This window comes from Mobula birostris, chromosome 28 (genome assembly GCF_030028105.1).
Source record: "Mobula birostris isolate sMobBir1 chromosome 28, sMobBir1.hap1, whole genome shotgun sequence".
Classification (NCBI taxonomy): domain Eukaryota; kingdom Metazoa; phylum Chordata; class Chondrichthyes; order Myliobatiformes; family Myliobatidae; genus Mobula; species Mobula birostris.
The window spans coordinates 17023348-17166608 of NC_092397.1; the positions used below are offsets into that span (position 1 = coordinate 17023348).

Sequence of the window (143261 nt, forward strand, 5' to 3'; positions counted from 1 at the left end):
GGGCTATGGTCCAGGTGCAGGTCAATGGGACTAGGCAGGATGATAGTTTGGCATGGACTAGATGGGCCAAAGGGCCTGCTTCTGTGCTGTAGGGCTCTAAGACCAACTCTAATGGTTGGATTAGACGAGGAAGGAGATATCTGTAGTACCCCCGTTCAGACCCCCTCTGCATTTGCTCCAACTACACTTGTAGTTCGTGATCTACATTCAGTGGCCACACTGTTAGGTACCTCCTAATGAAGCAGCACTGAGTGCGTGTTCGTGGGTTTCTGCTGCTGTGGCCCGTCCACTTCAAGATTCGACGTGCGCTCAGAGATGCTCTTCCGCACACCATTGTTGTCACATGTGGTTATTTGAGTTACCGTGGCCTTCCTGTCAGCTTGACCCAGTCCAGCCATTCTCCTCCGACCTCTCTCATTAACAAGGTGTTTTCACCCACAGAACTGCCGTTCATTGTTTTTTGTTTGTTTGTTTTTCGCACCAGTCTCTGTGAACTCTAGAGACTGAAAATCCCAGGAGGTCAGCAGCCTCTGAGATACTCAAACCACCCCATCTGGCACCAACAACCGTTCCACAGTCAAAGTCACTCAGATCACATTTCCTCCCCATTCGGATGTCTGGCCTGAACAACAACTGAACCTCTTGACCATGTCTGGATGCTTTTATGCATTCAGCTGCTGCCACATGATTGGCCGACTAGATATTTGCATTAACGAACAGGTGTGCCTAGTACATTGGCTGCCGAGATTATGCCAGACCCCGCCGTGCAGAGTGAGGTTGCACTAGTGACTAACGGGCAAAGGCCAGCTTGTCTAAAAGAGATGGGAGGGAATTCCGTAGATGTGGAGGTCGGGCGTCAGGTTGCCAACAGAGGGGAGATGGGAACTGAGGCTTTCTCGTGAGCTCCCCCATCTCATACCTGCTCTGTTTCCCCCCAGAGCCCTTCCTGTGGGAGCGAGAAGCACGTTAGCCCACTCTCGATATCAGTAGGTGCTGCCAGTGTGGTCTGGCCCAGCGACGTTTAGACCTGATCCATGCACTGTACTCACCCTGGGGTTAGGGAGACCCGAACTAGACACTACGAGCACAGTATGGTCTGACTCAGAGATGTGAGGACCATGCCACACCATATACAGTGATCCTGACCAAGGGATACACGAGGAAATCTGCAGATGCTGGAATTTCAAGCAACACACATCCAAGTTGCTGGCAAACGCAGCAGGCCAGGCAGCATCTCTAGGAAGAGGTACAGTCGACGTTTCGGGCCGAGACCCTTCATCTGGACTAACTGAAGGAAGAGCTAGTAAGAGATTTGGGTGGGGGGGATCCGAAATGATAGGAGAAGACAGGAGGGGGAGTGATGGAGCCAAGAGCTGGACAGGTGATTGGCAAAAGGGATATGAGAGGATCATGGGACAGGAGGCCCAGGGAGAAAGACAAGGGGAGGGGGGAAAATACCCAGAGGATGGGCAAGGGGTATAGTCAGAGGGATAGAGGGAGAAAAAGGAGAGAGAGAAAAAGAATGTGTGTATATAAATAAATAACGGATGGGGTACGAGGGGGAGGTGGGGCATTAGCGCAAGTTAGAGAAGTCAATGTTCATGCCATCAGGTTGGAGGTTACCCAGATGGAATATAGGGTGTTGTTCCTCCAACCTGAGTGTGGCTTCACCTTTACAGTAGAGGAGGCCGTGGATAGACATATCAGCATGGGAATGGGACCAAGGGATACCCAGATCAGAATCATGCGTGGCGGTGATCCAGGTGTGGTCTAACCCAGGGATATGGAGAGCATAACCGTGTCCAGCGCTCCCACTGTGGTCTGACCAAGGTCAGGATGACCAGAACCACAGGCCGTGTGCTCCTGGTGTGATCTGACCCAAGGATGCACGGACCAAAAGCACGCACAATGCCCCCAGTACGGTCTGAGCAGTCCTCACAGAGGCCAGACCATTGTTAAGTCATCCCAGGGAGGTCTAACCAAGCTGCGCAGGTGTCAGAGCTGAGCACGTGATTCGGTACCCTCTCATCTGGGGATATGGAGGCCAGGAACGAGGGCAGATGCTGGAAATCCAAGCAACACACGCACACACAAAACGCTGGAGGAGCTTAGCAGGCCAGGCAGCATCTGTGGGGAAGAGTCAACAGTCTGCGTTTCGGGCTGAGACCCTTTAGGACTGTTCACTCTTTTCCATGGATGCTGCCTGGCCTGCTGAGTTCCTCCAACATTTTGTGTGTGTGTGTTGGTGTGGAGACAAGAGCTGTGCATGGGGCTGTTCCTCGCCTTCCGGTGGCATTTTGGACCCACGCTATTTGTACGCGGTCATCCAATGAGAAGGGGGGGGGTGAGGCAAGGAGGAATGTGAGGTTGCCCTACTGAACATGCTCCTGGGACTGGCAAAGGTAGCCAGTCATGTGTCCTGGAAGCAGGTAGCGGATGGTTCCGTCCTGGGTGGACCCTCTGTGCCCGGGTGACCTTCGAGAGGGAACATACTGTGTCCACAGGTACCATGGAGGTGTTCCGGTACCGTTGCAAATAAACGCCACCCTTGACAGAGATGGGAGCATTTTAATTTAATTTAGTTCATGTTAGTCATAGAGTTTCTCCAAGAGCACCACAACTTCATCGCAGGGTCTGGGAGCTTGCCTGCTTCAACAACCCGGAGAGCTATCTTGTCTGGAGTCGGGACTTTGTGCTCTGGCTCTTGGTTGGGTCACCCATGCCAAACAGGTCAAAGGGTAAAGGTCAGACTAAGGGGGGGGGGTTCCAGCTCAGGGCCTAACAATCCTGACCGGTCAAAAAAACACAAACACGAGGAGATCTGCGGATGCTGGAATTTCAAGCAACACACATAAAAGTTGCTGGCGAACGCAGCAGGCCAGGCAGCATCTCTAGGAAGAGGTACAGTCGACGTTTCGGGCCGAGACCCTTCGTCAGGACTAACTGAAGGAAGAGCTAGTAAGGGATTTGAAAGTGGGAGGGAGAGGGGGAGATCCAAAATGATAGGAGAAGACAGGAGGGGGAGGGATGGAGCCAAGAGCTGGACAGGTGATTGGCAAAAGGGATATGAGAGGATCATGGGACAGGAGGCCCAGGGAGAAAGAAAGGGGGAGGGGGGAAAATACCCAGAGGATGGGCAAGGGGTATAGTCAGAGGGATAGAGGGAGAAAAAGGAGAGAGAGAGAAAGAATGTGTGTATATAAATAAATAACGGATGGGGTACGAGGGGGACGTGGGGCATTAGCGCAAGTTAGAGAAGTCAATGTTCATGCCATCAGGTTGGAGGTTACCCAGATGGAATATAGGGTGTTGTTCCTCCAACCTGAGTGTGGCTTCACCTTTACAGTAGAGGAGGCCGTGGATAGACATATCAGAATGGGAATGGGACGTGGAATTAAAATGTGTGGCCACTGGGAGATCCTGCTTTCTCTGGCGGACGGAGTGTAGGTGTTCAGTGAAACAGTCTCCCAGTCTGTGTCGGGTCTCAGCAATATACAGAAGGCCACATCGGGAGCACCGGACGCAGTATATCACCCCAGCCGACTCACAGGTGAAGTGTCGCCTAACCTAGAAGGACTGGATGGGGCCCTGAATGGTGGTGAGGGAGGAAGTGTAAGGGCATGTGTAGCACTTGTTCCGCTTACAAGGATAAGTGACCGGTCAGAAAAACAAATCATTATGGAAACGCCAACGAAGAAACTGCATTTCCACCCGAAACGCCGGCGCTGTAAGTAAGTGATTGTGTTAGTCACGGTTATTGTCTTTGTGTTTCTTGCAGTATTTTGTTGTATTATAGAACAGTACAGCACAGGCCCTTCGGCCCACAATGTTGTGCTGAACCAATTAAATTAGTCATCAAAACTAATCACTTCTGCTTATACAATGTCCACATCCTAACATTTTTCTCACACCTATATCTAACCATCTCTTAAAACTCCCTGACGTATCTGCCCCAAACCGCTACCCCGGGCAGCCCTTACCACTCTCTGAGTAAAGGACTTGCCCCTTACCTTCCCTTTGGAATTACCCCCTCTCACCCGAAATGCATCCCCTCTGGTATTACGCATTTCAACCCTTGGGGGCGGACAGATACCGGCTGACTAGTTTACCTGCGCCGGTCGGTAGCGTAGTGGTATCAGCACTGGACTTCGGGGCCAGCGGTCCAGCGGTCCGCGGGTTCGAATCCGGCCGGCTCCTCGCACGCTTTCCATCCGTGCCCGGGTTGAGCCTCGAGCTGGCTACTTGGCCCCGTCATTTAAGAAAAAAAGAAACGGACAGGAATTCTGAAGAAATGCACGATTTTCGGACAGGAAGAATAACATGGAGTTCAATTCTGATTTTGCACACATTCCTCGGGTGCTCCACAGTCCGAACACACACCAGTCAGGAAGCTAATTGGTCATTGTAAATTGTCCTGCAATTAGGCCAGTTTTAAATAGCTGGGTTGCTGGGCGTTGCAAGCTGGGGCCGGAAGTGCCTGTTCCTACAAATAAATGATCTTAACAACCTTTATCAGATCTCCCCTCAGCCTCTGGAACAACCCGGATTTGTTTGGCCTCCTGTTATAGTCCTCTGATGGTAGAATGTAATTTGTTTTAACAAGAAGTGCAGAGTGACCAAGAGCCTAGACAACCAAAACTGTGCTCAGAGTGCAGTATGCTTTTAATTATCCAATCCAAAGTGCGGGATGGTATCCAAAGTCATTCCAGGCACAGATATCTGCGGTCTGGCTAATGAGAGATCGACTGAGGAGGTTTACCCTCAGGGTGTGAGTAACTCTCCCACTGCAGGGACAACAGGAAAAAAACAACTGAGTTCTAAGAGAGGCTCAGGCAGAGGAACGGAAATCCAGAGGCAGCTGGGGCTTCGTGCAGTTACAGACACTGTCTCGCTGGACCGTGTGCATTGTAGACAGCGTCACTGGAGGCCTGGGGCAAAGCTCCTCTGGCGAAAGACTGACCCCGACTTGGGGGACGCCGGGGTCTCTCACACGAGGTAGAGAAGGGGGGGGCGCCTTAGGAACAGAACTTGGGTCACTCACCCCATGGGGACACATGGATGGGATTCTGGAGCAGGGAACCCGTTCGAAGGTTCATTTTATCATCAAGGTACGTACACAGAGTATGACTCTGGGATTTGCCTTCTCCGGAGAGTCGTAAGATGCAGAAAACCATGGAGGCAGGTGAAAGACATCGATCCCCCACCCGCACAAGAAGAAAAAGAGACAGGATGCAGAACTGGGCTGAGGAGTGGCAGATGGAGTTCAACCCAGGTAAGTGTGAGGTGGTTCATTTTGGTAGGTCAGATATGATGGCAGAATATAGTATTAATGGTAAGATGCCTGGCAGTGTGGAGGATCAGAGGGATCTTGGGGTCTGAGTCCATAGGACACTCAAAGCTGCTACACAGGTTGACTCTGTGGTTAAGAAGGCATATGGTGTATTGGCCTTCATCAATCGTGGGATTGGGCAAGATCCGAGAGGTAATGTTGCAGCTATATAGGACCCTGGTCAGAATCCATTTGGAGTACTGTGCTCAGTTCTGGTCACCTCACTACCAGAAGGATGTGGAAACCATAGAAAGGGTGCAGAGGAGATTTACAAGGGTGTTGCCTGGATTGGGGAGCATGCCTTATAAGAATAGGTTGAGTGAACTCGGCCTTTTTCCCTGGAGCGAGGGAGGATGAGGGGTGATCTGATAGAAGTGTATAAGATGATGAGAGGCATTGATTATGTGGATAGGCAGAGGCTTTTTCCCAGGGCTGAAATGGCTAGCACGAGAGGACACAGTTTTAAGGTGCTTGGAAGTAGGTACAGAGGGAATGTCAGGGGTAAGTTTTTTACGCAGAGAGTCTTTTAAGAGACTTCTGGACAGGTACATGGAGCTCAGAAAAATAGAGGGCTATGGGTAAACCTAGGTAATTTCTAAAGTAAGGACATGTTCGGCACAGCTTTGTGACCAAGGGCCTATATTGTGCTGTCGGGTTTTCTATGTTTCTAAAACCCACCCCCAAACCCCTCTCTCGCACAAAAACAGATCACCCAGCCCACCAATCGGCGACAAGAAAGAAAGGGTGGGAACACACAAAAAAAACCCCGATAGGACTGAAAGACGCAACTATGAACTGCAGTCCAATCCACAAATCTCAGGATTTCGATAACATCTCCGAGAGCACTGGGGCTCAGTAGCCTCTCCGAGGGAAGTGACTCGAACCAGTGGCCCCTCCGAGGGAAGTGACTCAAACCAGTGGCCCCTCCGAGGGAAGCAACACAAACCGGCAGACCCACTGCGGGATGCGACGGGAACCACGTGGCCGATGACAAGGTGGGGGAGGTGGCAATACGTGATGGCCGTGGCTGGAATTGGAGGCTCAGGACGGCACTGCTGAGGGCCAGCAACGGTTTACTGGCGGTCCTTGAAGTGAAAAAATAACCGAGGAAGTCAGAGGCCGGGTCAAAGCAAGTTCATGGAGAAGTAGCCGGAGCGAGGCCGAGGCATATTCGAGGCAGAGTCGGGGCGAGGGGAGAGGAGGAGATTCAGGGGCCTCACCCACCCAAACAGAGGGCGAAAGTTGATTGATCCTGTCAAAACATGATGGCAGGGTCCACCCCAGAGTTTATTGACGTGACAGGGCCCCGGGTCCTACAGCGAGGAACGATCCGACGTTTGGACAATTTAAACACCGGGCCAGATGGATCGAAAAGGCAGGGTGCCTGGACCGGAGACGAGGGTCGGGCTGGTTCTGCTCGCTGCCCCATAGCGTTTTATTCTGCTGAACTGAAGCTGAGGCTGTGGCCTGCTCTGGGCTACGTGTTTTTCGTTCTGAATGCTGTCTGCTTGCTTTTACTGTTTACACAATTGGTGTTTTTCTTCCCCCCCCGCCACATATTGGTTCTTTTTTTTTAATGAGTTCTTGTTTTGTGGCTGCTCGTTAGCAAACGATTCTCAAGGTCGTATAATGTATACATACTTTTGATAATAATTGTACTTTGGCTATGAGGGTGCAGAGTTAGAACAGGTTAATGGGAGGGGGATTTTGGGGAAAGGCAAGGTTCTTGAGAGATTTGGGGGGGGTTTGGACCTGGCTGGTGGCGTAGTAGCATCAGTGTCGGACTTCGGGACGAAAGGTCCCGAGTTCGAATCCAGCAGGCTCCCCTGCGCGCTTTCCATCTGTGCTGGGTTACGAGCTGGTGATCTCTTTGGAAACTCACCCGGCAGAAGGCAATGGCAAACTACTGCTGTAACTTGCCTCGCGTGCAAATCCCCACTACGTCAGAGAGGCGTGGAGGGAAATCGTCCACTAACCGGAGAAACTCCAGATGCGATGTGCCTTTCCTTTCCCTACCATGGGGGAAAGATGGAAGGTTTTCGAGGGAATTGGAGGGATTAAAACAGAAGTGGGAGGGAAATTTATCAAAGGATTTGAAAGAGTTTCAATGAGGGAGGGAAGTGATCGAGGGATTGGGAGGGGTTACAATGGGGGAGGGAAAGTAACTGAGGTTCCTGGTGGGTTTGCAATGTGGGGAAGATGATTGAGGAATCTGGAGGGGGAGAGGGAAAGTGATCAATGGATTTGGAAGGGTTACAATGGAGGGAAGAGGGAAGATGAACAAGGGATTTGGAGGGGTTACAATGGAGGGAGAGAGGGAATATTATCAAGAGATTTGGAAGGGTAACAAAGGAGGGGGAGAGGAATTATTGAGGAATTTCGAGGGGTTACAATGGAAGGGGTGAGGGAAGATGATCGAGGGATTTTGAGGGGTTACAATGGAGGGGAGAGGGAAAATGAATGAGGGATTTTGAGGGGTTACAATGGAGGGGAAGAGAGAAAATGAATGAGGGGATATCGAGGGGTTACAATGGAGGGGGAGAGGGAAAATGAACAAGGGATTTGGAGGGGTTACAATGGAGGGGAGAGGGAAGGTGATCTAGTATTTGGAGAAGTTACAAGGGGGGGTATTGGAAGGTGATCGAGGAGTTTTGAGGGATTATAATGGGAGGGGACAAAAGCATCAGGGGATTAGGAGCAACATTCAAACACATTTGTAACTGAATCCGGCACGGTTCTGTGCGCCCGAGAGCGACAAGTCCCCAGATCTAGTGACAGGTACACACGGTAAGGCCAACGCTGCCGCTCAAAACGCACGGTCGCTCTCGCGAGGAGCACCAACAAAACAGGACCCTGTCGCAGGAACGTCACAAGAAGAAAACATTGAGTATTTTATTCTGCTCCTCGGTAAAACTATTGGCTGCACAATCACACACAATAATAATCACGTCCTTCCCGCGGCCTGTGGGCGTCCCGCAACGGTTCGCAGCTGGTCGCCGCCGACGGTAAACTCCCGAGAGTGGCCGTATCGGAGGTTGGACCCAAGACCCCAAGTGAATCTGCCCGGAGCGGAGCGGAAGACTCCCCCTGGGAGGTGGAGGGGCCCCTCGGACTCCGAACGTACTCTGAAGCGCTGTGGCGCACCCGCGATACTGCGCAAGGCGGTCGGCTGGCCTCACTAGTCCTACTAACCGCTTGGGCCAGGAACTGGTGAACGTTGGCAAGCTTTGGACCCAGGTATTAGTCATGAAATATCGCAGGAGGTGGCATCAGGCATTCCGCGAGACAAGCGAGGGCAACGTAGCCAGAATCTGGAAGCTGGTGGATCTCAGTGGTTTGGGCAGTTGACGTTTTGGGTCAAGACCCTTCGTCTGGGTGTTGACCATCCATTTCCCTCCACAGATGCTGCCCGACCTGCCGGGTTCCTCCATCTCTCTGCTGTGCTGCTCACGGTCTGGACTTCCCCAGAGCACTGTAGGTCAGTCCATTGAGTCTGTGCCACCTTGCAGAGAGCTGGCCCATCCCGCTACTAACCTCCTCCCCCGACCCCCTCCCGTTATGTGTGCACCGCACGTTGCCACAAACCCTTCCCGGATTCTACCCCGAGTCCTCACCCTAAGCCGCCGGCCCCGACGGGTAGTTGGGATGTGGGAGGAAACCGCAGCAACCCCGGGGGAAACCCACGCGGTCCCAGGGAGAATCTGCAAACTGCACTCCGCGGATGGTGCCAGAGGTCGGGACCGAGTCCGGGTCCCTGGAGCAGTGGGTCAGCTTCAGGGAAACAAAAGGGTTACTGAGACCAGAAGGTATAGGAGCAGAATTAGGCCACTCGGCCCATCGAGTCTGCTCCGCCATTTTATCATGGCTGATCCAATTTTCCCTCTCGGGCCCAGTCTCCTGCCTTGTCCCCCTATCCCTTCACGCCCTGACTGATCAACCTCTGCCCTAAATAAATATATAAATATACTGTATTAAGTAACGTATGAGGACTGTTTGATGGCTCTGGGCCTGTCCTCTCTGGAGTTTACAAGAATGGGAGTGGGTGGTGGAATCTCATCGAAACCTCCTTCTTCGGCTGTCCGTCGATTTTCGATGTTGACTGAGGCCTGGGCAAGGTTGTATGGAAGACCGGCAGTTGCCCATGCTGCAAGTCTCCCCTCTCCACGCCACCGATGTTGTCCAAGGAAAGGGCATTAGGACCCATACAGCTTGGCACCGGTGTTGTCGCAGAGCAATGTGTGGTTAAGTGCCTTGCTCAAGGACACAACACGTCGCCTCGGCTGAGGCTCGAACTAGCGACCTTCAGATCACTAGACCGACGCCTTAACCACTTGGCCACGCGCCAACACTATCAACTATTGAAAGGCCTAGATAGAGTGGATGTGGGGAGGATGTCTCCTATAGTGGAGGAGGGTCCAAGACCAGAGAATAGAAGGAAGTCCTTTAGAACAGAGATGAGGAGGAATTTCTTTATCCAGAGGGTGGAGAATCTGTGGAGGTGTATTGGGTGTATTTAAAGTGGAGGTCAATAGGTTCTTGGTTAGTCAGGGCGTCAAAGGTTACGGGGGAGAAGGTGGGAGGATGGGGTTGAGAGGGGTAATGAGTCAGCAGACTCAGTGGAACGGAGGAGGGTCGATGGGCCGAATATCTTATGGTCTCTCTCCGCCGCGCTGCTAGATAAGGACGGATGCCTTCCTGAAGCGTTCTACCTCCTCGGGGCACCCGGGACTGGGTCACCACTCCCTCGGTGGAGCAGTGGTGGCCCCGGGCTTGCGTGTTCAATCTACTCCCATAGATCAGAAGTGCTGTCAGTCCGCCGTCTGGATTGCTCACCATTCTGGAGTGTGGGGGTGATGGCCCCCCAAGTGTGGGGGTGTTGGCCCCCCCGAGTGCGGGGGTGATGGCCCTTGAGTGCGGGGGTGTTGGCCCCCGAGTGTGGGGGTGTTGGCCCCCCCGAGTGTGGGGCTGATGGTCCCGAGTGTGGGGGTGATGGCCCTTGAGTGCGGGGGTGTTGGCCCCCGAGTGTGGGGGTGTTGGCCCCCCCGAGTGTGGGGGTGTTGGCCCCCCCGAGTGCAGGGATGTTGGCTCCCCCCCCCAAGTGCGAGGGTGTTGGCCCCCCGCCGAGTGTGGGGGTTTTGGCCCCCGAGTGTGGCTGAGGTCTAGAACCCTGGTACCAGGCTGACCCAAACATGAGCGGGTTAGTTGTGGGCTCTGGAGATCACGTATATCCCTCGCTGCCTTCGAAATCAACAGTTCCCAGGGGAAAATTATTTATTTATTGAGATAGAGTGTGGAATAGACCCTTCCGGCCAGCGATCCCCCGGTCTAACCAATTTACGATGACTGATTAACCTCCCAACGGGGACGTCTTTGGACTGTGGGAGGAAACCGGAGCACCCGGAGGAAACCCACGCGGTCACCGGGGAGAACGTTCACAATCGCACTGGTTTAAGAGGAATTTGGACAGGAGAGGGAGGGAGGGCTGTAGTCCGGGTGTGGGTCAATGAGACTAGGCATGGACTAGATGGGCCAAAGGGCCTGCTTCCGTTCTGTAGCGCGGTACGACTCTAATGAGTGGATGAGGCGAGGAAGGAGATATCTGTAGCATCACTGCTGTACCCTCCAGACCCCCTCTAGGACAGGGGTTCACAACCATGTTTACGCCATGGAGCCCTACCATGAACCGAGGGGTCCGTGGACCACAGGTTGGGAACCCCTGTTCTAGAATGATTAAACAGGCGTAGTTTAAAAAAAATATATGCCAAACCCCTCTGTGCAGAGTGAGATCACACGAGCAACTAACAAATGAGACTAGGCAGAATAGGTTTGGCATAGACTAGATGGGCTGAAGGGCTGTAGTGTTCTAGGTCTCTAGAAAAGTGCATTGGGATATCCATTAATCCGGAAACCCTGCCCGCCCCGAGGGTGCCAGATTATTGGAATTTTACTCTCCTGAGGTCTTCTGACTTTTATAGTATTACTCTTGCTATGGGATCCCTGCTGGTCACCAGGGCAATCCAGACAACTAAATTCTTGGAGAATTGGCCATCAGTGCAGTGGACAGTCTGTAACCTGAAGGGAGAATGTGAAGGCAGAGGTCAAGTTTAATTGCAGGATTCTTGGTAGTGTGCAGGAACAGAGGGATCTCAGGGTCATGAAACGCTATTGCGAGAGAGCAGTGTCCATCATCAGAGACCCCCACCACCCAGGCCGTGCTCTCTTCTCGCTGCTGCCATCAGGTAGAAGGTACAGGAGCCTCAGGACTCGCACCGCCAGGTTCGGGAACAGGCTCTTGAACCAAGTGGTTCACTTGCCCCGTCATTAAAATGTTCCCACAACCAATGGACTCACTTCTCAAGGACCCTTCATCTCATGCACTCTGGTAGAACGCCCTAGTCGGGCGATCTTTCATTGATTCTGTCACGGTTATTATTCGATAGATTTATTAAGTATGCCCACAAGAAAATGAATCTCAGGGTTGGAAGGGTGACATTTAGGTACTTTGATAATAAACTTTGAGCAAGGTGATAAAAGGCATTGATCCAGTGGATAGCCAGAGACTTTTTCCCAGTGCTGAAACGGGTGTTACAAAGGGGACATCATTTTAAAGGTGATTGGAGGAAAGTGTAGGGGGATGTCAGAGGTAAGTTCTTTCATATACAGGGTGGTGGGTGCGTGGAATGCGGTGGCAGAGGCAGATACACATGGGGCATTTCAGAGGCTCTGCAGACGGGCAGGTGGATGAAAGGAACATGGAGCGCTGTGTGGGAGGGGGAGGGGGAGGGTTGGACTGATCTTGGAGTGGGCTCGGCACGATGGGCTGAAGGACCTGTACTGTTCCGCACTGCCGTACGGTCTCTGACCCGTGCACCACAGGACAGACTTCGGGCAGCCTCGCAGGGCACCAGCACGTTGGGTCAAGGGGCTACCGACGCCGGAACCCGCAGCGACGCGCGAAGGAGGCGGAGGAACGGAACGGGGTCGGGCGGCATCCGCGGAGGGAAATATGGGCAGACGGCAATTTGGGTGGAGACCATTCGGCCGCACTGAGGGAAAGAGGGGAGATGGCTGGTATAGAACATAGGGCAGTTCCTTTGTCCCACAATGTCGTGCTGAACCAGCTAATTAAATCAACCCCCCTCCCCAAGAACTAATCTCTCCTACCTACACCATGTCCATATCCCTCCATCTTCCTCATATTCATGTGCCTATCTAAATGTCTCTTTAAAACCTCTAATGTATTTGCCTCTAACACCATACCAGGCATCCATCACTTTGAGTAAAAAAACTTACCCCTCACTAGCCCCCTGTCTAATTCATTGCATGCCCTCTGGTATTAGACATTTCAACCCTGGGAAACAGATACTCTCTGTCCACTTTGCCTCTCATAATCTTGTAAACCTCTATCAGATCTCCCCTCAGCCTCCGGCCGCTCTAGAGAAAACCACCCCAGTTTATCCAGCCTCTCGTGATAGCACACACCCCCTCTAAACCAGGCAGCATCCTGGTGAACACGAGGAATTCTGCAGATGCTGGAAATTCAAGCAACACGCATCAAAGTTGCTGGTGAACGCAGCAGGCTGGGCAGCATCTCTAGGAAGAGGTACAGTCGACGTTTCGGGCTGAGATCCTTCGTCAGGACACGTCTGGTGCCTGGCCTGCTTGCGTTTACCAGCAACTTTGACGTATGTTGCTTGAGAGCATCCTGGTGAACCTCCACTGCACCCTCTCCAAAGCCTCAACATTCTTCCTGTAGTGGGGTGACCAGAACTTGTACACAATACTCCTGATGTGGCCCGACCAAGTTGTCCGGCGTAAGGCAAGAGCTGGCAGGTAACAGGTGGATTCAGGCAAGGGTGTTTTGGACAGATGGCGGGGGGGGGGGGGGGGGGGCGGAGAGAGGGAATGATCAGAAGCTGGGAGGTTAGATTGTGAGAACACTCAGTCCTCTTTCATTATCATTGAGAAATGCATACATGCATTAAGAAATGATACAATGTTTCTCCGGAGTGATATCACAGAAAACAGGACAGACCGAAGACTAACACTGACAGAACCACATTATTATAACATATAGTTACAGCATAGGTGATGGCAGAGGTGACAGAGGGCCAAAGTGGAATCAGATAGGAGGGGAACGTGGGGCGTGGGACAGCAGGAGTGAGGGAGGCCGGGGAACCTGTGCGCGGGTGATGGGCAGGCGGAGGGGGAAGGGGAGGTGAAAGAGGTGAGATCATTGAGTGGATCAGGAGGAGAGAGGGAGAAAAGAGACGGCGGCGGGGGGGGGGGGGGCGTTATCGGAGGTTTGGGAATTCAATGTCCGCACCACCAGGGAGGAGACCGTCAATTGTTAGTCCCCCAGTTTTTAAATGTACCCAAAGACTTCGCCTCCACAGCTGCCCGTGGCAATGAATTCCACAGAGTCACAGACCTCTGGCGAACGAAATTCCTCCTCGTCTCAGGACACATTCTGAGGCTGTACTTTCTGATCCCGGACTCTCCGCTATCCCCACTCTCCACATCCACTCTGTCTCGGCCCTTTCGACGGTCAGCAGGTTTCAATGAGATGCCCCATCCCGCGGGTACAGGCTCAGAGCGTCAAAGGCTCCTCATACATTAACCCTTCCATTTCCAGGATAATTTTGTCAACTCCTTCCCGACCTTCTCCAGCCCTCCCTTCGATAATGGCATCCCCGTGTCCTCCACCCAGAAGACCGTTCGGCCCATTGAGTCTGCTCGGGCTGTGGGCACTCTACTCTGGCCCCTGTGACGGGCAGAGGTCCCGGTGGTGGGAACATTACTTTCGTTGAGAAGAGCGCAGCGTTTCCCCGCCGGCTGCCGGCCGATCTCCGCTCAAGGCGAGGGAGCCTTCGGGGCGGGATTGACGACCTGGTGGGGGGGGGGGCCTGCCACGGGGAACAGGCGGTGAGGCTCCGTGTGGGTGCTGGAAGGAGTGCCCCACCTTGTCATCTTCTCTCCCGTCTCTCCTTCCCCCCCCCGCCCCACCCTGTCTGTGGGAGGGCCCCCCCCGCCCCACCCTGTCTGTGGGAGGGCCCCCCCCCGTGTCTCAGCAAAGCCCGCAGAACTGGAGTGGAAGCCAGTCTGCCCTTGATCCAGAGGGGAGCAGGGGAAGGTGGTATGCCTGGGCCACAGGGTGTCAGGCACGTCCTGGTCTTCACTAATGTCCCATCAAACATTTCAAGTACCTCTCGCACATCCCAGGACGCCATCGCCCAATATTCCAGGATATGGTCTCAACTATATACCGGGACACCGTCTCACCACGGAACACCATCGTCACAGGCCATAGTCTCGCCTATAGTCTCCCTATATACCAGGGCATAGTCTCACCTATATCCTGGGATACCATCTCCCATTTTCCCAGGGTTCCATCTCCCAAAATCCCAGGCCAGAGTCTCTCATATCCTGGCTCACCATCTCCCAATGTTCCAGCCACAGCTTTGCGCGCCCTGGGGCAACACCTCCCAGACATCCAGGCCACATCATCTCAAAATGTCCAGGGACTCCGTCTCAATTTGGCTCGGTTGCACCTTGTCCAATTTCCCGGGATGTAGACTTCCAATATCCTGGGACATGGTCTCGCCTGCTGCATATCCGGGACACCATCTCCCAGTGTCCTGGGCCACGGTCTCCGACATTCTGGAACAGTCTCCGATGTCCCGGGATGTGCACAGTCCCACTCACATATCCTGGGTTACCATCTCCCAAACTCCCGGGCCACAGTCTCACTTCTATCCCGGATGCCATCTCCCTAAATTCTGAACCGCGTGTCTCCCACATCCATAGTCTCACATTGTCTCGTCGCGGTCTCCGGTATCCGGGGGACACGGTCTCCCAATTCAGAACCAGGGACGCGTTATTCCCACGCATGGCTCGGCGGTCGGTCAGCTGGAGCCGGCGCCTCGCCCCGCTTCAGTCCCCGGCGCAGGAGGAGGCGGGCTGCGTCTGGTCCGGGCTGCCGACGCTGCCCGTGCTGGAGCTGCCGTCGCCCAGGTCCCGGGCCCCGCACGGCGCGCCGAGGTCGGAGGATCCCGCCGGGCTGCCGCCGTCGCTGGTGGTCCTGGCCTCGGCGTCCAGCGCCAGGCAGAGCTCCTTCAGCTGGAGGTTCTCGGTGACCAGGGCGCCCTGCAGCCGCTCCAGCTCGGCCAGCCTGCCCAGGTAGTTGCTCACGTCCTCCCTCAGCACCCGGACGGCGTGCCTGCCCAGCTGCTGCCACTCCCGGGCCAGCCTCTTCGCCTTCAGCCGGTCGTTGTCCAGGAAGCAGCAGAGCTCGCTCAGTTGCCGGTTCTCCTCCTGCAGCCGGCGGTTGACCGCCTTCAGCTCCCGGACCTCCAGCAGGTGCTCCCGCAGCTGCCCGTTCACCTGGCGGATCAGGCGGCCGCGCTGGACGAGTGCCGCGATCTTCTCCTCCTCCGCCCTCCGCAGCCTCAGCACCAGCCGCTCCTTGTCCCAGCTCAGGAGCTCCTCCTCGGGGACCTGGGCCACCTCTGCCCCTTCCCCCTCGCTCATCCTCTCTTCCTCCAGCGCGCCTGCTGTCCCCCCACCCTTCGATGAGGGGTGGTGGTGTGGGGAGGGAGGGAGGGGGGGGGGAAGATCCCCGCGGGTTTAGCGTCTCCTTCCCTCCTCCGCCGAGCCGCTGCGGTCCTGCAGGGCTGCGGATGAGAGTGGCCGGCGTGGACGTCCCGCGCGCCGACCGGCGCTCACACCCTGCGGCAGTGCAGACCGGACATCCTTCCTGGCGGGGTCCCAGCGACAAAGCCCCATTCTCCGGAGCACCGCTTCCCGACGAGCGAGGAAGTCAACAGGAACCCAACCCGGGAGGAGGGCAGGGGACGGGAGGGGTGGGTTGAGGTGAGGGGGGGGGTGCTGCGGCAGCCAATCCGGCACCGCGCTCGAAATAGAATCGCTTCTTCTGGGGCGGAAAATTGAAACAATCGTCGGGCAGGGAGGGCTCGATGGGGAGGACCCGGGAGAGTCTGATCTCCCCTCCACGGCATGGATGGCTCGAGTCTGGGTGGGGTTGTTTTACTGTGTGTGTGTGTGTGTGTGTGTGTGTGTTCGTGTGTGAGAGAGAATGCTTCCAGTGCAAGAGTGCATTGTATGTGTGTGTGAGAGTGACAGAGAGGAGTGGTGTGCGAGACCAACTGCGGCGTGTGTGTGTTGTCCACCACAGTTCACTGATGTGTCAGAGAGAGAGAGAGAGAAATGTGTGTGAGAGAGGGATAGATGTGTGTGTGTGTGTGTGTGAAAGAGTACAGTGTCTGCTCTGTGCATGTGAGTGAGTGGGTGCCGTGTCCGTGTTTGTGTGTAAGGGCGAGTGTGTCTGGCGTCTGCATCCGTGTGTGTGTGTGTAAAAGTGTACAGCGTCTGCTCTGTGCATGTGAGTGAGTGGGTGCCGTGTCCGTGTTTGTGTGTAAGGGCGAGTGTGTCTGGCGTCTGCATCCGTGTGTGTGTGTGTAAAAGTGTACAGCGTCTGCTCTGTGCATGTGTGTGAGTGGGTACAGTATCCGTGTTTGTATGCGTGTGTGAGAGAGAGAATCTGGTGTGTTTGTGCGCAAGGGTGAGTGTGTCTGGCGTGTTTGTGTGTGTGTGTGTGTGTGTGTGTGTGTGTGTGTGTGTGTGTGTGAGTGGACTGGTGTAGAGGTGTGTCTGTCTGTGTGTAATTGGGGGTGGACTGTCAACTGTGTGTTTAACGCTAGAACTCAGTGAGTGTGTGTGTGTGTGTGTGTGTGTGTGTGTGAGAGAGAGAGAGAGACAGACAAACAGGGAGATAGGGAGACAGATGCAGAAATGGAGAGGGAGAGACTGAGTGGGATGGGAGAGAGAGTAACAGAAACCGAGAGGGAGAGTCAGAGAGGGGTGCAGAGAGAGACAGAGAGAAATAGAGAGGGAGAGGCAGAGGAATGGGGGAGAGAGAGAGAGACAGAGAGAAATGGAGAGGGAGAGACAGAGGGATGGAGACAGAGACAGAAATGGAGAGGGAGAGACAGAGGGATGGGGGAGAGAGAGAGAGAAATGGAGAGGGAGAGACAGAGGAATGGGGGAGAGAGAGAGAGACAGAGAAATGGAGGGAGAGACAGAGGGATGGGGAAGAGGGAAAGAGATGGAGAGGGAGAGACAGAGGATGGGGAGAGAGACAGAAATGGAGAGGGAGAGACAGAGGGATGGGGAGAGAGACAGAGGGAGAGACAGAGGAATGGGGGAGAGAGAGAGAGACAGAGGGAGAGACAGAGGGATGGGGAAGAGGGAAAGGGGGGGGCAGAGAATGAATGAATGCTGGGGGATCTCTTTTGTCCAAGCTCAGAATTCCAGATCAGCACGTGACAGGAAAGGCGGCTGCTGCTGGAGCAGACAAACTGGGGCAGTTAATCTGCACGGTGACCCAGCACACTGCATCAGATGTGGGTCGGGCTGGGTCCGGTGGCGGGGGGGGGGGGGCGGGGGAAAGGGTTGATAAATGCTGACCGCGGGACATGGATTTACATCCTTACCCGTTACATCACCAGAGACGAAGCTCAGAGTAAAGTTATGTTCATTAACTACCACAGTACTCCCTCAGCACTGTCCCTCCGACAGCGCAGCACTCTACCCACCCCCCTGACGGTTCAACACTCACGCAGTACTGACCCCCAGACAGTGTAAGCACTCCCTCCACCCCCTGACCATAAGACCATGAGTCATAGGAACAGAATTTGGCCATTTGGCCCATCGAGTCTGCTCCACCATTCAATCATGGCTGATCCTTTTTTTTAATCTCCTCCTCAACCCCAGTTCCCAGCCTTCTTTCCGTAACCTTTGATGCCGTGTCCAATCAAGAACCTATCAACCTCTGCCTTAAATACACCTAATGACCTGGCCTCCACAGCTGCCTGTGGTAACAAATTCCACAAATTCACCACCCTCTGGCTAAAGAAATTTCTCCACACCTCTGTTTTGAAAGGGCGCCCCTCTATCCTGAGGCTGTGCCTTCTTGTCCTAGACTCTCCCACCATGGGAAACATCCTTTCCACATCTACTCTGTCTAGGACTTGCAACATTCGAAGGTTTCAATGAGACCCCCCCCCCCGCATCCTTCTGAATTCCAGCAAGTCCAGACCCAGAGCTATCAACCATTCCTCATATGATAACCCTTTCATTCCTGGAATCATCCTTGTGAACCTCCTCTAGATCCTTTCCAATGCCAGCACATCTTTTCTAAGATGAGGGGCCCAAAACTGTTCATAATACTCAAGGTGAGGCCTCACCAGTGCCTTGTAAAGCATTACATCTCTGCTCTTGTATTCTAGACCTCTTGAAATGAATGCTAACATTGCATTTGCCTTCTTCACCACCGACTCACCCTGCAGGTTAACCTTCAGGGTGTTCTACACAAGGACACCCAAGTCCCTCTGCATCTCAGATTCCTGGATTTTCTCCCCATTTAGAAAATAGTCTGCATATTTATTTCTACTACCAAAGTGCATGACCATGCATTTTCCAACGCTGTATTTCATTTGCCACTTTCTTGCCCATTCTCCTAATCTGTCCAAGTTCTTCTGCATCCTATCTGTCTCCTCAACAGTACCTGCCCTTCCACCAATCTTCGTATCGTCAGCAACCTTGGCAATAAAGCCATCTACTCCTTCATCTAAATCATTGATATACAGCAGAAAAAGAATTGGTCCCAACACCGACCCCTGCGGAACACCACTAGTCACTGGCAGCTAACCAGACAAGGATCCTTTTATTCCCACTCGCTGCCTCCTACCAATCAGCCAATGCTCTAACCATGTTAGTAACTTTCTTGTAATACCATGGGCTCTTAACTTGGTAAGCAGCCTCATGTGTGGCACCTTGTCATAGGCCTTCTGAAAGTCCAAGTATACAACATCCATTGCATCCCCTTTATCTATCCTACTTGTAATCTCCTCAAAGAATTCTAGCAGGTTCATCAGGCAAGATTTTCCCTGAAGGAAACCATGCTGATTTTGTACTATCTTGTCCTGTGTCACCAAATACTCCATCAGCTCGTCCTTAACCATTGACTCTAACATCCTTCCAACCACTGAGGTCAGGCTAACTGGTCTATAATTTCCTTTCTGCTGCCTTCCTCCTTTCTTAAAGAGTGGAGTGACATTTGCAATTTTCCAGTCCTCTGAACCATGCCAGAATCCAATGATTTTTGAAAGATTATTTCTAATGCCTCCACAATCTCTAACGCTACCTCTTTCAGTACCCTAGAGTGCAGTTCGTCTGGTCTGGGTGACTTATGTACCTTTAAGTCTTTCAGCTTTTTGAGCATCTTCTCTCTTGTAACAGTAACTGCACCCACTTCTCTTCCTTCACACACTACCACAGCAGGCATACTGCTAGTGCCCTCTGGAATTACATGGATTGGCCTTATCTCAAATAATAACGAGGCAGCCTACAGAGGGGAAGTCATCACCCTGACACAGTGGTGTCAAGAAGACAACCTGTCCCTCAATGTTGCAAAAACAAAGGAGCTGGTTGTGGATTACAGGAGGAATGGAGACAGGCTAACCCCTGTCGACATCAATCGATCTGGGGTTGAGAGGGTGAACAGCTTTAAGTTCCTCAGCATTCGCATCACCAAGGGTCTCACGTGGTCTGTACATACCGGCTATGTGGTGAAAAAAGTTAAACAGCGCCGCTGTCACCTCAGACCATTGAAGATGTTTGGCATGAGCCCCCAAATCCTAAGGACTTTCTATAGGGGTACAATTGAGAGCATCCTGACTGGCTGCATCACTGCCTGGTATGGGAACTGTACCTCCCTCAATCACAGGTCCCTGCAGAGAGTGGTGCGGACAGCCCAGCACATCTATAGATGGGAACTTCCTGCTATTCAGGACATTCACAGAGACAGGTGTGTAAAAAGGGCCCGAAGGATCATTGGGGACCCGAGCCACCCCAACCACAAACTGTTCCAGCTGCTACCATCCGGGAAACTGTACCGCAGCATAAAAGCCAGGACCAACAGGCTCCAGGACAGCTTCTTCCACCAGGACATCAGACTGATTAATTCATGCTGATACAATGGTATTTCTATGCTATATTGATTGTCTGGTTGTACTCTACTAATTATTACAAATTACTGTAAACTACACATTGTAATTCAGATGGAGACGTAACGTGAAGAATTTTACCCCTCGTGTATGTGAAGAACGTAAGAAATAAAGTAAATTTAATAATTACAAACAAGAGAAAAGCTGAAGATGCTGGAAAACCAAGCAACATGAAGGGCTCTTCATGAGTCTTGATGAAGGGTCTTGGCCCAAAATGTTGACTGTACTTTTTCCCATAGATGCTGCCTGGCCTGCTGATTTCCTCCAGAATTTTGTGCGTGTGTTCCTCTGGATTTAACGATTTCTGCCCTGGTTAAAAAAAAAGGTCCACTCTGTCTACACCTCTATCAAATCACCTCTCATTCTCCTCTGTTCCAGAGAGAAAAGCCCCATTCCACGCAACACGCACAAAACGCTGGAAGAACTCATCAGGCCTCCTATGTATTGGTGAGACCCGACGTAGATCAGGAGACCACTTCTCTGAGCACCTATGCTCTGTCCACTAGGAGAAGGAAGATCTCCCAGTGGCTGCCCATTTTAATTCCACTTCCCATTCCGATATGTCAGTCCACGGCCTCCTCTAGTGTCGTGATGAGGCCACACTCAGGTTGGAGGAACAGCACCTTGTATTTCCATCTGGGTAGCCTCCAACCTGATGGCATGAACATTGACTTCTCCAACTTCTGGTGCGCCCCCCACCCCTCCTTCACCATTCCTCATCTCCCTTTCCCTCTCTCACATTATGTCCTTCCCTGCCCATCGCCTCCCTCTGGTGCTCCTCCCCCCTTTTCTTTCTTCCATGGCCTTCTGTCCTCTCCTGTCAGACTCCCGCTTCTCCAGCCCAGTATCTCTTTCCCCAATCGATTTCCCAGCTCTTTACTTCACCTTCTCCTGGTTTCACCTATCACCTACCACCTTGTACTTCCTTCCCTCCTCACCCTTCCTTCTCAGTCCTGAAGAAGGACCTCAGCTCGAAACGTCGACTGTTGACTCTTTTCCACAGATGCTGCCTGACCTGCTGAGCTCCTCCAGCATTTTGTGTGTGTTCTACGGTCTCCTACCCTCTCATATCAGATTCCCCCTTCTCCAGCCCTTTATCCCTTTCACCTGTCACCACCACCTTGTACTCCTTCCTCCTCTCACTCCGACTTCTCCCCTTCCTACCCCGGCCTTTACAGCTCCCAGCTCCTTACTTCATTCCTCCCCCTCCTGGTTTCACCTATCACCCTGTGTTCCTCTCTCCCCTGCCCTCATCTTTTAAATCTGCTCATCTTTTTTTTCCCTCTAGTCCTGCCAAAGAGTCTCAGCCTGAAATATCAACTGTACTCTTTCCCATAGACACTGCCTGGTTGGCTGACATCCTCCAGCATTTTGTGTGTGTTGCTCGGATTTCCAGCGTCTGCAGATTTTCTCTTGTTTGTGACTGAAGCCCCATTCCAAGTGAGACACGCTCTCTAATCCAGGCAGCATCCTGGTAAGTGTCCTGTGCACCTTCCTGAAAGCTTCCAGACTCTCCTAATAATGAAGTGACCAGAACGGAACACGATACTCCAAGGATTTTGTAGAATCACAATCAGGTTTAATAACACCTGACTGCGTCTGTCATGAAATTTGTTAACTTTGTGCCAACAGTACAATGCAATACATAATAATTGAGAAAAAACTGTGAATTACAGTAATTATATATTATATGGTTAAATAAATAGTGCAAAAACAGAAATAAAAAAAAAGTAGTGAGGTGGTGCTCATGGGTTCAATGTCCATTCAGAAATCGGATGGCAGAGGGGGAAGAAGCTGTTCCTGAATCTTTGTGTGTGTGCCTTCAGGCTCCCGTACCTCCTCCCTGATGGTAGAAATGAAAAGAAACAGAATCAGGTTTAACATCACTGGCATATGTCATGAAATGTGTTAACTTTATGGCAGCGGTACAATGAAATACATGATAAAAAAATTTTGAGAAAAAAACCTGAATTACAGTAAGTAATGTTACGTCTATTAAATAGTTAAGTTAAAATAAGTATCGCAAAAAAAAAACAAATAAAAAAGTAATGAGGTTGTGTTGATGGGTACAATATTCATTTTGAAGTTGGATGGCGGAGGGGAAGAAGCTGTTTCTGAATTGGTAGGCGTCCTGAATGACAGATGCTGCCTTCCTAAGGCACCGATTCTTAAGGATGTCTTGGAGGCTGGTACCCATAATGGAGCTGACTAGTTTCTGCAACTTACTTTGATTTTGCGAAGTAGATCCCACCCCATTCCAGACGGTGATGCAGTCAATCAGAATGCTCTCCATGTTGCATCCAGGTTAGGTCCTCAGAGATATAGAAACCCAGGAACTTGAAATTGCTCACTTTCTCCTCTTCTGATCCCTCTATGAGGAATGTTTGTGTTCCCAAATTGTGTGTCCTGGATGATGGGGGGGTCCTTAATGATGGACACTGCCTTTTTGAGGCACCGCTCCTTGAAGATGACTTTGAACAGTTGCAACACTTGGCTCTTGAACTCAATCTCCCAACGAATGAAGGTCAACACACCATATAGCCTCTTAACCACCCTGTGAATTTCCATGTCAACTTTGAGGGATCTATGGACCTGGACCCAAAGATCCCTCTGTGTTTCTTTCTCTCTCTCTCTCATAGCTAGCAACCTACCCTGTCATTTCCCTTTGGGAGCTGATATTTTTCAATAATATCACGCCTCATTCTCCTAAACTCCAAAGATGGGTATTGGGATCAAAAACTGAAGTACACAGATTTAACAAAGAGTTCAAATGCGAGCTGCAGATTGGGGTTGGTTGCAGACTGGGAAACACCCCCATGACCTGAGATGTTTGCATATGCATGAATGGAATAAACATCCCATTCACCTGAGATGTCTGCATATGCATGAATGCAATGTACTCCCCATTCCTGAGATGTCTGTATATGCATGAATGCATCTCAGAGACAGCAGTGATTAACGTTCATTTTAGGTGTATTGGTGTTTACACTTTACTCATGTTCCATAATCTTTCAATTTCCTCTTTTAATTCAGCATATTTCTGGTGTTTTTCACTTATTGATTTCTGTAAGTTATGTGTGTTTGGAATGGCTGTATCTATTAAGTAAGTTGTTCTTGCTTGTTTATCCTGTATTATTTTATTCGAACGGTTATTATGGATTGTCCTATCCGTAATAGCCGATCGGTCATAATATAATTTGTGGTATTCTGACTCTAAAACTGGATCAGGCTTGTATTTATAGTAAGGCGTGATTTCATTTATGAGTTTGTATTTTGGTGAATGATTTTTGCCACTTGATTATACCTGTGCAAGTAATCAGATTGAGTTAAACTGCTACAGGATCCTGTAATGTGTTGGATTGTTTCCATTCTTTTCTTGGCATTTTCCACATTTATCATCTTGTTTGTCTTTTATTATATATTTTTGATGTTTTTTGTGTTGACCACCTGGTCCTGTATTGCCACAAGGAGTCCTTCAATTTCTGGGAAGAGGTTTCCAGCTCTGAGCCAGGCGTTCCATGCTTCCTTGTCAACAACTAGTTTGCTCAAATTGTGGGGATGTCTTCCATGTTGAGTCATACTCTTCCATTGGTTAAATTTTTCTTCAGTAGTGATAATTTCTTCATTTTTTCTGGGTTGTGCTTTCATTTAAGTTTAGGGGTGTATACATCTTTTTGGAATTGCATACACTTGCATGGAGTGCTGAATCCTGGTTTTGTTGATGAAAATATATCCTTTGAAGTTTTATCTGACTGTTGCGTAGACAGTTATTATTTTCTTTTTCTCAGCTCAATTAAAATGGCTTCTTTGTTATGTTAACTGCTGAGAAAATTCTCTCGCTAGCAGCTTGTTTGGGTTATATTATTTATAAGAGAGCGAACGAACCAATTGGGATAGATGTTATTCTTTCTAGTGTGTCTGTAAGTTATTGTGATGCGCGGGTTTTTGGGCAGAAGGCGCAATGGAGAGAGAGAGAGAGAGAATGAACAAGGTGCTGTGAGCCAGCTAACGGGGTCGGACCCTGAGCAGGAGTCTGAGGTCCAGGGTCTTTCGGCGAGGAGAGGAGATGGAGACAGACTCGTGTGGAGCGTCTGGTTGACCACTGTGGTTGGCCCCAGGTGGCAGGTCGAAGTGGTCAGAGGGGATCGAATGGTGAAGAGAGGATCGTTACTAGAGCTCCAACTGTTGTTCACGAAGAGATTGAACTTTAATAAGTGTGGCGCCTTTTATTTTTCTTTTATATTTTACATTGTGACGAGAGGGTGTACAGGAGCGAGATATATCAGCTAGTTGAGTGGTGTCGCAGCACCAAACTTGCACTCAGCGTCAGAGAGACCAAAGAGCCAACTGTGGGCTTCGGGAAGGGTAAGATGAGGGAACACAAACCAATCCTCATGGAGGGATCAGAGTGGGAAGGGTGAGTAATGTCAAGTCCCTGGGTGTCAATATCTCGGAGGATCTATCCAGGGCCCAACGTATCGAGGAGTTTAAGGAGATTTGGTTTGTCACCAAAGACAATGGAAAATTTCTACAGATGTACTATATAGAACATTCTAACTGGCTGTATCATTGTCTGGTATGGGGGGGGGAGCTACTGCATAGGATTGAAGTAAACTGCAGAAATTGTAAATTCAGCTCCATGACGGGCACTAGCTTCCATAGTATCCAGGATATCTTCAAGGAACGATGCCTCAGAAAGGTGACATCTATCATTAAGGACCCCCCATCACCCAGGTCATGCCCTCTTCTCATTGCTACCATCAGGAAGGAGGTACAGAAGCCTGAAGGCACACACTCAGTGATTCAGGAACAGCTCCTTCCCCTCTGCCATCCGACTTCTGAATGGACATTGAACCCACGAACACTACCTCACTACTTTTTTATTTCTGTTGGTTTGCGATACTTATTTAACTCTACTTACTGTAATTCAGTTTTTCTCTCTATTATTCTGTATTGCACTGTACAGCTGCAGCAAAGTCAACACATTTCACAACATATGCCAGTGATATTAAACCTGATTGATTCTGATCACTGAGCTAAAATGGGCTTTTTTTTGTTCTAATTGTGTTCTTTCTTGTAAAATTTGTGTTTAAGTTTTTCTTGTGAATGTTTTTCTTGCAGTGCTTCAAGACCCACCTGTGTGTGTGTCCTTGTGCACCTGACAACAGATTTGACTTTGCACGTTGAATGGATACCTGGACAACTTGTGGGCCAACAGACATACAAGAATGCAGATCACTTTCCCCTTCATACCTACTGTGCCATCCCAGGATAGTCCACTTCTTACCTCAGTATCACTTTCCCGCAATAATGTCAAGATATTCCTAAGTTATTGATCTTTGACCTCCTGAGCTGGGATGAGATTTGCGTTGACCATTCCCAGCAGGCACCAACGTGACGGGCCGAGTGGCCTCGTTCTCTCTCTCTCTCACCTTTATTCTCTGATAGTGATGAATGGGCTCTTGCTAGGGACCATGGAGATCAGGTTGTGCCAAACTGCGCAGGTGAGACCTCACCTGAAGTCTCCTGGCCACTGATTGGCCTGAGCCGCAGTTGTTGCTAGGAGACGGCACCACTGGCCCCGCCCTCTCCCCTTCCCCCTTCCCCCAACACGCTGTTCTCTCTCTCTCTCTCTCTCTCTCCGCCCTCTCCGAGCGGTTCTCCCGTGACGCGCCGCAGAAGCCGCTCGCTATTGGTCGCCTTCCACGTCCACTTGGCGCCCGCCGAACAGGGTCGGCGTCTGATTGGCGGGGAGCGCTGACCCGGCAGTGTTTGGGCGACGCCTCGCCCGGGTTTGTAGGGGCATTTGGATCGGGTCGGGGAAAGTTACCATAGCAACGGGAGCGGGGGTAAAGGGGTGGTATCTCTGTACCGGGTGTCATTAGTTGGGGTAACTATCATCTTACAGGGCGGGAGGGGTTTAATTGCCTTGTGTGACACATCTATAGAGCTAATTACTCTAGCACAGGTGAGAAGGGATAATTAACGCTGGCCAGAGCACAGGGATAATTATTGAAATAGTATAGCAACGGGGTAATTACTATGGCAGCAGGGCAAAAGTAATTTATCAAACTGTAGGACTATGGGATTCAAAGTGGCAGGGATAATTATCAGAGCAAAGGGGTAATTTTCCCAGTACCAGGAGTTATTAGAGGAGAGAGGGTTAGTTATTACTACTAACAAGGGTAGTAACCACAGGAAGTTGGGGTAATTGTTCATATAACAAGGATTATTTGCCATATTGGGAGTAATTCCCCTACAAGAGGGTTAACTAGCGCAGTGTGGGGGTTAATAAGGCATATTAGGACCAAGGTTGGTAACTGAAGTGATTACCTTAGTCGTAGTGGTTAATTACAGTAAAAACAGCAGCAATTACCCTGATAGCAGTGGTAATTGATATATTAGGGAGATCTGGGGGTAGTTACTCTAAGAACAAGGGTGATAGAGGGCATTTGAACAGGGTTGTGGGGTAGTTACCCGGAGGGAAGGGGTATGCACCTGTGTTGATGATAGAGGAGGTGAGGGGGTGACCCTCCTAAGTGCTTCACTCACGGGTGACTCTTGAGGGGCAGAGAGGAGCCTCGGGGTGCGCCAGGCTGTCAGTCTCAGTGAGAGGCGCAGGCTCGGCACCATGGCAGGGGAACTGGATGTGTTTGTCGGCAACACCACTCTGATCGACAAGGACGTCTATCAGCTCTGGCTCGATGGATACTCAGGTAACGTTCTGAGAGGGGGGTGAAGGGTGCCTTCATGAGCCTTCCTGATGGGCTGTAGCCCTGAGTTTCGGAATAGGAGGAAAATTAGTCACTCCTCGAGCTGTCGAACGCATTTAATCCATCGTTGGTTTGATATGTGCCTTGTCGTGTGACTTGGGCGATCGTGGTCTTTCCCTGACTTGCAGGTTGAGTCAGTGGTGAGGAAGGGAAATGCCATGTTAGCATTAATTTCAAGAGGTGTAGAATACAAGAGCAAGGATGTGATGCCGAGGCTGTGTAAGACACTGGTGAGGCCTCACCTTGAGTATTGTGAACAGTTTTGGGCCCCTCATCTTAGAAAAGATGTGCTGGCATTGGAGAGGGTTCAGAGGAGTTTCACAGGAATGAAAGGGTTATCATATGGGGAACGTTTGATAGCTCTGGGTCTGTACTCACTGGAATTTAGAAGGATTGGGGGCAGGGGATCTCATTGAAACCTTTCGAATGTTGAAAGGCCTAGACAGAGTAGATGTGGAAAAGATGTTTCCCATGGTGGGGGAGTCTAGGACAAGACGGCACAGCCTCAGGATAGAGGGGCGCCCTTTCAAAACAGAGATGCGGAAAAATTTCTTTAGCCGGAGGGTGGTGAATTTGTGGAATTTGTTACCACCTGCAGTGGTGGAGGCCAGGTTGTTGGATGTATTTAAGGCAGAGATTGGTAGGTTCTTGATTGGACATGGCATCAAAGGTTACGGGGAGAAGGCCAGGAACTGGGGTTGAGGAGGAGTTAGGAAAAACTGATCAGCCATGATTGAGTGGTGGAGCAGACTCGATGGGCCAGATGGCCTAATAATGCTCCTCTGTCTTATGGTCTTATGGTGATTGTTCTTGGCAAATTTTTCCACTGGAAGTAGTTTGCTATTGTGTTCTTCTGGGACACTGCCTTTACAAGACTGATGACCCCACCTAATCATGATCAATACCCCTCAGAGACTGTCTGCCTGGGGTCAGTGGTCACATAACTAGGACTTGTGACCTGCACCGGCTCCATCGCCTGCTCCCATGGTTTCACATGACCCTAATCTGGGGGCTAAACAGGTGCTACACCTTGCCCAAGGGTGACCTGAAGGCTAGCAAAGGGAAGGAGCGCCTCACACCTCCTCTGGTAGAGACGTATCTCCCACCTGCCGTCCAGTTTCATCTATTGCTCCGTTTCTTCAGGTCATCTTTTGGAGAAAGGTGAGGCAGGTTTGTATCTGCAGGAATCGGAAGAGTGTGAGGGTGGGGGTGATTGAAATTGGGCAGATAGTGAAGAATCTCTCTCCGTGGCTGAGCTGCCTAAATGGAGAGGGTGAAGTCATAGAGTTATCAGGCATGGACGCAAACCCTTTGGCCCAACTTGTTCAAGCAGACCAAAGTATCCATACGATTTGGGAGCAAAATTAGACCATTTGGTCCTTTGAGTCTGCTCCACCATTTTATCATGGCTGATCCGTTTTCCCTGTCAGCCCCAATCTCTCGCCTTCTCCCCGTGTTCTTTCACGCCCTAACCAATCAAGAATCTATCAACCTCTTACCTATACCCGATGACTTTGCCTCCACAGCTGCCCGCGGCAACAAATTCCACAGATTCACCACTCTCTGGCCAAAGAAATTCCTCCTCATCTCCGTTCTAAATGGACGTCCATCTATTCTGAGGTTGTGCCCTCTGGTCCTGGACTCCCCCACTATAGGAACCATCCTCTCCACATTCACTTTAATCTAGGCCTTTCAATACTTGATAGGTTTCAATGAGATACCCCCTCATTCTTCTGAATTCCAGCGTGTACAGGCCCAGAGCCATCAAATGCACCTGAGCACGTTTCATTATTGAACTGAATTGACTTTATTACTGGTATCCTTCATATACTTGAGTTAAAAATCTTTACATTACATCTCAGTCTAAATGTGCAACTTACAGTAATTTATAATAAATATTATGCACAACAAGATAGTCAGTATAATATAGAAATACAGTTGTGTCAGCATGAATTCATCAGTCTGGTGGCCTGGTGGAAGAAGCTGTCCTGGAGCCTATTTATGCTGCGGTACCGTTTCCTGGATGGTAACAGCTGGAACAGTTTGTAGTTGGGGTGACTCAGGTCCTAATGATCCTTCGGGCCCTTTTTACACACCTGTCTTTGTAAATGTCCTGAATAGTGGGAAGTTCACATCGACAGATGCGCTGGGCTGTCTGCACCACTCTCTGCAGAGTCCTGCGATTGAGGGAAGTACAGTTCCCATACCAGGCAGTGATGCAGCCAGTCAGGATGCTCTCAATTGTGCTCCTGTAGAAAGTTCTTGGGATCTGGGGGCCCACACCAAACTTCTTCAGCCGTCTGAGGTGAAAGAGGTGCTGTTATGCCTTTTTCACCACTCAACCGGTATGTATAGACCACGTGAGGTCCTCAGTGATGTTATGCTGAGGAATTTAAAGCTGTTCACCCTCTCAACCCCAGATCCATTGATGTCTACAGGGATTAGCCAGTCTCCATTCCTCCTGTAATCCACAACCAGCTCCTTTGTTTTTGCAATATTGAGGGAGAGGTTGTTTTCTTGAGACCATTGTGTCAGGCTAATGAGTTCTTCTCTGCAGGTGACCTCATTATTATTTGAGATTAGGCCAACTGGTGTGTCATCAGCAAATTTAATTAGCAAATTGAAACTAATTTGGCCCATTCCCCTCTAAGCCTTTTCTATCCATGTACATCTCCAAATGTGTTTCGCGTATTGTAATCGTACCCATTTGTACCATGTCCTCTGGCAGCTTGTTTCACATATCCACCACCAACTGCGTAAAAGTTTGCCTCTCAAGTTCGTTTTAACTCTTTCTCCTCTCACCTTAAAGTGCGAAGTTCAAAGTAAATTTTATTATCAAAGTACCTACATGTCACCATATACAAACCTCAGATTCATTTTCCTTCCGATTCATTTTCCTGTGGGCATAGTCAGTAAATCTTTTGGCTAGCAGGTATAACAGGATCAATGAACGATCAACTAGAGTGCTGAAGACAACAAACTCTGCAATTGCAAATATAAATAAATGGCAATAAATAATGAGATGAGATAATGAGTCTTTAAAGTGAGATCATCGGTTGTGGGAACATCTCAATGGATGGGCAAGTGAGTGTAGTTATGTTCCTGAACCTGGTGGTGCGAGTCCTGAGGCTCTTGTACCTTCTACCTGATGGCAGCAGCGAGAAGAGAGCATGGCCTGGGTGGTGGGGATCTCTGATGATGGATGCTGCTTTCCTGCGACAGCGTTTCACGTCGATGTGCTCAATGGTTGGGAGGGCTTTACTGGGGCTGAATCCACTACCTTTTGTGGGAATTTCTGTTCGAGGGCTTTGGTGTTTCCAAGCAAGGCTGTGATACACTCTGCTACACATCTATAGGAGTTTGTCAAAGTTTTAGATGTCATGCCAGATCTCATAGAAACATAGAAAATAGGTGCAGGAGTAGGCCATTCGACCCTTCGAGCCTGCACCGCCATTTATTATGATCATGGCTGATCATCCAACTCAGAACCCCGCCCCAGCCTTCCTTCCATACCCCCTGATCCCCGTAGCCACAAGGGCCATATCTAACTCCCTCTTAAATATAGCCAATGTACTGGCCTCAACTGCTTCCTGTGGCAGAGAATTCCACAGATTCACCACTCTCTGAGTGAAGAAGTTTTTCCTAATCTCGGTCCTAAAAGGCTTCCTCTTTATCCTCAAACTGTGACCCCTTGTTCTGGACTTCCCCAACATCGGGAACAATCTTCCTGCATCTAGCCTGTCCAATCCCTTTAGGATTTTATACGTTTCAATCAGATCCTCCCTCAATCTTCTAAATTCCAACGAGTACAAGCCCAGTTCATCCAGTCTTTCTTCATATGAAAGTCCTGCCATCCCAGGAATCAATCTGGTGAACCTTCTTTGTACTCCCTCTATGGCAAGGATGTCTTTCCTCAGATTAGGGGACCAAAACTGCACACAATACTCCAGGTGTGGTCTCACCAAGGCCTGTACAACTGCAGTAGTACCTCCCTGCTCCTGTACTCGAATCCTCTCGCTATAAATGCCAGCATACCATTCGCCTTTTTCACCGCCTGCTGTACCTGTATGCCCACTTTCAATGACTGGTGTACAATGACACCCAGGTCTTGTTGCACCTCCCCTTTTCCTAATCGGCCACCATTCAGATAATAATCTGTTTTCCTATTTTTGCCACCAAAGTGGATAACTTCACATTTATCCACATTAAATTGCATCTGCCATGAATTTGCCCACTCACCTAACCTATCCACAAACTCCTGAGGAAGTAGAGGTGTTGCCGGCCCTTTGATTTTTGACTTCCCTGCACTACAACTCCTATGTTGGAAACAACTTTATGAATCTCTTCTACACCTTCTCCAGCTTAATAACACATGGGTGACAGGAACATCGCACAATGCTCCAACTGCGGCCTCACCCACAACTTGTACAGTTGCACATTGATGTCCCAACTCCAGTACACGGTGCCCTGACCGATAAAGTTGAACGTTCCACGCACGGTCTCCCGCATGCGAGACGGCATTTCCGTAGGGTGTGGCCACCGCTGTGCAAGACTGCGCTCGGATTACCGCGTGCAGTTCTGGTCGCGCAGCGAGAGGGGAACTGGAACAGCTGCAGGACAGATTCACAGGGATAGGAGTGTTTGAGTTACCGGGATAAGGAGACGCTGGATAGGCTGGCCAGACTGTTTTCCCTGGAGTGTAGGAGGCCGAGGGGGTGATCTTGTAGAGGTTTATAAAAACATCAAAGGGGTAGATAAGGTGGATGGTCATACTCTTTTCCCCAGGATGGGTAAATCTAAGACCGGAGAACATAAATTAAAGGGAAACATTTAAAGGGGCAAGTCTTTTCACCCAGAGGGTAGTGAGCTGCAGGAGGAAGTGGTGGGGCAGGTACAAATACAACATTTTAAAAGACGTGGTTATCTGCAATGAGAATCCGGTTTAATACCATAAGATATAGGAGCAGAATTAGGCCATTTGGCCCAATGAGTCTGCTCCGCCGTTTAATCATGCCTGATCCATTTTCCCTCTCAGTTCCAATCTCCTGCCTTCTCCCCGAATCCCTTCATGCCCTGGCCAATCAAAAATCGATCAACCTCTGTCTTAAATATTCGTAAAGACTTGGTCCCCACATTTGCCTGTGGCAATGAATTCCACAGATTCACCCCTCTCTGGCATTGTACATCTCTTGCATATGTCGTGAAATTTGTCGCCCTTGCAGCAGCAGTACATAATAATAGAAAAACGTGAATTACAGTAAGTATAAATATTAAATAGTTAAATTAGTGCAAAAATAGATATAAAAATGTAGTGAGGTAGTGTTCACGGGTTCAATGTCCATTCAGAAATCAGATTGCAAAGGAGAAGAAGCTGCTCCTGAATCGTTGAGTGTGTGTGTTCAGGCTCCTGTACCTCCTCCCTGATGGTAGCAATGAGAACAAGGCGTGACCTGGGTGATTGAAAAGTTTGAGGGATATGGGCCAAGCACAGGCAAATGGGATTAGCTCGGGTTGGCACCTTGGTCGGCACGGATGAGATGGGCTGGAGGGCCTGTTTCCGTGCTGTATCGGCCTATGACCTTCGCTATATGCGTTGCTAACTTTCGGATTTACGGTGAGGATTAGGAGCTCAAAGGGGATCTGAGGAATGATTGCTTTTATTTGCCGCACGTACATCGAAGCGTGCGGTGAAACGCACCGTTTGCGTCAGTGACCAGCACAGTCCAATGATGTGTTGCCACGCTTCCGGCTTCAACGTGGTGGTTGTTGCCCCTCGTGTCCGATGACAGGAAACCCGTGCGGGAGGGTTTTGTAAAGTGGAAAAACTGTTGCACTGGGGCAGTTCCACTCCCTTGACCGCAGAAGTCCGGGTCCAGTGGTACGAGCCAGCGTCACAAACCGGGGTCTTCCTCGGTCGCAGTAGATGACCGCGACGTCTTGTGTGCCTTTGCTCTCCACGGAGCCTTGCACTACAGCCTTCCTGGCCGTTGACTCTCACTGCAGACCTCATTCGCCCAGTCCATCGGGGCTAGCACAGGCATGTTCCCTCCTCACCGGCTGCCCTCACCTGGTTCAGCCACCTGTTGTAGGGGTGCACCGGAGAGTGGCCGCTGTCGCGGGCAGACAGCTACTTGGAGCCACAGGTGAGAGCTGAGTGTCCGGCGGGGACCAGAGGGGAATGAGCTGCCCGGATTAGAGCAGACTGCTCTTCACCACAGGTGCTTCTACTCCCTGGGCACCCCCATACACCCCGACGTAGCATTCCCGCAACTTACCAACCCTCACGAAGCCTTCCCAGTGTCAGGGTGCAATCTGAAACCTACTGCCTGGGAAAGTGGTGGAGGCACTGGAATCAACATAGAAAGCCGTCAAAAGGTCTACGTAAAGTTATCACCAAAGGACGTATACTCCCCTGAGATTCATTTTCTTGTGGGCGTTCACAGTAAATGCAAAGAAACACAATAGAATGAGTGAAAGCTGCCCACAAAGACTGACAACCAACCAATGTGCAAATGATCTGTGCAAAAAAATAGACAGACACAGACAGACAGACAGATAATTAAATAACAAATAAATGTTGAGAACATGACTTATAGAGTCTGTAAAAGTGAGTCCGTAGGTTATGGAATCAGTTCAGAGTTGCGGGGAATGAAGTTACCCATTTCAGGAGCCTGATGGTTGAGGGTAATAACTGTCCCTGAACCTGGTGGTGCGGGACCTGATGGTTGAGGGGTGATAACTGTCCCTGAACCTGGTGGTGTTGGACCTGATGGTTGAGGGGTGATAACTGTCCCTGAACCTGGTGGTGTTGGACTTGATGGTTGAGGGGTGATAACTGTTCCTGAACCTGGTGGTATGGGACCTGATGGCTGAGGGGTGATAACTGTTCCTGAACCTGGTGGTGTGGGACCTGATGGCTGAGGGGTGATAACTGTTCCTGAACTTGGTGGTGTTGGACCTGATGACTGAGGGGTGATAACTGTTCCTGAACCTGGTGGTGTGGGACCTGCTGGTTGAGGGGTGATAACTGTCCCTGAACCTGGTGGTGGGGGACCTGATGGTTGAGGGGTGATAACTGTCCCTGAACCTGGTGGTGTGGGACCTGATGGTTGAGGGGTAATAACTGTTCCTGAACCTGGTGGTGTGGGACCTGATGGCTGAGGGGTGATAACTGTCACTGAACTTGGTGGTGTGAGACCTGATGGTTGAGGGGTGATAACTGTCCCTGAACATGGTGGTGTGGGACCTGATGGTTGAGGGGTAATAACTGTTCCTGAACCTGGTGGTGTGGGACCTGATGGCTGAGGGGTGATAACTGTTCCTGAACCTGGTGGTGTGGGACCTGATGGCTGAGGGGTGATAATTGTTCCTGAACTTGATGGTGTTGGACCTGATGATTGAGGGGTGATAACTGTTCCTGAACCTGGTGGTGTGGGACCTGATAGCTGAGGGGTGATAACTGTTCCTGAACTTGGTGGTGTTGGACCTGATGATTGAGGGGTGATAACTGTTCCTGAACTTGGTGGTGTTGGACCTGATGATTGAGGGATGATAACTGTCCCTGAACCTGGTGGTGTGGGACCTGATGGCTGAGGGGTGATAACTGTTCCTGAACCTGGTGGTGCAGGTCTGGAGGCTGAGGGGTGATAACTGTTCCTGAACCTGGTGGTGTGGGACCTGATGGTTGAGGGGTGATAACTGTTCCTGAACCTGGTGGTGTTGGACCTGATGGCTGAGGGGCGATAACTGTTCCTGAACCTGGTGGTGTTGGACCTGATGGCTGAGGGGTGATAACTGTCCCTGAACCTGGTGGTGTGGGACCTGATGGTTGAGGGGTGATAACTGTTCCTGAACCTGGTGGTGTGGGACCTGATGGCTGAGGGGTGATAACTGTTCCTGAACCTAGTGGTGTGGGACCTGATGGCTGAGGGGTGATAACTGTTCCTGAACTTGGTGGTGTTGGACCTGATGATTGAGGGGTGATAACTGTTCCTGAACTTGGTGGTGTTGGACCTGATGATTGAGGGGTGATAACTGTTCCTGAACTTGGTGGTGTTGGACCTGATGATCGAGGGATGATAACTGTCCCTGAACCTGGTGGTGTGGGACCTGATGGCTGAGGGGTGATAACTGTTCCTGAACCTGGTGGTGCAGGTCTGGAGGCTGAGGGGTGATAACTGTTCCTGAACCTGGTGGTGTGGGACCTGATAGCTGAGGGGTGATAACTGTTCCTGAACTTGGTGGTGTTGGACCTGATGATCGAGGGGTGATAACTGTTCCTGAACTTGGTGGTGTTGGACCTGATGATTGAGGGGTGATAACTGTCCCTGAACCTGGTGGTGTGGGACCTGATGGCTGAGGGGTGATAACTGTTCCTGAACCTGGTGGTGCAGGTCTGGAGGCTGAGGGGTGATAACTGTTCCTGAACCCGGTGGTGTGGGACCTGATGGTTGAGGGGTGATAACTGTCCCTGAACCTGGTGGTGTGGGACCTGATGGTTGAGGGATAATAACTGTTCCTGAACCTGGTGGTATGGGACCTGATGGTTGAGGGGTGATAACTGTCCCTGAACCTGGTGGTGTGGGACCTGATGGTTGAGGTGTGATAACTGTCGCTGAACCTGGTGGTGTGGGACCTGATGGTTGAGGGGTGATAACTGTCCCTGAACCTGGTGGTGTGGGACCTGATGGTTGAGGGATAATAACGGTTCCTGAACCTGGTGGTGTGGGACCTGATGGTTGAGGGGTGATAACTGTTCCTGAACCCGGTGGTGTGGGACCTGATGGTTGAGGGGTGATAACTGTCCCTGAACCTGGTGGTGTGGGACCTGATGGTTGAGGGGTGATAACTGTCCCTGAACCTGGTAGTGTGGGACCTGATGTTTGAGGGGTGATAACTGTCCCTGAACCTGGTGGTGTGGGACCTGATGGTTGAGGGATAATAACGGTTCCTGAACCTGGTGGTGTGGGACCTGATGGTTGAGGGGTGATAACTGTCCCTGAACCTGGTGGTGTGGGACCTGATGGTTGAGGGGTGATAACTGTCCCTGAACCTGGTGGTGTGGGACCTGATGGTTGAGGGGTGATAACTGTCCCTGAACCTGGTGGTGTGGGACCTGATGATTGAGGGGTGATAACTGTTCCTGAACCTGGTGATGGGGGACCTGATGGCTGAGGGGTGATAACTGTTCCTGAACCTGGTGGTGCAGTTCTGGAGGCTGAGGGGTGATAACTGTTCCTGAACCTGGTGGTATGGGACCTGATGGCTGAGGGGTGATAACTGTTCCTGAACCTGGTGGTGTGGGACCTGATGATTGAGGGGTGATAACTGTCCCTGAACCTGGTGGTGTGGGACCTGATGGCTGAGGGGTGATAACTGTTCCTGAACCTGGTGGTGTGGGACCTGATGATTGAGGGGTGATAACTGTTCCTGAACCTGGTGGTGTGGGACCTGATGATTGAGGGGTGATAACTGTCCCTGAACCTGGTGGTGTGGGACCTGATGGCTGAGGGGTGATAACTGTTCCTGAACCTGGTGGTGTGGGACCTGATGATTGAGGGGTGATAACTGTCCCTGAACCTGGTGGTGCAGGTCTGGAGGCTGCTTCCATTGTAAACACATGCTGGTATTTATTGATTCACATTTTATTCTGTACCTGTAGTTTAATCTCTAAATTTATTTTTACGTAGTTCGTTATTCTGTGTAATTGTCGAACGCTGTCATTTTTTTTGTTGCGCGTATCCACCACAGCAAGTTCCTAATACACATAAATGTTTATAACATAGAAACATAGAAAACCTACAGCACAATGTGGGGGAATAAGTCGATCTTTTAGTGTAAGTGTCTACAAAGCGTAAAATATCATCACCCTTTGTGGCTGTGCCAATGGACAGGTGACTATCCACCCCATCATTGTGGGTGCGGTGAATAGTCATGGCTCTGACACAGGTTGGCACGTGCGGCGTTCGTCACTGCCTTCTGCTTTGACGTCCATTCGTCTTGTGCCACCGTCCTCTTTCCTGGCGAGCTCAGAGCAGCTTGTGTATTTTGGTGTGACGCACATCTTCCCCCCCCCCCCCCCCCCCCAAGCAACGGCTTCCTCAGGCCCTAAATAACAGAGTGACGTGCTCCATTTCCTTCCCTTGTCTCTCTCCTGACGAGGGGAGCAGTGCACATCATTTCCCTTCCTGTGAGCCTCAGCTTGCAGTGCTGACTGCTGCCGTAGCTCGGCAGCTGAGTTGCTGCAGACGTGGTCAAGTGCTCGCAGAGACGCCAGCTGTAGCATAACATCCAAATTTAAAATAAAAGCCGGTCTCGTTAACAACAAACGAGACTCTGCAGATGCTGGAAATTTTGACCGGCACAATTAACAATAGACATTAAATACAAGCGATTCTGAAGAATCCAGTTCTAGAGTAACACACACACACACACACACACACAAAATGCTGGCTTCTGTCTTCTTCCCCCTTCCTTTCCAGTCCCGATGAAGGGTCTCAACCGGAAATGTCGGCTCTTTATTCCTCTCCGACCTGCTGAGTTTCCTCCAGCCTTGTGTGTGTGTGTTCCGATAAAAACCGAGTGAATGTTGGGGGGAAAAAAAATACAACCTAGCTCACTAATGCCCTTCAGGGAAGGAGTTACCTTTTACCGGTGTGACCAAGATGTATTACCTCCAAGAAGGCAACGTCCATCAAATATCCCCACTGTCCGGGCCACGCCATCTTCTTTCAACTCCCATTGGGCAGGAGGTAGAGAAACCTCCTGGTTTAAAACCATATCAGTTTAATTTTATTGTCATTTATCTATATATGATTATATACATGTATAACGTATGTAGAAACAAGGTGACCTTTCTCTGAACCGGGGTGTAAAGCACAGTAGTACACACAAATACGTAACTTACAAAGATAAGAATAAAATCTACAGATGAATCACACACAAATAACGAACAGAGTGCATTAATATTAAATATTAAACGCAAACAACAGGAATTCTGCAGATGCTGGAAATTCAAGCAACACACATCGTCCGGGTCTCGGCCTGAAACGTCGACTGCACCTCTTCCTACAGATGCTGCCTGGCCTGCTGCGTTCACCAGCAACTTTGATGTGTGTTGCTAATATTAAATATTGTCAGGTGCGGAACAGATTAACTGGTAGCACTTTGAATATGATGCGGCAGGGAGTTCAGAAGCCTGATGGACTGAGGGAAGAAACTGTTTCCCATCCTGTCTGTTCTTGTCTTTATGCATCGGAGTCTCCTGCCTGATGGTAGAAAGTCAAAGAGGATGCTGGATGGATGGGTGGAATCCTTGATAATACTGAGGGTCCTGTGTACGTAGCGCTCCTGATAAATGTCCCCGATGGACAGTAGGGAGACCCCTATGATCCCCTCGGCCGTTCTCACAATCCTTTGTAGGGGCTTCCGGTCCGATGCTCGGCTGCTCCCAGACCAGATGGAGACGCAACTTGTCAGGACACAGGTGCGGTTAAGATAGGGGGAGGGGAAATATTGCTCTTGAATCAACTGGCACAACTCTAATCACTAAACTCGGTGTAATAACACTATGATCACTCTTTTAGTTCCAATGTCGCTCTTTTCTGGAGAAGCTGCGTGTAATTTTGTGTGTTTATTGTGAATGCTGCTCACGACGTGCTTTGTGTCTGTAGTGCTGCTCCCAAGTTTTCCAATGGACCTGTGTATCTGACAATAAACTCGACTTTGACTCCACAAGGGCAATTTTGGGCCTGTTAGCTAAGAAAGGATGTGTTGACATTGGAGAGAGTTTAGAGGAGATTCACAGGGATGAAAGAGTTAATGTATGAGGAGCTCTGTGCCTATACTCACTGTAGTTTAGAAGAATGAGGTGAGGGAGGACAATCTCATTGCAACCTATCCAATATTGAAAGATAGAGTGAACGTGGAGAGGATGTTTCCTCTCGTGGGGGTGTCCTGGACCAGAGACCACAGTCGCAAAATACAAGGAGGTCCCTTTAGAATGGAGATAAGGAGGAATTTCTTTGGCCAGAGAGTGGTGAATCTGTGGAATTCATTGCCACAGACGGCTGTCGAGGCCAAGTCATTGAGTGTACTTAAAGCAGAGGATGATAGGTTCTTGATTAGTCAGGGTACCAAAGGTTACGGGGAGAAGGGGGCTGAGGGGGATAATAAATCGGCCATGATGGAATGGCAAAGCAGACTTGATGGGCTGAATGGCCTAATTCTGCTCCTGCATCTTGCATATCTATCTTCCTCTAGGGAGACTGACTTTTGCACAGTACTGTAGTAATTTTATATTTTGCACTATACTGCTGCTGCAAAAAAAAAGGAAATTTCATGACATGTGAGTGATGATAAACCTGATTCTGATCTGGGTCTCTATTGTGGACTGAGAGTGGGAAGGGGACAGGGAGAGGGGAGTCATGGCTGGGAAAAGGGGAAGGGAGAGAGGAAGGAGTGTGAAGCACCAGAGAGACATTCTGTAATGATCAATAAACCAGTTGTTGCCTGGCGTCTCAGGGCTGACTGTGCCTGCAACTGATCCACCTCCCACCCCTTGCACTCCTCCTCTGCCTCCTGTCCCACACCCCTCCGTGGTGCCCCACCCTCGCCATTCCCAACATCCTTTGATCCTGCCAGATTGGCAAACTCGCTCGTCGCTCCACATTGCCAAATACAGTCCTGTGCAAAAGTCTTAGGCACCCTACCTACATAAATGTGCCAAATGTGCTCCAGGCTCAGTGAGAATCACTGACTCAGTGATGTGACTGTCTCAAACAAATATGAAACAAGACCATTATCCTGGAACCTGCAGCATTCATCTTTAACTTGGATAGATTTCCAGAACATTCTGCCTGGGGCAGAGGTGTCCATAGCATTGACAGCCCGAATTGCAAAGGCACAGAAGGCGACGAACTAGGTGTGGTAAAGTGAAGGGTGGAAGCTTGGTGCCCATGGGCACGGCAGACAAGAGGCACCTGCTCCTAGTCTAGAATTCAAGCTGTGTCTTTGACCAGCCTACTCGTGCAGCTCGATGGCGGTAAAGCTTATTGCGCACCTGTTTGCCCATCACCTGCCTGCCCGTACCTCCTACCCTCAACTCTGTCCGAGTTTACTTTCAGGTTGTTCAATACTGCAGGGAGTGGGTGGGGGAGAGACCTGAATTGTGCTTGGAGTTATACGAAATGGGCCCTTCGGCCCAACTCATCCGTGCCCACCCGAGGTGCCCAGCTGAGCTCGTTCCATTTGTGTTTTTGGCCCACCTCTGTCTAAACCAGGGGTTCCCAAACCTGTGGTCCACGGACTCCTTGCTTAATAGTATTGATCCGTGTTGTTGCGTGAATGAAATCACCGGAAAGAGAGTTACTGGTAGATACAAAGCAACTTCTTTATTTGATAAAATAAGGTACAGCAGGCATATGGAGACCCTTTCAGTGGAAAGGTCTGCTGCCCAACATGGGGCTCGATATTTTTATGCTACACACACAAAGGACAATTCCATATTTACAAAGTATAGACAATGCTTTCTTTTGAAGCTACATACAAACTTCACACCTCCCGATTACATCCATCCCACCAGAGCCAGCAGCATCAGGACTGGTGTCCAGGAATCCATTGTTCCAAGCTGAATCCACAATACAATTATTTGATATTTTACGTGCTTAACATGAAGGACAATCTGTATTTACACAGTATAGATAATGCTGTCTTTGAAACTACATGCAAACCTCACACCTCCTGGTTTACATCCATCCCACAGGCACCAGCCACATCTGGACTGGTATTCCGGTATTCACAGCTTTTAGGAAATGCATTGTTACAAATGGACTGGAATTTCCAGCTTTTAGGAAATGCATTGTGACAATCTAAAAATTGTCAATAAACAGAAGACTGGTGGCCAAAGCCATTTGCTACGTGTGAATAACCTAAACCCAAAAATTACTCTTAACAGTCTGTGGCATATAGAAGGGTTGGGAACTCCTGCTCTAAACTTTTCCTATCTATATAGGAAAGTGCCTTTCAAACATTGTAATTGTACTTGCCTCTACCACTTAAGTTCCTTATTTAAGCCTGTCACCTATCATGGGGTATAGGCCGCCGACAGCGACTTGGCAAAGTATCTGTCCTGGGTCAGTCTTTCAAGTCGTCCTCAAGGGTAGCTCATCTCCCAGCGATGAGGTCTTTGGAGTGTCTGTTAGCTCTGGGTTTTTACAGCATGGGGTTGCTAGCCCCGTGTCCAACCGTCCTCCTTTCGCGGCCGGCCTTGGGACCGTCCAGGAGAAGTTCTACTACTTAACACCCACCACCGTCTGTCAGAATCAGAATCAGAGTCAGGTTTAATATCACTGATAAATATCGTGAAATTTATTGACTTTGTGGCAGCAGTGGAGTGAAATTCATGATAATAAAGAAAAAAAACTGAATTACAGTAAATATATATAATAGTTAAATAGTACAAAATAACAAATGAAAAAAAAAGTAGTGAGGTGGTGTTCATGAGTTAAATATCCATTTTGAAATCGGATGGCAGAAGGGGAAGAAGCTGTTCCTGAATGGTTGAGTGTGTGCCCTCAGGCTCCTGTACCTCCTTCCTGATGGCAGCAATGGGAAGAAACAAAATCAGGTTTAATATCACTGATATATGTCATGAAATTCATTAACTGTATGGCAGCAGTACAATGCAATACATGATAAATAAATATAGATAAAGAACTGAATTACAGTAAGTATATATGTATTGATTAAATAGCTCAGGTAAAATAAGTCATGCAAAAGAAAAACCAGAAATAAAAAAAAGTGGTGAGGTAGTGTTTATGGGTTCAATGTTCATTTAGGAATCAGATGGCAGAGGGGAAGAAGCTGTTCCTGAATCGCTGAGTGTGTGTCTTCAGGCTTCTGTACCTCCTCCCTGATGGTGACAATGAGAACAAGGCATGACCTGGGTGGTGGGGGTCCTTAATAAGGTATCGCTCCTTGAAGGTGTCCTGGATACTACGGAGGCTAGTACCCATGATGGAGCTGACTGAGTTCACAACTGTCTGCAGCTTAGTAGCCCCCCGCCATAGGAAATCTTGCCCATTTCTATCTTCTCCCCCTCAAACCGATGCCCTCGGGTTCTACGCTCCCCTTCGGTGAAGCTCCCATATGTTTCTGTTGAAAAGTAAAACACCTCCTATCATTTTATAAAACTCTTATCAAGTCACCCATAGAACCATAGAAACTACAGCACAGAAACAGGCCCTTTGGCCCTTCTTGGCTGTGCCGAACCATTTTCTGCCTAGTCCCACTGACCTGCACACGGACCATATCCCTCCATACACCTCCCATCCATGTATCTGTCCAATTTATTCTTAAATGTTAAAAAAGAACCCGCATTTACCACCTCGTCTGGCAGCTCATTCCATACTCCCACCACTCTCTGTGTGAAGAAGCCTCCCCTAATGTTCCCTTTAAACTTTTCCCCCCTCACCCTTAACCCATGTCCTCTGGTTTTTTTCTCCCCTTGCCTCAGTGGAAAAAACCTGCTTACATTCACTCTATCTATACCCATCATAATTTTATATACCTCTATCAAATCTCCCCTCATTCCCGCGTAGAAGAATAAAGTCCTAACCTATTCAACCTTTCTCTGTAACTGAGTTTCTCAAGTCCCGGCAACATCCTTGTAAACCTTCTCTGCACTCTTTCAACCTTATTTATATCCTTCCTGTAATTTGGTGACCAAAACTGAACACAATACTCCAGATTCGGCCTCACCAATGCCTTATACAACCTCATCATAACATTCCAGCTCTTATACTCAATACTTCGATTAATAAAGGCCAATGTACCAAAAGCTCTCTTTACGACCCTATCTACTTGTGACGACACTTTTAGGGAATTTTGTATCTGTATTCCCAGATCCCTCTGTTCCACTGCACTCCTCAGTGCCTTACCATTAACCCTTTATGTTCTACGTTGGTTTGTCCTTCCAATGTGCAATATCTCACACTTGTCAGTATTAAACTCCATCTGCCATTTTTCAGCCCATTTTTCCAGCTGGTCCAAGTCCCTCTGCAGGCTCTGAAAACCTTCCTCACTGTCTACTACACCTCTAATCTTTGTATCATCAGCAAACTTGCTGATCCAATTTACCACATTATCATCCAGATCATTGATATAGATGACAAATAACAATGGACCCAGCACTGATCCCTGTGGCACACCACTAGTCACAGGCCTCCACTCAGAGAAGCAATTCTCTACCTCCACTCTCTGGCTTCTTCCATCGAGCCAATGTCTAATCCAATTTACCACCTCTCCATGTATACCTAGCAACTGAATTTTCCTAACTAACCTCCCATGTGGGACCTTGTTAAAGGCCTTACTGAAGTCCATGTAGACAATATCCACTGCCTTCCCTTCATCCACTTTCCTGGTAACCTCCTCGAAAAACTCCAACAGATTGGTCAAACATGACCTACCATGCACAAAGCCATGTTGACTCTCCCTAATAAGCCCCTGTCTATCCAAATGCTTGTAGATTCTGTCTCTTAGTACTCCCTCCAATAACTTACCTACTACTGATGTTAAACTCACTGGCCTATAATTTCCCGGATTACTTTTCGATCCTTTTTTAAACAACGGAACAACATGAGCCACTCTCCAATCCTCCGGCACTTCACCCGTAGACAGCGACATTTTAAATGTTTCTGCCAGGGCCCCCGCAATTTCAACACTAGTCTCCTTCAAGGTCCGAGGGAACACTCTGTCAGGTCCCGGGGATTTATCCAGTTTAATTTTCCTCAAGACAGCAAGCACCTCCTCCTTTTCAAACTGTACAGTTTCCATGGTCTCACTACTTGATTCTCTCAATTCCATAGATTTCATGCCAGCTTCCTTAGTAAATACAGACACAAAAAACCTATTTAAGATTCCCCCCATTTCCTTTGGTTCTGCACAAAGCCGACCACTCTGATCTTCAAGAGGACCAATTTTATCCCTTACAATCCTTTTGCTCTTAATGTACTTGTAAAAGCTCTTTGGATTCTCCTTCACTTTGACTGCCAAGGCAACCTCATGTCTTCTTTTAGCCCTCCTGATTTCTTTCTTAAGTATTTTCTTACACTTCTTATACTCCTCAAGCATCTGATTTACCCCGTTTCCTATACATTTCATACAACTCCCTCTTCTTCTTTATCAGAGTTGCAATATCCCTTGAGAACCAAGGTTCCTTATTCCTATTCAATTTGCCTTTAATCCTGACAGGAACATACAAACTCTGCACTCTCAAAATTTCCCCTTTGAAGGCTTCCCACCTACCAATCATATCCTTGCCAGAGAGCAACCTGTCCCAATCCATGCTTTTTAGATCCTTTCTCATTTCTTCAAATTTGGCCTTCTTCCAGTTCAGAACCTCAACCCTAGGACCAGATCAACCCCTCCACGGTTCCTTCACTCTTAAGTCCCAGCCTATTCAGTCAACACTGAGCCCATGAGTTCTAGCAACATCCAATGAAACTTTTCTGCACCCTCTCCAGCTTGATCATGCCCTTTTTGTTGTATGGCGATCAGAAGGCATTCGGTATTTCAGATGTGTTCTCACCAACGTCCTATAGAGCCGTGACATGATGTCCCAATTCTTGTACTCAATGACCTCTGTTCGATGAAGGCAAACATGCCATGTGTCTTCTTCACACTGTGCCGCTGAGGTATTGGGTATATTTAAAGTGGGGGGTTGAGAGGTTCCTGATTAGTCAGGGAGTCAAAGGTTACGGGGAGAAAGCTGGAGAACGGGGTTGAGAGGGATAATAAATCAGCCGTCATGGAATGGAGGAACAGACTCAGTGGGCTAAATGGCTTAGTTCTGCTCCTGTGAATTATACACACGAGAAAATCTGCAGATACTGGAAATCCAGAGAGCAACACACAAACGCAAACTCAGCAGGTCAGGCAGCATCCACGAAAAGAGTGAACAGTCGACGTTTCTGGCCAAGACCTTCCTTTGGAACTGAGCGGGAAGGGGTGAGACGCCTGAATTAAAAGGTGGGGCAGGGAGATAGGGGAACGAGGCAAGCTGGAAGGTGATAGGTGAAGCTGGGTGAGTGGAAAAGGTCAAGGGCTGCTCTCCTTTCAGATTCTTTCTTCTCCAGCCCTTGACCTTTCCCACCCACCTGTTAAGTCCTGCCCTGGTTTATCTCCCCAAAATGCATCACTTTGCACTAGTCTGGATTGAATTCCATCTGCCGTCCCTTTGCCCAGTTTCCCAGCGGACCTCAAACCTGTAGTATTAGACAGCCTTCTTCACAGTTCCACATGACTCCAGGTTTTAGAGCTCCCCGATGAGTCTGTGTAGAGTTAATAATGTGTACACAGAACATCATTCACTAGAAAGAAGTGTCAAGTGTTGATGTAGTTCATAATTCACTGTGTAGGAGTGGGGAGGCACACTGACGCAAGGAGCAAAGCTCCAGAGACCCAAAGTTCAAAGTAGATTTATTGTCAAGCGACGTACATGCTACCATGGGATTCATTTTCTTACAGGCATTTACAGGAAAAAGTAAATACTGTAGAGTTTACAAAGAACTCTACGTAACCAGACGAGTACTGACAAAACAATCAACTTGCAAAAGAAGACGCACTGTTTTCTAAAAAAAATAATACTGAGAACACGAGTTGAAAAATGTCTTTGAAAGTGGCTGGAGGATGAGATCAGAGTCGTGATAATTGAAGTTATCCACACTGGTTCAGGAGCCCGATCATTGTAGGGTGATAACCAATGTCCCCTCTAATTTTGTTTTTACGGCAGGGCAGACCAGTCTTTGCTCTGAGCAGGAATTTTTACACGGCTTGAAAACTGTGCGGCACCTTAATAAAAAGCATTCTATAAAAGAGGTGTCCAGCTGCGGGGCAACAAAGTCTATGTGCACGGGAGCATTTCAGTCACTGTGCAGCCACGCAGCTTAGAGCGGAGCGGTGGTAATCACCGTCCCTGAAGCTGGTGGCGTGGGACCCAAGGCTCCGTACTGTGGTACCTCCTGCCCAATGGCAGCAGCAAGAAGAGAGCATGGCCTGGATGGCAGGGAGGGTGACCTTCCTGATGGATGCTGCTTTCTTGTGGCAGCCCTACTTGTGGGTGTGCTCAGTGCAGGGGTATGTCTGTGATAGATCGGGCAGCATCCACCACTTTCAGTAGCCTTTTCCATTCCTGGGCATTGGTGTTACTCATGTAATACCCTGGTTTAAGACTGCACTTTATTTTATTAAGACAGGTGTGCTATTGGGTATTATTTTCTGCAGATTTTCACAAAATGCGATGTGTCCTTTAATTACATCATACAAATGAGTAATCCAGTTGATTGATAAGTTAGCCTTGTTGAATCAGCCAGTATGGTTTGCCTTGTTATCACTTGGCCAATAAGATGCCCTGGACCAACGTAGCGGGATTGAAGGTAGCCGTCTTCTAGAGAGAGGAAAAAGGAGAGAGATATGAAAGAATGGAGACGGACGACAAACATGAGTGAGGAACATGGCGGGATTGCTCACAGAACCCATTTGGAAGGACATATGCTGCTGTCAGAAAATCCTCCTGTGGACATGGAGAACATACAGATAACTTTTAATTAACTAGTTCTTGGAGAATGTTCGACGCTTTATCCTCAGAAGTGGCATGGATTTTTTTATGTTTCGCTTGGACTGAATTTTCAGGCAGAATTGTTTGGTACCGTGAGTAAATGAAGTGAGGCAAACCGGACTGACTACGCAACAATGAGCTCTGACGATTATGTGTGCACTTTTAGGCTAAGATATGTGTAATGGGTCCTTTTCTTTATTTTGTTTGCTATAGTTTAAAATATTTTGACAATACAATTTCAATTTAAATTTGTACTGGTGTGGGTTAAATTGTTGTTTCCTGGTGAACAATAAATTTGCATGAGTGTGTGAGTGTTCAGGCAACTGATGGCTTAATTTTTCCTTAAAGAAACATTCAAACTTTTATGTGTTGTGTTCACCCGAATCAAATTTTACTCTAGACGTGTTGATTTACTGGAAATGGCCTTCTCATCATTATTTCCCCGTGCATTGTAGAGTAGTGTTGGTGCTAGGTTGGTTCACAGTAAAAGCTAACTCATTACAAGCCTGCGGTGAGAGGGTTTCACTCATTATTACTGATGTGTTGTGAAAGGACTACAAATGCTGGAGGAACTCAGTGGGTCAGGAAGCATCGGCGGAGAGAAACAGGCAGTAGAAGTTTTGGGTTGAAACTCTTCCTCTTGATTGGAAAGAAGAACCAGAGATGGACTCTCTCCACCTTTTGACACTGGCTATTGTGCAAATATCTGTAATCCTGAAATCTTCATGAATTTTTAACTTTTATAAAATGTAGTGTGACAAAATGGAACCTGTGTGATCCCAGAGTGCTTTGCTGGTTTGCTGAAGTGTTTCGATGAAAGGCTTATAAGAAAAAGGTGAGCTTTTTATAGTTGTGTGTGTGTGTGTGTGTGTGTGTATTTTATGGCAGGGAGTGTTTTGACAACAGTGGAAAAACAGGACATGGCTGTTGGGGGGGAGGGAACCTCAAAGACAAATGGACTAATTAAAGCCAAATGCAACTCATTTTGGACAGATACAGATAAGAAAGGAATGTGATTAAGGATGAATTACTGGACTCAAAAAAACTATCTGTTTTGAGCTGTAAGATTGAAGCTACCTACCAACAACTTAATATACAGAGGTAGACTTTCCCTTATAAGTAATAAATGTGCATATAATTTGATCCACTCTGTTTGTTGTCGTCTGATACTGTATATAAAAAGACCTAGCTCTGAATGGTACGTGGCACTATCTTCCTCCCTCCCCCTCCCACCACTTTCTTTCCAGTCCATTTGAAGGGTCAAGGCCCGAAAGTGTCCATTCCCCTCCACAGGCACTGCCTGACCTGTTGGGTTCCCACAGGGCTGTTGCTCCAAATTCAGGCATCCGCAAGCTCCGGTGTCTCTATTTCGAAAAAGGCAAGCGGAACTTTCGAAGCCCTTGCTGCTTGTGCACTCTGCCCTGTACTGTTCCTCTTTATCAGAGTGCGTCTGGAACAATGGCCGCCTCTGAGCCCGTCCAGCCAAGCGGTTGTTCCCCACCGAAGATGAGATCTATGGCCGCCCCTGCGTACATTCTACCTAACTGACATTGTACCTCTTCCCTCCGCAGTCAGCGATGCGGTGGCAATTCGGATCGAGAGTGGGATCCTGCAGCAGACCGGTGCATCGTCGGACGTGCTGGAAAGTGATACCATGGATCACTACCGCACCTTCCAGATGTTGGAGCGGTTTTTGCACAGCCCCCCGAAACTGATCAACCAGCTGCTCTTCCAGATACCCCCGCAGATGCAGTCCATGCTGATTGAGAAGTAAGCCTTGGTAATATGGGAAATTAAATCCAGAAAGAAATAATCAGAGCCCTGGATCAGCAACTGGAACTAACTGGTTCAGTAACTGCCCTGGAAGTGTGTCTGATAGGATGCTTCACTCTGTGTCTGACCCCGGGAGTGTGTGATGGGACAGTGTGGAGGGAGCTTCACTCTGTGCCTGACCCCGGGAGTGTATGATGGGACGGTGGGGAGGGAGCTTCACTCTGTGCCTGACCCCGGGAGTTTGTGATGGGACGGTGGGGAGGGAGCTTCACACTGTGTCTGATCCCGGGAGTGTGTGATGGGATGGTGTGGAGGGATCTTCACTCTGTGTCTGACCCCGGGAGTGTGTGTTGGGACGGTGTGGAGGGAGTGTGTGATGGGACAGTGTAGAGGGAGTGTGTGTTGGGACGGTATAGAAGGAGCTTCACTCTGTGTCTGACCCTGGGAGTGTGTGATGGGACAGTGTAGAGGGAGTGTGTGTTGGGACGGTGTAGAGGGAGTGTGTGTTGGGACAGTAGAGGGAGTGTGTGATGGGAAGGTGTGAAGGGAGCCCTATGTCTGTGCCCCTGCCTCAGGGATTTATAGTGAGATGGTGCAATGGGAGCTGTATTCTACATCTGGCTGTTTCTGTGGTACTTTGTGTGACTGAAGTCAAACAAGTGAACAGACCCCCTATTCGTCCACCAGGTACTATAGATTTGATGAGCCTTTTGTGCGGGAGGTCCTGGGGAAGAAGCTGTCGAAAGGGACCAAGAAGGACCTGGATGATGTCAGCGCCAAAACAGGCATCACCTTGAAGAGCTGTCGGAGACAGGTAAGGGCGAGGCATTGCTCACACGCTGCATTGCTCACACGCTGCATTGCTCACACGCTGCATTGCCTTCATCCCTGCACCGTGACAACTCGTTCCTGGCTTATCAACAAACTGCAGTTACTGCTTCATGTCTCTTTTCCCTTCCACAAAAGATAAAATTAAATTCTTTGCCTCATAACAAGTCCTGCTCGAAGGTACTTTGGTTGTCAGTTTGCGTGCCACTGTGTGCAGAAGAGTAAGGGTCCTCCCTGTGGAATCTTTATCCTGTGTGGGGCTAGTCCTCGCTTTATTAACATAGAACATATTATACAACGTTACACTATAGTACAGTCCACAATGTTGAGCCGACCTTTTAACCTGCTCTAAAATTAATCTAATTCATGTCTCTTACATTTTTCTACCATCCTGTCTAATATATCCCAATATATCGGCCTCAACCATCACCCAGAGAATGATCCACCCAGCTCTGTGTGATTTCAAAATAAAAACTACTCTCTGACATCCTCCCTATACTTTCCTCCGATCGCCTTAAAATTATACCCCCTTGTGTTAGACATTGCTGCCCTAGGAAAAAGTCTCTGGCTGCCTACTCACTCTCTGCCCCTTATTGTCTTCAACACGTTGTATTATTGAAAGGATATTAAGGATACAGAGGGGGAACAGAGGCAAGTTCCCTTGAATAGTGGGAAAAATGTGAAATGAAGTCTAAAGTTCAAAGAAAATGTGTAATTGAAGTATGTGTCTCATGTACAACCCTGAAATTCATTTTCTTACGGGCATACTCAATAAGTCCATAGAATAATAACCACAACAGAATCAGTGAAAGACCGCACTGTCTTGGGCTTTCAACCAGTGTGCAAAGGACGACAAATTGTGCAAATACAAAAAGAAAATATTAATAATAAATAAGCAATAAATATCGAGAACATGAGATAAAGAGTCCTTGAGAGTGAGTCCGTAGGTTGTGGGGACATTACAATGATGGGGGCAAGTTGAGTAAGGTTATTCCTTTGGTTCAAGATCCTGATGGTTGAGGGGTGGTAACTGTTCCTGAACCTGGTGGTGTGAGTCCTGAGGCTCCTGTACCTCCTTCCCGATGACAGCAGCGAGAAGAGAGCATAACCTGGGTGGTGGGGATTTCTGATGGTGGTTGCTGCTTTCCTGCAATAATGCTTCATGTACATGTGCTCAGTGGTGGGCAGGGTTTGACCCGCAATGGACTGGGCCATATTCACTACTTTTTGTAGGATTTTCAATTCAAGAGCTTTGGTGTTTCCATACCAGGCTGTGATGCAGTCAGTCAATATACTTTGAACCTTTGAAGCATAGGGTGACAGATCTTAAACTGGAGGAAGGCCGACTTTCAAAGTAAATTTATTATCAAGGTACGTATATGTCACCATGTACTTCCCTGGGATTCATTTTCTTGCAGGCACTCACAGTAGAACACAAAAATACAATAGAATCAATGAAAAACTACACAAAAAGACTGACAAACAACCAATGTGCAAAAGAAGATGACAAAAATATAATAAATAGATAAGTAAATAATACTGAGAACATGAGTTGTCGGGCCCTTGAAAGGGAGTCCATTAGTTGTGGAATGAGTTCAGTGTTGTGGCTGAAGTTATTCAAGAGCCTGATGGTTGTTAACAGTGGAATGAGTTACTGTCGCCTTCCTGTCAGTTTGAGCCAGTCTGGCCATTCTCCCCTGACCCAAACTGCTGACCTCCTGGGATTTTACTGTGTACTGTACCAGCAGTTATGGTTGAAATGACAATAAAAAGTGACTTGACTTGACTTGACTTTTCATGCACAGCGGTCTCTAGAGTTTACAGAGGATGGTGCGAGAAACAAAAAAACATCCAGTGAGCGGCAGTCCTGTGGGTGAAAACGCCTTGTTAATGAGAGAGGTCAGAGGAGAATGGCCAGACTGGTTCAAGCTGACAGGAAGGCGATCGTAACTCATTCCACTGTTAACAACCATCAGGCTCTTGAATAACTTCAGCCACAACACTGAATTCATTCCACAACTAATGGACTCCCTTTCAAGGGCCCGACAACTCATGTTGACAGGAAGCTGACAGTAACTCAAATAACCACACGTTTCAACAGTGGTGTGCGGAAGAGCATCTCCAAACGGACAACAGGTCGAACCCTGAAGTGGATGGGCTACAGCAGCAGAAGATCATGAACATACACACAGTGGCCACTTTATTAGGTATAGAGGATAGTTTATACTTTATTGTCGCCAAACAATTGGTACTAGAACGTACAATCATCACAGCGATATTTGATTCTGCGCTTCTCACTCCCTGGATTACAAATATTAAATATTAAAGATATTAAAATTAGTTAAAATTAGTAAATATTAAAAATTTAAGTTATAAATCATAAATAGAAAATATAAAAATGGGAAGTAAGGTAGTGCAAAAAAACCGAGAGGCAGGTCCGGATATTTGGAGGGTACGGCCCAGATCCGGGTCAGGATCCGTTCAGCAGTCTTATCACAGTTAGAAAGAAACTGTTCCCAAATCTGGCCGTATGAGTCTTCAGGCTCCTGAGCCTTCTCCCGGAGGGAAGAGGGACAAAAAGTGTGTTGGCTGGGTGGACCGTGTCCTTGATTTTCCTGGCAGCACTGCTCTGACAGCGTGCGGTGTAAAGTGAGTCCGAGGACGGAAGATTGGTTTGTGTGATGTGCTGCGCCGTGTTCACGATCTTCTGCGGCTTCTTTCGGTCTTGGACAGGACAACTTCCATACCAGGTTGTGATGCACTCTAGAAGAATGCTTTCTATGGTGCATCTATAAAAATCAGTGAGGGTTTTAGGGCACAGGCCAAATTTCTTTAGTTTTCTCAGGAAGTAAAGGTGCTGGTGGGCCTTCTTGGCAGTGGACTCTGCTTGGTTGGACCAAGTCAGGTCATTTGTGATATTGACACTGAGGAACTTAAAGCTTTTGACCTGTTCCACTTGCGCACCACCGGTGTAAATGGGGTCCGCTACTCCTTCTGAAGTCAACAACCAATTCCTTCGTCTTGCTGACACTGAGGGATAGGTTATTGTCTTCGCACCATGCCACCAGGTTCTTAATTTCCCCTCTGTACTCAAACTCATCATTACCCGAGATACGGCCTACAATTGTTGTGTCATCGGCAAACTTATATATTGAGTTTGATGGAAACTTGGCTACACAATCATGGGTGTACAGTGAGTACAGCAGGGGGGCTGAGTACACAGCCTTGTGGGGCACCGGTGCTCAGAATGATTGTAGAGGAGAGCTTGTCCCCTATTTTTACAGCCTGGATCCTGTCTGTGAGGAAGTTGAAGATCCAGCTGCAGATCTGAGTTCTAAGGCCCAGGTTCCAGAGCTTAGAAATCAGTTCATTTGGAATGATGGTATTAAAGGCAGAGCTGTAGTCAATGAAAAGGAGCCTTACGTATATGTCTTTATTCTCCAGGTGTTCTAAGGAGGAACGTAGGGCCGGAGAGATGGCACCTGCCGTTGATCTGTTGCTCTGGTAGGCGAATTGCAAAGCCTCGAGGTTGACGGTAGGCTGTGGTTGGTGTGCCATAACCAATCTCTCGAAGCACTTCATAGCAATTAATGTCAGAGCCACTGGTCGATAGTCATTCAGGCATGCCACCTTGCTCTTCTTCGGCACCAGGATTATCGTTGCCTTCTTAATACACGAGGGGATCTCAGACTGAAGCAAGGAGCAGTTGAAGATGTCAGCAAACACTCCAGCTAGCTCACTTGCACAGGCCTGGAGAACCCGTCCTGGGACGCCATCTGGGCCCGTCACCTGGATACCTTTATAAAGTAACCACTGAGTGTAAACAGTAGATAGTACAGTCCTGGGGAGTGTTGTAGAACAGATCATGTATTTACATTATCATCTATATGTATGTAATTGTTCAGTGAATTTCCCGGTGATTATGTTACAGTTGCCTGTATATTTTTCTAGAAGCTTCTTGGCTTCAGCAGCAGGTGCCACCCTACTTGAATCTCCCTATTTGAGAGGTCAAGTGTTATCAATGGAATTTCTGTTATCTCTAGTCTGGTTTGAGAAGACCAAGACTACTTTTTCATCTGGTCTTTTCTTGTTCTCTTGACGTTGTTTTTTTGCTCTTGTACAGTACTGAGCAAAAGCCTTCGGCACATACAGGTTTCCCCCGCCATCCGAAGGTAGAGCGTTCCTATGAAACGGTTCATAAGCCGAAATATTGTAAGCGAAGAAGCAATTACCATTTATTTAAATGGGAAAAATTTGTGAGCGTTTGCAGACCCAAAAATAACCTACCAAATCATGCCAAATAACACACAAAACCTAAAATAACAGTAACATATAGTAAAAGCAGGAATGATATGATAAATACACAGCCTATATAAAGTAGAAATACCTTTCCACAATCATTACTGCACTGTTCTCTGTAGCGAAAATCTCACGCAAGTGCTCGCCGCAGAAAATCTCACGCAAGCGCTGTTGGCAAAAACACGGCGCAAGCGCTCTCCAGTAACCTTTAAGCTATGAAGTTGCCAAATCGTACCAAATAACAACGTAAAAATACACAGCCTATATAAAGTAGAAATAATGTATGTGCAGTGTAGTATTACTTACCGGAATTGGTTCAGCGCCGAGCACACTGATGATGGTGTATTAGACTGAATCGCAGTTTGCGTGGTGCAGTGGCCCCCACCCTCCGGGCTGCCGACAGATACCGAACCGCGAAGCACGCAGGGGTACAGCAGTAGCTGGGAGGCATCCAGCACATCTTTAAGAAAAAAGCCGAAATAAACATGCTAATTAATTATGTGTTGGGCGGCACCTAATTAATTAGCATGTTTATTTCGGCTTTTTCCTGAAAAGATGTACTGTGTGCCTCCCGGCTACTGCTGCATTCTCCGCGAATCGGTACAGTATCTGTCCGCGGCCTGGGTGTTGGGGTGGTGGGACACTGGGGTGTCATCTCGTTGTCTGTTTCCATTAAAGCAGGCAGCTCATCTTCTATGACTGCCTGCCTCGATGTTGAAGGTCGAGGTTCGTCGTCTGCTGTGTCTGATGTGGAAGGCTTGCTTGACTGCTGAGCCTTGTGCATTTTTCTATCACACAGTTCTTTGTAAGGACTCAAACCATCCTGCAAATATCCTCTAAACCTACGTACCCTTTCAAAATTAAAGTCGTACTTTATCATTGCAGCAAAAATCTCACGCAGACACTTTCGGTCCGTTTGCTACTGCATTTGGTTTCGATTGTTATCCTTTCCTCTTTCAATTGCATCAGCTCTTCATCTATCAGTTCTTGGTCATGGGATGCCAAAACCTCTTCAAAATCATCTTCGTCATCTTCCTCAAGCCAAACTCACTTAGTCCTTACTTCGTTCACCATGATCAAAATACTTAATTATGTCTAGTTTTACGCTAAGTGTAAAACCCTTACGAGCTCTTTCAGGCTTTTCCAATCATCTTGCAAACGGCTGCTCACAGGCATGTGTTTAAGCAATGCCGACGAGAGTGCAGTTCCAAATCCGGGGAGAACGGCTGCTGGGGGGCGCGTGGCGCGCTGCCTTTTATCGCGCGCTGATTTTCCCCGTGCACTGCTTTTTTTTTCGTAACAGTGAAAACACCTTTTGAAAGCGAAAACAGGGTACTAATGTAGGTCTTTTGTAACAGTGAGGTTTCGTAAAGTGAATGTTCGAAAAGCGGGGGACACCTGTGTGTGTGTGTATATATATAGTATTTGTCAATGAGGAGCGGAGAGCAAGTTTGTAAATTTGGCAGGGGCAAAGGATGTTGGGAATGGTGAGGGTGGAGCATTGTGGACTAAGAGTTGCTGGGGCAGTGGGTGCAGACACACCCAGTCCTGAGACACCAGGCAGGGTCATTTGATTCCAAACAATTGGTTTATTGATCATTACAGAATGTGTCTCTGGGCACTTCCCACTCCCTCCCCTCAACCATGATTCCCCTCTCCCTGCCCCCTTCCCACTCTCAGTCCACAATAGAGACCCAGATCAGAATCAGGTTTATCATCACTCACGTATGTCGTGAACTTTTTTTGTGCAATACATAAAATTAGTACAGTACTGTGCAAAAGTCTTGGGCACCCTGGCTACATATATGAACCTCAGTCTTTTGCACAGCAGCAGCAAGTTATATGCTTCATTCTGGGTCCAAGCAAAGGTGCAATTGTTTGTCCTTTGTCTTTTTTCTGATTGCAAAGCACTGCTGGATATCGAGGGCATCATATATGTCAGGTGTACCCCACTAGTGAGTTGCTGGATAGCATTGGGGCCGGACTCGTTGCAGCCTGCTTCGCCCACCAGGCGGTGCGCAATCCAGCAAGTGGTGGATATAGATAGATAGAAATACTTTATTGATCCCGAGGGAAATTGGGTTTCATTACAGCTGCATCAACCAAGAGTAGAGCATAAATATAGCAATACAAAACCGACAAACAGTCAAACAACAAAATGCAAACTATGCCAGATGGAAATAAGTCCAGGACCAGCCTATTGGCTCAGGGTGTCTGACCCTCCACGGGATGAGCTGCAAAGTTCGATGGCCACAGGCAGGAACAACCTCCCATGACACCCAGTGTTGTATCTCGGTGGAATATGGCCGGAGTCCAACAGCATAAAGTTCAATATCTGGTCTACAAGCACATTCCTCGATTGTAATATGACCAGGATTGCACCATCTGTTGTTAACCAGAACAGCAAGCCACCAACTCCTTTATGCTTACCGCTCTCAGTGCACTTCCGGTCAGCCCGAACGGTCTGGAAGCCCTCCATGGAAACGTGGAAGTCTGAGGTGCATATGTGATTGGCTTGGATGGTTTCCTTGTGACCGCAAGACCCTGTTGGATCTTGGTAATGTAAAATACAGCGAGTCCGATTCACCGGTGGGACCGCCAGCGGAGGGGTTGCGTGGACGAGGCCTTTGTGCCTCGGAGTCGCCTGTTGTGGTCACGTGATGGAGATGCCAGAACTGGCTGTGTGCTGCTGGATTCTGTACTGGGTTGGTGCTGCCCTCTAGTGTTTGTCCCTGGAATGACAGGCTGGATTGCAATTGTGTGAAATGAGGCACTGCTGTGGTTTGTTCCTGCAGACACATGGCTCCAGGACAACATCCTTGCACCGTCGATCTACAGGTCATGATACTCAGGGACTGGGGCTATTACTTTTATACACTTATTTTTTCTAACTATCTTTTTCTGACATCATAATTATGTGTTGTGTGTGACTTTTGGTATTGTGTTTGTACTCTGCCCCATTTGGTTATATTCCTGTGTGTGATTGAATGAACTTGACTTTCGAAGGACTTTTGGGTCAGGACTCAACAGAGGAGGCTGGTGTGGAACAGAAAGGCCAGGCCATTGGTATAAAATTCCTCAACATACATTAGGATGCTCCCTCTAACCCAGGGATTGACCACCTGTCAGTATGTGGCCATTCCTGTGTTGAAGAAAGTCACTGGGGGGCTGGTTCGAGGTAGAGGGACGTCTACCAGGACAGTGTGTTGTGGTTCCGATATTCTAACAGCTCGTTGTCTGACTCCCTGCAGTTTGATAACTTCAAGCGGGTGTTCAAAGTGGTGGAGGAGATGAAAGGGTCACTGGTGGAGAACATCCAGCAGAACTTCTTACTGTCGGACCAGCTGGCTGGGTAAGTGTCCCCTCCCGTTCTGTCTGCAAGCCCCATCCTCCTGATACTGTCTGATTCACCCTTTCCCTTCCCCTTCCCCAATGCCCTACACTCCCTCTCCCCCATGCCATTCGTCCCGTGCTCTCTCCCCCTTGCTGTTCCTCTCGCACCCCCTCTCTCCCTGGCTGCGTCCCCCCCCGCACCGTCCCTCCCCCTGGCTGTCCCACCCCTCCCTAGCAGAGCCTCTCGCAGTGCCCCTCTCTCCTCCTCGGCTGTGCCTCCCGTTTCTTCTTTCTTCCCTGCCCCCCCGCCATTCCTTTTTGTCACTCTGGGATTAGTATTGGTCTATAATTGTCCGACACACAGAGCAAAGTTTGTCTTGCATACTGTCCATTCATTACTAAGTGCATTGAGGGAGAATGAGGTAAACCAGTTCAACGAATTGTGCGAGGAACTATTTTATAGTTTTATAACAGTGGGGGAGAAGCTGTCCTTGAGCCTGGTGGGACGTGCTTCCAGGCGTTTTTTTTATCTTCTGCCCAAAGGGAGGTGGGAGGAAGGAGACTGGGCGGGTGGGGTCTTTGATTATGCTGCCTGCTTTACTGAGGCAGTGAGATGTTTGAAGTATGCCTCCCTCCCTCATTAGGGTTTATTACCACGGCCCTGTATGGAGAAATGTGTTGTTTTGTGGCAGCAGTGCAGTGCAATAATGCAGGTGTAAATAAATATGCAAAAAGAGGGCAAAACAGCGAGGTAGAGTTCGGAAATCTGACGGCGGAGGGGAAGGTGCTTTCCCTCGGTTATTGTGTGCCTCCTTGCTGATGGTGGTAATGAGGAGAGGACATGATGAGGGTCCTTCATGATGGATACTGCTCTCTGGAGGCATCGCCCTCCGAAGGTGTTCTGGATGGCAGGGATGGCAGTGCCCATGATGTAGATGGCTGAGCTTGCTTTTTCCAATCCTGTGCATTGGAGCCTCGGTACCAAATGTTCTCCACCGTAGCAAATCTCCTCAGACTCCTATTGAAGTCCGTACAGACTCTGGTGTGCCTCCTTCGCGATTGCATCGATCTCCCGCTCGTGCACTCTCTTTCCTGCCCCCTCTCTCTATCTCACTTTTGCCTTTTGCCATTTCCCTTTTTTTTCTCGTTCGCTCATTCCCAATCTCCTTGAAGCGTCTGTTTGCTGTCTTGCCCTGGCCTGCCCCTGTCTCGCTCTGGCTCTCACTCTCTCACTCCTCTTTCTAGTGCATATGCGCCCAGTACGGAGAGTTAGCCCTGGCGGGCTGCCCCTTGCCACGTCAGGGTGAAGCCTGTGAGGCCTTTTAGACCAGCTGTGAGCTCGGAAGTTGCCTTCCCAGCCAGGCCTGGACTCCCATAACAGCTGCTGTGCCCAGAGGAGCAGCTTTCTGTGCCTGCTGAGGGAGCCTTTAGCTTCCGGACGTTTATTCTGGGCCAGTTGTGACTGTCGTAGGGCTTGGAGTACTGGGGCAGGCTGTTCGGCCCACTATGTCTGTGCTGACCAGGATGTAAACTTGAACTAACCTCATCTGCCTGAACATGATCCATACCCCCCCCCCCCCAACTCCCTGCCTGCTCATTGGTCTTGTCTGCATTGCTGTTGTACAATGCTTCCACCACTTACCCCGGCATTAAGTCCCAGGCACCTACCATTCTCTGTGCGTAAATTAAAATAAATGGCCTCACAAGTCTCCTTTAAACTTGCCCCTTCTCGCCTTCAATCTTTGCTGTCTAGCTTTTGACATTTACCCCATCGATGCTTCTCGTAATTTTATAAACTTCTATCAGGCCACCTCTCAGTCTCCAACGCTCCAAATTTGGAGTAAAGTTTAATTACCATTCAATCAAACATGGACACAGCCAAACGAAGCAGCGTTCCTCTGGGGGCTAAGGTGCTAAACGTACTCAGTACATTCAAAATAGCAAAAAAAATAGTCACGCAAAAAAAAAAAGCAGCCTCCAACCAAGCTCAGTCGCCATTCTATACCAGGGGTCCCCAAACCTTTTTTGCACTGCGGACCGGTTTAATATTGACAATATTCTTGTGGATCGGCCGACCGGGGGTGGGGGTGGGGGGGGGGGTGGGTTGCCAATGGACAAGAGTTGCAGTCAAATGCGTTTTACCCAAAAGACTACAATGACCATGAAGCCTTGCGCGGGCACCAATGCGCATGCGCGTCGTGACCTGCAGATATTTATTCCCCCCTGCAAATCCTTTTTGGTGATTCTGTTCGTGGGGGTGGGTGTTAATCACTACCAGAATATAGGTGATAAGTGGGTAATACACTCAATTTTGTTTCTAAAAGGGTTTATCTAACGAATTTAATATTAAACACAGAGCGCATATTTTCCTCGTATGAATATAATTATAAGTCAATTATCAGGGGAGCTTGAAGTGTTGAACGATCTTCCAGTAGAAGTGGTAGAGGCAGGTTCGATATTATCATTTAATGAAAAATTGGATAGGTATATGGACAGGAAAGGAATGGAGGGTTATGGGCTGAGTGCAGGTCGGTGGGATTAGGTGAGAGTAGCGTTCGGCACGGACTAGAAGGACAGAGATGGCCCGTTTCCGTGCTGTAATTGTTATAGGGTTATATAAGTAAGTCAATAGAATCATAACATTTTAAGTAACGTTTGGATATTAAACACACAGCACATATTTTCCCTGTATGAACATATGAAGTCATTGCAACACACCAATATCGCTGAATCAGTGGGAGCCCTGGGCTTGTTTTCCTGCAACAACACGGTCCTATCGAAAGGTGATGGGAGACAGTGATACTCAAAGGGGGTTCCTGATGTCCAGTCTATTCCGCAGTTTAGTTTTCGTTGCATTCATTGCAGAAAACTCTGCTTCGCAGAAAAATGTTGGGAATGGAAGCAACGTTTTCAGTGCTTTCGTGGCTATCTCAGGATATTCAGCCTTGACTTTGATCCAGAATGCCGGCAGAGATGTTATGTCAAAAGGCTTTGTGGCTTGTAGTAGGGCAGGGGCGCTGAAGTGAACTAAACTGAACACTCCTGGTGATGTTTGATATTCTATGTGTTGTTCACTCATTTTTTGCCGTTTGTGCAGTTTGTTCTTGTGTGTTGGGTGTTTGATGTTTACTTGAATGGGGGTCGTGGTGGTTCTTTATTTTGTAGCTGCCTGCAAGAGGATGACTGTTGCGTTGTAATCTGTATACATACTTTAATAATAAATGCACTTTGAATCTTTAAGGAAATCTGGCATGTCCCAGACAACTCTTCCCCGCATCTATCGATGCAACGTAGAAAGCATCCTATCTTGGCCAAGGGACCGCTCTGCCTGAGACCACAAGAAATTACGGAGAGTTTTAGACACAGGTCAGCACATCACGGAAACCAGCCTCCCCTTCGCCGACTGCTCCGTCTGCACGTCCTGTTGCCTTGGGGAAAGCAGCTGACATAATGAAGGATCCACCCCCACCGCAGTCATTCTCTCTTCTCTCCCTCCCCCCCTCCCTTCCTGTCAGGCAGAAGCTACAAAATCTGGAGAGCATAAACCAGGCGCTAGGATGGTTTCTGTCCCACTGTTATAAGACCATAAGATATAGGAGCAGAATTAGGCCATTTGGCCCATCAAGTCTGCTGCGCCATTTCATCATGGCTGATCTATTTTCCCTCTCAGTGCCAGCCTCCTGCCTCCCCCGTACCCCTTTATGCCCCGACTAACCAAGGATCTATCAAACTCTGCCTTAGATATACTCACTATCTCGGCACCTACAGCTGCCTGTGGCAACGAATTCCACAGATTCACCACTCCCTGGCTGAAGAAATTCCTGCTCATCTCTATTGTAAATGGACGTCCCTCTATTCTGAGACTGTGTCCACTAGTCTTGGACTCCCCCACCGTTGGAAACATGGAAACATCCTCTCTGCATCCACTCTATCAAGGGCTTTCAACGTTTGATGGGTTCAATCAGGTTTTCTGAATTCCAGTGAATACGGGCCCAGAGCCATCAAACACTCCTCATATGACAAGCCTTTCCATCCTGGAGTAATTTTTGCAAACCTCCTTTGAACCCTCTCCAACGTCAGCACATCCTTTCTCAGATAAGAGGCCAAAAGCTGCTCACAGTGCTCCAAGTGAGACCAGTGCTTTACGAAGCTTTTACAGTCTAGTTATCAGACTCTTGAACTCTTAATCCTAGAATCTGTCTCATTGTGGCCATGCAGTTCACGTGTCTGTCTGCACGGCACTTCCTCTTTGTCAGTGCTGCACCATACTAGAAGGGATTATGGTACAGGTGTAGGCCCTTCAACCCGCAACGTCTCTGCTGACCCTGAAGCCAAATTAAACGAAATCTCTTCTACTTACACGTGATCCATATCCCTCCATTCTCTGCATCCTGCCTAACGTGCCTGACTGACTAAGTTCCAAGTACATTTATTATCGGAAGTATCTGTACTATCTACAACCTTCAGATTCGTTTCCTCACAGGCAGACGCAAACAAAGAACCCATTTAAAAAAAACACCCAATGTGCAAAAAATAACTAACCCACCAAATCATCCAAACGATAAATTAAAGTTCTGGAAAGTGAGTTCACAGCCAAGAAGCCAGTCACAGTCGATCCAGGATCCTTGCTGAGCAGCGAGCTGAACACCAACCTGTTTCTCACCTCTGGCCCTGACACCCTGACCTTTTTCTTTTTCAATCTTTTTTATTAATTTCAGCATCATAAACATTACAAAAAATAGATACAGATAAATTGGGATTACATTATTGATAAATAGTTTCTACAAGTATGAGCTCAATTGATACATAATTGATAAGCCTCCCAAAATCTCAAAAAGTACAAATATAATATAGGAAAATATAAGGTGAAAATATAAAAATAACATGAAAAAGAAAAAAAAAATTATGCCCCAGAAGGAAATAAAATCTAACCCAATTAAAAGAAAACTAAACTAAAGAAAAAAAAGAAAAAGAATGGGCTATTATGATACCTCAGATAAGACCTTTAGTGTCCTAAACTCCACTCCTCTCCCCAAATATGGAGTAACAAAATAGAATTGGAAAGGGTCAAATTACATCATATGAAAATATTGAATAAATGGTCTCCAAATCCCTTCAAATTTAATAGAAGGGTTATAAATGACCCTTCTAATTTTTTCTAAATTTAAGCAAGACATAGTTTGAGAAGAACCCTGACCTTTTCAATCTGGCCCAGCGCTTAAATTGACCAAACATCAGCCCGTAAACCTTCTCCCGGACCCGGGACCCGTTGCTTCAATGCGCTCTCGGGTCTGGGCCCTGCCGTCCCGATTCAGCCCCTACCCGAGCTTTCCAATCTGGGCCGATTCTTAAATTGGTCACACGTCGGCTTGTTCTTCGCTCTCGGGCATGGGTCCTGCCGCCCAGCCTTGGACCCGCCATCTCGAGTTCTCTCAAAGTCCGCCGCAGCCATGTTGGCCTGCTCCTCGGTCTGCGGTCCGTGTCCCGTTGCCTCAATCGGGCCTGTACACGCCAAGCTCTAACCGTCCTGCACCCACGAATTTTCAGTTCACGTCGCAAAAATGCAAGGCTGTGCAGGTGGTTGAAAAGCTCAGCTCCAAAAGGAAAGTTACTGATTGCAGTGATTGTTTTCTAGAAAAAGTGTGATTGATACGATAGTTAGCTGTTTTGTTTGCCGCCAGTAATGCCACTATCCTACCTACATAGTTTTCTTTCTGCTGCCTCAGTGTATGTGTGTGTGTGGAATGGTCTGTCTGGATGGCGGACAAAAACTTCTCACGGTGTCTGGGTACATAGAATGTAAACACTAGAGCTGCTCCAGATCCTGGAAATCTTCAGCTGGAGGAACTCAGCAGGTCAGGCAGCATCTATGGAGAGGAATAAACAGTCGTGTCTAACGGCCGAGTCCAATATGGGCCCTTCAGCCCACAAGGTTGTGTCAACTGCTTAACCTACTCCAGGATCAGCCCAGTGCTTCCCTCCTGCAGAGGCTTCCATTTTTCTTTCATCCATCTACGAGTCTTCTAAACGTCCCTAATGCTGTCTGCCTCTACCACCACGCTCCATGTTATTTGAAAAAAAAACTTGCCTCTGGCATCCCCCTGTACTTTGCTCTGATCACTTTAAAAGGATGTCCTCTGGTACTGCCAATCCCGCACTGTGGCCGTCCACTCCATCTTTGCCTTGTGCAGCCGTTACCAATTCGCCTCGCACCTGTATCCACCGCTTTAGCTTCATCGGTTTGGTTTGTTGCTTCCTCGGGGGGGGGGGGGTGTTGGTAGGGAGACGCCTCGATTCAGGCTGGTGAGGCACGACCTGCCCCTTGCACAGCCACATGACAGTAACGTACCTGTATCAGTGTTAGAGTGCTGTGCCACGTGGGACCTTTTGGGTGCTGAGAGCCACGGTCGTGCTACAGTGAAGTCTCAGAGACCCACTCTCTCCCACTAGACAGATACTTTATTGATCCCAGAGGAAATTACAGTGTCACAGTAGCATTACAAGTGCACAGATATACAAATATTGGAAGAGAAGAAAGAAAGAATGAAAAATAAGTTACCTCAAATAGTCTATCAGGAGGGAGTCATCACTTCCCCGGTGACAGGTTGACTCATTATAGAGCCTAATGGCCGAGGGTAAGAATGACCTCATATCGCGCTCTTTGGAGCAGTGCAGTTGTCTCAGTCTGGTACTAAAAGTGCTCCTCTGTTCAGCCAAAGTGGCACGCAGAAGGTGAGAAACGTTGTCCAGAATTGCCAGGATTTTCCGTAGGGTCCTTTGTTCCACCACAGCCTCCAGTGTGTCCAGTTTGACTCCGATAACAGAGCCAGCCTTTCTGATCAGTTTGAGCTTGCTGGCTTCACCTGTGTTGATGCCATTGCCCCAGCACACCACCACGTAGAAGGTTGTACTGACGACAACAGACTGGTAGAACATGTGAAGGAGAGGCCTGCACACTCCAGAGGGCCTCAGGAAGTAGAGGCTTTGTTGTACACAGCCTCTGTGTTGTGCACCGGGCATAAGGGAACGGAATCGGCCACTGCATGTCCCCTATCTCGTGTGCTGCCTCCTGTTCAGCACCGGTCAGTTGATTCACGCATATCCCCGGGTGTGCTGGGCGAGAGTGCGGGAGGGGTCCCGGGGCGGCAGGTATTGGGCGAGGGCTCACTGAGGCCGTGGGTGCCTGTTCTTCAGCAGGAGAGGCAACTCATCATGTACCCACGTCCTGCCCGGTTCCCATTGGGGCACTGGCTTCACCGCTGAGGGTCCCTCCTGTGCATTTGGGTCCCGCCACTAGGAGGCAGGCTCGCTCCACACCAGGGCGCGAATCACCCTGAAGCAGGACGTGCTATTTGTTGGACTTTGCTCGCCTTCCCGTCTCACACACCCCTCTGCCAGCTCAGAGGCTTCCATTGGCACAGCAGGTAGAGCTCCAGTGATGTGTGCCTGCGTATACGTGTGTGTTTCTTTTGCACACTGGTTGAATGCCTCTGTCCACTTGTCCCTCCTTTTTCCCACCCCCCACCCTGCCCCCAGCCCTTCGAACCACACAGCAACCCACCGATTTTAACTCTAGCCTAATCATGGGACAGTTTACAATGACTGATTAACCTACGTCAGGAACTGAACCCGGATTGCCCGTACTTGAAAGCGTTACGCTCATCACCAAAGCACGGGCTTTCATTGTTTCTATTATGGTTACTATTCTATTGTGGGGTTATTGAGTATGCCGGCAAGAAAATGAGTGTTGGGACTGTATATGGTGACGTATATCTACTTTGACAAATCAATTTACTTTGAAGGTTGAACTGTCACTGACTGTGTTTCGCCCACGTGCTCCTGCATCCCTGTGAGCTGTAAATTGCCCCCAGTGTGTGGGTGATGGGTGGACTCTGGTGGGGGAGCTGATGGGATTGCCAGAGGATGAAGTGAATGGGACCTGACACAGGGGCCGTAAATGGGTGGTCAAGATTGTTTAATGTGATTTCCTGTACACACAGTGTAAAGGAGAATGGAAAAAAATTGCTAACCTGAGGAACTGGGCAGGTCAGGCGGCATCTATGGAAATGAATAAACTGTCGAGGTTTCGGGCCGAGACTCTTCTTCAGGACTGAGAAGGAAGGGGGAAGATGCCAGAATAAAAAGGTGCAGGGAGGGGGAGGAGGCTAGCTGGAAGGTGGGAAAGGTCAGGGGTTGGAGAAGAAGGAATCTGATAGGAGAGGACAGTGAACCATAGGAGAAAGGGACCCAGGGGGAAGGCATAGGCAGACGAAAAGAAGTCAGAGTGCGGAATAGAGGTTGGGGGGAGGGAAGATTTGTTCATTGGAAGGAGAAATCGATATTCATGGCATAACAGGAGGCCACAGACCAATGTGTCATAAAGGGGATGGGAATTGGAATTAAACTGTTTGGCCACCGGGGAGCCCCACTTACAGCCGATGGTGTGGAGGTGCTCGACGATTGTTGCTCCGGATCTGAATCAGCACAAAAAAAACCCTGCACAAAAGATAGGGCACACAATTAAAATAAGAACGCAATCAATATGAATTCAGAAGATAGCTTATTGATTGCATGTCCATAAAGTGTCGTTACGTACAGGAGTGTCTGTGCATGAGGTGACTCTGACAGGAAATGATAAAGTAGTCGTGGTGGGGTGGAAGTGTTGATCAACTTCTTGCTTGGGGAAAGTAACTTTTGAGTTGGGTGGTCTTGCCACGGACGGTACGTAGCCTCCTCTCTGGTGAGAGTGGGACAAACAGTCCGCGAACAGGGTGAGTGAGATCCTTCATGATGTTACTGGCCCTTTTCTGGTACCCTTCTGTATATCTGTTCTTGGTGGTCAGCATGGATTTGATGGACTGAATGGCCTGTTTCACTGCTGCAGCTCTCTGAGGGTGGCGGGTGAAGCTAGGGGAATAGATAAGTAGGGGAATGAGGTTTTACTGAGAGCTGGCATAGACTCAGTGGGCTGAAATATATATTTCAGTTCCTCCAGCTAATGAGAGGGATTTCAACCCCCCACCCCCCGACCCCAGCATCCTTCTGAGCCCAACTTATCTGATACAGAGAATAGCAGGTCCCTCCCACTATAAAACCAGCTATCCTTAGCCCATTGGCTGAACAAAAGTATTCCCGTGGAAGGGATTGTATCCTCTCTATTGGGACCACTCTACTCATAAAGTTACTGCTAGCTCTCTGAATGAATTCTCCACTTCAGTGCCCCACGGTCCCTTATCTCCAATCCCGCAGCCGCACTCTCCCCTGCTGAATCTGTTCTCACCTCTGTCCCCAGATGGCACCACTCAGCTCACAGCGAGAACACCAGCACCCACCAGATGGGCTGAATGGTTGACTTCCTTGCTGAAAGTCTTGTCGGGGGTCTCTCCCCACCAACCCCCGACCCCCACCGTGCCTGCATCGGAAGAGGAGGAGAAGTGGGGTGCCAGGGAGAGAGGGCAGGACCCCTACCCCTACCCCTGAACCCCCACTTGCCTTTTCCCAGGAGAAAGGCAACTGAAGACTAGAGAGCACAGCTTTAAGTTCAAAGTAAATTCATGATCGAAGTATGTATATGTCACCGTATACAACCCTGAGATTCATTTTCTTGCAGGCACTCACAGCAGAACAAATACAATCGAATCAATGAAAAGCTACACACAAAGACTGACAAATTGCTCAAAAGGCAAACTGTGCAAATTCAAAAAAAAAACTCTAATCAATGAATAGTTCTAAGAACATGAGGTGTAGAGTTCTTGAAAGTGAGTTTGTAGGTTGTAGAATCAGTTCGGAGTTGAGTTGAGTGAAGTTATCCACTCCGGTTCAGGAGCCTGATGGTTGAGGGGTGATAACTGTCCCTGAACCTGGTTGGGTGGGACCTGATGGTTGAGGGGTGATAACTGTTCCTGAACCTGGTGGTGTGGGACCTGATGGTTGAGGGTGATAACTGTCCCTGAACCTGGTGGTGTGGGACCTGATGGTTGAGGGATAATAACTGTCCCTGAACCTGGTTGGGTGGGACCTGATGGTTGAGGGGTGATAACTGTTCCTGAACCTGGTGGTGTGGGACCTGATGGTTGAGGGGTGATAACTGTCCTTGAACCTGGTGGTGTGGGACCTGATGGTTGAGGGGTGATAACTGTCCCTGAACCTGGTGGTGTGGAACCTGATGGTTGAGGGGTGATAACTGTCCCTGAACCTGGTGGTGTGGAACCTGATGGTTGAGGGGTGATAACTGTCCCTGAACCTGGTTGGGTGGGACCTGATGGTTGAGGGGTAATAACTGTCCCTGAACCTGGTGGTGTGAGACCTGATGGTTGAGGGGTGATAACTGTTCCTGAGCCTGGTGGTGTGGGACCTGATGGTTGAGGGGTGCTAACTGTCCCTGAACCTGGTGGTGCGGGACCTGAGGCTCCTGTACCTCCAGGTAAGGTGGGAGTCGGACTATTTAAGAGGGCCCCGAGGAGACTTCACACAGTGGGTTTCTGAATAAGAAACAAGCTGTCTACAGAAGTGGTTGAGGCAGGTACAATAGCAATGTATAAAATATGAGTACAAGAGGTTCTGCAGATGCTGGAATTCCAGTGTGGTTGTGGTTGGTTGGCATCTGCCTGGCTCAAAGGGCAATGGGTGATGATCATCTTCATCATCACAAGCCTGGGTGGAAGGTGTGGAGATCCTGAGATGCCCAGTCATCAAGATCCCCCTCTCGGCCTCACTGGTGTGATCCAAAGGAAAGCTTATGAAGCAATACATCTGTCACCAGCTCGGCTACAGGAGCTGCCAGAAGGATGTTCGGTGACGTCCAGACGCCTTAGGGGCTCCACTCCGGATTTGCTGTCTGGGTTTTACTCCCGTAGCCTTCGTCTCCTCCGAGGCTGCCTGCAAGGCAGTGGGGCTATTTACCCATCGCTGGGGATCTGGTTCACGAGCACCAGGGCGTGTCCACACACCGGTGGGCCTGCGTGCTACGTGTGCAGGGGCCGGACCTCCTCCCCGTCCTCTGTAGCTCAGCCCGAGTCCGAGAGGAGTTCAGTTTCCGTGTGAGGAGGCACGACGTGAGGCTTGCTGTGTACTGGCAGGGAGAGACTGACACATTCAGCTCTCCTTTTCGTGAGACTGCTGGCCAGTGGTGGAAGCTGAAAGTGAGAGCGACAAGCACGACCCACTATACTACCACACTAGACGCGTCACAACAACCATTTGACACGCGCTGGAGGTCCAGTGCAGCACACACAAAATAGGGCAGAGAAAACAGCGTATCAGTTAGCAAGCGTGACCACGGTTCAGTTCCCGCTGCTGACTCTAAGGAGTTCGTGCGTCTTCCCCGTGACTGTGTGGCTTTCCTCCTGGTTTCTTGTAGACCATAGGACGTAGGATCAGAACTAGGCCATTCAGCCTGTCGACTCTGCTCCATGTACGGGTTAGTAGATGAATTGGGTGTAATTAGGCTGTGTGGGCTTGTTGGGTCAGAAAGGCCTGTTAACCGTGCTGCATTTCTGAATAAATAAAAGTACCGGAGGAACTCTGAAGGTCAGGCAACATAGAAAAGGCATTTGGACAGGTACGTGGATCGGGACGGTTTCGAGGATATGGGCCAAGCCAGGGAAAGTGGGACTCGCTTGGTCGGCACGGATGAGTAGGGTTGAAGGGCCTGTTTCAGTGCCGTGTGACTCTATGACCCCTCTTCCCTCCAGTGACTACGCCGCCGTGGTGTTCTTCGCCAACAACCGTTTCGAGACCGGGAAGAAGAAGCTTCAGTACCTGACCTTCGAGGACTTTGCCTGCTGTGCTGAGCAGCTGATACAGAACTGGACCCTGGGGGCTGTAGGTGAGTGAGAGTTTCACGGGCTGCACCGAAACGCGGGTGTGCGTCTTGTCGAAGAGCTCCGCCTGACTCAATGGTCTCTGATTTAAACTTCCGGCATAGCGTTGGTCATTTCTGCCTCAACTTCTCAGAGTGGCGTAGCAGTTAGTAAAACTCTATTACAGCACCAGCAACCCGGGGCTCCAGTACTACCAGTCTTTGTAAAGAGTTTATACATTCTCCCTGTGACTTTGGGTGTTCCAACTTTCTCCCGCATCGAAACATAGAAAACCTACAGCACAATACAGGCCCTGTGGCCCACAAAGCTGTGCCGAACATGTCCCTACCGTAGAACTACTTAGGCTTTACCCATTGTCCTCTATTTTTCTAAGCTCTATGTAGCCATCCAGGAGTCTCTTAAAAGACCCCATCGTTTCCTCCTCCACCACCGTCACCGGCAGCCCATTCCACGCACTCACCACTCTCTGTGTAAAAAAACTTACCCCTGACATCTCCTCTGTACCTGCTTCCAAGCACCTTAAAACTGTGCCCTCTCGTGCTAGCCACTTCAGCCCTGGGAAAAAGCTTCTGACTATCCACATGATCAATGCCTCTCATTATCTTGTACACCTCTATCAGATCACCTCTCATTCTCCGTCACTCCAAGTAGAAAAGACAGAGTTCACTCAACCTATTCTCATAAGGCATGCTCCCCAATCCAGGCAACATCCTTGTAGATCTCCTCTGCACCCTTTCTATGATTTCCACGTCCTTCCTATAGTGAGGTGACCAGAATTGAGCACAGTACTCCAAGTGGGGTCTGACCAGGGTCCTATGTAGCTGCAACATTACCTCTCGGCTCTTGAACTCAATCCCATGATTGATGAAGGCCAATGCACTGTATGCCTTCTTAACCATAGAGTCAACCTGCGTAGTTGCTTTGAGTGTCCTATGGACTCGGACCCCAAGATCCCTCTGATCCTCCACACTGCCAAGAGTCTTACCATTAATACTATATTCTGCCATCATATTTGACCTACCAAAATGAACCACCTCACACTTAACTGGGTTGAACTCCATCTGCCACTTCTCAGCCCAGTTTTTCATCCTATTAATGTCTTGTAACCTCTGACAGCCCTCCACACTATCCACAACACCCCCAACCTTTGTGTCATCAGCAAATTTACTAACCCACCCCTCCACTTCCTCATCCAGGTCATTTATAAAATTCACAAAGAGTAGGGGCCCAGAACAGATCCCTGAGGCACACCACTGGTCACTAGCCTCCAAGTAGAATATGACCCGTCTACAACCACTCTTTACCTTCTGTGGGCAAGCCAGTTCTGGATCCACAAAGCAATGTCCCCGTGGATCCATGCCTCCTTACTTTCTCAATAAGCCTTGCATGGGGTATCTTATCAAATGCCTTGCTGAAATCCATATACACTACATCTACTGCTCTACCTTCATCAATGCGCTTAGTCACATCCTCAAAAAATTCAATCAGGCTTGTAAGACACGACCTGCCTTTGACAAAGCCATGCTGACTACTCCTAATCATATTATGCCCCTCTAAATGTTCATAAATCCCACCTCTCAGGATCTTCTCCATTAACTTACTAACCACTGAAGTAAGACTCACTGGCCTATAATTTCCTGGGCCATCTCTACTCCCTTTCTTGAATAAAGGATCAACATCCACTTACCATTACCTAGTTTTTCGAACCTTTTGTAAGCTCTTCTTTTCTTCTTGACTAGATTTACAACAGCCTTTGTGCACCACGGATCTTGTATGCTACCATCCTTTCCATGCTCATTGGAACGTACCTACTCAGAACCCCATGCAAATATCCCCTGAACATTTGCCACATTTCTTCAGTACGTTTCCCTGAGAACATCTGTTTCCAATTTATATTTCCAAGTTCCTGCCTGATAGCCTCATAGTTCCCCTTACTCCAATTAAACATCTCCCTAACTTGTCTGTTCCTATCCTTCTCCAATGCTATGGTAAAAGAGGTAGAATTGCGATCACTATCTCCAAAATGCTCTCCCACTGAGAGACCTGACACCTGACCAGGTTCATTTCCCAATACCAGATCAAGTACAGCCTCTCCTCTTGTAGGCTTATCTGCATATTGTGTCAAGAAACCTTCCTGAACGCACCTAACAAACTCCACCCCATGTAAACCCCTCACTCTAGGGAGATGCCAATCAATATTTGGGAAATTAAAATCTCCCACCACAACAACCCTACTATTATTGCTCCTTTCCGGAATCTGTCTCCCTATCTGCTCCTTGATGTCCTTGTTACTATTGGGTGGTCTATATATAAAAAAAAAACCCTTCCTATTCCTAACTTCCACCCACAGAGACTCTGTAGACAACCCCTCCATGACTTCCTCCTTTTCTGCAGCCATGACGCTATCTCTGATCAACAGTGCCACACCCCCACCTCTTTTGCCTCCCTCCCTGTCCTTTCTGAAACATCTGAAGCCTGGCACTTGAAGTAGCCATTCCTGCCCCTGAGCCATCCAAGTCTCTGTAATGGCCACAACATCATAGCTCCAAGTACTGATCCATGCTCTAAGCTCATCTGCTTTATTCATAATACTCCTCGTATTAAAATAGACACATCTCAAACCATCGGTCTGAGTGCGACCCTTCTCTTTCACCTGCCTATCCTCCCTCTCGCACTGTCTCCAAGCTTTCTCTATTTGTGAGCTAACCTCCCTTTCCTCCTTCAGTTTGGTTCCCACCCCCCAGCAATTCCAGTTTAAGCTCTCCCCAATAGCCTTTAGCAAACCTTCCCACCAGGATATTGGTCCCCCTTCAACCTAAAGCATAGTTAGGGTGGGCGGAAATGAGGAAGAGTGGAGGCCTGCCCCCCTAAACCGAGAGCAAGGTAAGGCCCGAGGTTTGATCGATAGAAACGCCGGGCCGATTTGGGTAAGTCGGGTACGGGCTGAAATGTGGTGGCAGGGTCCAGGCCCAGAGCGTATCGCAGCGACAGGGCCCAGGTTCTGCAGCGAAGAATGCCCCGATGTTTGGATGATTTAAACACAGATTGAAAAGGCAGGGTGTTGGGACCAGAGGTGAGGGTCGGGCAGGTTCTGCTCGCTTCCCCACAACGTTTACTCGATTCGTGTCTATGGAGTCACTTTCGTTCTGAGTGCCGTTTATTACTTTTACTGTTTGCATAATTTGTCCTCTTTTTTTTTTCTCTGCACATTGGTGGTTTTCTTTCCTTTCTGGGTTCTTTGGGGATTTCTTTGTTTCATGGCTGCCGGTAAGACAAGTCTAAAGGATGTATAATGTATGCACACTTCGATAATCAATGTACTTGGAACTTTTGAATCTTGAAGATGTCCAGGTCAGGAGTTAGTTGATCCCGTGGGTGTAATCGGGCGAAACAGAGTCATTGTACTGTGTCGCTAACTAAATAATAAAATACATTCAAGGTCTTGGGATACAGCATGGAGAGAGGTCCTTCAGGTTGAGTTGAGTTTATAGTCTTGTGCACAAATACGGTGAGGTACATCTATAATGAAACACTAACAGCAGCATCACAGGCACATACGTGTAGTGGCCACTTTAGTTAGTACCCCCTGTACCTGATAAAGTGGCCACGGGTGTATGTTCGTGGTCTTCTGCTGCTGTGTCCCATCCACTTCGAGGTTCGACTTGTTCAGAGGTGCTCTTCTGCACGCCGCTGTTGTAACAGGTGGTTATTTGAGTTACTGTGGTTTTCCTGTCAGCTTGAACGAGTCTGGCTGTTCTCCTCTGATCTCTCCCATTAACAAGGCACTTTTGCCCACAAAACTGCCGCTCACTGCACTTTGTAATTGTTTTTCGCACCGTTCTCTGTAAACTCTGGAGACTGCTGTGCGTGAATACCCCAGATCAACAGTTTCCGAGACACTCAAACCACCCTGTCTGGCAACAACAATCAATCCACAGTCAAATTCACTTGGGTCACATTTCTTCCCCCATTCTGATGTTTGACCTGAACAACTGCTGAACCTCCTGACCGTGTCGGCATGCTTCTGCACATGGAGCTGCTGCTGCCACGTGATTGGCTGATTAGATATTTGCATTAATGAGCAGGCGAATGTACAGACAATTTCAACAAAACTTAAATTATACAACACAATGAAGAGGGAAACTGTGCATAACAGGATCTTAGTCGAAAAAGACACAATCAGAGACAAGGGAAGGGAAGAGGTGGTCCATTGCTGGTGTGGGGTTAGGGTTGTGCCTGTTGGTTCAGCTGTGGGGGAGTAGCCGTTTCTGAACGTGGTGGTGTGGGGCTTCAGACTTGTATCGAGCAACATTGTGGGTTTGCCCAGTGTGGTACTTTTCTGTGTACCTCCTGCCCGATGGTGACAGTGAGAAGGGGTGGGGGGGGGCTGACCTGGATGTTTGGGTCCCTCATGATAGAAGCCCCCTTTTTTATTTGGGTAAGAGGCCCGCGCTGCCCAGTTGCACCCACGTGACCAGAGGAAGCCCACGCAGTCAGAGGGGAGAGTGTACAAACTCCTTGCAGACAGCAGTGGGAATTGAACCCCCGTCCGCTGGCACTGTAATAGCTCCCGTGCTGTCCCCAAAACCTCACCGTGTCTGTGCCAACCCATTTACACCCACCGCCCCCCTCCTCCCCCATGTTCCCATCATCTCAACTTGAGAAGTTTGACCTCGCGGGGCAATTTGCAGCAGACAGCTCCCCTGATCTCTGGGACATGGTAGGAAACCCATCACGGTCACAGGAAAACGTGCGTTGAAAACCCCACGCACACAGGTCAGGACCGAACCCGGGTCTCTGGGGCTGTGAAATCAAGACGGACACGATTTCTGCATCTGCAGGTTCCCCTACCAGCAATGTTCCCTCGAACTTGTCATGACCAGTGTGCGCAAAAATCTTGTGCTGTGCAATTTCTTTTTGCCCAGTGACAACAACACGTTTAAAATTTTTAATTTCTAATGAATTTTCAGGAAGTGAACCTGAAGCTATTCTGAAAATAATAAACTATCAAGTCCAGTTTGTTGTTCATTGTTTAAAAGAAATAAAAATAATACGCATCAGTGAGTATTATTTTCTCATATCCTATAGGACCGCATGTTATACTATCAACCTTTGATAGAGGGTGACAACTTTTTGTGCGCAGTTTAAATTCATTTGTGCACGAGTAGCAAAAGATGTGTGTGTGCGTGCACACCTTGGAGGGGACATTGCCTATCAGCTTGGAAATCTAACTCTGTTCCTTCATTGTCACTGGTATATATAAACGTGTTGTAGCGTGGATGAAATCACTGGAGGGACAGGGTCACTGGTAGATACAAGGCAGCTTCTTTATTCACCATGAAGGTACAGCAGGCATCATACGGACGGAGACGCTTTCAGTAGAAAGGTCTGCTAGCCCAATGTGGGCTCGATATTTATATGCTAAACACAAAGGCAATCGCTACTTAAAAAGTTATAGACAATGCTTCCTTTTGAAGCTACATACAAACGTCACACCTCCTAACTTCATCCTTTCCTTCCGACGCCAACATGTCTGGGTTGGTATCCACAGCCTTTAGGAATGCAAGTTAAGTCCACAATACATTTATTTGGCATTTTATGTGCTAACATAGAAGATAATTAATATTTATAAAAGTATAGATAATATTGTCTTCAAAACTACAGCATCTGGTCAAACTATGGTGCCAGAAGCATCTGGTATTCATACCTTTTTAGGAAGCGCATTGTTGTGGACTCAATCCACAGTACTTTGGCAAATAGAAGTCTGGTGGCCAAAGTCATTTAAGTGTAAACGAATCATCTACCCAAGAAAACTCACTCTAACAAACATGTACGTGCAACTTAGAACAGTACAGTACAGAAACAGGCCGTTTGACCCACAATCTCCATGCCACACGTGATGACCAATCATACTTCTGCCTGCACACGATCTAACCTGGACGCGCAACACCCCCTCATGAGTCGAGAGGGCACAGCGGCGTCTCCGCTTTCCATGGAGGATGCGGCGTACACGGCTCCCCGCCCCCGTTCTGTTAACTTTCTGCAGGAGCACCATCCAGGGCATCCTGTCTGGCTGCGTTATTGTGTGGTACGGAAGTTGCAAGGCATCAGACCGCAGGCCCCCTCAGAGGACAGTACAAATCGCTGAGAGAATCACCGGGGCTTCCTCCCCCTCCCCCCCCCCACCCCACCGTATTTGTCGCAAACGAAGGGCCAGAAGCATTGCTGAGGAACTGTACCACCCATCCCAGAAACTCTTTGAATTGACTTTATTACTTACATTCTTCATATACATGAGGAGTAAAAATGTTTACGTTACGTCTCCGTCTAAATGGCCAATGTGCAATTTATAGTCATTTGTAGTAAATAGTATGTACAATATGATAGTCCATATAACATAGAAATACCGTTGTATCAGCATGAATTAATCAGTCTGATGGCCTGGTGGAAGAAGCTGTCCTGGAGCCTGTTGGTCCTGGCTTTTATGCTGCAGTACAGTTTCTCGAATGGTAGCAGCTAGAACAGTTTGTGGTCGGGGTTACTCAGGTCCCCAATGATCCTTCGGGCCCTTGTTACACACCTGTCACTGTAAATGTCCTGAATCGTGGGAAGTTCACACCTACACATGCGCTGGGCTGTCCGCACCACTCTCTGCAGAGTCCTGTGATTGAGGGAGGTACAGTTCCCATACCAGGCAGTGATACAGCCAGTCAGGATGCTCTCAATTGTGCCCCTATAGAAAGTTCTTAGGATTTGGGGGCCCACACCAAACTTCTTCAACTGTTTGAGGTGAAAGAGGTGCTGTTGTGCTATTTTCACCACACAGCCGGTATATACAGCCCACGTGAGGTTCTCAGCCCATATGATCGTTTGACCCACAACCATCAGGAATGAGGTTCAGGAGCACCAGGACTAGGACTGCCAGATTGGCTAACAGCTTCCTGCTTCGGCCGGTGAGGCTAATGAATACCCTGTCACCAATGAGGTCTCATCACTAGGACACTGTTCTGTTTACCTGCGCCGTGCGCCACAGGCATTTTGAACTGTATTTTATTAACCTATTTATGGTATTATTTTGGTTTATGTGCTGTGTGTGATATGTTTTGTGGGTGTACCTTGGTCTGGAGGACCATAGTTCCATATGTACAGTAAGGAGATAATAAACTTCAACTTGATCCTTGTCCCTCCATTCACTGCCCAGCCTCCGTCACAACCCCTGAGAGTGCACTCCAGGCACCCACCACTCCCTGTAATCTCCTCTACGTTTCTCCACCTTCACTTTAAAGAGGCATGGTAGCACAGCAGCGACCTCAAGAGGACCAGGGCCTTGTCGTAGGGTTTGGAGGATTGCCTGCCTCGATGACCCGGAGAGCTCCGCTTTCCCGGAGTGCTTTACGCTTTGGCTCTTGGTAGGGTCACCTGTGCCAAATAGGCCAGGCTAAAAGTGGTCCAGGGTCTGGTGGAGGGGGGTGTGGTTAGGGGTTCAGCTCAGGGCTAACAACCCTGACTGGGCAAAAAAAATTGTTACGGAAACAGCAGTGAAGAATCCTTCTGTGTGCGAGGGTATTGTGACAGGATCCTGAATTATCCCTTATGGACTGTGCCTTTAAAAAGAGAGAGCGAGCATGCAGCTGTACCGCACAAACAACTTGTTACAGAGAAAGAGAGAGAGAGGGGCGAAGACTGCTCACAGTTTGTTTGGGATTTCTGCAAGGACACTGGCAGCTTCTCAGTTCTCACAGAGAGAGAAGGGAGGAGCTACTTGATGGACAGCTGGTGTTCAGCACAACAGTATTCAAACCAGCATAATTGTTTGTTTCACAGGACACGCAGACGCACAAGGGTGTGGTGAAGTTACCACTATCCTTCTCAGGTGCCCTTGAGTGTGGGACTGAGGATCGATTGTGAGGAATCGATCTGTGATTACTAGTGCATGGAAAGAGCGACCCTGTGAAGTCTGTCAGTGTGTCTAACCTTTGCCCGGGTTGGTAGACTATCACCTGAAGATGGTGCTCTTAAGTTGGTCAAGTTTGGCTAACTTGGAAGTTTTGGAGGACAACGGGAAGGATCGATGGCATCGGCTTACTCAGACAACCATAACATCTCTCTCTCTCTCCATCACTACTCAACTCAGTACCACAAACTGAACTGATTTCATTTACCCATCATCGTTAAGACTGTATCCATTTACCCGCTAAGCTTGAAGAAGCTTGTTTTTTATTTTTCCACACTTATATATGCATGAACTTTGCTAACCTGTTTGATTTATCTGATTTTATATTACTGTATTGCGTATTTACTAATAAACGAGCGTTAGTTATTAGCAATACTAGACTCCTAGGTGGTTTCCATTTCTGCTGGTTCTTTAACCCGTTACGGGGTACGTTACAGTATGGACAAAGATGGAGGACCTTCATGGTTGTCCTAAGTGCCAGGGGCGCAATGGGCAGTAAGTAAGTGTAGCAGCTAGTTTAACACAATCAGGGTTCAATTCCTGAGCTGCTTGTAAGGAGTCTGTATGTTAAGATGATAAGATAGAGGAGCAGAATTAGACCAGTTCAGCTCATGGAGTCTGCTCCACCGTTCCATCATGGCTGATCCCGGATCCCACTCAACCCCATACACCTGCCTTCTCGCCATATCCTTTGATGCCCTGACCGATCAGGAAACTATCAACTTCTGCCTTAAATATACCCACGGACTTGGCCTCCACTGCAGTCTGTGGCAGAGTGTTCTACTGATTCACTGCTCTCTGGCTAAAACAAAATTCCTCCTCACCTCTGCTCTAAAAGGTTGCCCCTTAATTTTGAGGCTGTGCCCTCTAGTTCTGGATACCCTCGCCATAGGAAACATCCCCTCCACATCCACCCCATCTGATCCTTTCAACATTCGGTAGGTTTCAACAGGATCTCCCCCTCCCATAATCTCACGTGTTTCCTCCCACCTTCGGAAGACGTATGGGTTAGGATTAGTAAACTGTGGGAATGCTACGTTGGCGCTGGAAACATGGCAACGCTTCTGGCTTCACCTTCCAGCACATCCTGCGTTGGTCGTTGACAAAAACGATGCATTTCACTGTATGTTTTGAGGTACATTTGACAAATGAAGTTTATCTTCAAATACATGCTGTCCAATGTTTGACCACCTACTCTGTCTATAGCTCTCAAAATGTTATAAATCTCTTGTGCCTCCCCTAAGCCTCCGATGCTGCAGAGAAAGCCAGCCAGGTTTGTCCAGTCTGTCCTGATAGCTCACACCCTTTAATCTGAGAAGCATCCCGGTAAACCTCCTCTGCACCCTTTCCAAAGCCCGCACAACCTTCCCGTGATGGGGTAGCCAGAATTACACCCAAAAGCAATGGTGCACAGTTTCAACTGTGGAGACGTGAGCTGCGTCGGCCAGACAGGACGCAAACTCTCAGCTCGTTTACGGGAACATAAAATGGCAAGACGGAGACATGATCCACTGTCGCTGATCTCGGTACTTGACGACCGAGAAGGACAGCACTTCAACCGGGACACCGCGGCGGCTCTGGCGCAGGCAAGCAGGAGAATTTTTAGACGCATGGTTCTCTTCTGATGACTGCGTAAATAAATCGATGCCGTCTATGAAGCCCCGGAAGAGCCAAAGAGACACGAGCCAGTAGAGTTCAAAGGTCAACCGAAGGGGTAGCCAATCAGGAGCGAGGCAAGCGAATGGGGAGCCTATTGTAAAAGCGAACACATCCAGTGGGAAACGCCAACAACCGTGGACTGAGGATGTCACCTCGACTGGTGATAAAATGTCTGCAAGCTAATTGCCAGCTCGGCGAACACTGTAACATCAGACACAAAATAAATGTTGGCATTCCTAGCAACGTGAACGCAAGAACATAAGAAATAGGAGCAGGAGTCGGCCATCTGGCCCGTCGAGCCTGCTCCACCATTCAATAAGATCATGGCTGATCTGGCCATGGACTCACCTCCACCCACCTGCCTTTTCCCCATAAACCTTAATTCCCTCACTGTGCAAAAATCTATCCAACCTTGTCTTCAATATATTTACTGAGGTAGCCTCCACTGCTTCATTGGGCAGAGAATTCCACAGATTCACCACTCTCTGGGAAAAGCAGTTCCTCCTCATCTCCGTTCTAAATCTACTCTCCTGAATCCTGAGGCTTTGCCCCCTAGTTCTAGTCTCACCTACCAGTGGAAACGACTTTCCTGCCTCTATCCTGTGCCTTTTATAATTTTAAATGCTTCTACAAGATCTCCTCTCATTCTTCTGAATTCCAGCGAGTACAGTCCCAGGCTTTACTTTTGGAGCAAAGAGGTCCTACTGCAGTCGTACAGGGCCCTGGTGAGACCACACCTGGAGTATTGTGTCCAGTTTTGGTCTCCAAATTTGAGGAAAGACATTCTAGCTATTGGAGTGCAGCGGAGGTTCACGAGGTTAATTCCCGGGATGGCGGGACTGTCATATGTTGAAAGATTGGAGCGACTGGGGTTGTATACACTGGAATTTAGAAGGATGAGAGGGGATCTGATTGAAACATATAAGATTATTAAGGGATTGGACACGCTAGAGGCAGGAAGCATGTTCCCGATGTTGGGGGAGTCCAGAACCAGAGGCCACAGTTTAAGAATAAGGGGTAGACAATTTAGAACAGAGTTGAGGAAAAACTTTTTCACCCAGAGGGTTGTGGTTCTGTGGAATGCTCTGCCTCAGAAGGCAGTGGAGGCCAGTTCTCTGGATTCTTTCAAGGAAGAGTTAGATAGAGCTCTTAAAGATAGTGGAGTGAAGGGATATGGGGAGAAGGCAGGAACTGGATACTGATTGTGGATGATCAGCCATGATCACAGTGAATGATGTTGCTGGCTCGAAGGGCCGAATGGCCTACTCCTGCATCTATTGTCTATTGACTCCATCTCTCCTCATAGTTTAACCCCCTCATCCCTGGAATCAACCTGGTGAACCTCCTCTGCACCGTCTCCAAAGCCAGTGTATCCTTCCTCAAGTAAGGAGACCAGAACTGCACGCAGTACTCCAGGTGCAGCCTCACCAGTACCCTGTACAGTTGCAACATAACCACCCTGCTCTTAAATTCAATCCCTCTGGCAATGAAGGCCGACATCCCATTTGCCTTCTTAAAAAACAAATCTAAAACATTAATAGAATCACAGCCAAATTTGTTCAACACTGGAAATTTTGCTCAGGGTTAAGAAGCCCTTGTTAAGGGTTCAGACTGACAAGAGGTTTTGTGGGTGGAGTGGTCATTCAGTCCAGCAGTCACTGATGTGTGATTGTCCCTCCTGCAGACTCCAATGTTGATGACATGGATGTGGACCTGGATAGGGAATTCCTGCAGGACCTCAAGGATCTGAAAGTGCTCATCACTGACAAGGACCTGTTAGACCAACACAAAAGGTACGCGGGTTGTTTGGAGCTGTGCTCAGTCTCTCGCTGCCGTCCCATCACACACTCCCGGGGTCAGACACAGAGTGAATCACCCTCCACACCGTCCCATCACACACTCCCGGGGTCAGACACAGAGTGAAATTCTCTCCATACCGTCCCATCACACACTCCTGGGGTCAGACACAGAGTGAAATTCTCTCCATACCGTCCCATCACACACTCCCGGAGTCAGGTACAGAGTGAAGCCCCCTCCACACCGTCCCATCACACACTCCCGGGGTCAGACACAGAGTGAAGCCCCCTCCACACCGTCCCATCACACACTCCCGGGGTCAGACAGAGAGAAACTCCCTCTACACCGTCCCATCACACACTCCCGGGGTCAGACACAGAGAGGAGCTGTGCTGACTGAGCTGGGAGAAATCGAGGCAAAACTACTGGATAAAGTTCGTGGAATACTTTGGAGGTGGCTCTAAAAGTCTCTTGAACAATCGAGTGAGTGACGGCGCTGGTGAAGAAACTCGGTGTGCAGTTTTACTGCCGGTTTGGGCTGGGTTTGTTGGCGGCTGCTAACTGCATAGCTCCCAGCTGCGGCCGCTGGCAACTCGCCAGGAAGCCGGTTCGCTCCAAAACCGGAGGCAAACGCCGTCGTTCCCCCCCATTGACAGCGGGGTAACGTTCCTCCTCCATTGTTTTTCCTGATTTTCGTCCGGTGTTGGTGCCGAAGCATCTGGAAGGACGTTTCGGCCTCTCCCGGCCTGGGTCTCTGCAAGTCCGACGGAGCCTTTCCTGGCGTCGAGCCAGCGAGGAACTGTCGACTGCAAACTTTCCCGGCCAGTTATTCGACTCGTTCCAGGACTTCTAACCGGCACCGCTGTAGGATTCTCGGACTGGAAAGAGCGCCAGCATGCCGGACCGGTCTCCAGGGAGTCGCGGGCCTTCGGGGAGTTACGCAAGGGCGGCTGCCTCCCCGGCCTCGGACAACGCCCTTTTTCGGTCGGTGAAGGTGGAACGTGGGGTGCAATGTATTTTGCGCCCTGGAATGACACTAGAAAAGTGTACGGAGGCAATGGAGGACCTTGTTGGGAAAGGTGGTATTCTGGCCACCGAGAAGGAGTTTGGAAAGGCGGTGTTTTATCTGGTGAATGAAGAGCTAGTGCACCGGGCCCTAAGCAGGGGAGTCACGGTAGACAACATCTTTTTACCTATGGAGCTGGTGACGGCCCCCACGCAACGTATCGTGCTTGGGCATGTTAAGCCTTTCATTCCAAATGAGGACTTGCTACTCCCACTGGTCCGTTTAGGGCAAGTAAGGTCGGAGATCACTGCCATCCGACACAAATTTAAGAGACGCACCCTCCGCACCGTAATCTCTTTCCGGCGTCAGGTATTCATGCAGCTGGAAAGGGAGGACGATGTTGAGGGCCGGTTTACTGTCCGGCATGAGGGAGTGGATTATCAGGTGTACTGGAGCTCCGAGCGCCCGCGGTGCCATGCGTGCAGGGGGGTGGGGCACTTTCGGAGGGACTGTCCTGCCGGCCGGAACCCGAGGGAGCCCATTTCGGGCACCAGTGCCCCAGCTACCTCTGCCCCTGATCCTACTCCTGCACGTGCATCTGCGCCTGCATCTGACCCTGCCCCCGCCCGTAATCCTGCCCCAGCCCCTCACCCTGCCCCTGCCCCTACCCCTACCTCTACTCCTACGGTTGGGTCGGTCCCTGCTCCTCTCCCTGTGGTTCGGGTGGGGGACGGGGTGGAGTCTGTGCGGAGTAAGAAGGCAAAGGGGAAATCCAAACACAGTAAGAAGCGGGCCTTTGAGGCTGCAGAGCTCACGCCCATTTCGCCTGAAGTGGAGCGTGGGGCTCGGGGAGGTGCGCTAGCAGACGGGGCGATGGAAACAGAGAGCGCCGCCCCATCGGTGAAGCCTGCACCTGTGTGCTCCTCCGGTGTGAAGAGGAGAAGGGAACGTTCCCGCAAGAGGGCAGGGGATGTAGATGCGGAGGAGTCCCAGGAAGGGGTGGGAATCCGGGTAGGGGTTGGTTCTAAACCTGAGTCCCCAGATGTAGCCACCAGTCCTGGGGAAGATGGTGTGGTTGTGCAAATAGCTTGTGATAGCCCTGTTTGCACCAGTGAGGCAGCCCTGGAGGCCTCCACCCAGGACCTACAAGTCAGCGCCTCTCTGGAGGCCAGTGTACCGAATAATGTAAGAGGAGACGAGACAAAGCGCTCTCATTCTCAGCACCAGGCTGCTTGTGAATCCCTTGGACCAAAGGTGCCGGGTTCCCCTCTATGCCTGCCCCCTGGGGAGGGCGTTTTTCTGTGCACGTCGACCCCAGCAATTAATGACTTGCAGGGAGTCCCTGGGGATTGTCCCTCCACTGTCGCAAATGTGGATGAGGCTGATGCGACGGTGGAGCGGGCAGGTAAGAGCGAGGTGCCCGCTGCGCGGTATGGGTCACAAGCGCAGCCATCTTTTGGAACTTGCGGGGAGGCCGATGGGGATTCTGTCTGCAGTGACGGGTTGGAGGGGGACTCTTTCGATAGTGAAATAATGGACATCCTCACCCCTCCTGAGAAGTCCCCATTGATACCTGTAGAGGAAATTAAGCATTTTATTCTTACCTCTGAGGGTGCCAAGCACCGGCCTCAACTAGCCTCGCTACGCTGGCCCAGCATGCCGAGGCTGGTGAGGTCCCTGCGAGTCATCCTCGGACGAAAGGGAAAGGGAAAGAGGAATGCGGTGGCGGGGAACGACAGACGGCAACTAAAATCCTTCCTAGATGACCTAGTAAGGGACATTAGAGGGAGAAGCAGCCTCGCTCCTACGGGGGATGGTGGGTCACAGGGTGTCGCTGGTACCGCTCGAGCCCGGAAGGCAAAAAGTAACCTTGCTTTCTTTCCGGACAGTGTGGTGGAGGGCGCCTCCGCTCTCACCGAAATGGGCACAGCTGCTGAGACCTAGTGTGCTCCCGCCATGAAGCTTACCATAGCTAGTCTCAACGTAAACGGCAGCAGGGGTCCTCTTCGCAGGCATAACAATCTCTCAGCCCTCAGGGATGGGCGGTATACGGTGAGTTTCCTGCAGGAAACCCATACCATCCCTGGGGACGAGTCTGCTTGGCTCCTGGAGTGGCGGGGCGGGGTCTACATGAGTCACCTCAGCTCCATTTCTAGCGGGGTGGCGATCCTGTTGGCCCCGACCTTCCAGCCAGTAATTGAAAGAGTCCAGGACGTTGTGCCCGGCCGTCTGCTCCACCTGGTTGTGCGCCTGGATGGCGTACCATTGCATTTTATCAATGTGTATGCTCCCAGGCGCGGTGTGATGCAGACGCGCCTATTCTGCCAGCTGTCCACCCTGCTGAGCTCCATCGATCCTGGGGATTGCGTCATCCTCGGGGGAGATTTCAATTGTACCCTCGAGGCGGAGGACCGTTCGGGCCTCCAACGCGACCCAGCATCGGCAAAAAAGTTAAAGGAGCTAGTCGGCTCCTTTGACTTGGTGGACAGCTGGCGGAATCTTCACCCCAACTCTAGCGCCTTCTCGAGAAGGTCTAGAGAAGGAGGTTCCAGGATAGACCGCATTTACATCTCTCGGGCCTACGTCTCCCGCGTGTCGGCGTCCTCCATGCGGCCGGTGTCGTGCTCGGATCATCACCTTGTGTGGATGGAATTTATTCCACTACACCCTCGGGTGGGATCCGGGTACTGGCATTTTAACAACCGGCTGCTGGAGGACAGCCGATTCCGGGATTCGTTCCGAGCTTTCTGGGTCTCCTGGAGGGAGAGGCGAAGAGATTTCTGCTCCCTACGGCTATGGTGGGATGTGGGCAAAGCCCACATCCGGTTTTTATGTCGGGAGTACACTAGGGGGTCGACAAAGAGGCGGAGCTCTGAGGTTGAGCGGCTTGAGAGAGCGTTGCTTGACCTGGAGTCCCGCCTCGGTCCGACCGCTGGAGACCAGCAGCTGTGGCAGGAATACCAGGAGAAAAAGGACGCACTAAGGAACCTGCAGCTCCAGCAGTCCCGAGGTGCGTACGTGAGGTCACGGATCCAAATGCTGCAGGATTTGGACCGTGGCTCACCCTTCTTCTACTCGTTGGAAAGGTGGCGGGGAGTTCAAAAGCAGCTAGTGGAGCTGCTGGCTGCCGATGGCTCCTCCATCACGGACCCTGATGGAATTAACAACGAGGTCCGTTCATTCTATCGGTCCTTATTCTCGCCTGATCCGTCAAATGCGGAGGCGTGTAATGAGGTCTGGGAGGATTTGCCGAAGGTCAGCCCAGAGGACGCAGTGCGTCTGGATGCCCCCCTGACTCGGGAGGAGCTGTCCACTGCCCTTCGGCAACTCCGGAGGGGCAAGTCCCCTGGTTTGGATGGACTGAGTGTTGAGTTTTATCAGGCTTTTTGGGATGTCCTGGGGGATGATTACAGCCTTGTCCTAGGGGAGAGCCTAGCCACTGGAGAAATGCCCCTCTCATGGCGGAGAGCTGTTGTGGTCCTACTGCCCAAGAAGGGAGACCTCCGCCTGCTAAAGAACTGGCGGCCGGTCTCCCTCTTGTGCGTGGACTACAAGATCTTCGCCCGGGCAATGGCCAACCGTCTGGGTTCGGTAATTGGACAGGTGGTCCATCCTGACCAATCTTATACAGTCCCGGGCCGCTCCATCCAGGACAATGTCCACCTAGTACGGGACCTGATCCACCTACTCCAGGAGACTGGGACCCCGGCAGCGTTTCTTTCTCTTGACCAGGAGAAGGCTTTTGACCGGGTGGACCACAGTTTCCTGGTGGGCACCCTGCAGGCTTTTGGGCTCGGACCACACTTTGTGGCCCGAGTTCGGCTCCTGTACTCTGCCGCAGAGTGCCTAGTTAAGATTAATGGATCATTGACAGGACCTATCCACTTCCGAAGAGGAGTGCGTCAAGGGTGCCCCATGTCCGGTCAACTGTATGCGGTCTGTGTCGAGCCATTCCTCAGCCTCCTTCGGCGAAGGCTGACAGGTCTGGTTCTGCGGGAACCGGACATGGGGGTCGTCCTCTCGGCCTACGCCGATGACGTACTCCTCATGATGACAGACCCCTGTGACCTGCGGAGGATGCGCGAGTGCCAAGATGTTTTCTCGGCGGCATCCTCCGCCAGGATCAACTGGGCGAAATGTTCCGGACTCTTAGTAGGCCAGTGGCAGGTGGACTCCCTGCCGGAGGAGATGAGAGCTTTTGAGTGGAGCACCAGACGTCTTCTCTATCTGGGAGTCTACCTGAGTCCTTCTGGGGAGACCTGGCTGGCGAACTGGCAGGACCTGGAGACAAAGGTCATGGCCCGGCTAGGGCGCTGGTCAGGCCTTCTCAGGGTGCTTTCCTATCGAGGCAGGGTGGTGGTCATAAACCAGCTGGTGGCCTCCATGTTGTGGTACCGGATGGTCACCTTGGCCCCCCCTGCCCCTTTTGTCGCAAGAATGCAGAGGAAGCTAGTGGACTTCTTCTGGGGAAACAGGAAGCACTGGGTCTCTGCAGCGGTTCTGAGTCTCCCAGAAGGAGAGGGCGGACAGTCGCTGGTGTGTGTACGCACACGACTGGCGGCTCTCCGCCTCAGGACGCTGCAGAGATTCCTGTACGCCGAGCACCCTCCCAGGTGGCACGTGTTGGCGACTTTCTTCCTCCGGAGGGGCTGCTGTCTTGCCGAAGATATGCAGCTACCACCGGCGGGCGTCAGCCGTGCTGCTTTGCAGAGGCTGCCCGGCTTCTATCAGGACCTACTGAGAGTCTGGAACATGGTTGCCTCAGGCCGGGAATCCCCTCCTCTGGCAGAGGGCGGGGTCCTGGCCGACCCTTGCCCTGTCTCAACGGATGTCAGTGCGGCTCAGGTGTGTGGAACGACTCGGGCTGAGCTGCTCGTCGGGCCCAGGCCCCGCAGCCTTACCCGAGAGACGAATCCACACAACTTGAGCCGTCTTTCATCAACACCCACAATCCCATTTAGGGATGCAGGCAGGAGGTACCTTTATGGGCTGCTGCTCCACACCCTCCACTTCCTAGCATTTGTCCACCGTCCCGACACGCCATGGCGGTCGGTCTTTCCACCTGGAGGTGAGGGGGGTCCCCAGTGGAAGTCCCTCTACAAGGGAGTCCTTCCCATGCACCTTGGGGATCTCGGCTGGAGGGTGCTGCATAAAGCGGTGCCCTGCAATAAGTTCTTTAGTTTGTACACGGATCTCCCAGCCGCGTGTCACTTCTGCGGGCTGGAGGAGACCGTGTACCATATGTACGTGGAGTGTGTGAGGCTGCAGCCCCTTTTCGCGTATTTGCGTGGGCTGCTTCTCGCCTTCTGGTTGCATTTCAGTCCCACCCTATTCATATATGGTCATCCAGTAAGGAGGGGGGCACAGAGGGATGAGGATGTCCTTGTCAACTTGCTCCTGGGGCTGGCGAAAATTGCCATCCGTGGCTCCTGGAAAAGGGTGGCAGGAGGTTCTCCCCGGGCGGACTGCCTGGCTATGTTTAGGGGGTATGTTCGAGCCCGGGTGAGCATTGAAAAGGAATACGCGCAGTCCACGGCGACCGTCGAGATGTTCCGGGACCGTTGGGCTCCGCGGGGTGTAAATGCCATCATTGACGAGGATGGCAATATATTGGTTTAACATGTATTGTCTGTTTGTAGTGTAGTAAATGTGTTATTCACTGGGTTTGTAAATATTGTATAGCACCGACATTTGTAATAAAGAATTTTGATTTAAAAAGAAAAAATAAAAAAAGGGGTCAGACACAGAGTGAAGCTCCCTCTACCCTCTCCCATCACACACTCCCAGGGTCAGACACACAGTGAAGCTTCCTCCACACCGTCCCATCACACACTCCCGGGGTCAGACACAGAGTGAAGCTCCCTCCACACCGTCCCATCACACACTCCCGGGGTCAGACACAGAATGAAGCTCCCTCCACACTGTCCCATCACATACTCCTGGGGTCAGACACAGAGTGAAGCTCCCTCTACCCTCTCCCATCACACACTCCCAGGGTCAGACACACAGTGAAGCTTCCTCCACACCGTCCCATCACTCGTTCCCGGGGTCAGACACAGAGTGAAGCTCCCTCCACGCTGTCCCATCACACACTCCCGGGGTCAGACACAGAGAGGAGCTGTGCTGACTGAGCTGGGAGAAATCGAGGCAAAACTACTGGATAAGGTTCGTGGAATACTTTGGAGGTGGCTCTAAAAGTCTCTTGGACAACCGAGTGAGTGACGGCGCTGGTGTGGAAACTCGGTGTGCAGTTTTACTGCCGGTTTGGGCTGGGTTTGTTGGCGGCTGCTAACTGCGTAGCTCCCAGCTGCGGCCGCTGGCAACTCGCCAGGAAGCCGGTTCGCTCCAAAACTGGAGGCAAACGCCGTCGTTCCCCCCCATTGACAGCGGGGCAACTTTCCTCCTCCATTGTTTTCCTGATTTTCGTCCGGTGTTGGTGCCGGAGCATCTGGAAGGACGTTTCGGCCTCTCCCGGCCTGGGTCTCTGCAAGTCCGACAGAGCCTTTCCTGGCGTCGAGCCAGCGAGGAACTGTCGACTGCAAACTTTCCCGGCCAGTTATTCGACTCGTTCCAGGACTTCTAACCGGCACCGCTGCAGGATTCTCGGACTGGAAAGAGCGCCAGCATGCTGGACCGGTCTCCAGGGAGTCGCGGGCCTTCGGGGAGTTACGCAAGGGCGGCTGCCTCCCTGGCCTCGGACAACGCCCTTTTTCGGTCGGTGAAGGTGGAACGTGGGGTGCAATGTATTTTGCATCCTGGAATGACACTAGAAAAGTGTACGGAGGCAATGGAGGACCTTGTTGGGAAAGGTGGTATTCTGGCCACCGAGAAGGAGTTCGGAAAGGCGGTGTTTTATCTGGCGAATGAAGAGCTAGTGCACCGGGCCCTAAGCAGGGGAGTCACGGTAGACAACATCTTTTTACCTATGGAGCTGGTGACGGCCCCCACGCAACGTATCGTGCTTGGGCATGTTAAGCCTTTCATTCCAAATGAGGACTTGCTACCCCCACTGGCCCGTTTAGGGCAAGTAAGGTCGGAGATCACTGCCATCCGACACAAATTTAAGAGACGCACCCTCTGCACCGTAATCTCTTTCCGGCGTCAGGTTTTCATGCAGCTGGAAAGGGAGGACGATGTTGAGGGCCGGTTTACTGTCCGGCACGAGGGAGTGGATTATCAGGTGTACTGGAGCTCCGAGCGCCCGCGGTGCCATGCGTGCAGGGGGGTGGGGCACTTTCGGAGGGACTGTCCTGCCGCCCGGAACCCGAGGGAGCCCATTTCGGGCACCAGTGCCCCAGCTACCTCTCCCCCTGATCCTACTCCTGCGCGTGCGTCTGCGCCTGCATCTGACCCTGCCCCCGCCCGTGATCCTGCCCTAGCCCCTCACCCTGCCCCTGCCCCTACCCCTACCCCTGCTCCTACGGTTGGGTCGGTCCCTGCTCCTCTCCCTGTGGTTCAGGTGGGGGACGGGGTGGAGTCTGTGCGGAGTAAGAAGGCAAAGGGGAAATCCAAACACAGTAAGAAGCGGGCCTTTGAGGCTGCAGAGCTCACGCCCATTTCGCCTGAAGTGGAGCGTGGGGCTCGGGGAGGTGCGCAAGCAGACGGGGCGATGGAAACAGAGAGCGCCGCCCCATCGGTGAAGCCTGCACCTGTGTGCTCCTCCGGTGTGAAGAGGAGAAGGGAACGTTCCCGCAAGAGGGCAGGGGATGTAGATGCGGGGGAGTCCCAGGAAGGGGTGGGAATCCGGGTAGGGGTTGGTTCTAAACCTGAGTCCCCAGATGTAGCCACCAGTCCTGGGGAAGATGGTGTGGTTGTGCAAAAAGCTTGTGATAGCCCTGTTTGCACAAATGAGGCAGCCCTGGAGGCTTCCACCCAGGACCTACAAGTCAGCGCCTCTCTGGAGGCCAGTGTACCGAATAATGTAAGAGGAGACGAGACAAAGCTCTCTCATTCTCAGCACCAGGCTGCTTGTGAATCCCTTGGACCAAAGGTGCCGGGTTCCCCTCTATGCCTGCCCCCTGGGGAGGGCGTTTTTCTGTGCACGTCGACCCCAGCAATTAATGACTTGCAGGGAGTCCCTGGGGATTGTCCCTCCACTGTCGCAAATGTGGATGAGGCTGATGCGACGGTGGAGCGGGCAGGTAAGAGCGAGGTGCCCGCTGCGCGGTATGGGTCACAAGCGCAGCCATCTTTTGGAACATGCGGGGAGGCCGATGGGGATTCTGTCTGCAGTGACGGGTTGGAGGGGGACTCTTTCGATAGTGAAATAATGGACATCCTCACCCCTCCTGAGAAGTCCCCATTGATACCTGTAGAGGAAATTAAGCATTTTATTCTCACCTCTGAGGGTGCCAAGCACCGGCCTCAACTAGCCTCGCTATGCTGGCCCAGCATGCCGAGGCTGGTGAGGTCCCTGCGAGTCATCCTCGGACGAAAGGGAAAGGGAAAGAGGAATGCGGTGGCGGGGAACGACAGACGGCAACTAAAATCTTTCCTAGATGACCTAGTAAGGGACATTAGAGGGAGAAGCAGCCTCGCTCCTACGGGGGATGGCGGGTCACAGGGTGTCGCTGGTACCGCTTGAGCCCGGAAGGCAAAAAGTAACCTTGCTTTCTTTCCGGACAGTGTGGTGGAGGGCGCCTCCGCTCTCACCGAAATGGGCACAGCTGCTGAGACCTAGTGTGCTCCCGCCATGAAGCTTACCATAGCTAGTCTCAATGTAAACGGCAGCAGGGCTCCTCTTCGCAGGCATAACAATCTCTCAGCCCTCAGGGATGGGCGGTATACGGTGAGTTTCCTGCAGGAAACCCATACCATCCCTGGGGACGAGTCTGCTTGGCTCCTGGAGTGGCGGGGCGGGGTCTACATGAGCCACCTCAGCTCCATTTCTAGCGGGGTGGCGATCCTGTTGGCCCCGACCTTCCAGCCAGTAATTGAAAGAGTCCAGGACGTTGTGCCCGGCCGTCTGCTCCACCTGGTTGTACGCCTGGATGGCGTACCATTGCATTTTATCAATGTGTATGCTCCCAGGCGCGGTGTGATGCAGACGCGCCTATTCTGCCAGCTGTCCACCCTGCTGAGCTCCATCGATCCTGAGGATTGCGTCATCCTCGGGGGAGATTTCAATTGTACCCTCGAGGCGGAGGACCGTTCGGGCCTCCAACGCGACCCAGCATCGGCAAAAAAGTTAAAGGAGCTAGTCGGCTCCTTTGACTTGGTGGACAGCTGGCGGAATCTTCACCCCAACTCTAGCGCCTTCTCGAGAAGGTCTAGAGAAGGAGGTTCCAGGATAGACCGCATTTACATCTCTCGGGCCTACATCTCCCGCGTGTCGGCGTCCTCCATGCGGCCGGTGTCGTGCTCGGATCATCACCTTGTGTGGGTGGAATTTATTCCACTACACCCTCGGGTGGGATCCGGGTACTGGCATTTTAACAACCGGCTGCTGGAGGACAGCCGATTCCGGGATTCGTTCCGAGCTTTCTGGGTCTCCTGGAGGGAGAGGCGAAGAGATTTCTGCTCCCTACGGCTATGGTGGGATGTGGGCAAAGCCCACATCCGGTTTTTATGTCGGGAGTACACTAGGGGGTCGACAAAGAGGCGGAGCTCTGAGGTTGAGCGGCTTGAGAGAGCGTTGCTTGACCTGGAGTCCCGCCTCGGTCCGACCGCTGGAGACCAGCAGCTGTGGCAGGAATACCAGGAGAAAAAGGACGCACTAAGGAACCTGCAGCTCCAGCAGTCCCGAGGTGCGTACGTGAGGTCACGGATCCAAATGCTGCAGGATTTGGACCGTGGCTCACCCTTCTTCTACTCGTTGGAAAGGTGGCGGGGAGTTCAAAAGCAGCTAGTGGAGCTGCTGGCTGCCGATGGCTCCTCCATCACGGACCCTGATGGAATTAACAACGAGGTCCGTTCATTCTATCGGTCCTTATTCTCGCCTGATCCGTCAAATGCGGAGGCGTGTAATGAGGTCTGGGAGGATTTGCCGAAGGTCAGCCCAGAGGACGCAGTGCGTCTGGATGCCCCCCTGACTCGGGAGGAGCTGTCCACTGCCCTTCGGCAACTCCGGAGGGGCAAGTCCCCTGGTTTGGATGGACTGAGTGTTGAGTTTTATCAGGCTTTTTGGGATGTCCTGGGGGATGATTACAGCCTTGTCCTAGGGGAGAGCCTAGCCACTGGAGAAATGCCCCTCTCATGGCGGAGAGCTGTTGTGGTCCTACTGCCCAAGAAGGGAGACCTCCGCCTGCTAAAGAACTGGCGGCCGGTCTCCCTCTTGTGCGTGGACTACAAGATCTTCGCCCGGGCAATGGCCAACCGTCTGGGTTCGGTAATTGGACAGGTGGTCCATCCTGACCAATCTTATACAGTCCCGGGCCGCTCCATCCAGGACAATGTCCACCTAGTACGGGACCTGATCCACCTACTCCAGGAGACTGGGACCCCGGCAGCGTTTCTTTCTCTTGACCAGGAGAAGGCTTTTGACCGGGTGGACCACAGTTTCCTGGTGGGCACCCTGCAGGCTTTTGGGCTCGGACCACACTTTGTGGCCCGAGTTCGGCTCCTGTACTCTGCCGCAGAGTGCCTAGTTAAGATTAATGGATCATTGACAGGACCTATCCACTTCCGAAGAGGAGTGCGTCAAGGGTGCCCCATGTCCGGTCAACTGTATGCGGTCTGTGTCGAGCCATTCCTCAGCCTCCTTCGGCGAAGGCTGACAGGTCTGGTTCTGCGGGAACCGGACATGGGGGTCGTCCTCTCGGCCTACGCCGATGACGTACTCCTCATGATGACAGACCCCTGTGACCTGCGGAGGATGCGCGAGTGCCAAGATGTTTTCTCGGCGGCATCCTCCGCCAGGATCAACTGGGCGAAATGTTCCGGACTCTTAGTAGGCCAGTGGCAGGTGGACTCCCTGCCGGAGGAGATGAGAGCTTTTGAGTGGAGCACCAGACGTCTTCTCTATCTGGGAGTCTACCTGAGTCCTTCTGGGGAGACCTGGCTGGCGAACTGGCAGGACCTGGAGACAAAGGTCATGGCCCGGCTAGGGCGCTGGTCAGGCCTTCTCAGGGTGCTTTCCTATCGAGGCAGGGTGGTGGTCATAAACCAGCTGGTGGCCTCCATGTTGTGGTACCGGATGGTCACCTTGGCCCCCCCTGCCCCTTTTGTCGCAAGAATGCAGAGGAAGCTAGTGGACTTCTTCTGGGGAAACAGGAAGCACTGGGTCTCTGCAGCGGTTCTGAGTCTCCCAGAAGGAGAGGGCGGACAGTCGCTGGTGTGTGTACGCACACGACTGGCGGCTCTCCGCCTCAGGACGCTGCAGAGATTCCTGTACGCCGAGCACCCTCCCAGGTGGCACGTGTTGGCGACTTTCTTCCTCCGGAGGGGCTGCTGTCTTGCCGAAGATATGCAGCTACCACCGGCGGGCGTCAGCCGTGCTGCTTTGCAGAGGCTGCCCGGCTTCTATCAGGACCTACTGAGAGTCTGGAACATGGTTGCCTCAGGCCGGGAATCCCCTCCTCTGGCAGAGGGCGGGGTCCTGGCCGACCCTTGCCCTGTCTCAACGGATGTCAGTGCGGCTCAGGTGTGTGGAACGACTCGGGCTGAGCTGCTCGTCGGGCCCAGGCCCCGCAGCCTTACCCGAGAGACGAATCCACACAACTTGAGCCGTCTTTCATCAACACCCACAATCCCATTTAGGGATGCAGGCAGGAGGTACCTTTATGGGCTGCTGCTCCACACCCTCCACTTCCTAGCATTTGTCCACCGTCCCGACACGCCATGGCGGTCGGTCTTTCCACCTGGAGGTGAGGGGGGTCCCCAGTGGAAGTCCCTCTACAAGGGAGTCCTTCCCATGCACCTTGGGGATCTCGGCTGGAGGGTGCTGCATAAAGCGGTGCCCTGCAATAAGTTCTTTAGTTTGTACACGGATCTCCCAGCCGCGTGTCACTTCTGCGGGCTGGAGGAGACCGTGTACCATATGTACGTGGAGTGTGTGAGGCTGCAGCCCCTTTTCGCGTATTTGCGTGGGCTGCTTCTCGCCTTCTGGTTGCATTTCAGTCCCACCCTATTCATATATGGTCATCCAGTAAGGAGGGGGGCACAGAGGGATGAGGATGTCCTTGTCAACTTGCTCCTGGGGCTGGCGAAAATTGCCATCCGTGGCTCCTGGAAAAGGGTGGCAGGAGGTTCTCCCCGGGCGGACTGCCTGGCTATGTTTAGGGGGTATGTTCGAGCCCGGGTGAGCATTGAAAAGGAATACGCGCAGTCCACGGCGACCGTCGAGATGTTCCGGGACCGTTGGGCTCCGCGGGGTGTAAATGCCATCATTGACGAGGATGGCAATATATTGGTTTAACATGTATTGTCTGTTTGTAGTGTAGTAAATGTGTTATTCACTGGGTTTGTAAATATTGTATAGCACCGACATTTGTAATAAAGAATTTTGATTTAAAAAGAAAAAATAAAAAAAGGGGTCAGACACAGAGTGAAGCTCCCTCTACCCTCTCCCATCACACACTCCCAGGGTCAGACACACAGTGAAGCTTCCTCCACACCGTCCCATCACACACTCCCGGGGTCAGACACAGAGTGAAGCTCCCTCCACACCGTCCCATCACACACTCCCGGGGTCAGACACAGAATGAAGCTCCCTCCACACTGTCCCATCACATACTCCTGGGGTCAGACACAGAGTGAAGCTCCCTCTACCCTCTCCCATCACACACTCCCAGGGTCAGACACACAGTGAAGCTTCCTCCACACCGTCCCATCACTCGTTCCCGGGGTCAGACACAGAGTGAAGCTCCCTCCACGCTGTCCCATCACACACTCCCGGGGTCAGACACAGAGAGGAGCTGTGCTGACTGAGCTGGGAGAAATCGAGGCAAAACTACTGGATAAGGTTCGTGGAATACTTTGGAGGTGGCTCTAAAAGTCTCTTGGACAACCGAGTGAGTGACGGCGCTGGTGTGGAAACTCGGTGTGCAGTTTTACTGCCGGTTTGGGCTGGGTTTGTTGGCGGCTGCTAACTGCGTAGCTCCCAGCTGCGGCCGCTGGCAACTCGCCAGGAAGCCGGTTCGCTCCAAAACTGGAGGCAAACGCCGTCGTTCCCCCCCATTGACAGCGGGGCAACTTTCCTCCTCCATTGTTTTCCTGATTTTCGTCCGGTGTTGGTGCCGGAGCATCTGGAAGGACGTTTCGGCCTCTCCCGGCCTGGGTCTCTGCAAGTCCGACAGAGCCTTTCCTGGCGTCGAGCCAGCGAGGAACTGTCGACTGCAAACTTTCCCGGCCAGTTATTCGACTCGTTCCAGGACTTCTAACCGGCACCGCTGCAGGATTCTCGGACTGGAAAGAGCGCCAGCATGCTGGACCGGTCTCCAGGGAGTCGCGGGCCTTCGGGGAGTTACGCAAGGGCGGCTGCCTCCCTGGCCTCGGACAACGCCCTTTTTCGGTCGGTGAAGGTGGAACGTGGGGTGCAATGTATTTTGCATCCTGGAATGACACTAGAAAAGTGTACGGAGGCAATGGAGGACCTTGTTGGGAAAGGTGGTATTCTGGCCACCGAGAAGGAGTTCGGAAAGGCGGTGTTTTATCTGGCGAATGAAGAGCTAGTGCACCGGGCCCTAAGCAGGGGAGTCACGGTAGACAACATCTTTTTACCTATGGAGCTGGTGACGGCCCCCACGCAACGTATCGTGCTTGGGCATGTTAAGCCTTTCATTCCAAATGAGGACTTGCTACCCCCACTGGCCCGTTTAGGGCAAGTAAGGTCGGAGATCACTGCCATCCGACACAAATTTAAGAGACGCACCCTCTGCACCGTAATCTCTTTCCGGCGTCAGGTTTTCATGCAGCTGGAAAGGGAGGACGATGTTGAGGGCCGGTTTACTGTCCGGCACGAGGGAGTGGATTATCAGGTGTACTGGAGCTCCGAGCGCCCGCGGTGCCATGCGTGCAGGGGGGTGGGGCACTTTCGGAGGGACTGTCCTGCCGCCCGGAACCCGAGGGAGCCCATTTCGGGCACCAGTGCCCCAGCTACCTCTCCCCCTGATCCTACTCCTGCGCGTGCGTCTGCGCCTGCATCTGACCCTGCCCCCGCCCGTGATCCTGCCCTAGCCCCTCACCCTGCCCCTGCCCCTACCCCTACCCCTGCTCCTACGGTTGGGTCGGTCCCTGCTCCTCTCCCTGTGGTTCAGGTGGGGGACGGGGTGGAGTCTGTGCGGAGTAAGAAGGCAAAGGGGAAATCCAAACACAGTAAGAAGCGGGCCTTTGAGGCTGCAGAGCTCACGCCCATTTCGCCTGAAGTGGAGCGTGGGGCTCGGGGAGGTGCGCAAGCAGACGGGGCGATGGAAACAGAGAGCGCCGCCCCATCGGTGAAGCCTGCACCTGTGTGCTCCTCCGGTGTGAAGAGGAGAAGGGAACGTTCCCGCAAGAGGGCAGGGGATGTAGATGCGGGGGAGTCCCAGGAAGGGGTGGGAATCCGGGTAGGGGTTGGTTCTAAACCTGAGTCCCCAGATGTAGCCACCAGTCCTGGGGAAGATGGTGTGGTTGTGCAAAAAGCTTGTGATAGCCCTGTTTGCACAAATGAGGCAGCCCTGGAGGCTTCCACCCAGGACCTACAAGTCAGCGCCTCTCTGGAGGCCAGTGTACCGAATAATGTAAGAGGAGACGAGACAAAGCTCTCTCATTCTCAGCACCAGGCTGCTTGTGAATCCCTTGGACCAAAGGTGCCGGGTTCCCCTCTATGCCTGCCCCCTGGGGAGGGCGTTTTTCTGTGCACGTCGACCCCAGCAATTAATGACTTGCAGGGAGTCCCTGGGGATTGTCCCTCCACTGTCGCAAATGTGGATGAGGCTGATGCGACGGTGGAGCGGGCAGGTAAGAGCGAGGTGCCCGCTGCGCGGTATGGGTCACAAGCGCAGCCATCTTTTGGAACATGCGGGGAGGCCGATGGGGATTCTGTCTGCAGTGACGGGTTGGAGGGGGACTCTTTCGATAGTGAAATAATGGACATCCTCACCCCTCCTGAGAAGTCCCCATTGATACCTGTAGAGGAAATTAAGCATTTTATTCTCACCTCTGAGGGTGCCAAGCACCGGCCTCAACTAGCCTCGCTATGCTGGCCCAGCATGCCGAGGCTGGTGAGGTCCCTGCGAGTCATCCTCGGACGAAAGGGAAAGGGAAAGAGGAATGCGGTGGCGGGGAACGACAGACGGCAACTAAAATCTTTCCTAGATGACCTAGTAAGGGACATTAGAGGGAGAAGCAGCCTCGCTCCTACGGGGGATGGCGGGTCACAGGGTGTCGCTGGTACCGCTTGAGCCCGGAAGGCAAAAAGTAACCTTGCTTTCTTTCCGGACAGTGTGGTGGAGGGCGCCTCCGCTCTCACCGAAATGGGCACAGCTGCTGAGACCTAGTGTGCTCCCGCCATGAAGCTTACCATAGCTAGTCTCAATGTAAACGGCAGCAGGGCTCCTCTTCGCAGGCATAACAATCTCTCAGCCCTCAGGGATGGGCGGTATACGGTGAGTTTCCTGCAGGAAACCCATACCATCCCTGGGGACGAGTCTGCTTGGCTCCTGGAGTGGCGGGGCGGGGTCTACATGAGCCACCTCAGCTCCATTTCTAGCGGGGTGGCGATCCTGTTGGCCCCGACCTTCCAGCCAGTAATTGAAAGAGTCCAGGACGTTGTGCCCGGCCGTCTGCTCCACCTGGTTGTACGCCTGGATGGCGTACCATTGCATTTTATCAATGTGTATGCTCCCAGGCGCGGTGTGATGCAGACGCGCCTATTCTGCCAGCTGTCCACCCTGCTGAGCTCCATCGATCCTGAGGATTGCGTCATCCTCGGGGGAGATTTCAATTGTACCCTCGAGGCGGAGGACCGTTCGGGCCTCCAACGCGACCCAGCATCGGCAAAAAAGTTAAAGGAGCTAGTCGGCTCCTTTGACTTGGTGGACAGCTGGCGGAATCTTCACCCCAACTCTAGCGCCTTCTCGAGAAGGTCTAGAGAAGGAGGTTCCAGGATAGACCGCATTTACATCTCTCGGGCCTACATCTCCCGCGTGTCGGCGTCCTCCATGCGGCCGGTGTCGTGCTCGGATCATCACCTTGTGTGGGTGGAATTTATTCCACTACACCCTCGGGTGGGATCCGGGTACTGGCATTTTAACAACCGGCTGCTGGAGGACAGCCGATTCCGGGATTCGTTCCGAGCTTTCTGGGTCTCCTGGAAGGAGAGGCGGAGAGATTTCTGCTCCCTACGGCTATGGTGGGATGTGGGCAAAGCCCACATCCGGTTTTTATGTCGGGAGTACACTAGGGGGTCGACAAAGAGGCGGAGCTCTGAGGTTGAGCGGCTTGAGAGAGCGTTGCTTGACCTGGAATCCCGCCTCGGTCCGACCGCTGGAGACCAACAGCTGTGGCAGGAATACCAGGAGAAGAAGGACGCACTAAGGAACCTGCAGCTCCAGCAGTCCCGAGGTGCGTACGTGAGGTCACGGATCCAAATGCTGCAGGATTTGGACCGTGGCTCACCCTTCTTCTACTCGTTGGAAAGGTGGCGGGGAGTTCAAAAGCAGCTAGTGGAGCTGCTGGCTGCCGATGGCTCCTCCATCACGGACCCTGATGGAATTAACAACGAGGTCCGTTCATTCTATCGGTCCTTATTCTCGCCTGATCCGTCAAATGCGGAGGCGTGTAATGAGGTCTGGGAGGATTTGCCGAAGGTCAGCCCAGAGGACGCAGTGCGTCTGGATGCCCCCCTGACTCGGGAGGAGCTGTCCACTGCCCTTCGGCAACTCCGGAGGGGCAAGTCCCCTGGTTTGGATGGACTGAGTGTTGAGTTTTATCAGGCTTTTTGGGATGTCCTGGGGGATGATTACAGCCTTGTCCTAGGGGAGAGCCTAGCCACCGGAGAAATGCCCCTCTCATGGCGGAGAGCTGTTGTGGTCCTACTGCCCAAGAAGGGAGACCTCCGCCTGCTAAAGAACTGGCGGCCGGTCTCCCTCTTGTGCGTGGACTACAAGATCTTCGCCCGGGCAATGGCCAACCGTCTGGGTTCGGTAATTGGACAGGTGGTCCATCCTGACCAATCTTATACAGTCCCGGGCCGCTCCATCCAGGACAATGTCCACCTAGTACGGGACCTGATCCACCTACTCCAGGAGACTGGGACCCCGGCAGCGTTTCTTTCTCTTGACCAGGAGAAGGCTTTTGACCGGGTGGACCACAGTTTCCTGGTGGGCACCCTGCAGGCTTTTGGGCTCGGACCACACTTTGTGGCCCGAGTTCGGCTCCTGTACTCTGCCGCAGAGTGCCTAGTTAAAATTAATGGATCATTGACAGGACCTATCCACTTCCGAAGAGGAGTGCGTCAAGGGTGCCCCATGTCCGGTCAACTGTATGCGATCTGTGTCGAGCCATTCCTCGGCCTTCTTCGGCGAAGGCTGACAGGTCTGGTTCTGCGTGAACCGGACATGGGGGTCGTCCTCTCGGCCTACGCCGATGACGTACTCCTCATGATGACAGACCCCTGTGACCTGCGGAGGATGCGCGAGTGCCAAGATGTTTTCTCGGCGGCATCCTCCGCCAGGATCAACTGGGCGAAATGTTCCGGACTCTTAGTAGGCCAGTGGCAGGTGGACTCCCTGCCGGAGGAGATGAGAGCTTTTGAGTGGAGCACCAGACGTCTTCTCTATCTGGGAGTCTACCTGAGTCCTTCTGGGGAGACCTGGCTGGCGAACTGGCAGGACCTGGAGACAAAGGTCATGGCCCGGCTAGGGCGCTGGTCAGGCCTTCTCAGGGTGCTTTCCTATCGAGGCAGGGTGGTGGTCATAAACCAGCTGGTGGCCTCCATGTTGTGGTACCGGATGGTCACCTTGGCCCCCCCTGCCCCTTTTGTCGCAAGAATGCAGAGGAAGCTAGTGGACTTCTTCTGGGGAAACAGGAAGCACTGGGTCTCTGCAGCGGTTCTGAGTCTCCCAGAAGGAGAGGGCGGACAGTCGCTGGTGTGTGTACGCACACGACTGGCGGCTCTCCGCCTCAGGACGCTGCAGAGATTCCTGTACGCCGAGCACCCTCCCAGGTGGCACGTGTTGGCGACTTTCTTCCTCCGGAGGGGCTGCTGTCTTGCCGAAGATATGCAGCTACCACCGGCGGGCGTCAGCCGTGCTGCTTTGCAGAGGCTGCCCGGCTTCTATCAGGACCTACTGAGAGTCTGGAACATGGTTGCCTCAGGCCGGGAATCCCCTCCTCTGGCAGAGGGCGGGGTCCTGGCCGACCCTTGCCCTGTCTCAACGGATGTCAGTGCGGCTCAGGTGTGTGGAACGACTCGGGCTGAGCTGCTCGTCGGGCCCAGGCCCCGCAGCCTTTCCCGAGAGACGAATCCACACAACTTGAGCCGTCTTTCATCAACACCCACAATCCCATTTAGGGATGCAGGCAGGAGGTACCTTTATGGGCTGCTGCTCCACACCCTCCACTTCCTAGCATTTGTCCACCGTCCCGACACGCCATGGCGGTCGGTCTTTCCACCTGGAGGTGAGGGGGGTCCCCAGTGGAAGTCCCTCTACAAGGGAGTCCTTCCCATGCACCTTGGGGATCTCGGCTGGAGGGTGCTGCATAAAGCGGTGCCCTGCAATAAGTTCTTTAGTTTGTACACGGATCTCCCAGCCGCGTGTCACTTCTGCAGGCTGGAGGAGACCGTGTACCATATGTACGTGGAGTGTGTGAGGCTGCAGCCCCTTTTCGCGTATTTGCGTGGGCTGCTTCTCGCCTTCTGGTTGCATTTCAGTCCCACCCTATTCATATATGGTCATCCAGTAAGGAGGGGGGCACAGAGGGATGAGGATGTCCTTGTCAACTTGCTCCTGGGGCTGGCGAAAATTGCCATCCGTGGCTCCTGGAAAAGGGTGGCAGGAGGTTCTCCCCGGGCGGACTGCCTGGCTATGTTTAGGGGGTATGTTCGAGCCCGGGTGAACATTGAAAAGGAATACGCACAGTCCACGGCGACCGTCGAGATGTTCCGGGACCGTTGGGCTCCGCGGGGTGTAAATGCCATCATTGACGAGGATGGCAATATATTGGTTTAACATGTATTGTCTGTTTGTAGTGTAGTAAATGTGTTATTCACTGGGTTTGTAAATATTGTATAGCACCGACATTTGTAATAAAGAATTTTGTTTAAATAAAAAAAAAAAAAAAAAGGGGTCAGACACAGAGTGAAACTCCCTCCACACCGTCCCATCACACACTCCTGGGGTCAGACACAGAGTGAGCTCCCTCCACACCGTCCCATCACACACTCCCGGAGTCAGACACAGAGTGAAACTCCCTCCACACTGTCCCATCACACACTCCCGGGGTCAGACACAGAGTGAAACTCCCTCCACACTGTCCCATCACACACTCCCGGGGTCAGACACAGAGTGAGCTCCCTCTATTGTAACGCAGGTCTGGAACTTTCTCTGAAAGCCCGCTTTCTCCTGTCGAATTCTTTGAATTGTGAAGTATTCTGATTATCGGTGACTCTCTGTTTCTCTCAGCTTGGTCTGCACTGCTCTGAGGGGAAAAGTCAGCGTCTTCAATGAAATGGAAGCAAACTTTAAGGTAAAGTAAGCATGTTTAGTTTGTTTAAAAAAAAAACTTTAGCAGCCGTGCTGTGCTTTGACCAGTGCTCTTCCGCAGTTGGTAGTGACTCTTTGCGAGGGTGGTGAGGTAGCTTTGGCTCAAACATTGCTCAGAACTTGTTGGAATCCTGAACAACACACACACATTGCCTGAGGAACTCAGCAGGTCAGGCAGCATCTATGGAGAGGAGTAGACAGTCGACGTTTCAGGCCGAAAGCCTTCACCAGGACTGGAAAGGAAGGGCGGGGGGAAGAGGCCAGAATAAGAAGGTGGAGGGGAGGGGGAGGAATACAAGGTGGCAGGTGATTGGTGAAGCCAGGAGAAGGGGAGGGTGGGGTCAGGGAGGATGAAGTAAGAAGCTGGAAGGTGATAGGTGGAGAGGTAAAGGGCTGAAGGAGGAGGAATCGGATAGGAGAGGACCATGGGAGAAGGGGAAGGTCTTTAGCCAGCGGGTGGTGAATCTGTGGGATTCATTGCCACAGGTGGCCATGGAGGCCAAGTCATTTAAAGTGGAGTTGACAGGTTCTTGATTAGTAAGGGTGTCAAAGATTACGGGGAGAAGGCAGGAGAACGGGGTTGAGAGGGATAATAAATCAGCCATGATGGAATGGTGGGGCAGACTCAAAGGGCCGAATGGCCTAATTCTTATGGTGGGGCATAAGAGGGACAGTCCCAAGCCCAGATGTGAAAGGAGGAAGGTTGAGCATGAGGCTGGGAACACGTCAGTTACTCCCCATCTGGCTCCCTGCTTTTCCCTTCTCTTTGCCTCACCTGCCCATCACCTCCCTCTGATGCCCCACCAAAGGAAAATACCGGGAGCTACAGAAACGCCAACTGAAGCTCCTGGGAGGAAGGATCTTTGAGTTGAAGATGTATGGTGAAAACAGAAGCCACAGGGCCCATCAACCTTCAGCCCAGGACAGACGTCTCTGGTGAGGCTCTGTCGGGACGTCCTATGCCCCAGTAAAGGGGTGATGGTCTTAATAAGAATGGGGAATGGTAAAATCAAGGTGGAGGGGGGAATCAATGCTCATGTCATCAGGTTGGGGGCGACCCAGATGGAATTCGAGGTCTTGCTCGTCCAACCTGAGTGCGGCCTCGTGGTGGCAGCACCTCAGGCCACAGACAGACGTCTCTTGTGTTTTAAGTGTAAAATCCTTCCTGGACACCTCCGCTGTGACTTCCCTCTGCAGAATCTCTCTCGGGCTCTCATCAACATCGCTGCCAAGCTCATTCACACCAAGGATGTGCGAGATCTCTTCATCGACCTCGTGGAGAAGGTGAGTCCCCAGGAAGGCAAGTGTAGTCCTCACAGAGAAGAGGCGATCTCTGCTCCCCTAGGGAGTATGCAAGCGGGATTCCTGGCGTTTAAGTCACTTTCAAAGTATGGATTTGTGACCTGAGATTCATTTTCTTGCAGGCATTTACAGGAAAATAAATGCAATAAAATTTATGAAAACTGTACATAAAGACTGACTAAAACAGCCAATGTGCAAAAGAGGATAGAAAGTAAATAATACTGAGAACAAGAGCTGTAGAGTCTTTGAAAGTGAGTCTGTAGGTTGTGGAGTCAGTTCGGGGTTGAGGTGAGTGAAGTTATCCACACTGGTTCAGGAGGCTGATGGTGAAGGATAGTGGAGCGGGGTTCTGAGGGTTACAACCTGAAATTCTTACTCTTCACGGACATCCGCAAAACAAGAAACCCCATAGAATGAATGATAGGAAAATGGAAGCCCCCTAACCTCCCTCCCCATCCCACCTCACACAAGGGTCAAGAAGGAATAATGAACAAGAGGAGTTAAGTCCTGGAACAGATTGGCCGTTATCACAGGTCAGAGGGGCTGAATGGCCTATTTGCACATCATCTAAAACGTTGGCAAATTTGTATGAATGCACAGTGAAGTGGTGTGGAAACGTCAAAGCCTGGTAGCAGAAAATGTGGGTCACGGCCCAGTCACACGCAGACACGCACGCACAGAGACATGCAGACACGTGCACAGAGACACGCAGACACATGCACAGAGACATGCAGACACGTGCACAGAGACACGCAGGTACGCGTGCATGCAGATGTGCACACATGTAGACACGCACAGACACGCAGGCGCACACACAGGCATACAGACGCAGACATACACGCAGACACACACGGACACACAGAGAGACATGCAGAGACACAAGCGGAGGCACGCATAGACGCATGCACACAGAGACGGACGTGCAGACAGACAGGGACGGACACGCAGGGACACATGGACAGAGGCAGACACACGGACATGCAGACAAACACACAGACGGACAAGCACACACACAGGGACGTGTACACGCTGACACAGGCAGCCACAGACAGACAGCCAGGCACAGGTCAGAATCAACCGGGTGCCTGGTATTGTGACACACTGGCCCTGTCCACTGCCCTGAGGATCCAGGGACATTATTTAATTCCATAAAGCATAGGATTCTTAGACCATTCTGGTCCTATGTCTAATAGTCTAAGACCATTAGCCACAGGAGCAGAATTACACCAATTACCCATTGAGACTGCCCCGCCATTCCATCATGGCTGATTTATTATCCCTCTCAACCCCATTCTCCTGCCTTCTCCCTGTAACCTTTGACACCCTTACTAATCAAGAACCTATCACCCTCTGCTTAAAATATACCCAATGACTTGGCGTCAATGAATTCCACAGATTCATCCTTCTCCTGGTAAAGAAATTCTTCCTCATCACTGTTCTAGAGGGTGTTCCTTCTATTCATTCTGCTCTGGTCCTAGACTCTCCCATCCTTCTTCAAACAGTTAAATTTGGACTTTAGAGTCGGTCAGTGCCACTCAGCGGCTGCTTTATTAGGTACGCCTGCTCGTTAATGCAAATATCTGATCAGCCAATCAGGTGGCAGCAGCTCAGTGCACAAAAGCATGCTGACATGGTCACGAGCTTCAGTTGTTGCCCAGACCAAACATCAGAATGGGGGAAGAAATGTGATCTGAATGACTTTGACCATGGAATGATTGTTGGTGCCAGACAGGGTGGTTTGAGTATCTCAGAAACTGCTGATCTCCTGGGATATTCATGCATAGCAGTCTCTAGAGTTTACAGAGACTGTTGCGAAAAACAAAAAGACATCCAGTGAGCGGCAGTTCTGTGGGTAAAAATACCTCGTTAATGGGAGAGGTCAGAGGAGAATGGCCAGACTGGTTCAAGCTGACAGGAAAACGACAGTAAATCAAATAACCACACGTTATCTCTGAAGTCAAGCCCTAAAGTGGACGGGCTACAGCTGCAGAAGACCACGAATGTACACTCAGTGGCCACTTTATTAGGTACAGTGGCCTCCGAGTGTAACTCAGCCTTTTTGTTTCTGTCATTCCTGCCTGTGGCCATCAAACTCTACAACTCCTCCCTTGGAGGGTCAGACACCCTGAGCCAATAGGCTGGTCCTGAACTTATTTCATAATTTACTGGCATAATTTACATATTACTATTTAACTATTTATGGTTGTATTACTATTTATTATTTATGGTACAACTGTAACGAAAACCAGTTTCCCCCGGGATCAATAAAGTATGACTATGACTATTCTCTTCCATCCTCCAGTAAAAACCTTCTGAGATTTTTGTCACCTTCGTAAAGGGGAAGCAAATCAATGTGGATGTGTTCAATGTTTTGCTGCGTTCAGCTTTAGTGGTACAGCACAAGCGACACAGGCTCAATTCCACCACGGCCTGTAAGGAGCTTGTACGTTCTGCCTGGGACTGCGTGGGTTTCCTCCAGGTGCTCTGGTTTCCTCCCACAGTCCAAAGGTTAATCGGTCATTGTAAACAGTCCGATGGTCTGATGCTTCCTGCTGGGATGGGGGGGCTGGGGGGAGTTGCTGATGCTTTGCGCGTGGCAGGGAGGAGGTGTCTTTGGGATTCTGTCATTCATTCTCTGGGTTTTTTCCCTGTTTCATGGTTGTCTGCGAAGAGTAAGAATTTCAGGTTGTATACTGTGTGCATTCTCATTGGGGGATTGCTGGGCAGCACGGCTCGAAGTGTCTATTCTGTGCTGTCTCTCAATAAATGAAAAAAAATTAAAGCTCACATGGTTGCTGATGTCTGTAAATACACTAGAGCACCTCCATCCCCAGTGAACGGCAGGGAGTGGGGAACAAGACATTGCCGAATCTGGAGATCTGCGCGGCGATGTGACCCGGGGGACAAGACATTGCTGAATTTGTCGATCTGCACAGTGTGACCCAGGGGACGAGGCTTGCAGCGAGACAGCTGGGGAATGTAAAAGGTTAATTAGCCAAACCTGGATTTGAAAAGCCAGTCTGAACAGCATCAAAGGGGGAGTTACCTGTCTGGTTCACAAGTATCCCACAGGGAGAGACGTCTGCTCCCCTCCGCCAGTCAGTGACCTACGTGAGCTCAGTCTCACAGCACCAGGGTTGACACGTGCCTGTCCTGTGGGTGGGCCCTACATAATTGCTACTGTAATTAGTTTTCTGTAAACTGTCACATGAACGGAGATACAGTGAAAAGCCTTTGTCCGTGCTCCGTCCAGGCAGATCATTGCGGTGACTCAGTGGAGTTCAATGCCACAGATAACTGTGGAGGCCACCTCCTTGGGTATGCTTAACGCAGAGGCTAATTTGTAAAAGGTTACGGGGAGAAGGCAGGAGGATGCAGTCGAGTGGGATACTGAAGCAGCCATGATGGAACAGCAGAGCTGATCCGAAGGGGCAAATGGCCTGATCCTGCTCCTGTGTTTTTATGGTCTTGTATGTATGTACATTGAGGTCGCTTACCCTACTGGGCGAGGACAGCTCAATATAGGAGAAGATGGCGCGACGCAATGCGCACGGCCTCTCCAGTGAATGATATCTTTAATCTGTCAAGTAGGGGGCTGTGCACAATCCTGACTTGATGGAGACAGACGTGAGAGTACAGAGGAACATCTGGAGAAACTTCTGAAGTGCCCCCTTTGCTGCCGCTGCTACTGTGTGGTAACCGGAATCTCCGGAGCAGAAGGCCCCGAATCCTCGGCTTTGCTTGTTTCAGCAGCTGGGGCAAAGTCCATAAGACCATAAGACAAAGGAGCAGAAGTAGGCCATTCGGTCCATCGAGTCTGCTCCACCATTTTATCATGAGCTGATCCATTTTATCCTATTTAGTCCCACTGCCCTGCCTTCTCACCATAACCTTTGATGCCCTGGCTACTCAGATACCTATCAATCTCTGCCTTAAATACACCCAATGACTTGGCCTCCACTGCTGCCCGTGGCAACAAATTCCATAGATTCACCACCCTCTGACTAAAAAAATTTTTTCGCATTTCTGTTCTGAACGGGCGCCCTTCAATCCTGAAGTCTTGCCCTCTCGTACTAGACTCCCCCATCATGGGAAACAACTTTGCCACATCCACTCTGTCCATGCCTTTTAACATTCAAAATGTTTCTGTGAGATCTCCCCTCATTCTTCTAAACTCCAAGGAATACAGTCCAAGAGCGGACAAACGTTCCTCATGTGTTAACCCTCTCATTCCCAGAATCATTCTAGTGAATCTTCTCTGTACCCTCTCCAACATCAGCACATCCTTTCTTAAATAAGGAGACCAAAACTGCCCACAGAACTCCAAGTGAGGTCTCACCAGCGCATTATAGAGCCTCAACATCACATCCCTGCTCCTATATTCTATTCCTCTAGAAATGAATGCCAACATTGCATTCGCCGCCTTCACTACTGACTCAACCTGGAGGTTAACTTTAAGGGAATCCTGTACAAGGACTCCCAAGTCCCGTTGCATCTCAGAACTTTGAATTCTTTCCCCATTTAAATAATAGTCTGCCCGTTTATTTTTTCTGCCAAAGTGCACAACCATACACTTTCCAACATTGTACTTCATTTGCCACTTCTCTGCCCATTCTTCCAATCTATCCAGGTCTCTCTGCAGACTCTCCGTTTCCTCAGCACTACCGGCCCCTCCACCTATCTTTGTATCATCAGCAAACTTAGCCACAAAGCCATCTATTCCATAATCCAAATCGTTGATGTACAATGTAAAAAGAAGCGGCCCCAACACTGATCCCTGTGGAACACCACTGGTAACCGGCAGCCAACCAAAATAGGATCCCTTTATTCCGAGTCGAAGGCGCTCGGCAGAGGATGGCGCTCGGGAGGCTGTATCGGAGGGGCTGGTCGGAGGCTCGAAGTTTTCGGACGGACGGACTCAGTGTCAGCTATGGTCGGCTGCTTCCAAGGCATCAGCAAGTTGACGGTGCCTGGAGGTTCACGGCAGGGAGTTTCTCCCTTTTGCCACCTGCTATCTGGGGACTCGGGAGTCGATCGACTCGGGGGTTTTGAGCCTTTTTTTACCGTGCCCATGGTTTGTTCTTCATCAAATTATGGTATCGCTTTGCACTGCTGTAACTATATGTTATAATTATGTGGTTCTGTCAGTGTTAGTCTTTGGTCTGTCCTGTTTTCTGTGATATCACTCCGGACAAACATTGTATCATTTCTTAATGCATGTATGCATTTCTAAATGACAATAAAGGAGGACTGAGTGTTCTCATAATCTAATCCCTGGGATAGCAAGTGTTAGGTGGGCCAAATGGCCTCCTATCTTACTAGGAGATACTGCAGCAGTTGAAAGCCTGTTGAATAGTGGATATGTGTCCCCTACTCTGTCCCCTCTGCCCTTTCCATCATCTCTCAACCAGTCAGGCTGCCCTTGGTGTCTATTGACCCTTTCAGTACCCAATTCATTCTGGTTACCATCTGTTTTGGAATGGGTCTGTCACTTGTCACAGTGAGAAGCCTTCGTCTGCTTGCCGTCCAGGCTGATCATTCCGCACGCTGAGGCAGTACGAAGGAAATCAGAACGCATTTGTGGTCTCCCCATTACAGGAGGGAAGATGAGGCTTTGGAGGGGGTGCAGAAGCGGTTTACCGGGGTTTAAAGGGCTTGTGCTATAAGGAGAGGGTGGACAAACGTGGGGTGTTCTCTCTGCTCAGAGTCTGGGGGGAGATCTGGTAGAGGTTTATAAGATTGTGAGAGGGTTTGATAGAGTAGACAGACAGTAATGTATAATACCATTTAAGATGGAGATGGTAAATTCAAAGGTGGTGTGAGGGGCAAGTTCTTTTTACACAAAGAGCGGGGGTGGGGGTGCTGTCCAGGGTGGTGGTAGAGGCAGGTACATGAGGGACTTCTTAGAGATGTTTAGCTAGGCTCATGAATGGGAGGGAAATGGGAGGATGTGGACATGGTGGCTCAGTGTACCACTTGATGACTGATTGAAGGGCCGGCCTGCTCCCTGTGCTGAACTGTCCTACGGGTGGTGCTGCCTCACGAGTGTAGAGACCGGGGTTCCGTCCTGATCTCTGGTGCGGTTTCCCCACTCACCAGTCAGTTGATAAGTTGCTCCTGGTGTGTTGGTGAGTGATAGAAACTGCGGGTGGCAGTAGTGGGGGTCACTTGATGGGAAGCTGGAAAGAATAAAGTAGAGTGAGTTAAAGGGGTTGTTTGACAGTTGGCATTGAGCGCCAAACGGCCAGTCTTGGCGCTTGTGGTGACTCTGTGGAATCCATTGCCGCAAGGCAGAGGCTGACAGATTCTTGATTAGTCAGGGCATGCAGGGAGAAGGCAGGAGATTGGGGCTGAGAGGGAAAATGGATCAGCCATGATGAAATGGCGGAGCAGACTCAATGGGCCAGATGGCCTAATTTGGCTCCTCTATATTATGGTCTTAATGATTCTCTTGTGTTGGTGCCTGGCCAAGTGGTTAAGGTGTCGGTCTAGTGAGTTCGAGCCTCAGCTGAGGCAGCGTGTTGTGTCCTTGAGCAAGGCACTTAACCACACATTGCTCTGCGATGACACCGGTGCTGAGCTGCAGGGTCCTAGTGCCCTTCCCTTGGACAACATCGGTGGCGTGGAGAGGGGAGACTTGCAGCATGGGCAACTGCCAGTCTTCCATACAACCCTGCCCAGGCCTGCGCCCTGGAAACCTTCCAAGGCACAAATCCATGGTCTCACGAGACTGACAGATGTCTAAAAAAAAGAGATCCTCAAGACAGGGTTTCCCAACCAGGGGACTGCAGACTCCTCAGGGGTCCATGGCATAAAAAAGATTGGGAGCCCCTGCTGTAATATATTTAAAGGCATATGGCAACGTAGCAGTTAAAACAACGCTTTACGGCGTCAGTGACCCGGGTTTGATTCCCGCCGCGGCCTGTAAGGAGATTGTACGTTCTCCCCGTGACCGCGTGGGTTTCCCCTGGATATACCACGGTCCAAAGACGTACTGGTTGGTAGGCTAATTGGTCATAGGAAACTGTCCCGTGATTAGGCTAGGGTTAAATCGGGGAGGCGGGAAGTGGGGATAGGGTTAAATTGGGTCGGCCCAAAGGGCCGGAAGGCCTATTCCACACCATATCTTAATAAACAAACAACAGCAGGCTAGAATCTTTTACCCTTAGTACCCCCTGCCTGACGGAAAGGGATGAGGGGAGAATGACCTGGCCACAAGGAGTCCTGGACTGGGTTGGCTCCTTCCCCAAAGCAGCAGGAAGCGCTGGCTTGTGTGGTGTCCCGGCTGACGACAGGAGGGCAAGCTTGCCCGGGCGGAGGCAGCAGAGGGCTGCGGAGGGAAAATCTGACGGGTGGAGCAAAGGGGGGGCAGAGGGGAACAGCGGTGGAGGGTACCCGGTGTGTGGGTGATGGGCAGATTGAGCGGCTGGAGGAGATGAAAGGATTAGGGTGATGGGGGCAGCTGTCAGTTTGGGAGGGATGGAGTGGGTCAGGGCACAGACAAGAGGGACGGGGGCAGAGGAAATTAAATTTAATGTTCTTGCCTTTGGGTTGTAAACGGGGCAAAATACTGTTCCTGTAGTTTGCATTTAGCTTCACCCTGGCAGTGGAGGAGGCTGAAGACAGACTCTCCGGTGTGGGATTGGGGAGCTGGGAGCTAGAAGGCCATAGCGGGTGGCACGCAGGCGCTTGGCGAAGCTCGGTCCCCACTGACCCCCCTCTCGTGTTTCACACAGTTCATCGAGCCTTGCAAGTCGGACCGCTGGAACGGCAGTGATGTCGGCATCTTCCTGACGCAGTACACCAACACGGCCCGCGCCCTCGACGCCTTCAAGTGAGTAGCTGGACCGGGTGGGGGGGGGATTTACCCGAGGAAGATCCGTTGCCACCCGCGTGCCGGAGTCCTAGGCCCTAGATAGGGACACCTCAGTCTGGGGTTTGCTTATCGTCACGTACACCCGGGTGCAGTGAGGTTCCTCGCTCGTGTAAAACACGCAGAGTGCACGGTATTAATAAATACCGCGGAGCACCATGGTTGTAGCGGTTCACGCTCAGAGTTCAGAGTTCAATTATGACACCACCTGTAAGGAATTTGTACGTTCGCCCTGTGACTAAGTAGGTTTCCTCCGGGTGCTCCGGTTTCCTCCCACAGTCCAAAGACGTACCGGTCGGTAGGACATTGTAAATTGTCCCATGGTTAGGCTAGGGTTGAGCAGGTGGGCGGCTGGGCTGGGAGAGCCGGTTCTGCCTTGTAATGCTGAATGAGTTAATGCAATCCGATAGCATGGACATTGAGCTCAGTAACCCACCTCAGTAACTGAGGAGCAATGCCTTATAATCCAGCTGGATAGCCTATAACCCAGTGAGGGGGCAGGTTCTTGATTAGTCAGGGTGTCAAAGGTTACGGGGAGAAGGCAGGAGAATGGGGTTGAGAGGGATAGTAAATCAGCAAGGTTTGAAACTGGAGCAGACTCGATGGGCTGAATGGCCTAATTCTGCTCTTGTGTCTTAAGATTTTATGGTCACTTTAGAAAGTATATCTCTCTCCACTCTTTCTGATCCTCTGCTTCCATTTTTAGTCCTTTGCCCCTTCTCCCAGCCCGTTCACCCGTCTTCATCCCCTTCTCCGTCCTGTTTTCACACACTTCCCACACAGGTCCATCCCCTCACCTGCGTCGCCTGTCTGGTCCCCTCTGTCTCTCCCTTCGTGGTTTTCATTCTCACCCCCTTTGTCAGATCCAGCACTGGCAGGCTTTGTGCTCCAGCTCATCTCCCTCCGGCAGACGTCTCTCATCTTCACACTCCCCCACCCCACTCCATCTGTTGTTTTCCCTTTTCCCTCTCCCGCTCCGTCTGTCTCCATCTGTCGTTCATCTGCCATCGTCGTCGGGTCACCCCCCCCCCGCCCCCAGTCTGCCAGCCACCTTGGAATCCTTTCTCACCCCTATACCAGCCGACTGGAAACGGTGACAGTGTCTCTCCTCCCGGAGACGCTGCTACTCTCACTGCGCTAGCAGAATTGTGCAGAGTACGGACTGAGGCAGCGCAGACAGGAATGCTGAATAACAGGAGAGGTGGAATTGAGGGTCGGAGAACGTGGCAGCACCACCGGGAAGGGGATCGGTTCAGGAGTCTGACAGCACTGGGGAAGAACGTGTCTTTGACTCCACTGGTCCGGGCTTTCAAAGCAAATTCAAGTCAAATCCAGTTCAAGTTTAATTATCATTCAACCAGACATCGATACATCGAACCGGCGTTCCTCTGGGCCCAAGTTGCATGTTCAAAAAAACATATATATAACCTGAGCAACACACACAAAAGGCTGGAGGAACTCAGCAGGCCAGGCAGCATCTATGGAAAAGAGGACAGTCGACATTTCGGGCTGAGACCCTTCGGCAGGACTGGAGAATAAAAGCTGAGGGGTAGATTTAAAAGTTTGGGGGAGTGGAGAGATAAACACAAGGCGATAGATGAAACCTGGAGGGGGAGGGATGAAGTAACGAGCTGGGAAGTTGATTGGTGAAAGAGAAGAGACAGAAGGCCACGGAAGAAAGAAAAAAGGGTAGGAGCCCCAGAGAGAGGAAAGGAGATAAGGTGAGAGAGGGGAAAGGGGATGGGAAATGATGAAGGCGGGGTGGAGGGCATTACAGAAGTTTGAGAAATCAATGTTCATGCCATCAGGTTGGAGGCTACTCAAATGGAATATGAGGTGCTGTTCCTCCAACCTGAGTGTGACGTCATCAGACAGTAGAGGAGGCCGTGGACGGACATATCGGAATGGAAATGGGAAGTGGAATTAAAATGGGTGGCCACTGGGAGATCTCGCTTGTTCTGGCGGACGGAGCGTAGATGCTCGGCGAGGCGGTCTCCCAATCTACGTCGGGTCGTACCGATATACAGGAGGCCACACCGGGAGCACCGAACACAGTATATGACCCCAATAGATGCACAGGGGAAGTGTCGCCTCACCTGGAAGGACTGTTTAGAGCTGTGAATGGTGTAGGGGCAGGTGAAACACTTGTTCTGCTTGCAAGGATAAGTGCTGAGAGGGACAAATGGACAATAGAGTTGTGTAGGGAGTGATCTCTGTGGAAAGCAGAAAGTTGGGGGGGGCGTAGGGAAAGATGAGCTTGGTGGTGGGATCCCGTTGGAGAGGGCGGAAGTTACGGAGAATTATGTGTTGGATGTGGAGGCTGGTGGGGTGGTAGGTGAGGACAAGAGGAACCCTGTCCCTGGTAGAGTAGGGTAAGAGCAGACGCGCATGAAATGGAAGAGATGCGGTTGAGAGCAGAGTTGATGATGGAGGAAGGGAAGCCCTTTTCTTTGAAGAAGGAGGACATCTCCTTTGTTCTGGAATGAAAAGCCTCATCCTGAGAGCAGATGTGGCGGAGATAGAGGAATTGAGAGAAGGGGATGGTGTTTTGACAAGTTACAGGGTGGGATGAGATATTGTCCAGGTAGCTGTGAGAATGTGTGAGTTTGTAATAGACATCAGTGGATAAACTGTCTCTGGCGATAGAGACAGGGAAGGGAGGTGTCGGAAATGGACCAGGTAAATTTGAGGGCAGGGTGGACGTTGGAGGCAAAGTGGATGAAGAGGACGAGTTCCACGTGGGTGCAGGAAGCAGCACCAATGCAGTCTTCAGTGTAGCGTAGGAAAAGTGTGGGACAGTCAGCAGTGTAGGCTTGGAATATAGACTGTTCCACATAGCTGATAAACAGGCAGGCACAGATACGAGTGCCCATGACGGAAGTGTGAGGAGCTAAAGGAGAAATTAGAGTGAGGACAAGTTCCGCTAGGTGGAGGAGAGTGGTGGTGGAGGGGAACTGGTTAGGTCTGGTGTCCAGAAAGAAAAAGGACCTTCCTAGTGGGGAATGGAGGTGTATACGGACTGGGCATCCATAGAGAAAGTAAAATGTTGGGGCCAGGGAACTTGAAATCCTTGAAAAGGTATAACCCACATGTTTTGGCACCCAAGTCCCGCAAATTAATGGTATAGTTCCCGGCAGTGCATAGACTCAGCAATCCAGCTTGTCATTCCACCAACTGAACACTAGGGGCAGCACCGATAGGAGAAGCCAGCTCCCAACTCACGCACCACCGCCTCTGACAGCTCCTCTGCTGGACTGCAGCAGCAGGCAAGCCTGTGGCTTGAGGCCTAGTCCAAGCTACAAACGAGGCCGCGCAGCTCCCCCACCGTCTGTCGTGCCACCAAACAAGGGAATCAGGATATTATGGTCAAAAAGAAATGCTAGAGAATTTGGCAGCACCAGCAGGAAGAGGACGTGAGAGAGGTGATCGGTTCAGGAGTCTGACACCAGTGGGGAAGAAGCTGTTCTTGACCTCTGCTAAATGGTTATCCACAACCCTTGCTTCACTCGTTAAACTCTATCTTCTTTAACATAGTTCCACCTATGCAAGGGAGAACTGGCATTAAAATTGCCCCTCTCCTGACCCCAAGAGCTCCTGAATCTGTTGAAATCAGTAGTAGTTGGCAGATTGGCAACGATTTTGGGGTGTTTTTAAATATCCATTGCATCGTAACACGCAGTGTACTGGTCTCAGGGGGGAGATTTCCCATGGACAGAGCATCCCAAACCGGGAGTGATGGATAGCCTTCTGATTCAAGATAGGTCATTTAGACCATAAAACACAGGAACAGAATTAGACCATTCTGGCCAAAGAAATTCTGCCTCATCTCTGTTCTAAAGGGACATCCCTGTATTCTAAGGCTGTGCCCTCTGGTCCTAGACTCTCCCACTATTGGAAACAACCTGTCCACATCCACTCTGTCCAGGCCTTTCAATATTCGATATGTTTCAATGAAATCTGCCCCCTCCCCTCCCATTCTTCAAAACTTGAGTGAGCAAAGTCCCAGAACCATGAAGCGTTCCTCAAACATTAACCCTATAATTCCTGGGCTCATTCTCGTAAACCTGCCCTGGACCCTAAGATAGAAGGAATATCTTCGCTCAGAGGGAGCATGTGGAGTCCTTTCTACTAAAGGCAGTCGTTAGATTTATTCAAAGAGGGGGTAGATCTATTTCATCTGTTCCTCAATGCCTGAAGCTCCAAGGGATATGTGGGGGGTGGGGGGTGATTGTGTGGAGCAGATCTGATAGATTGAATGGCCCCTCCTGTTTTTTATTATTTTGCTTTGGTTTTTTTTCGCTGTATTTCGGGCATTAGGATTTTGACTGATTCACAATGGCCACTGCAGCCCACAGTGCCACAGTGTGACCGGAGTGTGGAACTGCAGGTGGAAAATGTCTTGGGGGGGGCACCAACTTGAGATGTTCAAAGTAAATTTATTACTAAAGTACATATATGTCACCATATACAACCCTGAGATTAATTTTTTGTGGGCATACTCAATAAATCCATAATAAAATAATAACCATAATATCATCAACAAAAGATTGCACCATCTTGGACATTCAACCAGTGTGCAAAAGACAACAAACAGTGTAAATAGGAAAAAAAAGCAATAATAATAATAAAGAAAGAAAGAATAAATAGCAAGAACATGAAATGAGGCGTTCTTGAAAGTGAGTCCGTAGGTTGGGGGAACATTTCAATGATGGAGCGAGGGAAGTTACTCCCTTTGGTTCAGGAGCCTGATGGTTGAGGAGTAGTAACTGTTCCTGAAGCTGGTGGTGCGAGTCCTGAGGCTCCTATACCACCTCCCTGGTGGCAGCGGTGAGAAGAGAGCATGTCCTGGGTGGTGGGGGTCCCTGATGATGCATTCTGCTTTCTAGCAACAATGCTCTGTATAGATGTGCTGAATGGTTAGGACTGGGCCGAATCTACTACTTTTTTGTAGGATTTTCCGTTCAAGGGCATTGGTGTTTCCATACCAGGCCATGACGCAGCCAGTCAACATACTCTCCGCTACACGTCTATAAAAGTTTGTCAGAGTTTCAGACGTCATGCTGAAACTTCACAAACTCCTCAGGAAGTAGAGGTGCTGACGTGCTTTCTTCACAATCGTCCTCTGAAGTGTGGACACTGAGGAATCGAAAGTTGCTGATCCTCTGATGAGGACCGGCTGATGGTTACAGCCTGGGCGGGGTAGGGGGGCGGCGGAGAGAGCTGCAGGTGCAGCAGCTTTAAAGCCAGCAGCCGGCACCCTCGTGTAATGTCTGGCCTGCTTTCTGATTTACTTCCCCAGGCACCAGGCTTTGTGGGAGCGTTACATGAGCACCATCAAAAATTGCATCCTGAAGATGTACCACGACTGAGGACTTTGGGTCTGGTCCCACACGGAGCCAGAACGAAACCTACTAGCCTCTGCTCAACCCAGCGGGGATCTGCAAACCCGTGAGAGATTCTCTGCGTGTGGCTTCTTAAAAATTGCAAATATCGGGAATGTTAGAAGGAGTTAAAGGGCAGATTCGGCCCTGCTGTTTGCTGTTTAAAATTGGAACGGTCAAAGAACCTCTCCTCTGGTGGTGGTCTGGGGGGCTGTGTTATCTGGGGGACAGGATTGTCCCAGGGACTGTGTCGTTATCACCCACTGCAGAGGGGGAAGAGGCAGCCCGAATGTTCGATGAATATGTGAAATGGCCTGACTGCCGTGGACCTGGGGGAAAGATGGATAACCCTGTATCCATTTCACATGTCTGTGGTACTTTATTGGCTCTACACATGAAGGGGGAGGGGTGGTGGAGGAGTGTGTCTGTGTTTGTTTCTCCCTCCCTCCCTCTCCCCTCCCTCTCCCCTCCCCTCTCCCCCTCCCCTCTCCCCCTCCCCTCTCCCCCTCCCTCCCCCTCTCCCTCCCCCTCCCCCTCCCCTCCCCCTCCCTCTCCCCCTCCCTCTCCCCCTCCCTCTCCCCCTCCCTCTCCCCCTCCCTCTCCCCCCTCTTCCTCTCCCCCCCCTCTCTCTCTCTCTCTCTCTCTCCCTCTCTCTCCCTCTCTCTCCCCCTCTCTCCCCCAATCTCTTCACTCTACCAGCAGGAGATCTTTCTGACATCTCCTTCCCTCTTTCTTTCCCACTCTCCCTCTCTTCTCTGTCTACCTCTTGCCCAACCCCTCCTCTTCCCCGTCATCTGTTCAAATCTCTGCTCCCTTCTTTCCCTCCACCACCTCTCTCCCTTTCCACCGGACTCCTATTCCCACCTTCTCCTTTCCTGCCCCTCGAACCCCCTCTACCCTACCAAAATCCTCCTTTCCCCTAACTTCCATATCCCCCCTCACCTTGACCCATCCCCATCACCCTTCCCCTGCCTCCGCATTTTCACATCACTCTACCCCCCTATGTTGTCCCTCTCCCTTTCCACTCCATTCTTCCCGTCTCTCTGCCTCATCCCCTTTCCCACTCCCTTTTCCCTTTTCCCTCCCCTTCCTTCCTTCCCTTCACCCCTCTTCGCTCCCTCAAATCCTCTTCCTTTCCCATAACTCCACCTCTCCCACCTCAACTTTCCGTTTCGTCCACCCCAATCTCTCCTCAGATCCCCTCTGCCTGTCCCTCTCCGTTCCCACTCCACTCCCCCGTCCCATTCTCCACCTCCCCACCCCATCTCCCTCCACTCCCCTGACCCTCCCGCCACGAGGTCTACATCTCTCTCTACCGCCCCCCACCCCCCGGAGTGGACTGTGTTCCAGATTTATCGCCTTTCATCCGTAACGCAAAGTTGGGTCAGTTGTGCGTGCATCCAGACACGCCCATTGAAAAAGAATAAATTTTGTGTTGTCTTAAATTTCCCAAGAGAGAATTTTTATTTTGCGCGCCAGATTTTCTGGCAGTGATGTGTGGATTCTGTAAGGGGGGGATTTCCATAACCCAAACTGTCGTAACGTGAGCACAGTGAAACATTTGCATCGTTGTTAAGGTATTTCCATTGGAATAGGTTTTTCTTAAGATCCCAGCACTGTTTAATTACAGGAATTAAACTGCTCCAACTGCGGCCTCTGCTTCCGTGGTTTACTGCCCAGTGGCCCAACCCTGACATCACCAGCATCTTCACTGATGCAAACACAAGGTATCGGCCATTGCACATGGAGGGCAGTTGTCCGATGAAGATGCCCGCCTCCCGGATCTGTCCACGAATTCCGATTGGCCACGCTGATGATGTGTGGGTCCGTCGACCAATGGGGAAGCAGAGAGCTCCAGCGGTGGAGAGAGCCGGGTGATACAGCCAGCTCTGGTCACAGTCATCCCGGAGGCATGGTGGGGCTTCAGAAGTGGCTAAACATTTTAGTTCCATTTCCCAGTCCCGTTCTGACGTGAGGCCACCCTCAGGGTGGAGGAGCAACACCTTGTATCCCGTCTGGGTAGCCTCCAACTTGATGACATGAACATCAATTTCTCCTTCCAGTAAAAAAAATTCCCCTCCCTCCCCCTTCCTCTATTCCCTACTCAGGCTTTTAACCTCTTCTCATCTGCCTGGGTCCCCCTCCCCCTTCCCTTTCTCCTCTAGTCCACTCCCCTCCTGTCAGATTCCTTGCTCTCCAGCCTTGACCTTTCCCACCCACCTCTCTTCACCTGTCGCCTTCCAGTTGGCCTTCTTCTCCCCCCCCCCACACCTTTTTATTCTGATGTCTTCCCCCTTCCTTCTCAGTCCTGATCAGGGTCTCAGCCCGAAATGTTGACTGTTTTATATTTATATATATATATATATATAGGCATCCGTTAGTTTCATAAGACCATGGATTTGCGCCTTGAAAGGTTTCCAGGGCGCAGGCCTGGGCAAGGTTGTATGGAAGACCGGCAGTTGCCCATGCTGCTAGTCTCCCCTCTCCACGCCACTGATGTTGTCCAAGGGAAGGGCATTAGGACCCATACAGCTTGGCACCGGTGTCGTCGCAGAGCAATGTGTGGTTAAGTGCCTTGCTCAAGGACACAGCACGCTGCCTCAGCTGAGGCTCGAACTAGCGACCTTCAGATCACTAGACCGACACCTTAACCACTTGGCCACGTTGCCTGTTTATTCCCCACCATAGATGCTGCCTGACCTGCCGGGTTCCCCCTGTATTTTCTGTGCGTTGCTTCGTACCCGAGGTTCTCGTTCGAGTTTATAGCCATTCGACCAGACTCATGTATACAGCTAAATGAAACATTGTTCCTCTGGGACCAAGGTACCAAACACAGTACATACAGTCACACACAGTCACAAAGATGATATTGAAACTGAGTGTCATGGCCTGAAGGTTGACAGATTGACATGAAGTGCGAGGTGCACGTTTATATAAGACAGCTATTGTGACTGATACTGTTATAATGAAACCAGCAGCCGTATAAGTACGTAAAGTAGCAGCAATGAAAGATTTCAAGCGGCCGGTGCGGGGTGAGAGGTGGAGTGGTGGGAGAGCCCTCAGCTTGAGTGTCCGTGTGCGCTGGGTGGCAGCAGGGTCACCAGGATCAGAGGGAAGCGGGGTCTCTCGAGCCGGGGGACCGCTGTGCCCACCGGCTGTCCCTAAACCCTTCCAGGTTCACCCGCTGGCTCTCCGACCTTGTCCAAAAATGCCACAACAACTGTGGGCCCTGGAGAGGTCCCGGCAATGAAAGGATTTACGTTGGGTGGCTCCGGGCGGGGACTGAGGGTGAGAGCGGGGGAAATTTCATTGAAACCCTCCAGATACGGAAAGGCCTGGACAGGGTGGGCACGAAGGGGATGTTTCTGTCAGTAGGACACAGGGGGCACAGCCTCGGAATAGAAGGAAGTCCCTTTGGGACAGAGCTGAGGAGCGCTTGTTTTAGCCAGACGGTGGTGAGGCTGCAGAATTTGTGTGGAGGACCATGAGAGAAAGGGGCAAGAGTTAGGCCTGATTCTGCTCCCGTGCCTTCCCGCCTGATGAGGTGACTAGCCGCAGTCTTTTCTCCAGTGCCGGCGGGGCGGGGGGGTCCATCACCAGAGCAGGTTGAAACTGAGCGGGAGAAGATTCGCGAGGGACCAGGGGGGTAACATTTCTCACAGAGAAGGCGGTGGGTACACGGTGACAGAGGATGCGACCGAGGGGGGTATTCGGATGGGTGAGGGTTGTGGGCTGAGGGCAGGGAAACGGGCCACGTGGCTTGGGGTTTTGTGGGCGTGTTGGTCCGAGGCCTCTCATCCCCGCTGCTGTGTGGCTGTATCATGGAGGGAGGAATTAACCATTCCATCCCTCAAGGCCTTGCCACCATTCAGCGTGAGGCTCACTCCTCCTCTCCGGGTCAGGAATACACCGGGAGACTTCCAAGTGAACCTTTCGCTCAATGGCCATGAGACGCGGGAGCAGATTTAGGCCGTTCAGCCCGTCGAGGCTGTTCCAGCACTCCACCATGTCTGTTTCATTACCCCGCTGGACCCCCATTCTCCCCGTAACCTTTGACGCCCTTGCTAATCAAGAAGCTATCAGACTCCGGGTTGAATCTACCCACCGACTCGTGTCGGGAGCCGCCGCTGGCCTTGAAGCCGCGACACTTCTCCAAGGGTTAAGGTTTGGCTCGACACGGGCAAGCTGCCATCCCGCTGTGGTCTGAGTCTAAGTATAGGCGGGTGGCTTCGGACCCTGTCTTTACTGCGATGACTGCGGTCCCTGGTCGGGGGAGGCTGAGTTCTGCAGCTGCCCGAGAGGCAACGCGGCCAGCCGCACGCCGGCTCACAGTTTGTTTTAGTCTCTTCCCATCTCCTCCTGGGCGGCACCCAATCCAGCACCGGGGCGGAGCCGGCGGCCGATGTATGTGCTCGGCTGCACGCTTCACCCGGGGAAGGGCTGTAAATAATTCTGCTCTGGGGCAGGGGAGGTTGCCTCTGGGTGAGGGGCCGGGCGGCGGTGAAGTTAGGGCGTAGAGACTTGCTTCTGTCTCGTCCCAGTGTGAGAACTATCATCCCTCTGTACGTGTGTATGTACACACACGCACATACACACATACACACACACACACACACACACACACACTATCTGCAGCTTAATGTGAAAAAGACTAAGGAGCTGGTGGTAGACCTTGAGGAGAGCTAAGGTCACCGGTGACCCCTGTTTCCATCCAGGGGGTCAGTGTGGACATGGTGGAGGATTACAAATACCTGGGAATACGAACTGATAATAAACTGGACTGGTCAAAGAACACTGAGGCTGTCTACAAGAAGGGTCAGAGCCGTCTCTATTTCCTGAGGAGACTGAGGTCCTTTAACATCTGCCAGACGATGCTGAGGATGTTCTACGAGTCTGTGGTGGCCAGTGCGATCATGTTTGCTGTTGTGTGCTGGGGCAGCAGGCTGAGGGTAGCAGACACCAGCAGAATCAACAAACTCATTCGTAAGGCCAGTGATGTTGTGGGGATGGAACTGGCCTCTCTCACAGTGGTGTCTGAAAAGAGGATGCTGTCCAAGTTGCATGTCATCTTGGACAATGTTTCCCATCCACTACATAACGTACTGGGTGGGCACAGGAGTACATTCAGCCAGAGACTCATTCCACCGAGATGCAGCACAGAGCGTCATAGGAAGTCATTACTGCCTGTGGCCATCAAACTTTACAACTCCTCTCTTGGAGGGTCAGACACCCTGAGCCAATAGGCTGGTCCTGGACTTATTTCATAATTTACTGGCATAATTTACATTACTATTTAACTATTTATGGTTCTATTACTATTTATTATTTATGGTGCAACTGTAACGAAAACCAATTTCCCCCGGGATCAATAAAGTATGACTACTATCAGATGCGTGGAGAGGGGGAGCTTGCTACACGGGAGACAGCTTGCTCTCCATATCGTACTGCCCGGGCTCGCGTATCTAGACAGCTGGGATGGAGGCCTTACACATTGACAAAGAGACGCAAACACACGTATTCACCAGATTCTCTGTACTGTATCCACGGGCAAAGCAAATGGGTGTTCACCCTGAGAGAGGGAGACTCAAATGGTGATCTCCCCCCCCCCGCCCTAGAGACCCGGGTTCGACCCCAGCCTCTGGCGTGTTGGGGGAAGTTTGCACGCCCTCCGAGTGACCGCGTTTCCTCCCAACGAGGTGCGGCGGGGCCGGTGGGTTCGTTGCCCCCACTGTGGGGTGGGCAGTGCGGTGAAGTGGAACGGGGGTGGGTGCTGATCAGTGGTTGACGGTCAGCATGGACTCGACGGGCTGAAGGGCCGGTTTCTGTGCTCCGTGGCGCTGAGAGGGTGGGGGTGGGAGAGGGGGCGGGGTGCGGTTCTTCCCGCAACAGCCCGCCTGACTTTTGGCGATCTGGCTCCGGGTGTGGGGAGAGGGTGTCGAGGATGCTTTTGCTCTGGCATTGGCCACTGCCGGGCTTTACTGCCTATCCGTGCCTCTCATCACCTATTCCGCTACCAAGTCACCTCTCATCCTCCCAGCCTGCTCAACGTCTCGTCCGAGCAGCATCCTGGTAAACCTCCTCTGCGCCCCCTCTAAAGCTTCCACGTAATGAGGTGGGCAGAACTGAACGCAACTCTCCAAGCCTCACCTCGCGGCTCTTGCACTCTGAGGGACCTACGGGCGTGGACCCCACTCTGCATCACTGCCTGGTATGGGAACTGTACCTCCCTCAATCGCAGGACTCTGCAGAGAGTGGCACGGACAGCCCAGTGCATCTATAGATGTGAAATTCAGGACATCTACAAAGATAGGTGTGTTAAAAGGGCCCGAAGGATCACTGGGGACCCGAGTCACCCCAACCACAAACTGTTCCAGCTGCTACCATCTGGGAAACGGTACCGCAGCATAAAAGCCAGGACCAACAGGCTCCGGGACAGCTTCTTCCACCAGGCTGTCAGACTGATTAATTCACGCTGATTTGAGTGTATTTCTATGTTACATTGGCTGTTCTATTTATTATAAATTATTATGATTGCACATTCCACATTTAGACGGAGATGTAACGTGAAGATTTTTCTCATGTATGTGTGAAGGAGATAAAGTCAATTCAATTCAATTCTTTCCGGATCGAACTCCCTCAACTCCTGCCCATGCCCTGTTGTAACCGAAGGGCGACCGTCTACACCGTCCACAATACCACCGACGTCCCTTTCATCAGCAACACACACAGTCGACCGAAGGAAGTCAGCAAGTCGAGCAGCATCTGCGGGGACAGACAAATGGTGGGCATACAGGGAAGTTGACTTCTCCTCATTTTCCAGTCCCGATAAGGGAGCGGGGGAAGGGTTTCTCTTTGTTGTTGGATTATTTTTGGTGGGCTTGCCATATTGGCACCGGAACGTGTTCCGACACTGGCAGGCTGCCCCAGCTCATCCTCGTGTGTGCGGGTTGTTAATGCAAATGACACATTTCTCTGTGTGTTTCGAGGTCCCATGTTGTACCCCCAACCCACATTCCCATCAACCACCCCCTTCCCGCTGGATTCGAACTACCAGCATGTCCCGGGATGTGGGAAGAAATTGGAGCACCCGAGAGTAGTCTTTTTCTCTCTTCCCCTCATTCACCCTCCCTTCCCCTTCTCTCCCTCCCTCCCTCTCCCTCCTTGCTCTCCGCATCCACCCCCTCCCCATCTGTATCGTTCCCCACATTCCCATCTCTCTCCCCATCCCTCTCTCTCTCCTCCCTTTCTCATTCCCCCTCCTCCTGCCTCCTCCCCTCTCTCTCATCCCCCCTCTCTCACCCCCTCGCTCTCAATCACCCCGCTCTCTCATCCCCCCTCTCTCAATCACCCCGCTCTCTCATCCCCCCTCTCTCTCTCACCCCTCTCTCAATCACCTCCCCCTCTCACCCCTCTCTCTCTCACACCTCTCTCAATCACCCCCCTCTCTCATCCCCCCTCTCTCTCTCTCACCCCTCTCTCAATCACCTCCCCCTCTCACCCCTCTCTCTCTCACACCTCCTCTCAATCACCCCCCTCTCTCATCCCCCCTCTCTCTCATCCCCCCTCTCTCTCTCTCACCCCTCTCTCAATCACCCCCCCTCTCACCCCCTCTCTCTCTCACACCTCTCTCAATCACCCCCCTCTCTCTCACCCCTCTCTCTCAATCACCCCACTCTCTCATCCCCCCTCTCTCTCAATCACCCCGCTCTCTCATCCCCTCTCTCATCCCCCCTCTCTCTCTCACCCCTCTCTCAATCACCCCCCTCTCACCCCTCTCTCTCTCTCACACCTCTCTCAATCACCCCCCCTCTCACCCCCTCTCTCTCTCACACCTCTCTCAATCACCCCCCTCTCTCTCACCCCTCTCTCTCAATCACCCCACTCTCTCATCCCCCCTCTCTCATCCCCCTCTCTCTCAATCACCCCCCTCTCACCCCCTCTCTCTCTCACCCCTCTCTCAATCACCCCCCTCACCCCTCTCTCTCAATCACTCCACTCTCTCACCCCCCTCTCTCTCTCATCCCTCTCTCAATCACCCCTGCTCTCTCATCCCCCCTCTCTCATCCCCCTCTCTCTCAATCACCCCCCTCTCTCATCCCCCTCTCTCTCAATCACTCCCCCCTCTCTCACCCCTCTCTCTCAATCACCCCACTCTCTCATCCCCCCTCTCTCATCCCCCTCTCTCACCCCCCTCTCTCATCTCCCTTCTCTCACCCCCCTCTCATCCCCTCTCTCTCAATCACCCCCCCTCTCACTCCCCTCTCTCTCTCATCCCCCTCTCTCTCAATCACCCCCCCTCTCTCACCCCCCCACCCCCTCTCTCAATCACCCCGCTCTCTCATCCCCCTCTCTCATGCCCCCTCTCTCATCCCCCTCTCTCACCCCCTCTCTCTCTCACCCCTCTCTCTCAATCACCCCACTCTCTCATCCCCCCCTCTCATCCCCCTCTCTCTCAATCACCCCTCTCTCTCAATCACCCCTCTCTCTCAATCACCCCCCTCTCTCTCCCCCCTCTCTCTCATCCCCCCTCAATCACCCCCCTCTCTCATCCCCCTCTCTCTCATCCCCTCTCTCTCAATCACCCCCCTCTCTCTCCCCCCTCTCAATCACCCCGCTCTCTCATCCCCCCCTCATCCCCCTCTCTCTCAATCACCCCTCTCTCTCAATCACCCCCCCTCTCTCATTCCCCTCTCTCAATCACATCCCTCTCTCATCCCCCTCTCTCTCAATCACCCCTCTCTCTCCCCCTCTCTCTCACCCCTCTCTCAATCACCCCCCTCTCTCATCCCCCTCTCTCTCAATCACCCTCCTCTCTCTCATCCCCCCCTCTCTCAATCACTCCCCTCTCTCTCACCCCCTCTCTCATCCCCCTCACTATCTCTCTCTCTCTCCCTCCCTCCCTCCCTCTCCCGGTTGGAATTGAACCGGCTGTCCGTTGGGAGGGGAACTCCAGCGGTGGGATTCCCACTGACCCGCGTCAAAGACCATTCCCGTGGACGCTGGGGGTGCGCGGTCTCCGCGCCGGTCAGGGTTAAAAGTCTCTCACCAGGATGGTGTGTGAAAGCTATCCATTCGCTTCAGTCCCTAAAGAGCAGTGATTCCCTCGCGTCTCTCTGGAGCGGAATGGCCCGTGGATCCCCCCATCACCCACCCTCACCCCAAGCCCCATGGAAAGCGGATGGCCCCTTCCTCCCTCCGTTCCTCAGAGCCATCTTCACGCCTCCCCGTACTTTGATCGCAGATTTACTTTGAACCTGAGTGCGCCCCGCTGTTCGTTGCCAGCAAACAAATCTGAAACTTTGTCTAGCACGTTGTTTGTTCCGGTGTGTATCGAAATATCGAGACCTAGAGTGACCCGGGGTGGAAGCAAGTGTCGCCTGCCTTCCGTCGCCAAAGTAGCACCCCCGCACCTCACTGACCCGAACCCGTGCGGGGGGAAACCCCACGGGGAGAACGCAGACACCCCTGGCGGGAGTTGAACCCCGGGCGCCGTAAAGCGTTACGCCTGCCGCTGGACTACTGCGATACCGTCCGTTGTTGGGTTTAATGTCTCCGGGAGATGCAGGGGGGTGGGCCGGGACAGCAAGTACTCAGGGGTGTGTGTGAGTGTGTGTGTGTTCTCTTCCAGCTGAACAAACAGTCAGCTCCCACCCTGGTCCCAGGCAGCAAAGCGTTAAGGTTTTCTGTTTGACATCTGTTATTACTGTGCGGCTAAACAGAGCCAGGTGGGGTGGTGGCATAGTTCGAGCTGTTTGGCAAACGCGCTGGAATTCGGAGCTCTGCAGAACCAGGGGTGGGGGGAGGAAGGATTGAGAGAGCGGAGCAGAGGCACAGGGAGACAGGAAGGAACCGGGCCGGAGAGAGAGAGAGAAGCGGGGGACACGGAGAGAGAACTGAGACACAAAGTGAAATCTGAGTAAAGCGAGAGGGAGAGAGAGAGTCCAGTCTCTTCCAAACGCCCAAATGAATCAATACCTCTCACTCAGCTAAATCCTTACTGGGGTGGAATCCAGGAAACAGCGTGCGGCCTCTCCAGTCCACAACCGTTGGCCGGTGAGTGAACTGCAAAGAAGTTTCTGCTGGGTGGGGAGAGGGTCACTTTTGGAGTGGTGCGGAGTGAGGGGGGATTCACTGAGGGGGGAGGCAGCTTCGGGGGCCGTGGGGAGGGGGTTGAAATGGGCACTGGGCAAGAAAGTTCTCTAACACGTAGGGCAGGCAGCAGACATGCCAAAGGAAATCTGTTCTCCAACACCGTGTACTTTAAAAGGCTTTACAAATGTTTAAATACCTTGCTCGCTTCCCAAGTAAATATTGCTGTGAACGTGTCCACAAACACTTCATTGACGTTCACCAGAAGCCCAACTGCAATCGCTGCTCCCGATGTTGCCAGAGTGAAGGGATGTGTTTTACTTTCCGGGTTAAAAATAACTTCCTTCCTTTTAATTCCTAGCCCAAACCTCTCTTTAGTAATGATGAGGTGCAGCTCTCTGCAAACAGCCTCTGGGGAAAGAGGCCAAGCCTTTGGGGTCTATTGATAGCTTCTCGACTACCAAAGGCATCAAAGCTGAATGGGGAATGGGGTTGAGAGGGATAGTAAATCTGCCATGCCAGGATGGCGGAGCAGACTCAATGGGCTGAATGGCCCGATTCTGCCCCTATGTCTTGTGGTCTTGGGTCCAATGTGTCTCCCGTAACGATAATATGGATACGATGAGGCCACACTCAGGTTGGAGGAGAAACACCATACATTTTCCGACCTCCAACCTGATGGCGTGAACATCGATTTCTCAAACTTCCAGTAATTGATCCCCCTTCACCATTCCCTTCTTTCCTATTTTCCTCTCGTGCTCCTCCCTCTTCCCTTTCTTCCAGAATCTTCTGTCCTCTCTGATCAGATTCCCCCTCCCTCAGCCCTTTCACCAATCAACTTCCCAGCTCTTTACTTCACCCCCCCTGCCTTCTAACTCTGACTTCACCATCCCCCCCTTCCTTCCCATCCCTGACGAAGGGTCCTGGCCTGAAACGCCGACTGCACACCCTTTTCCACAGATGCTGCCTGGCCTGCTGAGTCCCTCTAGCATTTTGTGCCTGCTGCATCTGACGGAGGCAGCTGTTTGTTCTGGCTGCCGTTAGGATGACGATAAAAATGCAAAGATGTTTCAGTAAACTTGGCCTCCGGCCTCACCGAGGGATGCTATTTTAAGCTGTCTCTCTTCGCCAAGAGGCCAAGTAGATATAATGTCTCCCTCTCTCAATGTGTCACTTTTTAACCCAGAAAGGTGACATTTTGTCAGTACCTCATAACCAATCTCTGAAGGTCTTGATCTCTGTCTCTCTGGTTCTCCCTCTCTGTAAATATAGCCAGCACTTTATATAACCTCCCTCTCTATTTCAAGTAAACTTTCTGCATGCCTTGATTAATAGTTTTCTGTACTATTGACGTAAAAGAGGACAGGATAGAAACTGGGTTATTTAGCCCTCAATATCTGCTGATCAAATGGCCAATGAAACCAATTCCCCCTGCCTACAAAATATCCATATCCTTCCTGGAATTTAGAAGGATGAGAGGGGATCTGATCGAAACATATAAGATTATTAAGGGATTGGACACGCTAGAGGCAGGAAACATGTTCCCGATGTTGGGGGCAGTCCAGAACCAGAGGCCACAGTTTGAGAATAAGGGGTAGGCCATTTAGAACGGAGTTGAGGAAAAACTTTTTCACACAGAGAGTTGTGGTTCTGTGGAATGCTCTGCCTCAGAAGGCAGTGGGGGCCAGTTCTCTGGATGCTTTCAAGAAGGAGTTAGGTAGAGCTCTTAATGATAGAGGAGTCAAGGGATATGGGGAGAAGGCAGGCAAAGGGTACTGATTGTGGATGATCAGCCATGATCACAGTGAATGGTGGTTGAAGGGCCGAATGGCCTACTCCTGCACCTGTTGTCTATTGTCCTTTGCTATAATCCACTCTTTTAGTGGTGGAGAGGGGGTCGCTGTACAAACTGTTATCCATCTTGGACAATCAGGCCCATCCTCACCATGACCACCTGAATAAACAACAGAGCCCCCTTTCGAACAGATTTATTCAGCTCCGCCGTCACAAGGATGGTTACAGAAAATCTTTCCGATCAAGTGCAATGAGCATATACAACAGTTCATCTCTGTGCGACAGGAGAACTCAGATCATAGTACAGTGGTCTCTGTTTTACTATTTCGTACATTATTATTGTGTATATTATTATTCCATACTTTGTTATTAGTTTGCACACTGCTAAGTGTGTTTTTAAACATGGCTGCTGTAACTAAAGAATTCCCCACTCGGGATCAATAAAGTGTTTATTATGATCATAATTATATTCCTCATATCCATGTACCGAACTAAACATCTCTGAGAAGTCCCTAATGTTTCTGCCTCTACCACCATCCCAGGCTGTGTGTAAAAAAAAAAATAACTTGCCCCTCACATCTCATTTGAACTTGCCCCCTCTCACCTTAAATGCACGCCCTTTGGTATTAGGCGTTTCAACCCGCGGCGAAAGTTGCTGCCTGTCTCCTCTTCTAAACCCTTATCCGATCTCCCCTCATCCCCCACTGCCCCGGAGAAAACAGCCCAACTTTGTCCAACTCCTCGTCCCTCGCCCTGGTAAAAAGAAAACATCACAAAGATGCCCCTGACTAGACAGCACCCGGCCCCGTATTCGTATGGGTTGCTGTCTCAGTAACGGTAACGCTTCACCTTGTCGAGATACTGATAATCCTTCCCTTGGCACCTCGGTGAAGATAACGAGTTAACACAGGTACAAGACGCTGGAGGAGCTCGGCAGGTCGGGCAGCATCCACGGAGGGGAAGAAAGAGTTGACGTTTCGGGTGGAGGACTGGACAGGAAGGGGGAAGGAGCTGGAATAAGAAGGTGGGGGGGAGGGGGGTCTGGGTAAGGACGTGGTCCTGCTCGGTTCAGCGTGTCTCGGGATAGGTTGAGTGAGCTAGGGGTTTTCTTTAGAGAGGGTGCAGAGGAGATTTACCAGGATGCTGCTTGGATTAATAAAGTATATCTATCTATCTATTAGAGCGCGTGTCTCGGGATAGGTTGAGCGAGCTAGGGGCTTTTCTTTTTGCAGAAGAGGCGGATGAGAGAAGGCTGCCAAATCGCGGGAATGAGGGTTGATGTGGGGAGGGAGCTGCAGTTCCCGGGGGGCGGTGCAAACCACACTTTGACCAGGCACAGCGCCGCGGTCCTCCGAGGACAAGATAAGCATCCTGGCGAAGCGGACGGTACCAGGGGAGGAAGGATGCGAAGCGGCTCGTGGGAGGAAGGCCCTGAGCTGCCAGTCCTTGGCAGGGTCAGAGGACGGCAGACGTGGCTATTCCCCGAGGAGATTGGCTGCAGGGGCTCCCGGCGAGGTCAGCATGGAGGTTACTGTCTGCGCTGGGCCTTGTTGGAAAGAGCACGAACCGAGCAGGTCACAGGATGGGGGAGGAAGCAGAAAGAGCCCCCTACTGGATCCGGAACAGGCGAGAGGAGTCGAGCTGGAAGTCAGGAGCAGATGGGCAATGACTTGGCCACCACTGCTGACCCGCCAAACGGAGAGTGCGGAGGTCAAGGATCGAGACACTCTACGAAGGTTGGGCAGCTGCCGACAACGCCTGCCCCTGGCCAAAGGCTGCTGATGCCTCATCAGGCAGCTGTAGAGAGCACCCCGGTGTATGATGCAAGCACACAGAATGATGAGGCAACCACAGAGCGGACAGCCGGAGGCTTTTTCCAGAGTGGAAGCAGATAATACGAGGAGGGCCGTAACTTTAAAGGCGATTGGAGGGAAGTATAGGGAGGATGTCAGAACAAAAGAGCCAAGTGCATTAACGACACTTAGGAGACTCTTAGATGGGCACATGGATGATAGAAAAATGGAGGACTATGGGGGAGGGCTGTGTGGCCAAGTGGTTAAGGCATTGGACTAGTGACCTGAAGGTTGTGAGTTCGAGCCCCATCTGAGGGAACCGTGTTGTGTCCTTGAGCAAGGCACCTAATCACACATTGCTCTGCGACGACACCGGTGCCAAGCTGTATGGGTCCTAATGCCCTTCCCTTGGACAACGTCCGTGGCGTGAAGAGGGGAGACTTGCAGCATGGGCAACTGCCGGTCTTCCATACAACCTTGCCCAGGCCTGCGCCCTGGAGAGTGAAGACTTTCCAGGCGCAGATCCATGGTCTCGCAAGACTAACGGATGCCTTTACCTGTGTGGGAGGGAAATGTTAGACTGATCTTGGAGTAGGTTAAAGGGATAGCACAACATTATGGGCTGAAGGGCCTGTATTGTTTTATGTTCCACCTTTCCTTAGTTAAAACTATGTCTGCCCCTGTGTGTACAATAACCAACCCTAGGTAACCTTATCCTTCTCCTTACGACCATTGAAGAGGAGGTACAGGAGCCCGAAGGATCGCACTGAATGTTTTGGGAACAGCTTCTTCCCCTCCGCCATCAGATTTCCAAACGGTCCGCGAACTCTACTCCCCCGCCATTCCTCTTTAGCACCATCTATTTATTTGCACCTCCTGTCATTTTCCGATGTCTTGCACTGCCCTGCAGCCTTGGAGCAACAAACACCACAACGTAGGTCGGCGATTCTGACTCCGGGCCGACGGAACGGTCAGAAATCTGACGGTGGAGGGTGGGAAGCCGTTCCTGAATTACGTGCGGCCCTTCATGCTCCTGTGCCTCCTCCCCGATGGGGGGGGGGGGCGGGTGGGGATGTTAGCAAGGATTGGCTTTATTTGTCACAGGTCCGTCAAAATATCGAAACATACCTGCGTCGTTTGCTTCAATCTTCTCACGAGAAGTCCTTATATGTTACTTTGTCTTTGTGTCTTTCTATGTTAGGTGTGGGGTCCCTCGGTTAATGGTAAGGGGTCCGTGGCGTTAATAAGGGTTGAGAACCCCCTGCCTTAGATTAAGTTGCAAAGGAACTTTAAGGGGGGGATATTGATAGATTGGATGAGTGGGCAGAGATCTGGCGCTGTAGGAGATCACGCATTTCGGCAGGAAACATGGGGGGAAGAAAGTCCCAGCGTCTCGACGGTGAGAGATTGCAGAGGTCTGGGATCCAGGAGTGCCAGTGCGTGTTTCACACGGGTCTGTGGGCAGCCAGGGGAGCCGATAGAACGCTGCTGTTTTCTGCGAGGAGAACTGAGCGCACAGCTGGGGAAGGTACGGTCCAGCTGTACAGGGGCATGTTCAGAGGACCCCGCTCAGTACTAGTCTCCTCACTTGAGAAGGGTCGTTAGTGCAGCGGAAGGAAGAGATCGGGTGGATTGTCCTCTACTCTCTGTGTTTAGAAGAGTGAGAGGGGACTTGGCTGAATAATAAGATCCCAAGGGAGAGAGTCACGCACAGGAACAGGCCCTTCGGCCCATCCAGTCCCTGCCAAACTATTAATCCGCCTGGTTGCATCAACCGGCACCGGGACCACACCCCTCCCCATCCACGTGCCTACCCAAACCTCTCGTGAATGGTGAAATTGAACCCTCCATCAAATCTCCGCTCGTTATTAGTACAGAGGGGCTAAAAGTCCCAACCAACCCAACCTATCCCAATAAACTCGAGTCCTCAGCAGAACATAGAACTTTGAACCTGGAACGGAACAGGCCCAGGAACAATGCTGTGCGGAACCAGCTAAAATGCAAATCAGAAACACCCAGACACCAATCCCTCTTCCCGGCACAATGTCCATCTCCCTCTGTTTTCCTCACATCCAAACATCTCTTAAAAGCCTCTTATGTATTTGCCTCTACCAGCACAACAGGCAGGGGATTCCAGGCATCCTCCACTCTTGTGAGTATAAAGTTTGCCCCTCACATCCCCTCTCTCCCTCACCTTCACCTCTGGTATTAGACATTTCAACGCTGGGAAACAGATATTCCCTGTCCACTCTATCTATGCCTCTCGTAATCTTGTAAACCTCTATCAGATCTCCCCTCAGCCTCCGGCTCTCAGGAGAAAACAACCCAAGTTTATCCAGCCTCTTGTCACAGGACACACACCCTCTAAACCAGACAGCATCCTGGTAAACCTCCTTTGCACCCTCTCCAAAGCCTCCACGTCTCTTCCCGTACCCAGTGACAATTTCTTCTGTGCCTTTTCGATTTTATTGGTGTCTTTCCTGCAGGCAGGGGACCAGAACGGTACTCAGTTCTCCCAAGTCTGGCCTCACCCCGGCACTTTGTACAACTTCAGCTCCTCTGTCCTGCTGCGTCTAGTCTGGCAGTCGCTGGCTAGGTGCCCCGGCCTCTGGCACACAGAGCAGGGTGTCTGTGTAAAAACAAGAGGCTTTGTCCTTTTAGGGCAGCGTCGTTACTCTGTTAATTCAGAGTCTTTGGAACTCCAAAGAGCAAGGACACGGGGTGCTGGAGTATATTTAAGACAGAAGTAAGGTAGGTTCTTGGCAACGGAGGATGCTGGAATCTGGAGCAGTCCACAAAATGCTGGCAGACCGCAGCAAGCCAGGCAGCACCAGTGGAACCCTGACTGGTCGTACCATGGCCTGGTGTGGAAACACCAGTGCCCGAGGCTTACAATAGGTAGTTGATAGGCCCAGTCTATCACCACAGGCAGTCCTCCCCACCACTGATGCCCACCCTGAAAAAGTTTAAACTTCCCCTTCGGGAGTTCATTGAAAGCCCCTCTGTGATCTCTGTGCCCCTCTGACTCTCCAACCACCCGCTTCCACGGCCACATACCCTTCCTGGGAACACGTCTTAGATCCCTTTCACCGATTGACTTCCCAGCCGAAAACACCACCCCCCCTCTTCCCGGTTTCACCTCTCACTTTGTACTTCTCCCTCCCCTCCTCACACCCTCCCCCCCGCACTCTACTCCTCATTTTTTTTTCTCTCTGCAGTCCTGCTGAAGGGTCTCGGCCCGAGACGTCGACTGTTTACTCTTTTCCAAAGACGCTGCCTGGCCTGCTGAGTTCCCCTAGCGTTTCGTGTGTGTTGGTCAGTCTTTGTGTGGAGCTTTTCATCGATTCCATTGTAATTTCTCTGTTCTACTGTGAATGCCCGCAAGAAAATGAATCTCAGGGTTGTACACGGTGACGTGTACGTACTTGGGGCCATAAATTTGCTTTGACATTTGAATGGTCGGACGTTCCGAGGCTCCGGCTGAGTGAAATGTGATCCGGGAACTCGGCCAAGTTTACGGATGGATCAGTCACAATCCCATTAAATAGTGGGCCAGTCTCGAGGGGCCAAATGGCTTCCTCCTCGCCCTAATTACAGCCTTTTGCTGCCCCTCTGAACCGGTCCCGGTTAATATTTCCCTCTCTGGCTCAGTAATCCCGGTGGGAAAACTCGTCTTCAAAAACACGTCTTCGCCTGTCTTCGTAAAGCATGTCTCCCATTTCTTAATGATGCGTCTGGAGAATGTGCCGTGTTGGGTATCTTTCTTTATCTGATTAAGTAGAGGGAATGTGTCTTGTCTCGGTTATAGCTCATAACATGTCTGTCCTAGATAACGTGTCTATTCCTGTCTTAGTAAACAATGTGGCCCTGTCTTAGTAAAGATAAGCTGTCTTTATAATGATTTTATGCTACAGCCCATTAAATGTTGTATACTTATCTAAGATAACGTATGAAGACAGCTTAATGCATCTTTTCCTGTCAGTAATGTGTGCCTTCAATCAAACATCCGTCCCTCGTAACAATGACGTCTGTTAGTAACGTTAATGCCGCTTTCAGTAAAATCAACTCTCTGCCAAAATATCTCCCCGTAAGCGTAGTGTCTTGGTAAAAACTCCTCTCAACGGCATTTAGTTCCATAAGATCGGGGTTCAATTCCTGCGGCTGTCTCTAAGGGGTTTGTACGTTCTCTCCCCGTGACCGCGTGGGTTTCCCCCCACAGTCCAAAGAGGTACGGGTTCGGGTTAGTCAGCTGCGGGCGATCTATGTTGGCGCCGGGGGCATGGCGATACCTATGGTCTGCCCCCGACCCCTCCCGCCGCACCCGCGGACCGTGTCGGTTGTCGGCGCTGGCAATGCACAGTGCAGTGTAGATACGGGCCCGATAGCCCGACCACGCTGGGGGAGGGGGGGTTCACTTTGCTATAAATGTGATCGGCACACACCCCAACTGTTCTGCGTGCTGAGGGCGGGGCGCCAGTCCTAACTTTTTGGACTCCAGAAGGTTTCCAGGAGAGCTGCCAAACGTGAGTTACAGGGAGAGCTTAGGCAGGCTGGGACTTTGTTTGAAACTTGTAGGACGCTGATGGGTGAACTTATGGAGGTGCCTAAAATTATTGGGTGAATATACGCCGTCTTTTATTGACCCAGTGAAAACGGGAGCGACTGCTTTATTTAGGCACAGGAGTGGAACCCGGTGTGGTCGTCTGCTGCTGTAGCCCGTCCACTTCAAAGTTCAACGTGTTGTGCGTTCAGAGATGCTCCTCAGCACACCACTGTTGTAACGTGTGGTTATCTGAGTTACTGTCAGCTTGAACCAGCCTGGCCGTTCTCCTCCGACCTCTCTCGTTAACAAGGCATTTTCGCCCACAGAACTGCCGCTCACTGGATTTTTTTTTGTCTCTCGCACCGTTCTCTGTAAACTCCAGAGACTGATGTGTGTGAAAATCCCAGGAGGTTCAAAGTACTTTTATTATCAAAGACTCCGGCGGATTGAGCGGACGAGACCAATGGAAGGTCCAACGGTCAAGAAGGCGGTCTCTGCAAGCGTCGTGGAACGTGTAGAGCGGGACAAGACACAGAAGACGTCCTGGTCATCCACTGCGCCTAGTCCCATCTCCAGCCGTCTAGACTCTGTCTTGACACTGGATCCAAATGGGAATTAGGAAGAGAGAGTGAGGCTGACGCTGCGCAACTCTCCCTCACTTAAATCCAAATCATGCGCCAGTCTTGACACCGTTATAATGGTGTCGAGGTCCTCTTCGACGTCGATGATGGACAAACACATTATCAAAGCACATATGCAGTATACAACCCTGAGACTCATCTTTCTCACAGACAGCCACGAAACAGAAAAACAACATGGAACCGGTTCTAAGAAAACATCGGGCACCCAAAGCACCAAAAAAAGGACAAATCATGCAAACAGCAAAAAAAAAACACAAGTGAAAAACAAGGATATTAAACCTCATAACCACAAAGGTGTCAAAGCAGTCTAGGAACCTTCAATTTAGTGCCATGTTGTTTGTTTATTGCAAACTGCAGAGCCAGTTTGCCCCAATCACAAACCGCACAAGATAGCAGTTTCTGAGATACTCAATCCACCTTGTCTGGTACCAACTACCATCCCATGGTCAGTCACTTAGCTCACATTTCTTCCCCATTCTGGTGTTTGGTCTGAACAGCAACTGAGCCTCTTGACCGTGTCGGCATGCTTTTATGCAATTTGCTGCCACGTGATTGGCTGATTAGATATTTGCATATCTAGTGGCCACTGCATATCATATTTGCATACCTAATACAGTGGCCACCCGGGTGTATGCCAGACCCCGCCGTGCAGAGTGAGGTTGCACTAGTGACTAACCGGCAAAGGCCAGCTTGTCTAAAAGAGATGGGAGGGAATGCCGTAGATGTGGGGGTCGGGTGTCAGGTTGCCAATAGAGGGGAGATAGGAACTGAGGCTTTCTCGCGAGCTTCCCATCTAATACCTGCTCTGTTTCCTCCCAGAGCCCTTCCTGTGGGATTGAGAAGCACGTTAGCCCACTCTCGATATCAACAGGTGCTACCAGTGTGGTCTGGCCCAGCGACGTTTAGACCTGATCCATGCACTGTACTCACCCTGGGGTTAGGGAGACCCGAACTAGACACTATGATCACAGTCTGGTCTGACTCAGAGATGCGAGGACCATATGTGGACTTTAAAACCATAAGACGTAAGATCACAATTAGGCCATTCGGCCCATCGAGTCTGCTCCGCCATTCCGTCAGGGCTGATCCATTTCCCCTCTCAGCCCCCAATCTCCTGCCCTCTCCCCGTATCCCTTCATGCCCCCACCAACCAAGAATCTATCAACCTCAGCCTTAAGTACACATAAAAACTTGGCCTCCACAGCTGCCTGTAGCAACGAATTCCACAGATTCACCATTCCCTGGCCAAAGAAATCCCTCTTCATCTCCATTCTAAAAGGATGCCCCTCTATCCTGAGGCTGTGTCCTCTGGTCTTAGACTCTCCCACCATAGGAAACATCATCTCCACATCTACTCTATCAAGGCCTTTCACCATTCGGTAGATTTCAACAAGGTCACCCCTCAATCTTCTGAATTCCAGTGAATACAGGCCCGGAGGCATCAAACGCTCCTCATGCTACAAGCAAACGCTCCTCATGCTACAAGCAGTTCAATCCTGGAATCATTTTCTCCTCCTTTGAACCCTCTCCAGTGTCAGCACATCCTTTCTAAGATATGGGGCCCAAAGCTGCTCACAATATTAAGTGAGGCCTCACCAGTGCTTTATAAAAGCCTCAACGTTGCATCACATCTGCAGGTGCTGGAAATCCAGGCAACACACACAAAATGCTGGAGGAACTCAGCAAGTCAGGCAGCATCTGAGGAAAAGAGTATTGTCCATGTTTCCGGCTGAGAGCTGGGGGCTGTTTGTGGCTTCTCCAGGGATGAAAACATCTAGTGTCAGATACAATCCGTTCCATCACAAGGAAAGCCCTCCCCACCATTGAGCACAACTACAGGGAACGCTGCCACAAGAAAGCGGCGTCCTCCATCAACAACCCTCACCATCCGGGCCACGCTCTCTTCTCACTGTGTTGCTTTGGATTTCCAGCGTCTGCAGAATCTCTTGTTATTGTGACTCCACAGTCTATGAACTCACTTTCAAGGACTCTACAACTCGTGTTCTCGGTATTATTTATTTTCTTGTTATGTTCACAGGTTGCTGCCTTTTGCACATTGGTTACTTGTCCAGCTTTGCCGTATAGTCTTTCATAAACTTTCTTATTTCTTTATTGTACAACTTGTAAATGCCTGCAAGAAAATAAATCTCAGGGAAGTTTTAAGGCATCCGTTAGTCTTGCGAGACCATGGATCTGCGCCTGGAAAGTCTTCACTCTCCAGGGCGCAGGCCTGCGCGAGGTTGTATGGAAGACCGGCAGTTGCCCATGCTGCAAGTCTCCCCTCTCCACGACACCGATGTTGTCCAAGGGAAGGGAATTAGGACCCATACAGCTTGGCACTGGTATTGTCGCAGAGCAATGTGTGATTAAGTGCCTTGCTCAAGGACACAATACGTTGTCTCGGCTGGGGCTCGAACTCACGACCTTCAGGTCGCTAGTCCAATGCCTTAACCACTTGGCCACATGCCCACACCTCAGGGTATGGGTGTCGATTTTAATCAATGTTTCGATGACAAACTCTGCCATCTTCATCAGGGATATGTCTAGTCTGGCAGTATTTACATCCCCTCTGTAGTTTGATTGTAAACAGTGTGGGAGAGCAGTAACCTGATTGAATGAGGACTAACCAATCGGGAGGGACGGACGACGGGGGTATAAATACCACCGGACTAGACATGCCCAGGCATCACCCGAGATGAAGATGGCAGAGTTTGCCATTGGAACGTTGGTTGTAATTGATTCCTGTACCCGGCTGGAAGCCCGAGAAGAGTTTGTTCATTATAAACGCCGGGAAAAAAGTAGATTCTTTTTTCAAAAAGAAAAATCTACTTTAACTTTGAGGGTTTCAGTGGGGTGGCAAGAGTTGGAAGGAGTGAGTAGGATGGAGTAGTGGGGAGGGCTGGGATGTTTGTGTGGTGGTGTGGGCAGGACTGAGTCCAAAGTACATTTATTATCAGAGTACGTCAACATTATACAACCTTGAAACTTGTCCCGTTTTTTAAAAAAAAGACCAACAAACACCCAATGGTCAGAGAGGGAAGCAACAGATCGTGCAAACAGTGAAAGTAAGCCAGTAGCATACAGAACGAAAGTGAGCCCTCCGACACGAAGCCCGGAGCAGGCCACAGCCCCGGCCTCAGTTCAGCGCGGAGCCGAGTTAACACCTTGAAGCAGCCCAGCGCCTTGCCTTCTCAATGGCCCAGCCCCTCCGAGTTGGCACGGTGGTACCACGGGTAGTGTCAAAGACCCGGGTTCGATCCTGACTTCCACGTGTGCGCGCTCTTCACACGTTCTCCCTGTGACCGTGTCCACCCGGGTGCAGTGGTCCTCTCCCACATCCCCTCGTCGTGCAGGGTAATTGGACACTGTCAATCACCCCCTTAGCGCGCCCAGCGGGAATTGCGGGGAAGGGCGGGAGGGAAGGAGATTGCTGCCGTTTCCAGGTAGGCTTGGACGGGCCGAACGGCCAGAGGGAGGTGCGTTGCAGCAAACAAACGATACTCCAGCCGTCTGTCTCCGCAGGCTCCTGGTTCTGTAGCCACCCTTGGGTGGTGCCCGCCCACCACCCTGCACCTCCCCCTGGTTCTGCCACCCAGCCTGATGAGCTGTGCCCTCTGATTTCAGGCCCGCACCCTGCTCCTCGCTGGCCGTGTACCATGCTGCTGTTCCTGCCGCTCTTCGCCCTCCTGCTGCCGGTGGCCGTGCCCCAGCAGGCTGACGAGGCCATCTCCTTCACGGTGAGTGCTGCCATTGGTCCATCTCGCGCACTGGGGGTTGGGGGGTGGACTCTGGCCCTTCCATTGCCCCCCACAGGTCGGGGGGCCACAAGGAGGGACCGGCGCAGGACAGAGTGCTGTAAGGAGGGGGCACTGCGGGAAATGACCGCCTCCCCCACGGCTGGGTTCGGACTGCGTCGGCCCGCTGCTGCTCGGCAGCTGCCATTTTGTGTCCCACCGAGCACCCGCTGGCCGTTTGCCACCTCCATCCCTCCCGATCATTGGCCGGGCAGCCTGCCTGTCACCGACCGCCTGGCCTATCAGGGTGCACCCGGTTCCACCCCTGGCCCTGCCCCTGCTGCCCCACCTTGCGTCGCGGTGCAGTTCAGCGACATCTCTCGTGGCCGTGGACTGACGCTCTGCCCCCCGCCCCCCCGCAGGATTGCACCGACGGATACGAGTGGGACCACCAGAAACAACACTGTCGAGGTGAGCCTGGGGTTGGGGGGTGTCGGTGGTGGGTGGTTTCCGGGATTGACACCCCGACACACTTCTCAAAATTGTCCGGTTGTCACATGCGTGGACGCACAGCTGCGAAGAACATAGAACAGTGCAGGCCCTTCGGCCCCCCAATGTTGTGCTGACCCACTTAACCAACTCCACCATCAACCTAACCCTTCCCTCCCCCACAGCCCTCCATTTTTCTATCATCCACGTGGTGATCTAAGAGTTTCTTAATTGTTTCTAATGTATCTGCCTCTACCACCTCTCCTGGTAGGGTGTTCCACCCGTTTACCTCTCTCTGTGTAAAAAAAACCTACCTCTGACATAACCCCTGCCCCATACTTTCCTCCAATCATCTTAAAATTCTGCCCCCTTGCCTCAGCCATTTCTGCCCCGGAAAAAAGTCTCTGGATGTCACCCGATCAGTGCCTCCTATCATATTGTATACACCTCTAACAAGTCACCTCTCATCCTCCTTTGCTCCAAAGAAGAAAGCCCAGCTCGCTCAATCTATCCTCATAAGAAATCCTCTCTAATCCAGGCAGTGTCCTGGTGAATCTCCTCTGCACCCTCTCTAAAACTTCCACGTCCTTCCTATAAAGAGGCGGCCAGAGCTGAACACAACACCCACTGTCCGCTTTCCGCAGGGGTCGCTCCCTACACCACTCCCTTGCCCATTCGTCCCTCCTCACTGATCTCCCTCCTGGCACTTAGTTCCCTGAAGGTGGAATCTCATGTGGATAGGGTGGTGAAGAAAGCTTTTGGTTTGCTGACCTTTATTAATCAGGGCATTGAGTATGGGAGTTGGGATGTAATGTTGAAATTGTACAAGGCATTGGTAAGGCCAAATTTGGAGTATTGTGTACAGTTCTGGTCACTGAATTACAGGAAAGATGTCAACAAAATTGAGAGAGTACAGAGAAGGTTTACTAAAATGTTGCCTGGGTTTCATCTCCTAAGTTACAGAGAAAGGTTGAACAAGTTAGGTCTTTATTCTGTGGAGTGTAGAAGGTTGAGGGGGAACTTGATAGAGGTGTTTAAAATTATGAGGGGGATTGATAGAGTTGACGTGGTTAGACTTTTTCCATTGAGAGTGGGGAAGATTCAAATAAGAGGACACGAGTTGAGAGTTAAAGGGCAAAAGTTTAGGGGTAACGTGAGGGGGAACTTCTTTACTCAGAGAGTGGTAGCTGTGTGGAACGAGAAGTGGTTGAGGCAGGTTCGATGTTGTCGTTTAAAGTTAAATTGGACAGCTATATGGACAGGAGAGGAATGGAGGGTTATGGGCTGAGTGCGGGTCGGTGGGACTAGGAGAGAGTAAGAGTTCGGCATGGACTAGAAGGGCTGAGATGGCCTGTTTCCGAGCTGTAATGGTTATATGGCACTTATCCTTGCAAGCAGAACAAGTGCTACACCTGCCCCTACACCTCCTCCCTCACCATCATCCAGATCCTTCCAGGTGAGGCGACACTTCACCTGCGAGTCCGTTGGGGGTCACCTGCTGTGTGCGGTGCTCCCAGTGTGGCCCCCTGTATATTGGTGAGACCCGACGCAGATTGGGAGACCGCTTCGCCGAGCATCTACACTCCATCCGCCAGAACAAGTGAGATCTCCCAACGGCCGCCCATTTTAATTCCACTTCCCATTCCAATATGTCTATCCGTGCCCTCCTCTACCGTCACAATGAGGCCACACTCAGGTTGGAGGAACAACACCTTATATTACGTCTGGGTAGCCTCCAACCTGATGGCATGAACATCGACTTCTCTAACTTCTGGTAATGCCCCCCACCCCTCCTTCACCATCTCCCATCCCCTTTTCCTTCTCTCACCTCATCTCCTTCCCTGCCCATTGCCTCCCTCTGGTGCTCCCCCCCCTTCCCTTCCTTCCATGGCCTTCTGTCCTCTCCTGTCAGACTTCCCCTTCTCCAGTCCTGTATCTCTTTCACCGATCAACTTCCCAGCTCTTTACTCCATCCCTTCCCCCTCCCGGTTCCACCCATCACCTTGTGTTTCTCCCTCCCCGACCCCCACCTTTTAAATCTACTCATCTTTCTCTCTCCTGCCCTGCCGAAGGGTCTCGGCCCGAAACGTCGACTGTACTTCCTTTCCCCACAGGTGCTGCCTGGCCTGCTGAGTTCCTCCCAGCGTCTGCAGATCTTTCCTTGCTTGTGACTGGACGACACTCAGCATCACAGGGCACGTCGCATCAGAGGCACAACATCCATGAAAGAAAGAAGACAGATTGTATAAGGAGGAACAGGGTTTTAACAAGTCTGCTGCAGTGCAAGGTGGCCGCAGTGTTGCCTTTGGCCCGTCTGAAGCTTGCCTATAGCTGTCCGACTATCTGTCAAACATTGTTACACAGCTGCCTCTACCAGTCCCCCACCCCCTTATAGAGCAAGTACCCGCCATCCTCTGTGTGGAAAAAGCTGCCTCCCACCCAGGTTGTCTTGAAATCTTTCCCCTCTCACCTTAGCCCTGTGCACTCTCGTCTTAGACTCCCCTACGCTAAGGAAAAGTCTGTGACTGCTGCCCCCCCTCTATGATTTGTAAACCTCTATAAGGCCACCTTATGTCACTGGCTCCATGTGTCACTACTACAGGGCGTGACGACCCTGCCTTACACGAGTCCCGGGCTCAGCTGGCTCTGGCTGACCGTACCCGGTATGGGCCCCTATCCAGGGTGACGGACCCCACTGCCTTGTGGGTATCTTCGGGAGAAGAGAAGGCTAAGGAGTAAACCCCACACAAATCCGGAGTGGAGCCCCTAAGGCAGTTGGATGACGTATCACGTCGCCTCCCGGCAGCTCCTGCAGCCAAGCTGATGCCAAGTGTACTGCTTCGCTTTCCTTTGGACCACATCCGTGAGGCCGGGAGGGGGATCTTGACGTCTGGGCAGCCCAGGATCCTTCATATTCATCGCCCAGGTCTGCGCCCTGGGAACGGGCACATCCACTGTCTACTTAGACAGACGGAGCCATGATTGGATAAGGTCACCCTCGGTCTCCTTCGCTCAGGGAAGACCAGCCTCAGCCTGTCCGGCCTCTCCTTTCGACTCCAGCCCTCCAGTCCCGGTAACAACCTCCTGAACGTTTCCTGCAGCTTCATGGCGTCCTACCACACAGCTCAGCGCCTCACGGGAACCCCTCATCGACTCCGTCCTCAGTAAAGAAGCCAGCATAAGCAAAGACCTCAACTACCCCGGACGTTCCCTCTTCTCCCCTCGCCATGGCAACATCTCTCCCTTCCCTCACGCTGCCTTCTCCTCTTTCGAACGCGGTTCTGGTCCTGCTGGAGGCTGTGATCTACAGTCCGGAGTGTTCCCGGGCCGATTGAACGTCCTGCTCTCTCTGAGTGAGTTTTGGGAGGCCGAGAAGCCTGGGGGGTGGGGCAGGATGCCAGCCCACGATCGACTCCATTTCCCGCCATTTAAAGCGCCGAGGAAGACTGAAATCATCGAGGCGCGTGCGGACATTCGGCGCCGTCTACCGGCCTCTTGCTGGCTGGTGCCGGAGAAAGTGCTTGCGTGTGGCGGTTTCCCTCTCCCTCCCGCTCGCCGGAGAAGGTGCCTGCGCTCGAGGGATCTCCCTCCTCTCGGAGACGCCGAAGCCCGGTTTAATCGACACGGTTTGTGGACTGTAGTTCACGCTTACGATGCGTTTTCTGCTTTGCCGTCGCTCCTCGCCCTGTCGCTGTTATTGGGCGACTGAATCGGGGCGGCCTGCAGAAAGTGAGCACTGAGCTCAACTTAATACGGTCTCTTTTGTGTTCTTATTTTTGCTCGATCTTCTTTTTGTCGCCATTTGTGAGTGTGTGGGGTGGGGGGGTGGTGGTGGTGTGGTTTGATGTTTTTCTTTGAATGGCGTCTGAGGCTTGCCTTGTTTCATGGCCGTCTACAAGGAGACGAAACTGGGGACTGATAATGTATTTTGACTCCCATTGGGCAGAAGATTCATACCTTCAGGCACAGGGACAGCTTCCATCGCTAGTTCGACAAGATAGACACTTGACCTCATGATCTACCCCGTCGTGGCTCTTGCCTCTTATTGTCTGCCTGCACCGCGTTTTCTCTGTAACTCTTCAATCCGCACGAGCGATTGCTTCTCACTTGCGCTGCCTCTGTAGCGTACAAAGCAAAGTTTTTCCACCATACCTCGGTACATGTCACAAGAATAAACCATTTATCAATAGTAGAATCAGATTGAAAGTATGTTTATTATCAAAGTGACAACCCTGAGATTTGTCTACCCACAGACAGCCACGAAACAAACCCCTGGGAACCCGTTCAAAGGAACACCCAACGTACAAACAAATCAAACGGCAACATGCGAGCGGAAAACACAGAATATTAACTATCAACCCACAGCGACGTTGAAACAGTGTAGGAACGTTGAATGCCATATCGAGCCACAGACCTGTCCGCCCCAATCAAAATCGCAGAAAGTAACGATTAAAAAAAAGGGAGTGATCAGATACTGGAACTGCGGAGTCCAATCCACAAACCGGGACGATTAAATCTTGCTCAAGACCCAGGACTCCGGCACCGTCCTCCGACAGCATTGAGAGAGAGACAGAGAGAGAGAGCTAGAAAGAGAGGGACGGAAAGGAAGAGAGAAGGGGAGGGAGAGACAGATAGAGAGATATATATCAAACCCAGGCACCTTCCTCCAATAGCAGTGAACGAGGGAGCGAGAGAGGGAGAGACCGGTCAAACGCAGGCCGACG

The 143261-nt window shown here is 51.0% G+C and overlaps 2 protein-coding genes and 2 long non-coding RNA genes across 4 annotated transcripts; 1 reads left to right on the forward strand and 3 right to left on the reverse strand.

The window, feature by feature from the left end:
• Nucleotides 1-8196: 8196 nt before the first annotated feature.
• Nucleotides 8197-16423, reverse strand: ccdc85b (coiled-coil domain containing 85B). Its single transcript, XM_072245597.1, has one exon. The coding sequence runs from the start codon at nucleotides 15857-15859 to the stop codon at nucleotides 15263-15265; it is 597 nt and encodes a 198-aa protein (XP_072101698.1). The 5' UTR covers nucleotides 15860-16423; the 3' UTR covers nucleotides 8197-15262.
• Nucleotides 16424-26198: 9775 nt separating this feature from the next.
• On the forward strand, nucleotides 26199-116251 carry fibpa (fibroblast growth factor (acidic) intracellular binding protein a). The gene is made up of 10 exons (XM_072245525.1): nucleotides 26199-27131; nucleotides 48375-48573; nucleotides 49264-49390; nucleotides 56955-57055; nucleotides 68730-68863; nucleotides 80156-80264; nucleotides 100818-100881; nucleotides 102096-102182; nucleotides 109937-110034; nucleotides 115373-116251. Exons 1-10 carry the CDS (start codon nucleotides 27047-27049, stop codon nucleotides 115440-115442), a joined length of 1074 nt encoding a protein of 357 aa, XP_072101626.1. The 5' UTR covers nucleotides 26199-27046; the 3' UTR covers nucleotides 115443-116251.
• LOC140188867 (uncharacterized) lies at nucleotides 45649-56384 on the reverse strand. The gene is made up of 2 exons (XR_011883410.1): nucleotides 56134-56384; nucleotides 45649-46632 (listed from the first exon to the last, which is right to left on the reverse strand). It is a non-coding gene; the product is annotated as an uncharacterized lncRNA (long non-coding RNA).
• A 5689-nt stretch (nucleotides 116252-121940) lies between the features above and the next one.
• LOC140189142 (uncharacterized) lies at nucleotides 121941-124672 on the reverse strand. Its single transcript, XR_011883468.1, has 2 exons — nucleotides 124501-124672; nucleotides 121941-122216 (listed from the first exon to the last, which is right to left on the reverse strand). It is a non-coding gene; the product is annotated as an uncharacterized lncRNA (long non-coding RNA).
• Nucleotides 124673-143261: the final 18589 nt, after the last annotated feature.

What these genes read in the sequence shown, in the direction of transcription:
- ccdc85b (XM_072245597.1), bottom strand. Translation starts at nt 15,859, where the DNA reads ATGAGCGAGGGGGAAGGGGCAGAGGTGGCCCAGGTCCCCGAGGAGGAG.
- fibpa (XM_072245525.1), top strand. Translation starts at nt 27,047, where the DNA reads ATGGCAGGGGAACTGGATGTGTTTGTCGGCAACACCACTCTGATCGAC. An exon ending in CTGTCGGACCAGCTGGCTGG is followed by an intron (nt 57,056 to 68,729) that starts GTAAGTGTCCCC and finishes TCTTCCCTCCAG; the next exon opens with TGACTACGCCGCCGTGGTGT. An exon ending in CGCGCCCTCGACGCCTTCAA is followed by an intron (nt 110,035 to 115,372) that starts GTGAGTAGCTGG and finishes TTACTTCCCCAG; the next exon opens with GCACCAGGCTTTGTGGGAGC.